This window comes from Bolinopsis microptera, chromosome 11 (genome assembly GCF_026151205.1).
Source record: "Bolinopsis microptera isolate Bmic1 chromosome 11, MBARI_Bmic_1.0, whole genome shotgun sequence".
In the NCBI taxonomy this organism is placed as follows: Eukaryota; Metazoa; Ctenophora; class Tentaculata; order Lobata; family Bolinopsidae; genus Bolinopsis; species Bolinopsis microptera.
Genome location: NC_087082.1, coordinates 7030903 through 7150237, shown reverse-complemented (window position 1 = coordinate 7150237; position 119335 = coordinate 7030903). Strand labels below are relative to the sequence as shown.

General features: G+C 39.9%; 4 protein-coding genes and 1 long non-coding RNA gene across 6 annotated transcripts; 4 read left to right on the top strand and 1 right to left on the bottom strand.

Moving 5' to 3' along the window:
- Positions 1-9157: 9157 nt before the first annotated feature.
- Positions 9158-27719, top strand: LOC134823338 (very low-density lipoprotein receptor-like). Its single transcript, XM_063834766.1, has 12 exons — positions 9158-9257; positions 9448-9625; positions 10459-10739; positions 11382-11507; positions 13062-13226; positions 13604-13768; positions 16599-16763; positions 23625-23757; positions 24042-24089; positions 24297-24373; positions 25165-25287; positions 26018-27719. Exons 1-12 carry the CDS (start codon positions 9185-9187, stop codon positions 26140-26142), a joined length of 1659 nt encoding a protein of 552 aa, XP_063690836.1. The 5' UTR covers positions 9158-9184; the 3' UTR covers positions 26143-27719.
- Positions 27720-28537: 818 nt separating this feature from the next.
- LOC134823010 (solute carrier family 49 member 4 homolog) lies at positions 28538-46409 on the bottom strand. 2 transcript variants are annotated; one of them, XM_063834316.1, is made up of 14 exons: positions 46328-46409; positions 45736-45894; positions 45131-45221; positions 44755-44813; positions 44422-44562; positions 44134-44248; positions 43910-43975; positions 43502-43649; positions 42060-42186; positions 40969-41033; positions 40652-40811; positions 30070-30205; positions 29751-29888; positions 28538-29457 (listed from the first exon to the last, which is right to left on the bottom strand). In XM_063834316.1, the coding sequence occupies exons 1-14, from the start codon at positions 46397-46399 to the stop codon at positions 29273-29275; spliced, it is 1662 nt and encodes a 553-aa protein (XP_063690386.1). In that variant the 5' UTR covers positions 46400-46409; the 3' UTR covers positions 28538-29272. The 2 variants fall into 2 exon arrangements, with proteins under 2 accessions (XP_063690386.1, XP_063690387.1); XM_063834317.1 differs by lacking the exon at positions 45736-45894.
- A 3785-nt stretch (positions 46410-50194) lies between these two features.
- LOC134822555 (adenylyl cyclase-associated protein 1-like) lies at positions 50195-57989 on the top strand. The gene is made up of 14 exons (XM_063833665.1): positions 50195-50558; positions 51306-51430; positions 51596-51627; positions 51798-51863; positions 52040-52117; positions 53824-53877; positions 54159-54334; positions 55047-55149; positions 55397-55598; positions 55768-55946; positions 56596-56692; positions 56811-56917; positions 57017-57163; positions 57531-57989. Exons 2-14 carry the CDS (start codon positions 51316-51318, stop codon positions 57612-57614), a joined length of 1440 nt encoding a protein of 479 aa, XP_063689735.1. The 5' UTR covers positions 50195-50558; positions 51306-51315; the 3' UTR covers positions 57615-57989.
- A 278-nt stretch (positions 57990-58267) lies between these two features.
- On the top strand, positions 58268-105727 carry LOC134822553 (uncharacterized). The gene is made up of 8 exons (XM_063833664.1): positions 58268-58352; positions 98649-98728; positions 99496-99642; positions 99813-99922; positions 100689-100748; positions 102725-102936; positions 103366-103519; positions 104381-105727. The coding sequence occupies exons 2-8, from the start codon at positions 98654-98656 to the stop codon at positions 104526-104528; spliced, it is 906 nt and encodes a 301-aa protein (XP_063689734.1). The 5' UTR covers positions 58268-58352; positions 98649-98653; the 3' UTR covers positions 104529-105727.
- Positions 105728-113314: 7587 nt separating this feature from the next.
- Positions 113315-118945, top strand: LOC134823446 (uncharacterized). Its single transcript, XR_010161303.1, has 4 exons — positions 113315-113452; positions 114625-114712; positions 118556-118690; positions 118898-118945. It is a non-coding gene; the product is annotated as an uncharacterized LOC134823446 (long non-coding RNA).
- The last annotated feature ends 390 nt before the right edge of the window (positions 118946-119335 follow it).

Sequence of the window (119335 nt, the reverse complement as noted above, 5' to 3'; positions counted from 1 at the left end):
GGTGGTACTAACCAGGGGTGTAGGTGGTACTAACCCTTCATCGGTCGGTTAAAAGGTTGAAATCTCGAAATGTTCCCCACTACATTTTCCTAGCTGCTTCTGAATCCTACGGTAGGATTCCTACCCTCATCTCCGCCAGCTGTAATAAAGTATTTACTCAGACTTTAAACCACAACTACTACTACTATGTCGGAACTAACTTGTTTTTGTAATTGTGTCGATAAGAAAAACAAAATGTTGCGAAATGCATATTTCGTTTCCTTTTTCCGGCTTGATACTGAAGCATTTGACAGAACAATTTTTTACGTTTTGCACTTGAATTTCTTGAAGGGCTTTTTTTTTCTTTGGGAATGTTTATTTCGACTCTAATTGTTGCCTTTGTTTGTTTTGTTGAGAGTCAATTAATTTACTATATTTGATTCACTGATATGTGATAGGAGAGACCCGAACAGGGAACTGTAATTAGGGAGCGAGACAGGAAGATAAGACAAGCTGTTTAGTCACGTGGTGTTGCTATGGTGACACGAGACAGGTCACGTGGGACACGAACTCCTAACGACCTTATCAATTCTGACAGCCGATGTTTCAGCCACTATCACATTTCCAATTGCACCTTTCTACAGACACTGTCAAAGTAGCTGACGTTTCCGGGATAAGATCTGCTGACCACCTCCACAACTTGGATTGTTGGCCAATTATTGGGCCTTAACAACATGAGTCACGTGACACATGCTTTGAAAGCAGTTATAATCCAAGGCAAGAGACATACACCCCAAGGGGAGAAAAAAAACTTGCAACAAAACATTAGCGTGTAAACATGATGGCCCCAGGGTTCAGGGACGCCCAAGAGGAGAACTACAGCTGGACCCTTTTTACTGGTGACAACTGACAGTGCACGCACCTTCTCTTCAGATAGAGGGTTCAGCTATTCTCTGACCTGGACAATACAGTGGGCTAGGTCGTGAGTGATATTGCATATCATGATATCAGTGACACGCTAAAACATATCATGATTACAGTGACATGTAACTGGTCATATTTGCAGTTTTTAGGACTGACAGTGTTATTTTTAACAAGATTATTGACTATAACAGGAGAGACTAACACAGGAGTAACACGAGTCATTGAATTTGGGATGATTTAGTAAGATATCCTACTAGTAGATGTCACTACGAAACTTTCCGATATTTCGGCCGTCGCTGTCCAATAATACCCGGTCCCAAACGGACGTAAATCCGTTCTAGTCCCGTTCCATGAAAAGTGATGAAATAAAATCTTCCAGTTGTATGATATTAACTTGAGATGAACTTGTAGTTCGCAAGAAATGAGCGTATTGGATGATTATGATTCTTGTAGTGTCTCGATCTTTGACCAGGAAAAATTCGCATAGAGCGTCCTTTGTATGTCAAATGGTCAGTAAGCGGTTGATAAATAGCTCCCAGAGCCACATTTCTCCTGTACTTATTTTCTATAGAGGGATTGATTTTACAAGCGGTGTTGTCAATTCAACTATGCCCTGCTACTAGAGTACAAGTGTCAACTAATATTAATTAACGATATTTGTCACAACGTCGGGGTGAGTCCACCTTTGACACACGCCACTATTGGCACTGTGTTGTTTTATTGCGGAATTAATTAGGGTTCACGTTAACATTCAGTCAATAAAATGGGAAGTGGGAGAGTCCTTGGCACGAGATGAGCCGGACTATTTGAACACGTGCATTAACAAGTTCTGCACGTGTTGGTTAGGAAGTGGAGGTATTGCTTTTATTTAGCACGGCGTGGGATTTTCAAGCGCGATTTCGATAATGAAGATAAATTATTTCCCCCTAAGTATTGAAATATTTTGACTTCTAGCTCTACACTAGCAGTAGATTAGTTGAACACGTGCAGGTCACACAGGATACGTCACGACACGTGTTTGGATTCAATGTTACATGATAGCACCTGATCACGTGACTAAATTAGGCTGTGAGGGAGGAATAATGGGGGTATAACCCTGCAAAACTATCTACATATTGATATCATCTACTTGACGATACCATGGCAACGGAGGGATAGGATCACAATTAGGGTGTATCATGGTGTTTACAAACTAATTATTAGACATAATATTTGGGACGTGCTTCTTATCACAGGACCAGATCCCACGATTGGGGAGGGCTGGTGTACGGTCCAGCGATTGCTTGACTAACACGGTCTGAATTTGTCAAACTGACAAAATCCCTCGATATGATTCAAACCGCCTTGAAAAATTGAAATATTAGGGTATGGTATTAGTCAGACATGCATAGGATGTGATAAGGATCGCGCTCTAGTCCATCTTCAGTTCATTGATAAATTACATTGTAAATTAAAACCAAAACTTTCAGATCCTCAGCCTGGTCGCATTACCAAGTTCAGCTTGAAGTTGTGCGAACATTTGGCAAGGTGGACACGTGGTGTGACGTCATAACACGTGGTGTGACGTCATAACACGGTTGGTGCATTACCAAGTTCAGCTTGAAGTTGTGCAAACATTCGGCAAGGTGGACACGATGCGAGAGTTATAGTGTGTGTTGAACAGAGTAACAATATCCTAATTGTAAAAGGTTTGTTCACCCTGAGGGGTCCTGACCTGCGCCCCCAACTACTTAACTCAATCCTCCTCATCAACAAATACCGGTCGTGTCTGGTATAAGATTTTACCCAACTTTACAGATGTATGATGTAGTGAGCGGCTCCTAATCCAGTCAACAACTCTGACTTGTAAGTATTATAATATTATAGTACTACTGTTATACAGTACTACTATAATTACAGTACTAGTTGATTTTAGTTGACTTTAGTTGACTTTAGTTGACTTTAGTTGACTTAAGTTGACTTTAGTTGACTTTAGTTGACTTTAGTTGACTTTGGTTGACTTTAGTTGACTTTAGTTGACTTTAGTTGACTTTAGTTGACTTTAGTTGACTTTAGTTGACTTTAGTTGACTTTAGTTGACTTTAGTTGACTTTAGTTGACTTTAGTTGACTTTAGTTGACTTTAGTTGACTTTAGTTGACTTTAGTTGACTTTAGTTGACTTTAGTTGACTTTAGTTGACTTTAGTTGACTTTAGTTGACTTTAGTTGACTTTAGTTGACTTTAGTTGACTTTAGTTGACTTTAGTTGACTTTAGTTGACTTTAGTTGACTTTAGTTGACTTTAGTTCGAGTCAACGATATCTATTTTTGTACGACATCGGAACAATGTTCATTGGTTTATGTTCAAGAGGTTGGAAAATGCATGGCACTTGGCAGTCAAAGATGCTGGTGAGGAATAAAATAAGTATATTTTTATGAATTAGATCAATATTTTTCATTATCCATTTATCATAGTACTGACTGTAGTCCAATTAATTGAATAACCATTTTTGCCGCTAAAATACAGTTGGTTTATTATTTTGGTCAAACTCAAATGGTGGGTAGCAAGCATTGATCAGTAAACTATTGAGGAACAATTTCGTTCTTGAGAGAAACTTTACAAATTTTGAGACGAATTGGCACCGCTGGCTATTAGGGCCGTCTAAATAAGTCTGATTAGGTTGTTTGAACAATGTACATTTGGTGTTAAAGACTACCTTATAATGGCTTACAATTCACACGGTTATATTTCACACGGTTAGAATTGTGGGTGTTTAAAATTATGCACGGATATAATTATATGTGTATGTTATATATAATTATACGAGTTTCTCGTTCCCCAGTCAGATCCAGGCATGTATTATAATTATTGTCCCCATTGTGAGCTGATAGTGATATAAGATTAGTGGGCGGCGCTCAGCCTGTCATTCCGTCCAATCTCTGGGGTCCCCAGGTAAATATAATTTTGATACTTCTGTATTCCACTACCAATTGAATCGTTTTGAAATTGTGATACTCACGTACAGTTCAAATCAAGCAAGTTTTTGTGAGTATTTCACGTGTGATGATTAACGGAATTTAAAGCTATATTTAGCAGAATGCAAATGGTTCATATCACAAACCATTAATCTAAATAACTTAATCCTAACTTACCCCTCTTACCCCTCTTACCCCTCTTACCCCTCTTACCCCTCTTACCCCTCTTACCCCTCTTACCCCTCTTACCCCTCTTATCCCTTCTAACTTACCCCTCATAACTTACCCCCGTTACCCCACCTAACTTACCCCTCCTAACTTACCCCTCCTAACTTACACCTCCTAACTTACCCCTCCTAACTTACCCCTCCTAACTTACCCCTCCTAACTTACCCCTCCCAACTTACCCCTCCTAACTTACCCCTCCCAACTTACCCTTCCTAACTTACCCCTCCTAACTTACCCCTCCTAACTTACCCATCCTAACTTACCCCTCCTTACTAACCCCTCCTAACTTACCCCTCCCAACTTACCCCTCCTAACTTACCCCTCCCAACTTACCCTTCCTAACTTACCCCTCCTAACTTACCCCTCCTAACTTACCCATCCTAACTTACCCCTCCTTACTAACCCCTCCTAACTTACCCCTCCTTACTAACCCCTCCTAACTTACCCCTCCCAACTTACCCTTCCTAACTTACCCCTCCTAACTTACCCCTCCTAACTTACCCCTCCCAACTTACCCTTCCTAACTTACCCCTCCTAACTTACCCCTCCTAACTTACCCCTCCTAACTTACCCCTCTCACTGCTCCCAGGTAAATGTACAATACAAATTTGCTTTCCCATTTATACCAATAACATTATGGTAGTATTTTGTATAAGCATAACTAGTTACGGGCTAACAGTTAAGATGGTCTACAAAACTATTTTTACAAGGATTGATTTATTTAAAGTTTATGATAATGACGGGATCTTACATCACAAAATTAAGTTGTGGCGGATATTTTAACCTTTCTAATTCTAAAATACGCATTTCATTTTAAAGCTTATCAAATTGACCGCGTCATCACTGTTTGCAGCTCTTAAATTACGGCTTCAGTTGCAGCAATCGAACATCAAATTGCTTTCAACTATCTCGACAGCATATCGGATTCACAGTTTAAGGTTTTCTTTAATCAAATTAAAGTAAAGCCCCCGCTTGGGAGCCCCTGAGGGGTTTACTCACGAGTCTTGTTAAGTATTTAAAGTCAACATTCTATAAAAAGAAAAGGACAAAACAATGCCTCAATTTATCAGCAGGATATCAATATCACAGCTCGGCCGCCTAAAAAACTGAATGTCTCATTTTACACCTTTGATCATGTGCTAGCTAAATTTCGGTTGCTCGGAAACGTGGACTATTTGAATTTAATTTGGTGTTTAACCACGTGGTTTGGGGGCCTTAAGTAAATTTAAATGTATCATATCGAAAAAATTCATGACCAACTTTTCGAGACTGAATGAAAACTGAGTTAGCAAGCAAAGAATGTAGTAGAACATGTGAAACGTCACGTACATTGATAAGGAAAAGCAAAATAGAATAAAATATTTCATTTGTTTCAGAAAAAAATATCACAAATTCAGTGCAGGTTATTGACCGAATAAAAGATGTAGTAATTTTGGTAGTTCCAGTTCCGAAAACAATTGGTAAGTCAAACTTGGATATTTCTTAATCTATTTGTATACAGCTGCCGACAGTGGTGCACGCCGCCGCCGATTAACGCCGCGCCACACCGAGTTTTTGCTCACGCCGCCACGCCGAAGAATAAATCAGCGGCGGCGTGAACATTTTATTTTGAGAATTTTGAAATATCTTCCATCGGTATAATTAAATTAATTTATCAATCCTGTATCGATATGTCTGATGTCATCAGCTATGGAACATGCAATGTTACATGTTATTGTGGATTGTAAGATTGTAGCATGCTTGGGCATTTTCTTAACCATTCACGTTAAAATAAATCAACCATAAACTCAAACTGAAACTGCAGAAGCCAAAGCATTATTTTGAGGCCCACCCCGTACCGGTACAGAGACTGCATTTATGTTCGACTGAGTCAAAACTACAAGTGCCAAGGGGCCACGCGCCGCCGCCGCAAGTTTTGGCCTCATCGCCGCCGATTTTGTAAAAACGCGGCGGCGTGCAGACTGGACTGCAGACGTAGCCAGGTAGCCTGTATATTTTAACGTAATATAATCATGTTGAAATGGTGAAATATTCTTTCGTACTCAGGTTATATAATATATTAGGAATTGTTATCGTTGTGGCTGTAGAGTGATACTGATAAGGATTGATGTAGGTCTGGATGAAGAAATGAAGAGATGAAGCTTAGATAATTAAGAGGAGATAAGAAGACATATATAACAAAGTTGGCATGTGAATTCTACCCTAAATTCTGATCATTATGAGCAAAAAAATATTTTTGTCCGTACCAGTACCACTACCTCCACTCAAAGTATGATTTCCAAAAAGTCAAACATTTTCCAAAGTTTTCCTGGAAACCACGTTTTCTATGCTACCCTGATCAAAATGAACCGAATTTTTTTCCGTGTCTGTCTCTCGAGATATGATCTTCGGATCGTGGCCAAAAATGACGAAAAAAATTTGCTGACGTGATTTGTGAAGTGCGTGAACTGAACACTCCCTAATAGAAAAACGTACTATTTGGCCCTCAGATGTTAAATGAAAATGAGAGATTTGTCGAGGAAATGAGAAAATTCACGATTTGTCGCGGAGAATAGGTCAAATCGTAATTCCGGACACGTCGCAATTTATTTTTGTCCTTGCCTGCGGTACATGTTCAATGTTGGCATTTACCAGGATGATGATTAATCACTCTACACTCGACTTTCGTCTTTCACGTGACTTTTTCAACCCGTTCTCTAGCTATAGAGAACTAGTCCTGAACGACTATTCGAAACCCTAACCCTCTAATCTGATCCCAACCCTAACCCTAACCCAATCCTTAACAAAAGCATTTGATTTTGCTGAAACTATAACCCTAACGAGAAATTAGACTAACTTCCTTATACGGTCATATCACGTGATCGAGACAGTTTTTCGCCAATATCTCGTCAGGGGAGCATTTTAATCCTATTATGTCATGAGGGGTGATTCGGAATCAGCGTACGTAAATACACCGACTGAAGTTAGTTTCAACTGTCGGGGCCCTTTAAGAACAATCTCGAAAATCGATTGTAGAGTGATTTAGCACGCTCGCATTTACCAATAATCTTTTTTTAACTTGTACGTGTAGATGGAACATCAGCAATGACGACTAACGTTTAACAAATTATCACGTACACATTACAAGCAACAATTTCAAATTCACCGTTGATGAATTTTTATTAGTCAGACTCAAATACAACCAAGAAGCATCTCAGAAAATTTGTGTCGAATGCCACGTACGGGGATGACATATTGATATATATCTTTGAGCCAGTAATTTTAGACTATCTCTGAGGCTGACCAGAATATTTTTATTTTCTGTTCTTTGAAAATCAATAAACTGCAGCTATCCTGTTTCCAAGAAATGTAAAAATAAAAAGGAAATCATTCTGGTTTAAATAAAATAGTTAATGTTTTGCTGGCCATACATAGTTTGATACATGTGATTCCTCAAATTCCATGCACGATGAAATAGAGTCGCTGAACATGAAAACACGTTTTTTTTCTTCGCTTTTCTTTAAACGCTTCTCTAGACTTGTCCCGCTGACTGGTATAATACAGCGTCTGTGTGTCAACATTGTAATCGATAAAATATGCTATAAATTGTTCTGCTACAGTACAACCGTATACGTATGGTATAATTTATAATTTGCACTAAAAAACTGAAGCGTGTTTAATTTCAATCGTGCATTATTTAAATTTTAAGGCGTCCGAATATGTTGATTAAAAACATATTGATATTGTTGTATTGTATTGATATAGTTGATAAATTTGATTTACTTTTAGATCATATATCAGTGCCTACCTATTGAATCTATTGAGTGCTCCTCATATTTATTACTTATCCTCGAATCAGTCATTTGTTAGGGATCACATACAATATACATACATATATCACGTAAAATACCTGAGGCGGTGGGATAGGGTGAGAACAAATTATAAATGTTGAACAGACAAAAATTGTCACTGCTAAGACCGTTTTATCCATAAAATCTTTTTCAAGCAATATTGTAATTGACCGATTCTTAAAATGAATCCGTCCATGAGCAATGAGGCTGAAGTAATATTACTTTCCCGCAAATACGAAGAAGTAGCAGTTCTAAGAATATTAAATTTTAATTAGCGATGACATATTAGTATTACCACGAACAATATAATTATAAGTACAATTTAAAAACATAATAATTGTGAACCAATGATTTTGTTGGATTTTTATTCACTTCATTCACAGTATTAAAATGAAGCACCTCAAATAAAAGAAGCTTCATTGTTCATGACGCGTACGTGAAATGCACATACGAGCGTATGTGCATGCTGGCCAGCGAGTAAGTTTATTCTGACCAAAGTGCTTGCCGCTTATTCGTCTGTTGAGGATAAACAATAAATTATTGCTGAAGCAGTAGAAAGGCCATGAATATCAACAAATATAAATAATTTTATTTTACTACTAAACTAAATAGGATAATAGCGGCATTTGAGATCTACTTGAATGCAGTTTGCAGGGTTCACGATAAACCTAATTTCAATAAGTCATCGTTAAAATGAAGTCAACTGCGCTAGAACCTAAGTTTAACAGTGTGGAGGTCCACTGCGCAGATGTTGTGATTGGTCACTATAAAGTGCGTAACGAAATGTTTTGATAGTGAAGCATGTGAATGAATTTTTGTTGAACTCCATATGCATGATAGAATATTTTAAATGAATATATGATAGAATCATTTTGTTTTTAATGTATTTTACTACGGAGACAAAATCACACGTATAAATGATATTTCATTCGTTTTAGCATAGTGATCGCTTATTTCTATTATAGTTTGGTAGACTTCTTGGGTCTAGTCGCACTACTTTTCACTGCAATTATAATTACTTTATCGGAAATTAAGATAGTCTAAATTTTTGTTTGGTTAAGGTTAAGAATTGTCAACAAGTCACTGGTAATGGACACTGGACAATAATCATCACCCTGGTTTATAGGGTCCTCAATCATCACCATGGTGTATAGGGGACTTAATCATCACCCTGATGTATAGGGGACTTAATCTTCACCCTGGTGTTCAATTTTTTAAATCCCAAACTTTTACATAGGATTAAATTGTACAGCGAAAATAGTTCAGAGATGAAGTTAATAGTGGCGCTAGCTGCCATATTGGGGCTGGTAGTTGATGTCAGTACTCAGGCAGCTGAAGAAGGTTCGTATTTTCATATAACTATAAGCAGTTTCACATACTATAAAGCTAGAATAAAGATCATTGCAGTCATTTTTCACTTTTCATTTTTCAACTATGAACAACACATTCCTGCAAGGAGACGCTTATGAAAAGTTTATTCAGAGACCGTTTCCATATTTAATAATAGTATTGAAACTCAAATTCTTCTCAGGCTGGACGGAGGTCAACAATCAATATTTTCAATTCAATTCTGGTGAGTCCGATTTGGAAATAAAGACGGAGGGTTTGACAGGCAATACGATATTAGCTGTTGGATGGTACGAAGATTCTGGGTCCACTCCGCTGGGTACACTTTTCCTGCAGTTGACAGGATCATCCTCAGTTGTCTCGTATGTATAACGATATAATTACAAATTATATTAGTTACAGTAAGCAGGTAAAGACTTAATAAAGGTAAAACTAAAGACTAACTAAAAGAGGGTAGGTGTTCATGTTTTTAATGGTACAGTTTCGGTTGAATCTAATTTAACTGGCTTAATCCCGCGGTCCCAATAAATCATTTGAATATTTGGCACTATCATGCGCCATGAGATGTATTTTATAGCCATTATGACAAATATAATGATAAAATGCTCTCTGAGGAGTTATCAGGTCACGTGACAGGTTATCAGGTCATGTGACAGGTTATCAGGTCACGTGATAGGTTATCAGGTCACGTGACAGGTTATCAGGTCACTTGACAGGTTATCAGGTCACGTGACAGGTTATGAGGCTAGTAAACACAAAAATTTATATTTGGCCGCTCCCGCTAAGACGCCTTATATGTGAAAAACTTTTAAATTCTTGGCGAGTGATATAGTGGGACCGAATATGGCACCCTATTAAGTAAAGCTAATAAGGTACAATTCTAAATGTGTGGAATCTAATTTAAACTAAGCTAGGTGGAGCTGTCCATCTCTCGCTCACTCGCTGAGAGTTTACGTTAAATTAGATACCTAGTAAAAGGAAATAATAGGAGTGGACCGCGGATACAGAAGCCATAAGGATGGAGAGTAAAAGAAAGAAGGAGTAAATCCATTACATTATAAATCTTATGAATTAAATTTGCAAGGAAAAAATATGTAAGAAACTATGAATATTACTATGTAATCGTTGATTCATTTTAACTATAATAGTTAATTAGCACTATTAATTTTGCAAATCAACCCAAAATGATTTTCAGGTACAGCATGGTTTCCTGTACAATCATCCCGAGGTCATTTAACCTAGCAAACCAAGAAGTTGTATCTGCTTTTTCCAAGACGTGGAGGTTGATATTGACCAGCGATCATCTCCAGATCATGGTTAACGGACTGGAGCAGCTGAAATTTACGTTTGCAGATGACTGTTCTAATGGATGGCGAAACTGGGATAAACAGACAGATTATGCGCAGTTTAATTCGATCGACTCGGCGTCTAAGGAGTATCGTGTAATTGCAAAGAAAAGTTCGGGGGGTGATGCAGGTTAGAGTTTTTACAGGATTAAAAATCAATGTTGACTGTGGAACCAAGTTTGCACATACCTTATCGGACCTTATTTGGACGGACATTACTTGAACGGACATAAATGTGAACGGACATTAATATGAACGCTAGAAGGCAATCAAAACCATCAAAAATTGAAATTTTTTATTATTTTTTTACGTTTTTAAATTTTGTCCTGCACTGTTGGCCATGTTTCACAATGGCCAATTCCCATTGGTATCCCAAACTCCAGAGTCTCGCCCCACCCATATAAGTTGTTCTAGCTATGTATTCATGTGGTGCGATGATAATAAGTGATCTTTACGTCGGTTGATCAGATGCTATACTTAAATTAAAACCTCTCACGATTAAAGTCATCTGATACACTATATGACTAACTAAAAGTCATAACTAAAAGTCTATCAATATCAACTACTCATATTTCAGAAGTGTACAGAAGTGTATAAATATCAACTACATACTCATAACTAAAAGTTTATTAATCTCAACTACTCAGAAGTCTATAAGTATCAACTACATACTCATAACTAAAAGTTTATTAATATCAACTAAATACTCATAATTAAAAGTCTATTAATATCAACTACTCAGAAGTTTGTTAATACCGATTACTTTCACCAGTGGCCGCCGAATGTGACACAGGATTTGTAAAGTGCGCGGATCAAGAGCAATGTATTCGGGAATCATTTGTTTGTGACGGCGGAGATCCAGATTGTGAAGATGGGTCAGATGAAGAAAATTGCACAGGTTGAGTTTTAATAAACTCTTTTTTGAATTTGACATTAAATACTTTTGAGTTTGCCATTAACTTTTAACTTTAAAACGTTTAATCAAACATGATAGTTTTCCATAGTTTTCCACTACCTTATCGGACCTTATTTCGACGGACATTACTTGAACAATCAAAACCATCAAAAATTGAAATTTTTTTTCATTTTTTTTACGTTTTTTAAATTTTAGCAGATGATTTATAAATATATTTTTCATACAGTAAGCAAGAAGAGCAGTCTTTAATCAGCTGTAAACATGTTAAAATATGTTTACATCAACATGATTATTGTCTAATATTCCATATCATCTTCATCAAATGGGTTTTCGGGCATAAAATATTCCATGCTTAAAGCATCAGTAATACCCGCTTTTTGGAAACCTTTTTTTTTATCAAACTACCTCAGTCCTGCATTTCAGTGTTAACTTTTACCACCCATTCGGCGTGAAGTGGTTTTATCTTTGACAACTACCTACAAACTAGGTAGTGGTACACCCGACACCGCTCATTGATATTAGGGCGGAAATAATTTAGCAGCAAAACATGATTTCATCCCATTAGTAGTACTTACTACCCTGCTCTTTTATAAAGATATCCATTAATAGTACTTACTACTCTCACCTCCGCAAGCAACTCACCAGCTCGACTCATATAAGCTTCCTATAATTCCATAAATATCAACTACTCAGAAGTCTATAAATATCATGAACTACTCAGAAGTCTATTAATACAGGGTGGGCCAAAAGTCAGTGTGCAAACGTTGGGTCTTACACATCCGCCTTGTTTTATATTTGAGAGTTGTTGCTTTGTAGATGGCATACTGTACTTACTTGTTCGAGGATGCCATCGCAGAAATTTGAAAATTCGAATATTTTAGACCACGCCCATTCAATATTAAAACACCTATATTGTTCTCTTTGAAACGCCTTTGAACGCCTAATTTTTTCAGAGACAGTAGATTATTAAATGTTGCATCTGATCTGGAAAAAAATGAGGCAAAATGGATTAGAAACTACCCAGAAGTCTATAAATATCAACTACATACTCATAACTAAAAGTCTATTAACATCAACTACTCAGAAGTTTGTTAATACCGATTACTTTCACCAGTGGCCGCCGAATGTGACGCAGGATTTGTGAAGTGCGCGGTTTTCTAGTATTTTATAATTAAATAAACATCGACTACTCCCCAAAAACAGACCCATACGAATCAACTGCATACTCATTACTAAAAGTATATTAATATCAACTACTAGACTGAAATACTGACCTCGACAAGCAAAGTTTAGTATTTGTACAATAATTGGTATTACTATACGTTTATGAGGTCCCATCACAGATGCTCGAAAGGAATTCCTGTGAATGAAATGCAACTATTGTATGTGAACACCACCCGCACACACTTTGACACTTATCTGCAATATTCAAATAAAAGCGAACCACCCTAAAAGGGTACTTCGAATCTTAAGCTGCTTGCCAGCGGCTGAAACTTGCAACTATAAATACTTGCCTAAACTCGACTATACTTGCAGAAGATTGTGCTGCGGGCCAGTCTCTGGATCAGTTTACTGGCTGTGAACCCTGTCCGACAGATGAATGGAGTTTAGCAGGAAACGCAGCTTCTACCTGCACGGCATGTCCAGCTGGCAAAGAGGTAGCCGCTGGATCAGGAACATCACAAAGTGCCTGCACATGGAGTAAGTTGTTGTTTCCTAAAAATTGGAGGGACTGAAGGGGTTCATCCTGAAATTTATGTTAATCTTAGAAATGCAATAATGTGTGCGAATAAACATTATAGACTGAAATACTGACGTCAACAAGCAAAGTTTAGTATTTGTACAATAATTGGTATTACTATACGTTTATGAGGTCCCATCACAGATGCTTGAAAGGAATTCCTGTGAATGAAATGCAACTATTGTATGTGAACACCACCCGCACACACTTTGACACTTATCTGCAATATTCAAATAAAAGCGAACCATCCTAAAAGGGTACTTCGAATCTTAAGCTGCTTGCCAGCGGCTGAAACTTGCAACTATAAATACTTGCCTAAACTCAACTATACTTGCAGAAGATTGTGCTGCGGGCGAGGCTCTGGATCAGTCATATGGCTGTGAACCCTGTCCGCCAGATGAATGGAGTTTAGCAGCAAACGCAGCTTCTACCTGCACGGCATGTCCAGCTGGCAAAGAGGTAGCCGCTGGATCAGGAACATCACAAAGTGCCTGCACATGGAGTAAGTTGTTGTTTCCTAAAAATTGGAGGGACCGAAGGGGTTCATCCTGAAATTTATGTTAATCTTAGAAATGCAATAATGTGTGCGAAAAACGTAGACTGAAATACTGACGTCAACAAGCAAAGTTTAGTATTTGTACAATAATTGGTATTACTATACGTTTATGAGGTCCCATCACAGATGCTCGAAAGGAATTCCTGTGAATGAAATGCAACTATTGTATGTGAACACCACCCGCACACACTTTGACACTTATCTGCAATATTCAAATAAAAGCGAACCATCCCTAAAAGGGTACTTCGAATCTTAAGGGGAGATACACCAAAAACGTTTTTGCTCCGAACATCGATTTTATTTTATATTATGGTTAAATAGACAAAAATAATAAGATTGCGCACCTTCAAAATTTTCTAAAAATATTCCCTCGTCGAGAAAAAAAAATATTTTTCTTTTTCGAAAATTTTTAAAATTTGGAGAAGGCTGTCACTGTAATACTGATAGTTCGGCCATTTTAAAAGTTTTTTGGCTGATTTTTTTACTGAACATTACTTACAATCCGTACAAGAAGCCATTGAAAGGATTATATAATTGAACGATAAATGACGAAGTTACAGACCAAACAAGGTCGAAAAAATAAAAATTGAAATTTTTCCCACTTCTAAAGTTGTACATTTCACCAATCACCCGGGTCAGCAGATATCGCTTCAAAAATTCTTGTGAGTGTAGCTGATGATCATATCAAACTTTTTGGAGTAGAACTTCTCTCAGATTTGAGTTTTAAGCTATGTAATGTGGCCTCAAACGACTTTTATATTAACACCGTGTTTTCTATCTACACCGTGTTTTCTATCAACACCGTGTTTTTTATTAACACAGTGTTTTCTATTAACACCGTGTTTTCTATCAACACCGTGTTTTATATTAACACCGTGTTTTATATTAACACCGTGTTTTATATTAACACCGTGTTTTATGTTAACACCGTGTTTTATATTAACACCGTGTTTTATATTAACACCGTGTTTTATATTAACACCGTGTTTTATATTAACACCGTGTTTTATATTAACACCGTGTTTTATATCAACACCGTGTTTTCTATCAACACCGTGTTTTATATTAACACCGTGTTTTATATTAACACCGTGTTTTATATTAACACCGTGTTTTATATTAACACCGTGTTTTCTATCTACACCGTGTTTTCTATCAACACCGTGTTTTTTATTAACACCGTGTTTTCTATTAACACGGCCGTGTTTTCTATTAACACCGTGTTTTCTATTAACACCGTGTTTTCTATTAACACCGTGTTTTATATTAACACCGTCTTTTCTCTCTCCAGATGAGGGAGTAGTGATCCCACCTGAAGACATAAGTGCAGCGGAGGGTGAAAGTGTTCAGTTTACCTGCACTTTGGGCAACCCTGTAATCAACCCTGTAACCAACGTACAATGGTACGTGTTTTCTCTCTGTTCAGAAGATTATCAGCTTATTACCAAACTATAAAGTTGTTCCTCTTCTACGTCTTAATAAGATTGTTGTTGTGAATACAGCTTGTGTTTTGCTATTCTACACCCTCTCGTCTGACTCACTTGTAACTCAGGTACAAAGTAAACTCTGCTGGGTCAGACATCCAGCAAATGAGCGTTATAAACCAGGATTTGGGGAACACCCAGTATGAGTCTAAACTTATTTTGGGTAACCTGGTCCTGGGGAGCAAGGGAGAGTACTACTGCAAGGCTACTTATACTGACAACAAAGTTGTTGAAAGTGACCAAGTTACTCTCTTTGTTCAAGGTGGGTGTATTACTGTATTGCGACTCCACTTCAAATTTTACATCCTTCACAATGAATCAAGATAATGAATGCAGCTCACAGAACGTTATTGTAGATGCTAATGCTATCAGTGATTTCAGGTTGGAGAATTGTTTCTAACAAAAAGTATCAGTTTTTGTGAAATAATTTTTACAGAATCGTAATCAGCTTGGTAAGACGAATCTTTTAGTACCAAATAGGTGCTTTTAGAAGACAAATTGTCTTAAATAATTTTCTAGCTCGAACAATTGTCTAAATTTTGTACAAATTGTACCAATTTTTTACAAATTTTGTGTCTTTAAATATTATAAATTTGGTACTAAAAGATTCGTCTTACCAAGCTGATTACGATCCTGTAAAAATTATTTCAAAAAAACGGATACTTTTTGAGTTATAGGCATTTTAAGCCTTAAATCTGCCTTTTTTGCCCTTTTTTACGATGAATTTTACTAAGTCGTTTGAGGCCACATTTCATACCTTAAAACTCAGAATTGAGAGAAATCCTGTTCCAAAAAGCTTTCCATATCATCAACTACACTCACAAGAAATTTTGAAGCGATATCTGATGACCTGGGCGAGTGGTAAAATGTACAACTTTGGTGGTAGGCAAAAATCCCAATTTTTCTTTTTCCACCTTGTTCGGTCTGTAACTTGGTCATTTATTGTTCAATTATATAATCCTTTATAAGGTTGTCTTGTACGGAGTGTAAGTAATGTTCAGTAAAAAAAATCAGCCAAAACACTTTTTAAATGGCCGAACTATCGGTATTACAGTGACAGACTTCTCCAAATTTTAAAAATTTTCGAAAAAGAAAAATATTTTTTTCTCGATGAGGGAATATTTTTAGAAAATTTTGAAGGTGTGCAATTTTATTCTTTTTGTCTATTTAACCATAATATAAAATAAAATCGATGTTCGGAGCAAAACGTTTTTGGTGTATCTCCCCTTAAGCTGCTTGCCAGCGGCTGAAACTTTCAACTAATACTTGACTAAACTCGACTATACTTGCAGAAGATTGTTTTGCGGGCCAGTATCTGGATCAGTCAACTGGCTGTCAAGCCTGTCCGGCAGATCAATGGAGTTTAGCAGCAAACGCAGCTTCTACCTGCACGGCATGTCCAGCTGGCAAAGGGGTAGCCTCTGGATCAGGAACACAACAAAGTGACTGCACATGGAGTAAGTTGTTGTTTCCTAAAAATTGGAGGGACCGAAGGGTTCATCCTGAAATTTATGTTTATCTTAGAAATGCAATAATGTGTGCGAATAAACATACCTTATCGGACCTTATTTGGACGGACATTACATGAACGGACATAATTGTGAACGGACATTAATATGAACGCTCGAAGGCATTCAAAACCATCAAAAATCCGAATTTTTTTCAATTTTTGACGTTTTTTTAATTTCAGCAAATGATTTTTTAATCCATTTTTTATACAGTAGGTAAGAATAGCCGTCATTAAGCAGTAAAAATGTTAAAATATGTGTACATGATCAGTGTCTAATATCACATATCATCTTCATTAAATGGGTTTTCGTGCATGAAATAGTCCATGCTTAAACAAGCATCAGTGATTTCTAGCTTTGTGGAAACCTTTTGTATCAAACTACCCTGGTCCTGCATTTCAGTGTTCACTTTTACAAGCCATTCGGCGTGAAGTGGTTTTAATTTTATCTTAGACAACTTTAGGTTAACCTTAACATCACGTGGAGCTTTTCTAGCACTGTTTCAATTTCATTACCTCCCCTCAGTAATATGAACTATAAAAACGTCGGACAATGTCCTTAGCAACACGATTTACCGTAATATCTAGAGGCTGGAACAAGTTTGTCATGTTGGCGGGGACTAGCTCATGAACTATGTTGTTGAGTGTCATTATTTCGTTGACTTTTCCGACAAGTGACCCTTGAAAACATCATATACTAGTAAAGTTTTCTGTGCCTCTGGCAGACCAAGGAGAACCTTTTCGTCGTTAACTTACGGCACAATAAAGTTCTTATAGTTGTCATATTCTGGGTAAAAAGTTCGAAATGGAAAAATTTTTGAAAAAATTTCAACGAACTTTAACTTGGACGGACATTAATTGAACGGACTTTATTTGAACGGACATCAAGATAAACGCTAGGGCCTCAAGCGTTCAAGTAATGTCCGTCCAAATAAGGTCCATGATAAGGTACTCAGAAGTTTGTTCATTTGTTTGTGACAGTGATCCAGATTGTGAAGATGGGTCAGATGAAGAAAATTGCTCAGGTGAGTATTGATAAACTTACTTGTACATTTTACCCTAAAACCTAAAATTCTGAAATAACATCATACAGCTATTAGTATTATAGTTCATTATAATAGCTTCCGCCATTTCGTAATATATAATACCAAATACAATGTGAATGATCAAGCACAATCATATATTAGGGTTTGCAACCGATATTATCGGCGATAATTTCTAACCGATAAACCAATATTCAATAACAAATAATGACAACATTTTTTTCTTCAAAAATTATTTCCAAAAAGTTCGAAATTCCGTAAAATCATCGATCAAATTTATTTATAGCGTTATTGGACCTCTACAGCTAACCAGCTAATTCTAACCGCCCACTTTAAATCTTGATATACCTTATTGGACCTTATTTGACTGGACATTAAATGAACGGACATAATTATGAACGGACATTAAAATGAACGCTCGAAGGCATTTAAAATTGACGGATGTTACTCGTCTAAATTTCTTCGAAGTGCTACGAAGTAGCGCGCACCGGGCCAGACCATTAACAATGGTCAACATTTAAAACCATCAAAAATCCAATATTTTTCATCTTTTTTTGCGTTTTTAAAACTTTAGCAGATAATTTGTAAATTGATTTTTCGTACAATAAGCAAGAAAGGCAGTCGTTAAGCAGTAAAAATATCAAAATATCTCTAGATCAGTGTCTATGATAATGAAAGTTGTGTAAAAACAACAAATACGAAATATGACCAGATTTGATGATCATATCACAGGTGATCTTCCTCAAATGGGTTATCGTGCATTAAATATTCATGCTTTAAGTTTAAGCATCATATCAGTAATACTAATACATGCTTTTTAAAAACAATTTCGTATTCGACCACCTCGGTCCTGCATTTCAGTGTAAACTTTACAAGATTCTGTTACACAAAATCAGGACTCGTCTGCCAGAGATGGGACTCTCAATTACCTAATAAACACACCACTAATACTGAGTTGTAAGTTTTCTTGAAGGGACGCTAGAAGAGTTGTATTAAGGCGAGCACGACCCAAAGGAATACATCTAGTTTTGTCGATGTTAGCTTAAAACATCCCGAGCACTGAGCAAAAGTTCTGAGTTCTGTCATAACCGCCTCTACACTCTCTATTGAAACTTTCAGAAACAGATCAGTGTCGTCTGCAAAGAGACTCTGTATAATTTCGTTAAAATATTTGTGCATATAATTAAAACTTATTAAGTTAAGGGTAGAATACATGTTACATGTTACATGGCGAGATCTCCATCCAAAAGGATTAGTCTGCGTCGACTGCGTCATTACTTTGTATTATACAACTTCGGCGGGTAACATTTCTCCATCCCTTTCGGTCTGCAGCTAATCTTCTCATACAATCAATCGTGAGTCCATTACGATCCAATCTCTGCTCAGCATCCTCAATGAATACATCATTTATGATTTAAGCTCTTCCTAGGCCTGCCTCTTGACCTCTTCCCATGCTTGGGTTTCCATTCAAGTAAATAGTTGGGTAACCGATCTTCAGGCATTCTACTGACATGTCCAAACCAACGCAGCCGTTTTGTTGTTATTATGTCAGCAAGGGCAGTTATTGATGCCCTTCTTAAAACATCCTCATTACTTACTCGATGGAACCACCTCACTCTCAGGATTCTTCTTAAGCAGTACTGATGGAAAGACTCCAATCTTCTTGTCTGCACTTGAGTCGTGTTCCATATCTCACATCCATTGGTCAGAATGGTAAGAACAGCTGCGATGTAGATTCGCACTTTGTTGTTAATGCTTATGTTCTTATTCTTCCAAATGTTGTTGAGTTGGTTACGCTCCGGTTGCTTTTCCAATCCTGACACTTATTTCTTTATCAATCTTGCCATCTGATGTAATTTTGGCACCTAAATAAGTGAATTGAGTGACCTGCTTTACAGAGTTTCCATCGACAGTTATATCTATGGTCCAATTCTCTGGGAGTGGGTGCTGCGATGTATCTTTCCCAATGACCATGATCTCTGTTTTCTTTGCGTTCATCTTTAAACCCCCAAGCCCACAGTATTTCGCAATATTGTCCGTAGTTTCTTGCAGTCCTTCAACAGTGTCATCCATTCCTGCGATGTCATCAGCATAGTCAAGATCAATGACACATTTTTCCGGTTGTCTGGAACTTTGTCTGTACTGAAGTGTAAAACCACGGGATATATTCTTAAACTTCTCTGCAAGTTCTAATCCCCAGTTAAGTACAAGATTAAAAATGGGGGCCCTTGCACATCACCTTGTCCAGTCCCCGAATCGACATCAAACCATCTTGTCAATTCTCCATTGACACGAACTGCTTGCTGGTGTGTGGACGGAGCGCTAACTTCTTGATGTCGGTGCTGCCTCTGGATCGGGTGCGAAGGTCCAGCAAACCATCCACCTTAAATCAAACCGCTACAGAAACGTCTACAGTGCGGGTAGAATACTTTAGTGATTATTTGTAAACTTGACATCGTATGATTTCCACTTTGTATAAACAATGATCCAGAATGCCAGATATTGGAAAATATGTTTTTTTAATGTTTGCATCGACTCCAGGGGTCTTACAGCCTTTGTAAAACATATACGTCATTTTCCGCGCGCTCCGATTCACAAATGTCCGATTTACACCGCCCTGGCCTAGTGGCCTTGTTTACAGATTCCGATTTACTGCGTTCCTATTTACCGCAAATTCAGATTTCCTGCGCTCCAATTTACCGCAATCGTAGATTTACCGCAAACCTTAATCTAATTTATCTACCTGAACCTCACTATCAAGCCATCGGAGTGTTATAAAGTTGTTGCACTCTATAAGTGTATATTCACCTACAAGCATAACTGCTTGGCGTGATGAGGTACATCTTTGATTGGTCGAAGGTCTTTTAACAACACAGCATCATCACTTTCATAGAAGTCCCCGGCTTATGACGGGTTCATAGCGGTATTAAACATGTTTTTCTTGGCCCAACATTCTACGCTCCTACTATGCTATCACTGCCACTGGTCTCTTGACTAACTCCCAATCATCTGTCCATATGGTAGTGTTTCTGGACAAATAAATGGTATACGATGCCCTCAGGCTGATCTCAGCGATCTTTATGCAGGCCTTCTTCTTCTCTTTGTTCTTTACGTTCAGGTAGTTCATAAAGGTTGGGAGGCTATACTTATAGTTGTAAATGCCTCGAGCTCCCACTTCTACTGTCTGGAGCTTGCAAGCCCATCCGTTGGCTTCTATCTCTTCTGTCAGCTGCTGATATCTCTTCATCTTTCGCTTCTCTTGATCAGCAAAGTTCTGCTCATTTCCACAAGTCAGCTCCATTAGATAAACCTTCTTTGCTTTATCTGAATAGATCACTACATCAGGTCTTAGTGGTGTAGCTGCAATAGTGCAATGTGCTGCGGGAAGTTCCTCTGTTTCTCATCCTCATCAAATATTATCTTCCAGTCGTTGGCATCTGAAAAGAAATATCTTTGGGTCTTATGATGAGTTGGGTCAGCTAGGGTAACCTTCTCGCGCTTATTGCCTGCCTTGTGAAAGACCGACGGTGCTCTCTTCGGTTCCTTGGCAATGTCGGAATTAAACTCGTCAATCTGTGATGAAACAGTCTTCATGATTTCACGTAGGACCTGATCATGGCGCCAGTTGAAACATCCCCGTCTTAGTGCAACCTTGCAGAACGTGAGGATATGATTGAGTGTCCCTTGTTTGCTGCAGAGTTTACAGTTTCCTGAAACGGCTTTATTCCAAAGCTTTAGGTTGCTAGGTGTTGACGCAGTGTCATGGATAGTATTGACATGAAACTTTAACAGTTCCGGATTAAGTTGATAGATCAGGTTATTCCACGTGGTGTCAAATGTTATTGTATTTTCCCATGTGAGAAAGAGGTTTTGCTGCTTTTTGACAAAAAGTGAACAAATAAGACAATAAGTGTCTCTTCATCAAAGGTCCTCACCATGTTGGTTAGCAGTTTCCTCTCTAGTGATGTGTCCTCATATCTTGTCCAATAACCGAGGCCAGTTGTACCAACTGCAGGTTTTCCAACTAACTCTTGGAAGTAAAGTTGGCGCTGACGGTCTTTCAGCTCTTTGGGATAAGACCACATCTTCTGTGTGTCTGCAATAGCCCTATGGTTAGAGTACACTTTTTTTGATGTAGGGGTCACTAGAGTTACAAAGTTGGTGTCCCTTAATAAGTTGGATGACTTTGTACTCAGTGCAGATGTTTTTCAGCTGCAATCCTTTCTGGTCTCTACTCCTGTAGAGGACGGTGGTGGTACAAGGATGCGCAATCCCTAGCCACTTCTTAAGGTACTCTTCTACACAGTGCCTCAAGCTCTCTCACAAATGTGATGCGTAGGTTATAAACAGTAAACCCCCATGACATCTTACTAATGATGAGGTGGTTATACACCCACGCCTTCATTGGACCCGTGATTTCATCATTAGACGTTGTTTCCAAAAGGTCCTCTAGCTTCTTCTTAATCATGTACCGAATTTCCTTCACCTCAAGATCTACATACATGTACAATCATTGTACATGTATGTAGATACATTGTACATTCCTAGGAACTTCATTGGTGCTTGGATAATGGACGGCACCTGTTGTTCGCTTAGTACAAACTCTGCATCATAGGTATTGTACTTTCCACCAGTACACTTCATAGACATAGACAGGCACTTCGATGGTTTAGCCTTCATTTTCTTCGACCAGTCCAGGAACTCTTCTACTACCTTCAACATCTTCTTCATCTCCTTCTCGCTCTTCGACAACAGGGTTAGGTCATCAGCAAATGCTTTCTTTGAGGTCTTACTATCACTGAAGCTTGGCTCATACCCAACTTGACTGCACAGTACAGCTAGAAGTTCCAGTAAGATGTTGAATACTATAAGGAACAGGATCACGGACAGTGGGTCTCCCTGGAACAGGCCTAGCTCATACCAGAATGTTCTGGATGTCCATTTCCTGCACTTAACTAGGACACTGAGGCTTCCATAATACTCAATTATAAGCTTAATGAAGCTTTCAGGTAGGTGGTACCGGCGTGGGGCATAAATAATAAGGCTGTGCGGGACTCTCCCATACGCATTCATAAGGTCAATCCAGATCACGTGGACTTGTCTTCTGTGGCTTTTAGCATCTTTAATCTCTTCAAGGAGGGCTTGAGTGTGTTCTAGGTAACCAAGGGTTTTCTTCATGAAACCTTTCTGTACTGAGGTGTCAACGAACAGATTTCGTGTCATGTGCTCAAGTACACGGTCTCCCCAGATGGCAAAGAACAGCTCTCCACTACAGTTTTGGAGTGTGATGTTACGGAACTTGCCAGGATCTTTTGGATCATCCGTTTTAGGAATTAATGTACTCACTCCCACCTTCCACTGTGGGGGAGGGGGACAACTCCTGTTTTCCAAATCCTGCATATCAGATGGTGTAGATGGTGACCTAAAGTTCGACACTTCTTGTAGATCAGGTAGTTGACACCATTTGACCCAGGTGCTGACCTATTTCTCCTTGACTTAAGCTTTAGGTGGAATTCATCCCATGTGAATGGCGCTGTACTGCAGATCCAATTAGGTTTGTCGAGGTATTTCAGTCCTGTGGGGTTTACATAGTCACGCTCTCGGTCATCATCTTTGTACTCCTTTCAAAGAACTTAGATGCTTCTTCACTGTCAAACTCAGGCTCTTTATCTTTAGTCTCTTCCTTCGTGAGCAGTTTCTTCTATCAAGAAACTACTTTTATTCATTATTAACGTTTCTAAAAAGAATAACAAATGGATTAACTCCAGCTCCAGACGAGTGTGTTAAAGCGGGTGAGGATGGATCAGACTACAGAGGAACTGTATCAGTCACAGCATCAGGATACGTCTGCCAGAGATGGGACTCTCAATCACCTAATACACACAGCAGAACTCCTGAGAAGTAAGTTTTCTTGGTGCTTCTAAGGCACAACAGGTATAAGCTAGTCTCACCCACAGGCGGCCACAATACGGCATAATCCAGAATTAGATTTATTCTTATCCAAATTATTCGGATTTTGGAAGATGAGACATGTACTCTATTTAATTTAATCGAGCGTCCTAAATAATTTTACACCCAAACTTCGAAATTTTTCTAAAAGGGCTCTCGACAGAAGCCAAATTGTTAGTTACGATTCACAACACTACCTACTTGAGGAAAATATCTTATTACAAATACATTTTCAGCTACCCTGATTCAGGACTGCAAGAGAACTATTGCAGAAATCCAGACGGGTAAGTCTTCAATATCTGATATCTGGTAGTGTTCCATAATCATTGTTATCAAGTCGAGCACAAGGTAGGGGCACAAATATTTTTGTAAATTTAAGTAAAATCTACAATAAAACTGCAATGGAGGGGCTTTGGAGTATAAATGATCTGAGAAATTTCTTTTTACTTTTAGAAATTATTCATTATAACATGTGTCGTCGTTTTCCTCAGTGAATCAAAACCCTGGTGTTTGAATAGTGAGGGAACTAATCCTCGAGGGGGGTTATGTGATATACCTACATGCCCTGGTAAGCATTTTGATCTTCAAATTAAATCATAAATACTCATAGTATTATAGCTGAGATCATGTGTGGCGTGTGTCTTACTCATAACTAAAAGTCTATTAATATCAACTACATACCCATAACTAAAAGTCTATTAATATCAACTACATACTCATAATTAAAAGTCTATTAATATCAACTACTCAGAAGTCTATTAATATCAACTACATACTCATAACTAAAAGTCTATTAATATCAACTACATACTCATACCTTAAAGTCTATTAATATCAACTACTCAGAAGTCTATTAATATCAACTACATACTCATAACTAAAAGTCTATTAATATCAACTACATACTCATAACTAAAAGTTTATTAATATCAACTAAAAACTCATAACTAAAAGTCTATTAATATCAACTACATACTCATAACTAAAAGTCTATTAACATCAATTACATACTCATAACTAAAAGTCTATTAATATCAACTACTCCGAAGTCTATTAATATCAACTACATACTCATAACTAAAAGTCTATTGATATCAACTACCCAGAAGTCTATAAATATCAACTAAATACTCATAACTAAAAGTCTATTAACATCAATTACATACTCATAACTAAAAGTCTATTAATATCAACTACTCCGAAGTCTATTAATATCAACTACATATTCATAACTAAAAGTCTATTAATATCAACTACCCAGAAGTCTATAAATATCAACTAAATACTCATAACTATAAGTCTATTAGACTATTAACATCAACTACTCAGAAGTCTGTTAATACCGATTACTTTCACCAGTGGCCGCCGAATGTGACACAGGATATGTAAAGTGCGCGGATCAAGAGCAATGTATTCGGGAATCATATGTTTGTGACGGAGATCCAGATTGTGAAGATGGGTCAGATGAAGAAAATTGCCCAGGTTGAGTTTTAATAAACTCTTTTTTGAATTTGACATTAAATACTTTTGAGTTTGCCATTAACTTTTAACTTTAAAACGTTTAATCAAACGTGATAGTTTTCCATAGTTTTCCATTATATAGTTTTCCACTGTATATTATATAACTCACTTGTAGAGTTCAACATCTTTACTCCGCTTTATAGTTACTAGCAGAAACCCGTTTAACCCTAACTTAGTGTCAAGAGACTTGAATAATTGTTACCTATTTAATTCGCGTTTTTGACACCACTTGAGGGTCCAAATTTTGTGCACTAAAATTCTGATTCCTTGGCCAATTTTTTATTTTTTCATGCTGATTTGAAGGCCATTAAAGCATTTGACCCAGTCAAAAAAGTTTCAGTTTTATATCTTTTAAGGTTTTTGCGGAACACGTCGTGTTAAAGTTGATGCCGTGGTGTCAGTAAAATGGTACGGATCATCAGTGCACTGATGATTGGTATTGTTTTATACATATCATGAAACGGATCGTTTGTGGTTTCCCCGCCAATTTGATTTGTTTCAATTGTTCGAATTATAATGCGCCTGCTTAACTGCAGTCGAGCACTCTCTTTTGGGAAACCAAGCAACAACTATTTATTATTTATATATACATATATTATATATATATCGTCTCGCTTTATATATAGTAAGATTGAGAACTTAAAATTGAATTGACTCTCAGTTTACATATCTAACGTTTTTCTCATCTCAGCGGTTGACTGCAGTGATGCAGCAAACTATGAAAGTTCCGAATGTTATTCTGCCGCCCCTCAAGGTCAAACTCTTTGCAGTTTATTGGTCGGCCTCCTCACAACTCTTATAATCATTGGTTTCTAGAGGATCGCGTGACTCAGGAGCAGCACTGGTATTAGGACATGAATAATTGTTAATATGCAGTTGAACAGAGAAAGTATAAACTATAAATACATAGGTTTTAGAATTTATGTGTGTGCAAAATGCAAATATGCAAATATGCCAAAGGAAGGTTATATTAACGTAACCAACAAAAAATATTTTGTTTATGTTTTTAAATATTATTTAAATTAAAGTAAATGAGAATTGAGATGGTATTAACTATTTGTATTAATACTAGTAATAATAGTAATACTAATAATATTAATATTAAAATGTGATGACTAGTAATAGTAATACATGGGTTTTTACAACTTCACTCGCCAGCGCCACGTAACGTGACTTGGGTGTAATCGTTTTCTAATCGAAAAAACGGTTTTGCCTTTACCTGGGAACCCCAGGCTATAATTGATAATGTTCATAAACATTAAACATATACAATATAGCCGAATAGAGATTCGGCGGAATGACACTGACAGGCTAAGTAAGTCTCGCCTGAATCCTAACCCCGAATTTAACTGTAACCCTAACCCGAGCCATAAACATTTAAATTCGTGTTGCACTAGAACAGTTTTGCAGTTTGCTCATAGCTCTTCCATCTTCGGGGAAGCAATTTAACCTTTTTAATATTGATTATAGTTATACTGGGCGGCGCTCAGACTGTCATTCCGCCGTGCAGCGTCTATTGGCATGTTTATGAACACTATCAGCATCAGCATGGGGTCCCCAAATAAACCAATACCATTTCAGAGCTGCGGCCCATATGCTGTTATAATGGTTAAGATTAGAATTTCTTGGCGATTGATTTAGTGGAACTAATTGTAGGTTACATGTTCATTCATAGCTGCATGTTACTGTTAGTGTTACTCGCATATTAGCTTTTTTATTTTACATTTGTGTGTTCCCACTATAACATCATGTGAGAATAGTCAGGTAAATCGTGCAGATTAGATAGTTACTCTTAAGATGTTAATTTCCTTGAATTTCTTTCCCTATGCCTAGGTCAGGAGGACTATGCTAAGGTTATCTAAGGCCGGTGACATCTACTTAGCGGGGAGGGGCCGGTGGTTTTTGAAATCCAGACAGCTAGGGGGAGGGGGTGGTTTCTGAAAATCCGGACGTCCGGGAATTTTGGCAGAATTAACGAAAAAGTCCCATTTATTTCAACTCTTTGACACTAATTACTTGCAAGTTTAGATCCCTGTATTTTAAGCGAGTACTTAATTAATGTACTTAAATGTAACTGTGCTAAACTTGTTCGACACTAAATGTATTATTGTCAATTTTAAGTAACTACACATTTTATTAACAATGAATTTGAGTTGGTTTTATTTGTACTTTTAAAAGTAGCTGGAAATCTGGACGTCTGTGAGAGGGGGTGGTTTTGAAAATTCGGACACACCCGGACAGGGGGGGTGGTCTGAAAATCTGCGATTTTGGCGGACGTTCTAAGCTTAAGTAGATGCCCTTAAAACATGTTTTGAACATTAGATGATTTCTTAATTTCTAATTTCATGTACTTCTAGATTCTAAACTTAAAGAGCATATTTGTGAATTAATAATGAATAAACTTTTGTGTATTATGTACTATAATGTATGAATATAATGTAGATTCAATAAAATAAAATTAATTACAAATTATTTGTTTTTGAAAACCGATTATCGTTACTAGTCCCAATAATAATATGCGGCGTTCTATTCGAGCTTCTCGCAAATACAATATACGTGAGAGGAGCAAGCAATGCTAATAGACTAGCAATAGTTTAGGTAGACAAGGCCAAGAGCTAGGTAGACAAGGCCAAGAGCTATGTAGACAAGGCCAAGAGCTAGGTAAATTATTGTTGCACCAAAAATATAAGTTATCCGTATCGTGAAGCATCGTTAAGTTCAAATTCGCAAAAAGATCGTTTAGGGAGTGTTCACATATAACGTCGGCAGCTGAGGGGGTTTAGAAATGCAGACGGCGGGGGGTTTCCGCCTTGCGGACGTCAGCAAACATTAAATCAATTTGTTTGACAATAACCCCCTTCACCATTCACAAAACTCTCCCAATTTTCCGTCCAAATCAAGCACAGCTCATATCATGCCACATTATGCAATGCCCAGACATCCCAGACCATACCGCATACTGATCCGGATTTCGAATGGTTTCTAGTGAAAAAGAGCGCGGATGAAAATAACGTACGCGCAAATCAATTTTGAAGATGTAACTAACAGCATTTGCAGTATTTTCTCTAAAAGGTTAAGCCAGCTCGTCGTTCAATTTTGTTTGCTTTTCAACGAAGAAATAAATTGTATTTCTCAGTCGTTATGCACAAAGTAGTTGAAAGATTTATCTGATGGTGTAAATGCTGTCAATGGCAAAAAAATAGACTCCAAATCTGTGTTAAAAATAACTGTATTCTATATCCACATTCAATTGATAAAAATGATGCTTAGTAATATATCACACATTCACCGACCCTTAACGAAAAATATCACCTTATAGTTCAAGATGAAAAACGTTTAAAAAAATGATAAAACTAAACGACATAATTGAAAAGTTCGACCATACATTTTTGGACAAATATTCTGACTCTGAGGGTTTGAGTTTTTATAATATTTCTCTGGTAGTCTCCTAAAACTGTGAAAATAACACTGAATAATAAACGCTGACAAAACAAACTACAAATTATGAAAATTAGCATAATATTTACAAAAATTAAAAATCCTAATACATAATTATTATCACGAATTAAGCGGAGTATTATCCAGGGATTCAATCATATTTTCACATTCATAATTTTTTAAACATTATGTGCATCAAGCACTCGGTTGATGTTTTTTATCAGCACGGAATGTGTATTGAGATCCGATCACGTGACACAATAGTTCAAAACTTCTTAGGAAATCCCCCAAACGGGCAAACGGGTGTTACGCTTGATCTGTTACACGTGATGCCCATATAAGGTGTTAGAGATCTGCTCTTACTGGGCGGCCCCAACCCAGGTAAGATCTGCTCCCGCACTCAAAACATTTTCAACGGCGCACACAATGACATTTGCCCGCGGAAGTGAACGTAACACTCACATATTGGTTGTTGTTGCAGAAGTAATAGTTACATACTGCTGTTTTCTTACATCCTGACTCCAGCGTTCCGTATCTGTTGAATACTTCGCGTATCCAGCTGATCTATTGTTATCGAATATGCGTCTATCAACAACCTCACGTTTGTAGTTCTGTACAGAACTGATAAGAGGATTGCGATGGCGTACGATGCAAGCAAAACGTAGTTTAATCTGTCCTTTTCCTCGTCAGTAACTGAGAAATGGGCTAGGTGATATATCATGTCATATCGACATGACAAATAGCAGTTACGATTCAATCAAAGATAGTCAGCTCAGTGTGCCTTAGTCCGGACTGCTGGCCCTGCAGGCAGTGGCGTAACGTTACGCCACTAACTGGTTCCTTGCGGGGGGGGGGGGGGTCACGTACTAAGTGTCATAGACTGGTTCCACTAAATTAAGCTTTTTAAACATTTTCAAAATCTTACATCGGAAAATCAGGGCAGAACCAGCTAATATGTATAAAATAACAAGATGTAAAACACTCACTGAGATTAGGTATCTGCAGGATTACAGTGAACACGTTACACATCATCTGGTTACCCAATACCATTATCGTTGAGCTCAGTTCCTCGCTGACAGGGTGACTTGACTCTGTGCTCATGTCGAACAGCAAGGGTACCACTCCTGTGCAGATTAATCGGGTTTTTACAAATTTTAGCTTTTTTTAATTATTTTAGAAAAATTCTTGAAAGAAAATCATGGGGAAATGTCGTTCCCTAACTATTATCGGTTTACAGTCAACAGTTGGCGTTCTTACGAACGAAAATAGTGAATACTGGAGAGTATGATTTTTTAAAAGTATCACCTGTGATGCACATGGTACCGAACACGTACAGTATCCAAACCACCGCCATGTTTCTGGGAATCCAGTTTTCAATCTCCGCAACGAACCCAAAGAACGCAAGCGTACCAGCGGAGAGGATTGTTACGTTCATAAATTTCTGAAACAGAGCGATGAAAATGTGCGGAACGACATTGAAAACGGACATTTTAAAAATGATGAACATTATCAAATGCGATATAGGTATATGTGATATTAAGGTAAATCATCAGATCGATAGAGTTGTAATGCTCTACTACAACTCTACAACATCACAACTAAACATGTGACAATTTTCTCGTCTAGTATTATACATTATATCATATAATTAATAACAGCGCGCTGTACTGTTGCGCGTCGATTATACAAAATTGTCCAACGCTCCTTCCAAAAAGATGATATCAGAAGACGTTTCCCTGAAATGTGTATGCGATTTTGTATGCGATTTGCGCGCCGCACGTACGTTAAAATAATTATATTTGTAGAATTTATGACGGTAACCCTTCAAAAGTCAAAATAAACTGCTCGTATATTTATAGACACTATGATATGAATAACTAAATAACACCTTGAACCCAACTTGGAACCACATCCAAGGGCCGCACCGACCCCAGAAAAGCTATAATTCAAGTCAAAAATCTTTACTCGGCCCTGTATGTGATTTGTGTTCCGGGGTAGGTGACAGATGTTTTAGTGGTTGAATAGCTAGTACCTATCCCAAACCATCATAAAAACCAAGTTTTGTTCTCTCAACCCACTCAGGCCACTCCCAGGAGCCACGCCCATCCCAAAATAGCTGAAATCCAGCTAAAATCCAGACTTTAAAATCTTTACCCCCGTATGCGATTTATGTTCCGGGGTAGGTGGCCCATGTTTTAGTATAAAAATGGGTACTACCTATCCCAAACCATCATAAAAACCAAGTTTCGACCTCTCAACCCACTCAGGCCACTCCCAGGGGCCACGCCCATCCCAAAATTACTGAAATCCAGCTAAAATCCAGACTTTAAAATCTTTACCCCCGTATGCGATTTATGTTCCGGGGTAGGTGGCCCATGTTTTAGTATAAAAATGGGTACTACCTATCCCAAACCATAAAAAAAAACCAAGTTTCGACCTCTCAAACCACTCAGGCCACTCCCAGGAGCCACGCCCATCCCAAAATAGATGAAATCCAGCTGAAATCCCATACAAATTCAGACTGAGAATCTTTACCCCCGTATGCGATTTATGTTCCGGGGTAGGTGGCCCATGTTCTAGTATAAAAATGGGTACTGCCTATCCCAAACCATCATAAAAACCAAGTTTCGACCTCTCAACCCACTCAGGCCACTCCCAGGGGCCACGCCCATCCCAAAATTACTGAAATCCAGCTAAAATCCAGACTTTAAAATCTTTACCCCCGTATGCGATTTATGTTCCGGGGTAGGTGGCCCATATTTTAGTATAAAAATGGGTACTGCCTATCCCAAACCATCATAAAAACCAAGTTTCGACCTCTCAACCCACTCAGGCCACTCCCAGGGGCCACGCCCATCCATAAATAGCTGAAATCCAGGTCAAATCCCATACAATTCAGACTGAGAATCTTTACCCCCGTATGCGATTTATGTTCCGGGGTAGGTGGCCCATGTTCTAGTATAAAAATGGGTACTGCCTATCCCAAACCATCATAAAAACCAAGTTTCGACCTCTCAACCCACTCAGGCCACTCCCAGGGGCCACGCCCATCCCAAAATTACTGAAATCCAGCTAAAATCCAGACTTTAAAATCTTTACCCCCGTATGCGATTTATGTTCCGGGGTAGGTGGCCCATATTTTGGTATAAAAATGGGTACTGCCTATCCCAAACCATCATAAAAACCAAGTTTCGACCTCTCAACCCACTCAGGCCACTCCCAGGGGCCACGCCCATCCCAAAAAAATCCAGCTGAAATCCCATAAAATTCAGACTGAGAATCTTTACCCCCGTATGCGATTTATGTTCTGGGGTAGGTGGCCCATGTTCTAGAATAAAAATGGGTACTGCCTATCCCAAACCATCATAAAAACCAAGTTTCGACCTCTCAACCCACTCAGGCCACTCCCAGGGGCCACGCCCATCCCAAAATTACTGAAATCCAGCTAAAATCCAGACTTTAAAATCTTTACCCCCGTATGCGATTTATGTTCCGGGGTAGGTGGCCCATGTTTTAGTATAAAAATGGGTACTACCTATCCCAAACCATCATAAAAACCAAGTTTCGACCTCTCAAACCACTCAGGCCACTCCCAGGAGCCACGCCCATCCCAAAATAGATGAAATCCAGCTGAAATCCCATACAAATTCAGACTGAGAATCTTTACCCCCGTATGCGATTTATGTTCCGGGGTAGGTGGCCCATGTTCTAGTATAAAAATGGGTACTGCCTATCCCAAACCATCATAAAAACCAAGTTTCGACCTCTCAACCCACTCAGGCCACTCCCAGGGGCCACGCCCATCCCAAAATTACTGAAATCCAGCTAAAATCCAGACTTTAAAATCTTTACCCCCGTATGCGATTTATGTTCCAGGGTAGGTGGCCCATGTTTTAGTATAAAAATGGGTACTGCCTATCCCAAACCATCATAAAAACCAAGTTTCGACCTCTCAACCCACTCAGGCCACTCCCAGGGGCCACGCCCATCCCAAAATTACTGAAATCCAGCTAAAATCCAGACTTTAAAATCTTTACCCCCGTATGCGATTTATGTTCCGGGGTAGGTGGCCCATGTTTTAGTATAAAAATGGGTACTACCTATCCCAAACCATCATAAAAACCAAGTTTCGACCTCTCAAACCACTCAGGCCACTCCCAGGAGCCACGCCCATCCCAAAATAGATGAAATCCAGCTGAAATCCCATACAAATTCAGACTGAGAATCTTTACCCCCGTATGCGATTTATGTTCCGGGGTAGGTGGCCCATGTTCTAGTATAAAAATGGGTACTGCCTATCCCAAACCATCATAAAAACCAAGTTTCGACCTCTCAACCCACTCAGGCCACTCCCAGGGGCCACGCCCATCCCAAAATTACTGAAATCCAGCTAAAATCCAGACTTTAAAATCTTTACCCCCGTATGCGATTTATGTTCCGGGGTAGGTGGCCCATATTTTGGTATAAAAATGGGTACTGCCTATCCCAAACCATCATAAAAACCAAGTTTCGACCTCTCAACCCACTCAGGCCACTCCCAGGGGCCACACCCATCACAAAATAGCTGAAATCCTGGTCAAATCCCATACAAATTCAGACTGAGAATCTTTACCCCCGTATGCAATTTATGTTCCGGGGTAGGTGGCCCATATTTTGGTATAAAAATGGGTACTACCTATCCCAAACCATCATAAAAACCAAGTTTCGACCTCTCAAACCACTCAGGCCACTCCCAGGAGCCACGCCCATCCCAAAATAGATGAAATCCAGCTGAAATCCCATACGAATTCAGACTGAGAATCTTTACCCCCGTATGCGATTTATGTTCCGGGGTAGGTGGCCCATGATCTAGTATAAAAATGGGTACTGCCTATCCCAAACCATCATAAAAACCAAGTTTCGACCTCTCAACCCACTCAGGCCACTCCCAAGGGCCGCACCCATCCCAAAATTACTGAAATCCAGCTAAAATCCAGACTTTAAAATCTTTACCCCCGTATGCGATTTATGTTCCGGGGTAGGTGGCCCATGTTTTGGTATAAAAATGGGTACTACCTATCCCAAACCATCATAAAAACCAAGTTTCGACCTCTCAAACCACTCAGGCCACTCCCAGGAGCCACGCCCATCCCAAAATAGATGAAATCCAGCTGAAATCCCATACAAATTCAGACTGAGAATCTTTACCCCCGTATGCGATTTATGTTCCGGGGTAGGTGGCCCATGATCTAGTATAAAAATGGGTACTACCTATCCCAAACCATCATAAAAACCAAGTTTCGACCTCTCAAACCACTCAGGCCACTCCCAGGAGCCACGCCCATCCCAAAATAGATGAAATCCAGCTGAAATCCCATACAAATTCAGACTGAGAATCTTTACCCCCGTATGCGATTTATGTTCCGGGGTAGGTGGCCCATGATCTAGTATAAAAATGGGTACTGCCTATCCCAAACCATCATAAAAACCAAGTTTCGACCTCTCAAACCACTTAGGCCACTCCCAGGAGCCACGCCCATCCCAAAATAGCTCAAATCCAGCTCAAATCCCATACAAATTCAGACTGAGAATCTTTACCCCCGTATGCGATTTATGTTCCGGGGTAGGTGGCCCATGTTTTAGTATAAAAATGGGTACTACCTATCCCAAACCATCATAAAAACAAAGTTTCGACCTCTCAAGCTCTCAACCCACTCAGGCCACTCCCAGGGGCCACGCCCATCCCAAAATTACTGAAATCCAGCTAAAATCCAGACTTTAAAATCTTTACCCCCGTATGCGATTTATGTTCCAGGGTAGGTGGCCCATGTTTTAGTATAAAAATGGGTACTGCCTATCCCAAACCATCATAAAAATCAAGTTTCGACCTCCCAACCCACTCAGGCCACGCCCATCCCAAAATAGCTGAAATCCAGGTAAAATCAAGATTGAAAATCTTTACCCCCGTATGCGATTTATGTTCCGGGGTAGGTGGCCCATGTTTTAGTATAAAAATGGATACTGACTATCCCAAACCATCATAAAAACCAAGTTTCGACCTCTCAAACCACTCAGGCCACTCCCAGGGGCCACGCCCATCCCAAAATAGCTGAAATCCAGGTCAAATCCCATACAAATCCAGACTGAGAATCTTTACCCCCGTATGCGATTTATGTTCCGGGGTAGGTGGCCCATGTTTTAATGTAAAAATGGGTTCTACCTATCCCAAACCAACATAAAAACCAAGTTTCGTCCTCTCAAACCACTCAGGCCACTCCCAGGGGCCACGCCTAACCCATAAAAGCTACAGGGGGTGGGGCAAAACTAACGTTACATATGTTGGGTCTTACACCACCACCGTGTTTCATATTATGGACCTGTAACTTTGCAGATGGCATGCTGTAACTACTCATTCGAGGATTCCGTCGCCAATGTTTGAAAATTTGAATATTTAGACTACGGCCTACGTCCATATAATATTAAATCACCTATATTGTTCTTTCCAGACATACTAGACGCCCATTTATTTCAGATTACTGTAGATATTTAATTGTTGCATCTGATCTGAAAAATTGAGGTCAATCGGAGTTGAAATGACGCATTGAATGTATCTCGTTAACAAAATTGATTGGGTGATTATGTGATAGGACACCTTGATTGGGTTCCCTTGCAATTTAACGGGGCCATCTAATCACCTGAGCAGGTAATCCAATCACCTGATCACACGTAATGAATAAACTCGTTATGCCTCGTATCTCGGACATCTGAGAAGCTACAACTCTCATTTTTTCAGATCGAACGTAATTTGAATGGCTAAATACAATCCTATAAAATTTGGCTCGATCTGATTATCAAAACTATTTAAAAAATGCGATAATGAACCTTCATTCGAAAAAAATGAACATGAATATTCTTTGATTTAACATATTCCTCGAATGAGTGGTGATAGTAAGTCATACCAAAAAGAATACCCCGGAACTTAAATCCCCTACAGGTGTAAAGATTCTCATTCTTGATTTGACCTGAATTTCAGCTATTTTGGGATAGGCGTGGCCTCTGGGAGTGGCCTGAGTGAGTTGAGAGGTCGAAAATTGGTTTTTATGATGGTTTGGGATAGGCAGTACCCATTTTTATACTAAAACATGGGCCACCTACCCCGGAACATAAATCGCATACGGGGGTAAAGATTCTCAGTCTGGATTTTAGCTGGATTTCAGTAATTTTGGGATGGGCGTGGCCCCTGGGAGTGGCAAGAGTAGTTTGAGAGGTCGAAACTTGGTTTTTATGATGGTTTGGGATAGGTAGTACCCATTTTTATACTAAAACATGGGCCACCTACCCCGAACATAAATCGCATACGGGGGTAAAGATTCTCAGTCTGGATTTGTATGGGATTTGACCTGGATTTGAGCTATTTTGGGATGGGTGTGGCCCCTGGGAGTGGCCCGAGTGGTTTGCGAGGTCGAAACTTGGTTTTTATGATGGTTTGAGATAGTCAATACCCATTTTTATACTAAAACATGGGCCACCTACCCCGGAACATAAATCGCATACGGGGGTAAAGATTTTCAATCTTGATTTTACCTGGATTTCAGCTATTTTGGGATGGGTGTGGCCCCTGGGAGTGGCCTGAGTGGTTTGCGAGGTCGAAACTTGGTTTTTATGATGGTTTGGGATAGGCAGTACCCATTTTTATACTAAAACATGGGCCACCTACCCCGGAACATAAATCGCATACGGGGGTAAAGATTCTCAGTCTGGATTTGACCTGGATTTCAGCTATTTTGGGATGGGCGTGGCCCCTGGGAGTGGCCTGAGTGGTTTGAGAGGTCGAAACTTGGTTTTTATGATGGTTTGGGATAGGCAGTACCCATTTTTATACTAAAACATGGGCCACCTACCCCGGAACATAAATCGCATACGGGGGTAAAGATTCTCAGTCTGGATTTGTATGGGATTTGACCTGGATTTCAGCTATTTTGGGATGGGCGTGGCCCCTGGGAGTGGCCTGAGTGGTTTGAGAGGTCGAAACTTGGTTTTTATGATGGTTTGGGATAGGCAGTACCCATTTTTATACTAAAACATGGGCCACCTACCCCGGAACATAAATCGCATACGGGGGTAAAGATTTCAGTCAATCTTGATTTTACCTGGATTTCAGCTATTTTGGGATGGGCGTGGCCCCTGGGAGTGGCCTGAGTGGGTTGGGAGGTCGAAACTTGGTTTTTATGATGGTTTGGGATAGGCAGTACCCATTTTTATACTAAAACATGGGCCACCTACCCCGGAACATAAATCGCATACGGGGGTAAAGATTCTCAGTCTGGATTTGTATGGGATTTGACCTGGATTTGAGCTATTTTGGGATGGGCGTGGCCCCTGGGAGTGGCAAGAGTAGTTTGAGAGGTCGAAACTTGGTTTTTATGATGGTTTGGGATAGGTAGTACCCATTTTTATACTAAAACATGGGCCACCTACCCCGGAACATAAATCGCATACGGGGGTAAAGATTCTCAGTCTGGATTGTATGGATTTGACCTGGATTTCAGCTATTTTGGGATGGGCGTGGCCCCTGGGAGTGGCCTGAGTGGTTTGCGAGGTCGAAACTTGGTTTTTATGATGGTTTGGGATAGGCAGTACCCATTTTTATACTAAAACATGGGCCACCTACCCCGGAACATAAATCGCATACGGGGGTAAAGATTTTCAATCTTGATTTTACCTGGATTTCAGCTATTTTGGGATGGGCGTGGCCCCTGGGAGTGGCCTGAGTGGGTTGGGAGGTCGAAACTTGGTTTTTTTGATGGTTTGGGATAGGCAGTACCCATTTTTATACTAAAACATGGGCCACCTACCCCGGAACATAAATCGCATACGGGGGTAAAGATTCTCAGTCTGGATTTGTATGGGATTTGACCTGGATTTGAGCTATTTTGGGATGGGTGTGGCCCCTGGGAGTGGCCTGAGTGGTTTGCGAGGTCGAAACTTGGTTTTTATGATGGTTTGGGATAGGCAGTACCCATTTTTATACTAAAACATGGGCCACCTACCCCGGAACATAAATCGCATACGGGGGTAAAGATTTTCAATCTTGATTTTACCTGGATTTCAGCTATTTTGGGATGGGCGTGGCCCCTGGGAGTGGCCTGAGTGGTTTGAGAGGTCGAAACTTGGTTTTTATGATGGTTTGGGATAGGCAGTACCCATTTTTATACTAAAACATGGGCCACCTACCCCGGAACATAAATCGCATACGGGGGTAAAGATTTTCAATCTTGATTTTACCTGGATTTCAGCTATTTTGGGATGGGCGTGGCCCCTGGGAGTGGCCTGAGTGGGTTGGGAGGTCGAAACTTGGTTTTTATGATGGTTTGGGATAGGCAGTACCCATTTTTATACTAAAACATGGGCCACCTACCCCGGAACATAAATCGCATACGGGGGTAAAGATTCTCAGTCTGGATTTGTATGGGATTTGACCTGGATTTGAGCTATTTTGGGATGGGCGTGGCCCCTGGGAGTGGCCTGAGTGGTTTGCGAGGTCGAAACTTGGTTTTTATGATGGTTTGGGATAGGCAGTACCCATTTTTATACTAAAACATGGGCCACCTACCCCGGAACATAAATCGCATACGGGGGTAAAGATTTTTAATCTTGATTTGACCTGGATTTCAGCTATTTTGGGATGGGCGTGGCCCCTGGGAGTGGCCTGAGTGGTTTGAGAGGTGGAAACTTGGTTTTTATGATGGTTTGGGATAGGCAGTACCCATTTTTATACTAAAACATGGGCCACCTACCCCGGAACATAAATCGCATACGGGGGTAAAGATTTTCAATCTTGATTTTACCTGGATTTCAGCTATTTTGGGATGGGCGTGGCCCCTGGGAGTGGCCTGAGTGGGTTGAGAGGTCGAAACTTGGTTTTTATGATGGTTTGGGATAGGCAGTACCCATTTTTATACTAAAACATGGGCCACCTACCCCGGAACATAAATCGCATACGGGGGTAAAGATTTTCAATCTTGATTTTACCTGGATTTCAGCTATTTTGGGATGGGCGTGGCCCCTGGGAGTGGCCTGAGTGGGTTGGGAGGTCGAAACTTGGTTTTTATGATGGTTTGGGATAGGCAGTACCCATTTTTATACTAAAACATGGGCCACCTACCCCGGAACATAAATCGCATACGGGGGTAAAGATTCTCAGTCTGGATTTGTATGGGATTTGACCTGGATTTGAGCTATTTTGGGATGGGCGTGGCCCCTGGGAGTGGCCTGAGTGGTTTGCGAGGTCGAAACTTGGTTTTTATGATGGTTTGGGATAGGCAGTACCCATTTTTATACTAAAACATGGGCCACCTACCCCGGAACATAAATCGCATACGGGGGTAAAGATTTTAATCTTGATTTGACCTGGATTTCAGCTATTTTGGGATGGGCGTGGCCCCTGGGAGTGGCCTGAGTGGTTTGAGAGGTCGAAACTTGGTTTTTATGATGGTTTGGGATAGGCAGTACCCATTTTTATACTAAAACATGGGCCACCTACCCCGGAACATAAATCGCATACGGGGGTAAAGATTTTCAATCTTGATTTTACCAGGATTTCAGCTATTTTGGGATGGGCGTGGCCCCTGGGAGTGGCCTGAGTGGGTTGGGAGGTCGAAACTTGATTTTTATGATGGTTTGGGACAGGTACTAACTATTTAAAACCCTAAACCTGTTCCAAATACCCCGGAACACAAATCGCATACAGGGGTGAAATCGCATACAAATCGCATACACAAATCAAGGAAACGTGCTCTCGATGATATTTTTACCACAACACGGAAGACAAGAGGGTGTATTCTCCGTTTTTGTGTCGAATTTGAATCTTTACTTGCCCCCATACTTGCACCATTTGTAGCCCGCTTGCCCCATTTGTAGCAATTCTAAATATTCTTCGGCGTTTGCCACAGCCTGAATTTCAAAAATGTTCAGGGCAAGGCAAAAGGAAATTGCGACATGTACGAATCTCGATTTTCCCATTCTCCGCAACAAATCGCGATTTTTCACGTTTCAGATCCTGGCCTCGGTTTCAGTTCTCCGCGACAAATTCCGCATTTTCCTTTGAATCTGAGGACCAAATTCGCGTATTTTCCTTCAAATCTGCGGGCCAAATATCACATGTTCTATAAGTATATGAAACCAATCACATCCACAGCCTTCCGAATGTAGGTACGGACTTCAGAAAACCGAAAAATATTTTCGGCTCATAATGATCAGGGTAGCACGAAACATGAACAAAAGTAGTTTCCAAGAAAACTTTGAAAAATTTCCGGTAAAAAACCGAAAAAATATTAGAAACCTAAATTATTTTCCCAAAAAATTTTAGAAACCTAAATTAAAAAGTTGGCAATTTTTGGCCCCTTGCCAAGATTTTATGGGGGCAATGCCCCCCTCCCCCGCTTCCTACACCCATACTTCCTACACCCCCTTGCCCTCCCGCTTCCTACACCCCTACTTCCTACAACCCCTCCCCCCCCCGCTTCCTACACCCCTGCCCCCCGCTTCTTACGAAGTTTTTGTTGACTCAATATGTCACATAGTATTGCATTAACATAATGTCACATAGTATTCGAAGAGATCGAAAAATAAGTTGTATCATTGTAATAAATGGTTCCTGCATACCAGATAACAGCTTAAATTCTTACAATCCTGATAATAAAGTATGGGCGAAGTTTGGGCGACAATTTTCCTACAATTTTGCTAGAACACCTCCAATAACATGCAACTCAATTACACTTATTGAGATTAACTTCGTGATCAATCGACAATGCTGATGATAAGATGTGTTTAAAATTCAAAAGAATATTCTTCCTATGATACTGAAATTAGCAATCAGCTACAATGAGCTACGAGAAGGAACGTTTACCTGCCAACGACTGAAGAAGGCCGCCATGGATCCTATCAATATGTTAGTAGGAACTGAAGCTAACAATCCTACAAAACCCAACAAACCAGCTGTTTTCTGATCTATTTTACATTTCTCCATGATCACGTCAAATGTTAAACCATAGCCGTTGAATGTGCCGCTGAAAATACACAATATTGTATACAATATAAATTATACAAATATACAATATTTACCAAGATTTTACACTATCTACACCAAATAGGGCATAAACAATTAGTAGTTCAAAACATAACCATCCAATTAAAGTTAATTGCATTATAGGAGCTGAATGTTACCTTGTCAAAGCGTAAGCAAATGCGACCAACCAGAAATTACCACGTCTTAATAACACACTGAGTCCCTGAAATATAATAGTTTTACAGTCAACTATCATAAAGGAGGAACTGTGACGATTAGTTGAAATTTTCATTTTGCAGTACCATTTACTGTCCTTATCTGTGATCTGTTATCTAGTCACCTCAGCAAATCAGATGATGTGCAGTGTTTTACTAGTAACTCTACTGGTGATACACATAACACACTGGCACTGTACGGGACTGTACGTCAATGCTCTCAAATTACAGTCCTTCTTGCGTAACATCTGATAAACACATTCTCTAGTAGTACCTACATTCTTATCTTATCTTCACCGTCACACGATGCACATTTAATTATTATTTCTAACATAGATGTTGATTTATTGATATTACTAAATAAAGTAGTGCCACAATCCCGTTATATAGTATATGTGTATAGTACATATAGCAACTCTAAATATACACGGAACATATATAATGTGTAGTACACATTACACACGGAACTCAGTTCATTTAATGCAGCCTCAGTTCATGTCACAATATTTTGTGGGAGTGTGATAACAAATTCGGATATTTGCAGTACAGGTTTATTAAATCAATTTATTTGTCATACCATGCTATAATATTTCACGTACCATCACATGACTTTCCAATATTATATCTAGGGCGTAAAACAGACAAACCAAATATACAATTTCCTTTACTTGATAAGAGCATTTCCCCTTCTTCCAATAAGACAACGAATGGAGTATATATTACTCTAACCGTGTTCAAATGTGTCAACAACATAGCTCCAGACTATATCACCCAAATGCATTAACATCAAGAGTCAACCTGTACGTGTACTACGAATAAAACTATTTCCTCCTAAATGTTCCTCCTGTTCCAAATCATAGTAAAACGGAGAGAAGTTTTCGTTACTGATTTGTGATCTTATCTGATCTTTTTGATGATCTGATCATAAAGTGAGCTCATGAGTATTTAAGTTAATAAGTGAGTTAATAAGTGACCTGAGTAAACACTAAACAGGTGAGTACACAAGTGAATCAGCGAGTGATGATGGTAAATACCTCAGTAATAGAAAGTCGGGCTGCAACAGCTGAAGCAGTAGGAGCGAACTGGGGTCGAGAAGGGAAGTAGATAGCTACAAAAACTAGTGAAAATATCATAGATATTCCTTGTATTACAAGATACCACCTGGGGAGGGAAAAAGAGAATAAAATACTGCATATTATATGTACTAGCAGGAACCCGTATAACCCTAAAATGGTGTCAAGACTCAAGAGACTAAAATAATTATTACCTATTTAATTCGCGTTTTTGACACCACTTGGGGGTCCAAATTTTGGGCTCTAAAACTCCTATTCCTTGGCCAATTTTTTATTTTTTCATGCTGATTTGAAAAACATAAAGGCATTCGACCCAGTCAAAAAAGTTTCAGTTGTATATCTTTTACGGTTTTTGCGGAAAGTCGCGTTAAAGTTGATGCTGTGGTGTCAGTAAAATGGCACAGATATATATATATATATATATATCGTCTCGCTTTATATATAGTAAGATACAATATGTATACAATATGTATACAATATGTATATATGTATACAGTATGTATATATGTATACAATATGTATATAATTTGTTAGAGCTTTCGCTGACGTTGAGGTGGAAAAACAAGCCAATATCGAGTTTTGTAGCCACAATCGCCCCGGAATAAAGCAGTAAAGGATCACAAGATAGTTAAGTGTCATCAAACAAATGATACGACGTATTCCAGGGTGATCTGCTGAAGACTCAACTAGTTTCGGCCTTTGAGGGCCATCCACAGGAGTGTCACCTAGCAGAAGTCAAAAATTTAATAAACTGATATCAGAAGAATATGTCATATTAGTAAACATACGGTTAACCGTATGTTTACTAATAATATTTATTAAATTTTTGACTTCTGCTAGGTGACACTCCTGTGGATGGCCCTCAAAGGCCGAAACTAGTTGAGTCTTCAGCAGATCACCCTGGAATACGTCGTATCATTAATTGTTTGATGACACTTAACAACCAATATGTATATATGTATACAATATGTATACAATGTGTAAAATTCGGATTGGAGTATTGCTTATGAGTCGCATGGTTGCAATGTATTCTGTGTAAAATTATATTTATCCCGTTTGATGCGACAAGGAAAAATGCTCTTATTAGGGAAAAAGGAGTTTACTCGACGTTTCAATGTAACAACATCGTATTCATGATCTCAAATTATTTGTTATATAGTAGTGTTGAAAGTATTAAAAGTATGTATACATAACATATTATCAACTTTTAGATGTTAACAAACTTGCAGATGAAAATTGAAAATATTGGTGAGTTCAGCGTACAATAAGCTATTGAGTTATTTAATCTCATTTCTTACTTATTATACTTCACAATCTTACTGATCATGATACATAGTACATACTGTATAGTACTGTATAGTACTGTATAGTATAATCTACTGTATACTTTATAGTATACTCACCTAAGCTGTTGGTCATAAAAATGTCTGTCGTGATCGGAATCATCAGTTATAAAACCATGGATATGTGAGGAAGTGTGTACGGAGAGTGTAGAGTTTACATCAGGTTCCGGTATCAGTAAAGGTCCCAGCAGAAAGGGAATCGCAATACCTGGGTTGAGAATTTTAGTGGGTGCTATAACTCCCCCCCCCCCCCCCCCCCCCCCATTTACACTTTACAGGCGTACAATAAGTATGCAAGTTTTACTTGTATACCAGGCATACCTATATACATATGTACTGTTTTATATGTACTATTTACAATGTATTATTTGTATAAATCATGTGTATTTTGTTACAAAGTCCAATTTGACTCATGTGACCCACCACATCTACTGTAAATTATTGAACACTATTGTTAAGTTGGTTTACCTGTGTTTAATGTTGCCATGACAACTCCAGTTGCAACGATCCTCTCTTTTGTCGGAAACCAGTTCACTAAAAATTCACATTATAATATGTATAATAAAATTATCAAGTACCATAATGGTTTCCAAGTAACTTGACCTAACCATAAGAAGGAAGATAAAGAGTAGTAGTAGTAGTAGTAGAAGTAGTAGTAGTAGTAGTAGTGGTAGTAGTTATAGTAGTCTCACCTGTAACGTACATGACCCCAGAGAACGGAACAGCACCGCAGAAACCATTTATTATCTGGGTTATATGCGCAGAATACACCAAGTAATCGTAGGGTATCGCCGTGACGGATAAGATCTAATGGTTTGAAATGTTTTTAATAATAAAAAAACATCGCCGGAATGATGAGATAATAAAGATGCCCTTACCTCAATTAAAATTGTAAAGAGAGAGATGAAGTGAGATGTAAAATAACAACGGTAAAACATGTTGATTTAATCAACATGTTGATTTAAATACGGTAAACTGACCTTGATAACTCCAGCTAATGCCATGAGGGTGGTGTTAGCAAGAATAACAAATCTCATGCTAGTTGCGGCCATGATCCAGGGGAAGAGGACAGCTCCGGGGATGAACATAGCGGACATCCACATCGCCAGCAGGCTAGTCCGCTAGTGGTTATTAGTTGCATAATTATTAATTAATTAGATAATTATTATCATCTGATTGAAAATCATTTGTTAATTTTGTCATAGATAATATTCCGTACTTTTTAAATTTTTAATAAAGTTTTCTACAAAATTTCAATAAGTTCATGCAACAGAGATAATATTCGAGATCAAAAGATTATATAATAAAAGTACCTTATCATCCCACTCGTATTGCTGTTTCATTGCAGATGCTATAGGACCCCAAGCATTTCCTGATAATAATTATCAGTCAGTAGGTCAACCTACACATACAACTAATTAGTAAAAGAAATAAGAATTGAATCTCGATATGCACTTGATCAGGGAAAGCACGGTGCTAATCATAATGCAGTTCTAAGCTTATCATTAACCTACTCTAAAGCGGATGTCACGGGTCACGTTTTCATTTCAAAATTCAAATAAATCTTACATCAATGTATTACAGTTACAAACTTTACACAAAACCAAAAATCTACTATGAGGCAAAAAAACATGGAATATGAAAGCTAGAGTTCAAATCAAAATGACAATTAAGAATAATGGAACTTACCTACAAAGCCCTGTACCATGCCCATGTAACAGAAGGCAAAAAGAATGTACCATCTGGCGGGAGTTGCTCTAAACGCTTCTTGTGATATGACCTGCAAGAGATGGTGTGAGTTCCGAGTGTTTAGCTCAAGAGAGGCAGAGATCGAGAGAAGTACATGCAACTCTAATTAAGAGGTCGGAAAAGATATCTGATGCTTCGTTAAGAGGGAAATTACTATATTCAATATCCATGTCACAAGGAACATGCTAAAGCTAAGATGATCTGCTGAGTGGTGATTAGTGCTTTTCATAGTGCGATAAAAACTCATATCAGAATAGAACAATCGTTGCAATAGACACGAGACAAATTCATACATTTCAAAACAGAACTTAACCTAAATATGGTAAAATAAAATCATTTGTGAATTTGCAAATTTTATCACATCTGTCCCGTGGAAGACATTTTGTTTTGTTAACCGTAAAGAGTAAGCTATAAGCATGCTAATATCATAAGCCTGTCCATCTAGAATAAAAAACTGGGCACAGTAAAAGAAAATAGGCTGAAGTTGAAAGACAGCAAGCAAGCACAGTACAGCACATTACAGCAGTGAATCCATGTATTTCAACCTGGGAAGGCCCAGATGCCAAAGACTGAGAATTTTCTGAATCTGTATCGTATGCAGTCGCTATACTGATATCAGCAGCATATTGAAAATCACCATCTAGCAGGACCAATGTCGGTGAGGAATTTATGGACAGCTGCTCATAAACTTGATCAATACTCCCCTGAAGTAGGACAGTACAAATTCTATGTACAGAAACCTTACTTGCAGATTTTAGTTACGACCCTCATTGGGGTAGCTAGCAGCACTGTCTTCTCTTTAGTATAAATCTTCGACATAAATATATAACAACACCGAGTCAACCTGTTTTGAGTCAAGATGGGGTTTAAAACCATCTTGACAATTTCCACTCCACTGAATTTCAACTAAAACGTAAACATGGGAAACAAAGTATACATTATAATTTATATACACAGAAAGGAGAAGTAAGTGACATTGTATGCCAAGAATCAGGCTAGTCTTGGAGCTGCACGTCAAAGTAAAATCTAAATCGAGAATATGATTACTCAAATTATCGTCGATTGTTTTGGAGGAGCATGGGCAGAAAGCCAGGCATAATACTCAGTATCTAATTGATAAAGACATTAGAAATTTACCTGAGAAGTCTGTTGTTGGTCTGCAGCTTTCCGGTTATCATTGATTAGCCTTTGTCTTTCATCATCAGACATCTTTATTTTCACTACTAATGATAGAAAGTTGTGATGATTGAAAGTAATGATTTTAAAGAAGGCCATGACTAGGACTTAAACTGTGGGAGAATACAATTTGGGCTAGATTTACCACTCTTGTTTGAAACATTTCAGAGGTGCTGGACTTATTCAATAGTATTATATTATTTTAAATTGATGGTATAATATACAAAAATACACCAAATCAACCACGGATATTATAAAGAAAAAGTTACATATTCCAGGCTGTTGGCAGGGCATTCAAATCAAATCAAATCAATCATTCGATCAACAGAGCAACGACCTAGCAGACCCAACTGTAGCAGCACCTTAAGGGGGCCGGGGCGGGGGTCTTCATCAAAATTCTCTCGAAATCGACTTCATAGTTGTTTCTGATAGAGGGGAGTGATATTTATCAGCTGCTTTTGGTTCCATGGAAATTATCGCTGGTCAAAGGTCAGCACTTATGTGTAATTGTATTGCGCGAGCAATTTTCAATCACGCATTTGAAAATAAAGTCTAAAAATCTATCTTCTCCTACATTTTTTTAGCAATAACCCTCAAACTTTCAGGAAATGTTCTTAGGATCAGTTAGAGGAGAACTCTAGAACCAGAATTTTGAGATAGGCCTTTAAAGATTTTTAATTCGATTTTGAAACACACTTTTTTGGAGATTTTTTATATATATCCTATTTATATTAAATCACCTAATTTGTCCAATTTTTTTGGGGGGCACCGACAGGGGGGCGCCAACTTACCTGAGGACCCCAGGCTCTTATGTTCATTAACAATAAAGATTTGGCGGAATGACAGGCTGAGCGCGGCCCAGTAAGGCGCCAACAGGGGGGCACTTTTTCAGCAGGGGGGATTCCAACATGCAACGTTACGCCACTGGGAGAGCAGGCAGAGAAAATAGGCCTGATCTTTTTATAGGACATATGGTGTTGTTCCAAGATGCTTTTGCCAGACTCTTTTGTAGTTACTGTTTAAGTATCCACTCCTAGAAAGTCTTTTATTGGCCCTTAAAGGTATGGGGAGGAAGACTGTACCAAGAATCCATGCCTTGAAAGATGATTACACTTCTGTTCCAATTAAATTGGTGCATAACGTGTCATGTATTTTCATCATCTAAAGTGTACTCCATACGTATGGACTTATTAATTGCGTAGTGAATTAAAAGACTACCTTGATATCTCGAGTTATTAAAAATAACTTAAGTCTCGCTTATTATTATTCAACAAGGCATCGGGAAACATTTAACGACGGACAATTATTTGATTCTTCAATTTTTTTACAAGCATTGCTTTAAATTGATTAGATAGATTCACGATGTCAATCCTTCGCAGCTCGGTGAGGCACAGTTGTGCATCTTGCCGATCTACCGATGGTTGCGAGAAGAATTATTTGATGCGCGGCGCGACCCAGTAGTGCATCGCGCTATAACAATGCTTTAAATAGATTTAATCAAAGTACAAGAATTTTTTAATATTAACAGGCTTATAACAATTATTATAATTATTATTACAGCAATTAGATTGAATATTTGTTTTAATGTTTTTTTAAAGGCGCAGTTTATATCTCCGCCAAAAGCATCACATTTTAGCATAAATGCGCGTAGTTTTCTTAACTATTTTCACAGTCGCGCCTTCCTGAAGTTACATTAAACAGCCTGTACATTGAAATTAGTACTATACTAGTATTCTGCTTGCTGTAGTATTAATAGTAATAGAACACAATTAAAAATTGTCAAGGAATTGATTGGAAATGAAATAACACAAAATAGATTTAAATAATACAACTTAAAGTGACGAACAAAAAATCTGAATTAAACATCATCAACTAGAGAGTCTTGAAATTCTGCTCTGATGCTTTTTAGCTTCTTTCGCTGCTTTTTTGGAGGTCGACCCTTAATTTTTTGTCATGTTTGTCGGGTCGGAAAACTCCAATGAGATAGGCAAAATAACTCCGTCTGCTGCCTACAAATTTACTTTTGGCGGAGATATAAACTGCGCCTTTTTTAAATGGCCACGGGCCTTACCTGAGGACCCCAGGCTTTAATGTTGGTAAACAAACAATAGAGATTAGGCGGAATGACAGGCTGAGCGCGGCCCAGTAACCACGGGCCTAAATATATAAATATTACACGTCAATACAATCACAATTCATTTTACATAGCCATGTGTATACGCGTACTATATACTGCGTGACGTGCGCTTGTTGTACGGCGGTCGCGCGCTACTGCAAGCGAAAGGACTCTGGTTAGAGCTAGCAAACAATTCATTAACATTACCAAAATTGCCATAATGTGTGTTCATTGATTGACGATGTCAAGATCCGTCGAGATCGTTGCTCTGCGAAGCAAAGCAACGATCGACGACGATGCGAAGCAAAACGATGCGATGCTAGTTCGCGCGGCGCGTCGAAGCGGCAAAGTCCCCCAAGTGTGTTCACTGAATTTTTGATCAAAATTTATGATTTAATATTTTGTAGATCAAGTGAGTGACTGGTTGTATCACGTCGTGACCCCCAATGTCGTTTCACCTGTATAGTTTTAATTACGGTACAGTGGAGCCGCGCACTCGTGCGCGGCGGGTCATACAACGTATGACAAAGTGACTGGTAGGGTGTAATTTGTACTAATGAAGAACCGTATGATACAAAAATTTTGATACAGCGTTAGATACAGCGAAATCAAAATTTTTTGGTTTACCGCGCGTATTTTCAACGGCGCGCGGCTCATAACTTTACAAATTTTCTACCTTAAATCGAGCGCTATACCTGAATTTGTACTATTTGATTAGGTATTATTACTATTTGATTAGGTATTAAAGACAACAGTTATTTCAATAAGGGGGGACAGAGGGCCCAAGTTGCGATATAAACCAAACAATATTGAAGATTTAGATTTAAATATTGAGCCCTTTGGCTAGAGGATACTTTCTCAGATATTTTGGATAGTTTTTAATATTGGTAACATTAATGGATTGTAATTGATTGATATGTAATATTTAGGCCTGTGGCCAGTTTTCACTATTTGATTAGTACTAAGTCAATTAAGATTTTTGGTTTCGTTTCTACGTGTATGTACGCTGGCCATTTTTTATTTGTTATACCTGAGTCATTACGATGTTTTTACATACTTCGAACCATAAATCATTTTTAACCATAAATCATTTTTAATGATGCTGTAGGTTACACCAGAAAGCGCCTTCGCTTTGAAATCCTAAGAACAACAGTGATTTCTCTCCGTGGAGACAGAGGTGCGAGAAAAAACATTGTTTATATAAACAGTCTAGATCTTAACTTGGAGCCACAAGGCCAAGGGTAATTTTTGAGTGTTTAGGGAATTTTTTATATTCTTAAAGGTTTGTTTTTATATAGGGTCATTGCTATATTATGTGTATATTGTTTGAATAATTTTATTTATTTTTAATGTTTTCATTTATGTTTATATAACCTTTATCGATTATAATCATCTGTTTGGTTGTAAAACCCACGATTAGAGAGCGTAGACAAAATAAGTTAGATGTTGTTCAGTTTCAGTGTATAGTATAAATAATATTTATTAGTTATCATTTTTAAACCCTGGATTATTTTTGTATATCTAGCTATATATTTTGTAAATTTCACAATGATGAACCGTGAATGATTAATGTTGATATAATATATGTGAAAGTTGCATGTAAATAAAATTAGAGAAAAATCGGTTTATTTTTTAACTATCATCATTCCGTAAATTTTCCCAACCCCTTGTGTTGAAAGTCTATCTCATGATAAAGTGTCCTTATCGCCGATACCAGAGTGTGGCACCATACATGATGTAGCCTCTATTTCAGCAAGTAACATGGCTTTACAGTGAAATACTCAAAATTGTTGGTCACTTGCATGTTCTTAATTTTCTGGAGATGGAAAGCTCGTTAATTTGTACATGATCCAACCAATTTTACTGTGGTCTATATATTAAGTCCTATCCATGTTTGGAATCCTTGATTACTGCAACTGGGCATGATTGAACCATTGCCTGATCTTTAGAGTAGAGTAAATGGCAGTTGTGTAATCTAGACATAAAATTTTAAAGTTTATCCAACACGTAAATATTAGTTCATCACATTTATCATACAGTTGAGTTTCGTGATACACCCGAGTTTAACGTCGTTAGGTGAGTGTAGAAAGTAAGGTGCAGCTTACTCTGTATCTTGACATGAGATCGATGTGCGTAAAATATGAAGAAGAAAGAATTTAAGATAATCCGAGTTCTGTCTTATTCCTAAGTTGAATGAAAACTCTACATTTCTTGTCTTTTTTCTCTTATCTAATACGGTCTAATTATTTACCTTACAAGACATTTTTGTGGCGGACCAATTTGCGACGACCGAAATTTTGGCGGTCCGAAAATATGGCGAAATTGAACAAGAACCGTCACATTTCGGACGTCACAGAAAATAAGGGTATTTTTCATCATTTTTTGTGACAGTAAGCAGTAAGGAAATTTCTGAAATTCGGTAAAATCATGTTCAAACTTAGTCTGTATTAAGACTGTAAGACTTTCATGTATATACATACATGTATTTTAATGCAAATTTAAACTGTATTGCTTGACATTCAATTCGTCATTGGTGTGGTGATAATTTGTCCCAAGTAAAGATGCCAGAATTTATTTATTTATTTTACTTGATATTACTTTTTAGAAACAAAATAAAGCAGTGAAGGCACAGTCATTGAAATAAGCTAAAAGATAATGCGACGGATTCTATTACGACGACCGAAATTTTGGCGGTCCGAAAATATGGCGAAATTTTCGGAAAACCGCCACATTTCGTACGTTATAAATATGTCTTGTAAGTTAATTAGCTACCTGTCAATATTGTCCCCCTAATATTTTCTGATAAAGACCAACTTTTTCCAGTTAAATCGTCATGGCAGACCTTGCTAACTTAGTTTCAAGGTTGGAAGCAGTTACCCTCCGTCTGGAGAAATGTGGAGCTGGTGGGGGTAGTGCAGCTTCTGCTGCCGACGATGATGACGATTATGGTAACTTCATTTACGTAACATATCGATTACTAATATTCACAGCCACAACTCAAACTGCTCTTTTCAACTTGTTCAATTAATTGAAGGTTTCCAAATATCTGTACATCCATTGATTATTTTGAGATTTATCATCAACTCAGAATTTAATTTTTATGATTATTTCAGATACCGTGGATGCTATTGTCGACTTCCAGGCGGTAAGTCAGTTGTAATAACTCCCTTTAAAATTGCATGTGATTTAAATAGCTCTAGAAAATCTCATTTTCAAATCCTTAAATATGAACTTGTTGAAGTTGAATTTAGCTTTAGATATTTGATTATTAAATATTTAAAGTTTATTTATTTAAAATTTAATCTCCAAATGCAGGTTCTGGATAAAGCTGATGCTGTTGTAGAAGCTGCAAAAGATCTTCCTAAGGACGTTCTGGAAATTGTATGTTACTTTCACTGAAGCAACTAAACGCACAACATTATCTGCGAAAATAACTTGAAAATACTCACAAAGATTTTTCTATACCCATAGGAACAGCACTAATTTAGCAAGTCTTAATAACACTGTTACCAATTAAAACCTATCTGATGCGTCCCTTAAATATTCCTTCTTTTCAGTCGAATCTCCTGAAGCTGGTTGTTCTGAAAAACAAAGAGTTTCTGAGGGTCTCAGTTCGTGCTAAGGCCTGTTTACCGGTGTGTACCAATTTATAGCAATACAGCGATACTTTAAATAAAAACAGATTCATGAAAATATCGTGCGATTTGAATATCTCAATAGTAATGATATTTATAGACAATTATACACATGTCAGTTTATGGAAAGATTTATTCGTTTATTGCTTTCCTTTGAAAGCGTCAGTACTCAGTAATGTAATTCCCGAGACATTAAACAACACTTTATCACGAATTCCAATCGAATCATACCACTATAATCAGCTTACTAACTGACGTATACATAATCTGTTCACTCACGAGTCACAGTTCCCACGTGTTATTTCACAGTTCCCACGTGTTATTTCACAGTTCCCACGTGCTATTTCGCAGTTCCCACGTGTTATTTCACAGTTCCCACGTGTTATTTCACAGTTCCCACGTGTTTTTTTCACAAACCTCACAAACTACCGAGTATTAAATATCAGATATTGTTAATGTGCTCACAGTTCACACACACACACACACACACACACACACACACACACACACACACACACACACACACACACACACACACACACACACACACACACACACACACACACACACACACACACACACACACACACACACACACACACACACACACACACACACACACACACACACACACACACACACACACACACACACACACACACACACACACACACATACAACTAATTACCTGTCAACGGTCGCGGTGTTGTTATCATGTTACAGCTGTGTGTGTTATTATAACTGTGGTTACACACTACACAGCCTCGTGTCCTTGTAACACTATCTGATATTTTACCTGTGCCACAGCCTCCAATATTAATAAACACTGTTGTGCTGTGTTCCTGAAATTACCACATCACGGTGGTTAATGAAATCGTCAAGATTGTGAGATACCTGCAAATCAGACGTATGTTTGATTTAAATTTGTATGTGAGTGATGGTCTAAACATTTAAAAGTGCAAAAATGGAGCAAAAATGACCTGTATCACATCTAGAGTATAGACCGTCAGGAATAAAGATAAAGTGTCCCTATTACTCGCATCTGATCCACAGAAATCAACTGGCATACCGATTAATAATCAGTTAAATCGCTCTCAGCATTAGAAGTTTACATGTTAGGCTTACTTATGGATTTTAGTCCTTAGTCAATTCCTTCTTAGAAATGAGCTCGGACTTTCGCTTCTCAGTGGAGACCTCCCTTTCATTTCAGTCACAATGTTCTCTACTAATAGTCAAATTTCGCCAAATTGTACAACAATCTGAGTTTTAGATCACGATCAAAATATGGCCATACAATTGAGTGCAGATGTATTTATAATACATTTCATAGTTGTAATACATTTCACGTAGCAGCAGAGTTAACGGAGTAATGTAATAGACAATAGTTCCTTAGTCCTAAGTATCACGAGTCCTTAGTTCATATTGCTGTTTGTCTAAAAGCACGTACAGTTTGCTAATGGTAGCAGAAAACTTTACTGCCCCTATTTTCTGTAGTGTGTATAGCTAAAAATAGCTCAAGATATACAACTTTATGTAGACCAACTGCGGCAGTGTATCTTAAATAATATGGGAGTACATGGTAATACACAGTTATAATAACACATACTTCCTACACAATCACATACACTTGTGCAATGTGCATTCTTGGAACATTCTGAGTTGGAATGCAAATATCACGCCATGTGGTAAATGTAACACCATTTCAGGCTGACATTCCAATTGTGATGAAACCCATGAACGAGGCTATCACCCAAATTGGAGTGAGTATTATATTTTATATTGTTATCTGTTTATGGCTATCTTATCGAATTTGTTTTTGGAAATGTTCGAGAAAATATAATATTGTCATGTCGGAAAAGTCAGGCTGCGGTCGTTTCCACTTCCTAGTTACATTAAGGCGACTTCGAGCCGCATATTATCGTTTGACAATTATCAACAAAAATAACACTGGTATCCAGACTGTATTTGTAGAAATCTAGGGGTGGATGGCTCGGAAAGAAATGTTTTCCTCCATAATATTATAATAAACAACCTATTTCAGACATACCGAGACACGAACAGGGCCAGCAGGCAGTTCAACCATCTCTCAGCAGTGAGTGAGGCAATCCCGGCATTCGGGTGGGTCTGTGTTGCACCTCGTCCTATTGATTACATGAGCGAGATGATAGGGGCTTCCGACTTTTACATCAACAGGATTCTCAGGGACTTCAAGGATACGTGAGTGCCTTTTTAAATTATTTTATCTATTTTATTTGTATAATTTTAATTTGTGTTTAACTGATTCGAAATCACTTCCGCTGAAGATATTCGAAACGAAAAAATCAAATCAATCATTCGTTTGCAGAAGCACTCCAGAACTTGCGTGAGTCACAATGTTTATGATTGGGACTTACATTTTTGAACTGGAACTGACTTACTATGTTAATTTTGGGACTTGTTTAGATGTTAATTTTGATTGAAGCACTTCATACATGTACTATATTTCTTTCAGTTTTATAAGCAAGTAGAAAATATTCAACTGCCGGAACTACCAGTTATAAAATTTGCGCTTATTTTCTAATCTAGTACTTCCTCCATAGCAACTGGTATATACGCACGATTTTGTTAACGAAACGTCAATACAATGAATGATACATCTCAGAAATATCACAATACTACCATATATGGGCATAGTTGTCGGACAAAGCATTTTTAATAGAGCCTTTGTAATCTTGCTTACAATAGCAGCTAGCACCCGGGCAGCGCTGCTCTCTTTTTATAGAACACCGCAAATATTTCATGATCTATAAATAGTCATTCGTAGAATTGACTTCGGTGAGAAATATAAGTTTTTAAGGTAATATAGCTAAAGTGTAACTGAGTGTAACATTAGGCCGGGGCACAAGGTATAGCTAAAGTGTAACATTAGTGTAACTGAATGTAACATTAGGCCGGGACACAAGGAGTGGAGCCAGAAATTAAAGCAGCTGTTTACCGCATTGAAAGAGTACGTTACCAACAACCACAAGAAGGGCGTACAATGGAATCCTAACGTGAGTGTAAAATGACTAGTTATTTAATTATATTTCTGAGGAAATTAAGGAACTAATTGGAGTTTCTTACTTGTAATTATGGGTTACATATTGTATTCATCTGGTGTATGGACTATGCTATGAGCCATTGTTTATTCGCAAATGCTATTATTATACATTCATTTACACAGAAATCATGAATTGTCATTCAAAATAAGCTTACCCGTGTACAGTGTATATGCCGGTATAATGATCGAATAAACTCCAGGGAGGTGACGCCAAGGAGGTGGCAGCTAAGATATACGGAGGCGGAAGTGCCGCTCCTAAAGCGCCTGCAGCTCCCCGAGCGCCCCCAAGCGCCCCCGCACCGCCTCCCCCACCGCCAGCAGGTGCTAAACCCAAGGCTGGTGCACCCTCCGCTGGTGGCGGTCTCTTTGCTGAGATCAACAAAGGGGCTGACGTTACTAAAGGTATGTTACAATATTTCATATCCCGTTCTTGCTGGTTCCTTTTTGGGAGACGATTGATTAATAGTTAACGGCAAAAATCTTGCATCCTTGGGGAATTGGGAGTGTCATCACCATTTCTATTTAAAATATCAGGTTTTAGAAGATTGTTTAAAATTGACCGTATTATCAGGATTAAAGAAGGTATCAAAAGACCAGATGACGCATAAGAACCCAGGCCTAAGAGGGTCCAGTGTTGTAAAGGATGCTGATCTTAACAAGAACAAGAAGGCAGCTACTCCTGCTAAGAAGGCTGCTGGACCTGTTTCTAGACCTCCCAAACTAAAGTTGGAGGGCAAGAAATGGAGCTGCGTAAGTAAAGTTCAACAGTTCTGTAATTAATACTTACTTACTTGATCCACAGCTTATTACACAGCTCTCTCATGACATCATACCTTACAAGACATTTTTGTGGCGGACCAATTTGCGACGACCGAAATTTTGGCGGTCCGAAAATATGGCGAAATTTTCGGAAAACCGCCACATTTCGTACGTTATAAATATGTCTTGTAAGGTAGTCCATTCCTGTTCTTAATTTACTTGTCATGTAACAACCATACAAGTCCTGAAGTCTTAAAATTCAATCCCCACAAGTTCCAAAGTTACAAATGTTTGGAGAATTTGGAGATAAATACAGTTATATTTATCAGTTTTTTATTTAGGAATAAAATTTATTTGTACATATTATCGCCAACCATATTTGGAAAATATTCATGTCTGATTGTCAAAGCTGTTGAAATGTTTGGAATGCTTATTATGCAAATATCGTATTTGTAACGTAATGATGACTCATACATAGTGTAAATACAACGTCACATGTGAAATTGTTTTAAATTTGAGGCGGAGTTGAAAGTCTGCACTTTGCTAACTATATCATCAATTTAAATTACTTACCACGACATTGCGTAATGAAATATTGACAAACACATATTATTCCTTAAACAATGACACATTCCATCAGGAATACCAAAACGGCGTGCAGGACATTGTTATTGATGCCCAAGTTACCCAGTCTCTCTACATTTTCAGATGTGAGAACTCTGTCATCACCGTCAAAGGTTTGAGCTAAATCACTGATCTTCCGTTATTATCTAAAAATATGTTGATTGACAGGATTGTTATCAGACCATGTACCACTCATAACATTATCTCAACTCAAGATCGTACCCACTTCAGGGAAGATAAACTCCATTACTCTTGATAATTGCAAGAAGACTGGCATTGTTGTGGATTCGCTGGTCGCTAGTTTGGATGTCGTCAACTCCAACAGCATCAAAGTCCAGGTCAGTTTGAAGCGGCTAATTCTGACACTTGTTTATTGGTAGATCTCTAAGCTCACCTGTTGTTCCTTGACCCCATGTCAATGATGTACATCTTTGCAGGTTAATGACAAGGCGCCCATAGTGAATATTGATAAGACAGACGGCTGCCAAGTGTTTGTCCAGAAGGCCACTGGACTCGCCACAGAGTTTGTGACTGCCAAATCATCTGAAGTTAACATATGCCTCGTTGAAGAAAACGGCGAATATGTAAGTATTGTTATTTGTATCTGCAACGGCCGTGAACCATGTCTGTCCTGCTAGTAGCATCTTAATCGTGCAACCCTGTGCGCGCGGCTCAAGCTATTGCTAGTTTTGACGTTTCGCTAGTAGGATGAGGACCTTAGGTGTCATAGTTCTACTTTTCTGCGCGTCATGATATGCATCACGTATGCATGCATACATATATATATATTGTGCGCGCGGTTTTTTCTTCCTATCTTATTTTACTTCCTATCCCTCCAATCAAGCAAATTGACAACTAGACAGTAGACTAGATCCGTTTTGCGGCTGGACATTCAGTCAACCACACTATTGTATCAATTATTGTATCGTTCAATCGTCATCATCTTTTCAGAATGAGTCGTTCGTCGCGGAGCAGTTCCTGACCAAATATTGTGACGGAAAGTTCGTCACTGAACTCTACGAAGTGTGCGGATAAAGTGCCTCATCTCCGTTACTCATTAAAACAAGATGATGTAACCCAGAACTGCATGCATAATATGCAGTGATTTAGTTATATATTTTTGGGAATCAGCTCTGATTCTAAACCATATTAAGATTCGGAGTTTTTAAAACATTTTGATATGAATTTTGTCTGACCAAAGCTTACTGCTGTCATGACGCGGAACGTAGAATTTTCTTTTGGAAAAATAATGGTTTGATCATATGGTATAATAGCAAACGTATAATTTTACTGATTTCTTTCAATTCACGCTTTTTATGTTTTTGTAAAGTACAATAATTTCCTTATTGAGATATATGTAATCTTCGATTGTAATATGTAGCAATATTTTGCTTTTGTGAATATTTAGAATTAGTTGTCTATCTGATTAATCGAACAATAGTATAGGGTTTCGTAATTATATTTCAATAATAAATCGGAAGGCTGGTCTCCAACTGAACAGCGACAATTTGCACGTTTTGCGCTCGTCACGTAGTGCCACACTAAGTAAAGTAAAATCATACACGTAACTTTTACCGCCGAAACGCAACTTGCGACCAGTCTTCTAAACTTTGTGAATAAATGTTATCCTTCAAAACTGTAGTGTACTTAGTCTATGAGCATGGCACAAACAAGACGGAAATTTTGGGCAGGAAACGGACCTAGGAAGAAGTGTTTGGACACACTACGAGACTTGCACGGACATCACTACTAGCAACTAGGAGATACGACATTGTAAGTTGTTTTCAGTTAAAATTGAACTCTTCGTTTATATAAACCAGTTGCAAGTCTGCTCTGTAGTCTGTATGTAATATTTCTTGTTTATGATCATCTCTCGTCCGTTGACCAAGTGCCGGGTCTGATAAGCTGCACTGTTGTAATAGTCACCACTAACCATGATACCAAACTGTTCTGCCCCCTCGCCGCACTGACTGCTACAGCATTTGTCTTGAGGCACTGTGGCAGAGCCCCGGGAGTCCAGGTTTGAGTTGAGCTACATGTCACATACTGTGAACCGGAGAGAGCATAGCCACTGTCACAGGCAAACGTCATCACATCCCCTGAAAGAAGGGGTTTTAATCAGTGTTTACAGCTATTTTATTGACAAAATTAATCTAGAATTGATGAGGTAGTCATGATCACAGGCTTTGAATTTGTCTTGTGTTGTCTGTTATTGAGTTGTTGGTGGTATTACCTATGTTAAAAGGTGTTCCCCCAAGCGATGTTGATCTTAGGTTAGGAGATGAGCCGTATTCCACATTATTTCTGATATCTTTGCAACCGCCTGAGAACAAAAGGTACTCAAAATAGCTCTGTTTTAACGCGAACACTGAGTGTTCCTGCTGGTTTTGCACAATCAAAAATTCTGATGCGATAAATAAATATTATACGGCTGGTCATGGTATCACGGCTTGATAGACGCAAGTATTCTGCCTTGATATGAACACCTGATGCAAATACTTTATACTGCTTTATTTTTAATCATCGCAACTATTACCGACTACAATTTAACTGGCCCAGCTTCATTGACCTCGCTACTTATGATCGATTTTTGATAGATCCTGTCAAATTTAAACATCCAATTTGGGGGGTTGTCTCTGCGACCAGACAAATGTCTGTGGATAACGTCTAATTTATATGTCTCTCGCTGACTCTGTCCACTTAACTCTCAGTCTCAAGCAATACTGCTGCGCTAAACTGACTGCGTTGCAGCATGTGGTGGGAGGTAACCAGACAAGTAAACACCTGTCAGATTCGCATAAATTCGATCCGTATCCTCGATGCGCCATGCGGTGGTTAAGAAGGGGCTTTCCCACCGCTAACTAGGGCAGCTATCAGTCACGACTCTTTAAAACCTGCTGTAATTGTTTTTAAAGTTTAGTTTTGCGATCGTGTACTCACTTGTGCAAGTAGCTATGTTTGAGAGAGCTGGAACCCACCCTTGGTCCGAACAGAAAGCTTTATTGGTTTGACCGTTGCCGTTCACTGGCGCATACCTGAGAATATGTCTGGTACCTTTTCACTTTCAACTCCAAAAGTAAAGCTATAAAAAGTTAATTCTCGCTTATGTGTTATGGCCTACGAGTACGGGTATTGATTTGATTGTCACACGTTGCGACCTCAACTATTTTTCAATAGCAAATAGGGCTTTGCGTGCCAGAAACGTGTCAGGCAAGGTCTGCTATACCTGGGACAAGGTCTGGCAATGATTTGATAGGCACTTACATTAGATTTAGACATTAGGTGGAGCAAACAAGTAAATCTGTTCGTTTTTATATAATGTTTGTATAACATTTTTGAAGTATTTAGCCACAACATGATCTGATCGTTGATTCAAGTTTTGATTTATGTTTATGAAATAGGAATCATTAGAAGTTTCCAAAATACTAACCCATCTCTGCATCTAACGGTGACAGTGTAATTTTTAACGGGTCGTATTGGAGCCTCGTCCAATCCAGCGGTGGGAGATTGGGGGTTGTAAACAGGATCCCAGTATGTGTCGAAATCCTGGGGTAGTGGAGCACATCCCTCTGTGGAGGATCAATTGTTATTGATGTTACTTTAACGGGTCATACCGGCCATTAAAACTTGTGAATTCTAGGAAAATAACTACAAAATACCTACAAAATAACTACAATAATCCACCTCTTATTCATTATTCATTATTCATGTCCACCTGTACTACTCTACGCCCAAAATATTTCTCTACATTTTCAAAAGGGTTGCGCCAGAAAGACAAAAGTAGAAATATTTTTCAAAAAATTTGTGCTTCATACCGGATTTTTATAGCCGAAAAACTAACAGTAGCATATGGAATCATTATTAAAACGCAAGGAAAATATTTTAAATGCCGAAACAATAGCCCTTTAACATAGTGTATAACTATAAGATACTAGAAATTATTATTAAATGTATATGGATAGGATTACGCAGTAATAAGGATCATGACAGGATGGGGGGGGGGGGGGGGGGCTCATGTTTACAGGATACATGACTTCTTCTTCACTAGCCTTACTAAGAAATATACATCTGTTAGTGTTAAGTAGAAATTACTCTATTCTTCTAGCATACTATAGTTTAAGTTATGATCTGTAATCAGTATAGTACATCAGTAGGATGAAGACTGGTATGGATTAGATTTCAATTATTGAAATCTGTTGTTTGATATTATTTGCCGTGTTGATCGAGGAGCAGAAAAATCGATTGTATTTTGAATTGAATGAATATTAAATGGATCCTATAATAACAAAAACTCACTTGAGCACCAAGCCGTTATGTCCTGTCTGAATATGTCGGGGCTGCTACTGTCGGAACAGTCCGTTTTTATCTCCTCTTTCTGTTTGCCGGATTTGATGTCCAATTTGTCTAATTCTTCTATCTGGCGGTCCTGGTGAGCGTACCGTAACACGTCATGTTTCAATTTGTCAAGTAAAACCCATTACCAGTATCAGGAAATGCGGACTACTTTACAACAAAGTCAAACTCTCGTAGTCATTTAGCTTAAAATTTGTCCTTTCTGTATAATTCTTGACGTAATTTCCACCCTCAACGCTCTCTTCAGTGTTGACCAAGATTGATTAACACTCTCCCTTTTACCTTTTAAAAGTGGTATAATGTTTTAATTTTTTTTTACCGTAAGGAGTCGTCTTATGCTGTTAGTCCAAGTTTTACCATCTTTGCAAGTATATAAGTCTCCAGACTTTGCTACCTCAGCAGAGGCTCGGCTGTAGGAACAGGTACCTGAAATACGTTCATGACAGGTTTAGGAGTGTACTTATTCGCCATTTAGTTACAAGCGGAAAGTTAAATAGTTTTTTCCAAATGATATGGATGATGCACGTATAATTCAAATTTTCATTGTCCAAAATTTCGGCATTATAATCAACGAACCCGGAAATTTGCAACTCTTGTAAGAAATAATCCCGTATTTTTTCATAATTTATTCCGATAGAACGATTATCACGTTTTTCCAATTATTATCTGGCATTCTTTTCACGATCTAGGGCGGGCTTACTTTTGCCCCTTGTGAATTTCGAAGGAAATTTTTGGTGCCAAAGAGGAAATTAATAAAGTCTATAAACTGAATTTTAAAGGCACATTACATGATAATTTGTGAAAACTACGATAAATGGTGCCAGCTGGCAGTATTTTACTTGGGGGTTTTTGGAGGAAACCACTTCTAAATAGTCATTTCTCACATTTGCGGGGCCATTGCGAAAGTCGGGAATTCGCGAGCGAGCGTGCCACAGAAAACAGAAAATTTTGGAGGAAATTAAAAACTTTCTGGATGTGGGCCCCTTTAAGTCCAGGCCTTCAAATCCCTGATAACCCGGGTGCGGTGTCATTTTGTTCAGATAGTTTCTGACTTCTGAGATTATAAATTAATTATGTTTCAATTTGATTTTTTTAATTTTTTTTAGACAACGTATTACTTGGCAAACAAAATTTATCCTGCTCAGTTTTAATTGCATGAACTTTTCATGTTTGTCTTTTCTCTCAGACATAGCAAGTCTGTCTAGACGGGAGTGAGCCGACCAATTTGTTTTCAACCTTGAGCCACATACTCAACCACACCGTCAATCTCACCAGGACAACTAAAAAGTCAACAAAAAACCAAACAGTTCAAAGTTTTTTCAGCGCCGTATAGGATTCTTTCTAACCTTCTTGCTCAAAAGTTTTTGCAGAATGACTTGTAAACTATGGTTTTATGCAAATTACCATTACTAAATTGATTTTGCATTCTTGAGATCGATACAGATTTAGACAACAATCCTATGAACTCGACTTGCTAAGTATCGTATTCTGATATGAATCTGATGAATTCAGCCGAACATAGGGAAGGAGTTCTCGATTTTTCTCTGTTACGGTATAGTTTACTGTAAATGGAAGGACATCTAGTGCTAGGTACGGTGTTACAAGTTCTCTCTCCGTGCCCTGTCAGACCTACCCACTTATGCCGTTTATATGGACATTCAGCAGAGGTGTGATATCTGTTCATCCTAACAAACCCAAGAACCCATGACGTTTTGGGTTAAAACTCTGTAAGGGGGTAAGTCTTGCTCTAATTGATTCTGCTACAGATAATTTCCAAATTATCAGTTTACATTTTTTGTACACTGTTCATGTTGGTTTGGACTAGAAATCGAATTTCTTTGATTAACTTATTTTAATTTTGGTACCCAGCCTTGGAGTTGGAGAACTGCGATGTTGCTGATCTGCCAGAAACATATCTCTGCTGGTTTAACTTTAAGTTTGTTAAAGTTAGATTCAATGAGTACACTGTAAGTGTACAGTCATACCTCTATATTGGGATCGTGTCATCCCCGCTATACCGGATTTTTGTCTATATACTTTCCTTTTCCCCGATTGGCCCAGTATATACAGATACTATATAGAGGTTTCACTGTACTAGTATTAAATGTTTTCTTGGCGTGTACATTTCCTAACCCTCGAATCTAAAGATCCTAGAAAGCCGGTGAAAAACAGTCACGCCAAATAAAGGTACAGATACACAGGTGAAATAGAGGTTATCCCCCAGGAGACGCCACGTGACCCCACCTTGGAAATCTCGAAAGTTGGCTCCATTTCATCATGCTAATGGTCGGCTCCAGTGCTCCGTTTCACCATGGTAATGGTTTACTAAAACTCAGATTTATCCAACTAGTTGGATCTTCAAATCATGGTCACGCTTGAACTCAGTTTATAAGTTCACTATTTAGCTCAAGAAGGACTAAAAAATCACTAGATATATTTTCACTTAATGATATAATCCTATCATTACCCTTGCCACGTACTAATTCTAACTAGTATGTAATTCACTGTGGAGTAGTTTTAGTATGATTGAGTGTATAACCGCTACAAATAGAATCATAACTTTCGATAAGAATTAAGATTAATATAGAGCAGAATCCTCTCAACTTCAAGCTTGCGCTAACTTTATAAACCTACTTGCAAACGGCCTACTCCTCACGGAATATGATGTAATAATAATCGCTGTCTCGATTCCGAGACTGTGTCCCAAATCCCATCAATCTAAGGTTTTAACGCGGTATAATCACTCCTTAATATCCCAATAAGCAGTTGCAATATCTGAGGAAGCCTAGGAGACAGCGGTGCAGTGTCTGGAGCTCCATTTATATGGTGGTTTTTATCTTCGGTCACGCCGAACATTGGCAAGTTAGGACAGTCAGGCTAGTTGTTTTCGGTTAAGAAATGCTTGACGTTATAGAGCTAGCTGAGCTGAAGTGAGTGTTTTGGTAACGTATACACGATTGTTCAATTTAACACAACAAACTACAAGGTCTTACACTACGTTTCCTGACAATTCAAGATGTATAAGTCTAGAATTATCCTCATAGAAGTTTTTGCGATTAGATGGGCAGAATACCTGCTGCTAGTTGAGCTAATCGTGAACATAATTTAGGCAGACTATTCAATATTGTAACTTTACAACACATTGTGTGTGTAAGCTAACATTCCTGTAAACGATAATATCATCTAACTATAACTATAACTATAACTATAATATTTTTCGTCGTGACTTATCACTTATGGCCCTCAATCTGTTGAGGGCCATGGATTACGTTCCAGCTTGATGAGTTATTCATTTGCCGCGATTTATCCTCTTTTTTTTAACTGTTTGTTTTTGCCTGCAAACTTTAATACATACCTTAACGTTGCTAAAGTGACTCGATTTCAATCTGTTGAGGGATTGCGATCCAGCTTGACGAATTTTTCATTTGTCATTTGCCAAGATTTACCCTCTTCTGTTATTTATTTCATTGTACACAGTTATACCAACTACACAAATAGAACGAATAACGGCCTATGGTGCGAAAAAGTGCAGAATTATGTCAATAGTTCGATTCTGCACCCACCGCACTTATATGTTGCCTTACAATAGAACTCAAGGTACTTGACGCTGAATTTATCATACAGAGAATCGCTGTAAATGTATTTACAATCAATATTTAAGATATGGACAAACAGTATTGTTTTTCCGTACTAGGTCACGCTTGACTGGCTTCAGTAATTATGTTTCGGGTATTGTCGGAGTGTGTTAAAGATACTAAAATATATTGTTGAAATTAGGAGTAAAAAGAGAAAAGGGGTGATAATAGTGACTTATCTGCATCCACGATTAAAAAAAAGACTCATGGTTTAAAACAGTAACTCAGGTTCTGAAAAAATGTCAGAACACTATCTAAAGATTGTCAGAACACTATCTTTAGAATTTTTTAGAATTTCTAAATTTGCGTTTCATGATGATACACCACCGTACGCAGTTTTGTTTTATTTAAAGTATATTCGCGATTTATATATTTTTTTGTATGTGTCGCGTACTACTACTACTACTACTACTAGAATTTATCTATTCGGAAAGCGAAGTTCGAAGTTCATCTTTTTAAGCCCAAGTTACCAGATGTTTTATTGATAGATTTTGCGGGAAAATTTGTAGGATTTTATCTAGAATTTATCAACGACTCTTTCTTAGAAACACTCTCTAATAGGAACCGATCATAAAATTACGATATCACGTTTCTTCCCTGTTTCATTCCCCATTAATTGTATCTGGTATTACAGGCCGCAGAATTGTTTTCGAGAGCCCGGCTGGCGTCGTTTTCATCTGATTAGTAATTAGGCATTGATTTTGGTGTAATATTGTTGTTGACGCTTATCTGCGTCGTATCCCCCTGAGCTAAATGTAATATCAACGTGGTACTCCTAATAGTAATTTAAAGTAAAACTGGCTGTGCCTCTTGGTAAGGGAGCCAGCTGGCTGGAGTCTAATCCTGGTCATTGCTACTTACTGGAGTCTAATCCTGCTTATATAGTCTGGTCTCTTTAAAGAGTGTTTCAATGTTATCCTCGCTGTTTCAACCCTGAGAATCGAGCCAGACTCAAGTCTAATCTACCTTGTCTGGCTGTCAACTAACAAAGTTAACTAATCCCCTTTATTTCTAAAGTACATATTGTCATCAATCTTTTTAGAACTTTATCGTGAAAAAAAAACGTTTTCAACTTTATCCCTGCTCTTATATTCTTTCTTGTCCACAACAAACAAAAGAAAGGCATACACTTGTACCCTGTATTAGTAGTGTACCCTGTATTAGTACCTAGTAGTGTACCCTGTATTTAGTATTAGTAGTGTACCCTGTATTTAGTATTAGTAGTGTACCCTGTATTTAGTAGTGTACCCTGTATTTAGTATTAGTAGTGTACCCTGTATTTAGTATTAGTAGTGTACCCTGTATTAGTAGTGTACCCTGTATTTAGTATTAGTAGTGTACCCTGTATTTAGTATTAGTAGTGTACCCTGTATTTAGTATTAGTAGTGTACCCTGTATTTAGTATTAGTAGTGTACCCTGTATTTAGTATTAGTAGTGTACCCTGTATTTAGTATTAGTAGTGTACCCTGTACCAGCTCTGTTTCATGACAGCTTTGCCCGTTTTCTTTTGTTTAAAACGTTGCATATTCCGATTCGGATTCTGTGTGTCGTATTATATCTTGAAGTTATCTATTAACGGGTGATACTCGTAAAATATCTGTTCCATACAGGCGCGCGTCCTGGTAGGTTGTAAACCTACAAAGTTATCTAGCGCGGCCTGTGGGTTTATGACGGCGGTTTTTACGGGCGACTGACTTTATTACATTTCTTGAGTTGGGTATAGAATGCTGGAGAGGTTTCGCTGCGGTTATTTCTACCGTTAGCGTATACAGACCGCTAGCAGATGTGTTGTCTAGTGTTGTGTGCGCATTTGTTTAGTTTTAAAATCAGGAAATGTCTCCTCTCTAGACGATATTGTGGGCTCGTATTATTTTCGTTTTGTCTCCTGGATTCGCTTAGACGGAACGCCGCTTGGTTTAGCAGGTTGCCAGCTTTTTCAGCATGAAAGTCAAAATAAACCAGCCGACAAACGCCTTATAGCCAAGAAAGCGACAATGAAGCTGCGGCCTGTCATTATATAAGGGTTTTTCGTTCAATTAAAGAGAGAGCTCGGGTAAACAAAATGATGATATTGCTCACCAAATGTATCTCAAAGTCAATGTGATCATTATGTTACCTTGATAATCCTTCTTTTAGTGTCAAAGTCGGTATACTAACGACAATGTCAACTTTGGTAACAATAAGGCTTCGCTCTATTGAGCATTGTTCGCTTTCTTTGGCAATTTAGGTCAAAACAGTCACCAATAGCTTCCGCGGAAGTTTTGTTTTTAAACTCAGTGCTTGTTTGTGATGGCTTCATAGTGACTCAGATTGATCTATTTTTATTTTTAGTGGTCTTTTTAAAAAGATCTATTCTAAGTATGGCAGCAACGACCCGTCCATTGTTCACAATAATGACACCTTGCTTATCTCAGTTTGTTATGAGGTCATGTACCACTATAGCTTTTGTGAATGACTTTTTAACATGACCTTTGTCTTGAAAAAGTGACAGACACTTCAGCAGTAATAATAAAATAACACCACTTATAAAATGTAGGCCGTTCGGATAAAGTATCAGACTGACTTTTAAATTGGGGTGGTCGTAATATGCAGGGTCACCTAAAAGTTAGGTCTTGCCCATGATTAATTGCTAGGTAAGACATATTTAGTCCCGTATAAATGAGGTATGATAAGCAACAAAGCATTGTATGAAAGGTGCAAAGTTGAAAAGTTATCCAAGCGTATTGAACACCAGCGGTGGAAGATGTTTGGACACATTCTCAGGAGTATGGAGAACACCCCCGCCCAAACGGCTCTCTCTTTTGCTATTGAATCAGATAATTTATTCATTGGTAGATTGGGGAGACCTAGAATGAACTTGTTATCGGTTTTAAGAAGTGATTTAAGTAGTAGAAATTTGCAAATGGACAACTTGCATGAATTGAACGAAATTAGAGATATAGCTGCATGCAACAGATGTTGGGAAAATCTTTTTCAAGGGTACAGTTTACCGCATTAAGGTATTTTTAAGAATCATTTTTGTCGGTAAGATCCTGTTTTATAATAATAATAATAAATGAGGGGTCACCTAAAAGTTAGCTCTCATCCCTGATTAATTGCTAGGTAAGAGTAATTTAGTCCCGTATAAATGAGGGGTCACCTAAAAGTTAGCTCTTATCCCTGATTAATTGCTAGGTAAGAATTATTTAGTCCCGTATAAATGATATCTGTAAATAACTAACGGGTATTCTGGGTCCAGTTAATAAGACAGGCTGTTGCCATGGTTCCACTCACTGCCTCTACCGACCTACCTGTCACTGGAGATAGCAGCCGTGTCAGGAAAACTATCGAAATAAACCGGAACATGTGTTGTCTAGTGTTGTCTAGCGAAGGGGCGCAAATTATTCAAATATTCAGGCCCTTGTAAACTAGCCACTTAGACAATATCAATAAACTGACGTTTCAACAAGACAGACGCCTCTAGAATCAGGCTCGGGTAAAGTGAGATTACATCGGGTGAATTGGTGTGCGCTGATTGGCTGACAGTATGTCACGTGGCATTTTCCCAGCCTACTGATTGGGTGGTTGTGATCACGAGGAACAGGGCAGGGGGAAGGATTGGCATGTTTTTAAATTTCCTGGTTTGGTATGCCCCTTATTACAATAGAGAGACATAATATGCCGCCCAGCAATAGACCTCCTCATGTATTCTTCTGACGTCTACTGACCATGTTCTCGTGCCCTCAGTCTCTTTCCATTGCCGAAATTTATTGCCCTACTTATGTCGACACATAAAGAATTGTAAATAATTTCCAATTCGTCTTGAAAGGACCCGACTATTTAGCAAATCTAATTATGATTGATTTTAGAATATGTAAGGCTAGTTCCGTGAGTTAATGTTAGACACACTAAAATATAGTCTCAGCTGAAATTTCTGGCTTTGACATTTCCTCTAGAAGAGTCTAGTTGTTGTGCCTGATCACGTGAAACTCCTTCTTTGCCACGTGATCATCACAACATATGGTGCATTTTTCTAGAAATTTCTAAGTGAGCTGCACATGTAGTGGGCTCATGTCTCGAGCCTGCTCGTAGTTTTACTGGGTTAGATTCCAGAGGGTTACGTAGTTGTAATCATCTTGTTAACTTCGTGTCTGATTTATCAACTTATCAACTTCAAAGGCCAACTATTTCATTTTATATTGCCAAAAAATTGTCTCTTTTTCTGACAGTCTAGTTTATTCAACATGTAATTGGACGATAGGATTTACCGGTTGACTGCATGTCAATTCCCTAATAACATTCGGGGTGACTTTGGCTTTTCCGCTAATTGTTAATGATTGGAACAAGGAATTCCTCAAGTCTCAGCTTTGAAAAACAGAGACCTACGATTCGTATCAAATGTTCAAACGAAAAATCACACTTTTGTTATTGTATGGCTCTGTAAATTTTAATCAAGATCTATCAGTGTAGAATTTAGACAAAAAGTTTGTTTGTGATAATTTTGTCATGGGCCTTTGATAAATATTTCTAACCGTATCGCAGATTTTAAAATGTTCAACATTATAACGATATAATATTGCCTTGTACAACTTTTCGAACTGATAAAAACATCCCCAAATAAAAATATCTTGATAACCTCGGAGTCCCTGTTATAAAAACCCAAACTTCAGTACAAAATTTAAGTTAACGCTCCGAAAGAATTGTAACCCCTGGCCCTCCTACTCTTACTACTCATCCAAACATTTCTTACCTCACAAATCTTTACATTTAACTCTCACTAACGTAGTAATCACTTTTCCTAATTTCACAACTCCTCTTTACCTCACTCCCCCTCTTAACCCCGTCACCCTCCCAACCTCACTCCCCCTCTTAACCTCACTCCCCCTCCCAACGTCACTCCCCCTCCCAACCTCACTCCCCCTCTTGACCTCACTCCCCTCCCAACGTCACTCCCCCTCCCAACCTCACTCCCCCTCCCAACCTCACTCCCCCTCCCAACCTCACTCCCCTCTTAACCTCGTCATCCTCTCAACCTCACTCCTCTCTTAACCTTGTCACCCTCACAACCTCACTCCCCCTCTTAACCTCGTTCCCCATACAACCTCAATCCCCTCTTAACCTCGTCACCCTTCCAACCTCACTCCCCCTCTTAACCTCGTCACCCTCCCAACCTCACTCCCCTCTTAACCTCGTCACCCTCCCAACCTCACTCCCCTCTTAACCTCGTCGCCCTCCCAACCTCACTCCCCCTCTTAACCTCGTCATCCTCTCAACCTCACTCCTCTCTTAACCTCATCATCCTCCCAACCTCACTCCCCTCTTAACCTCGTTACCCTCACAACCTCACTCCCCTCTTAACTTCGTCACCCTCCCAACCTCCTTCCCTCTCTTAACCTCGTCACCCTCCCAACCTCACTCCCCCTCTTAACCTCGTCACCCTCCCAACCTCATTCCCCCTCTTAGCCTCGTCACCCTCCCAACCTCACTCCCCCTCTTAACCTCGTCATCCTCTCAACCTAACTCCTCTCTTAACCTCATCACCCTCCCAACCTCACTCCCCCTCTTAACCTCGTCACCCTTCCAACCTCACTCCCTCTCTTAACCTCGTCACCCTCCCAACCTCACTCCCCCTCTTAACCTCGTCACCCTCACTCCCCCTCTTAACCTCGTCACCCTCCCAACCTCACTCCCCTCTTAACCTCCTCGCCCTCCCAACCTCACTCCCCCTCTTAACCTCGTCATCCTCTCAACCTCACTCCTCTCTTAACCTCGTCATCCTCCCAACCTCACTCCCCTCTTAACCTCGTCACCCTCCCAACCTCACCCCCCTCTTAACCTCGTCACCCTCCCAACCTCATTCCCCCTCTTATCCTCACTCCATCTCCCAACCTCACTCCCCCTCTTAACCTCACTCCCCCTCCCAACCTCACTCCCCCTCTTAACCTCGTCATCCTCTCAACCTCACTCCCCTCTTAATCTCGTCACCCTCCCAACCTCACTCCGACCTCACAACTCCTCCTGTAACTCCTTCTGTAACTCCTCCATCTCTCGAGCATCTGTTCTGGGAGCAGACAATCTGCACCACGTGACCACGGTCACGTGACCGTTATAATATCTAGCTAATGGGAGGCAAATTACGGGGATTGAGCCAGAGACACGTGACTCACCACCTGACAGCACTGTCTTGATCCGCTCTATCGTGCAACTGGGGCCGTCTCTCTCCAGTGGAGTAGAGGGGCAGCACCTCAATCTGGCTGTCCTGGCTGCTCCGTACATCCATAAATAGGCAAGTTTTGTAGCTGTAGCTTGTTGTGAGTTAAATGTTACTATCTGTGCGCTTTTGCTGGACTGTATAGTGTATTGTGTAATTGGCTAGACTAGGTAATTAAGTAGATTCAGTGAACTTGATGATATTTCATTGTACTTTCGTTCCCTTTTTCGACTAGACTGCAGGTTTATTAAGTTTGCTTCATATCATAAACTATAAAGACTAACGTTAAACCCAGTGAACCGCTAAGTTGAACAAATCATGAAATAGTCTGCGGTTACGCTCAGAGAATGTTTTGGGCTGGGCTGCAGTGGGCAAACCCACCTGGCTTCATAAGGCTGCAGATAACGCAGATATGTTAAATATCTACATTCTCAAATTATTTTGTTATTTGTGATATAGCAGTGTTGAAAGTATGCGAACTGCCACACCCTCATATGTCTGCTTCTTGTGTTTCCTCCGCCGTCAGACACAATTGCTTGCAATCACGTACTCTGTTTGCGTTTGGTAGTAAATCCTGGCTTACCACATTTCGGAGATCAATGTGACATCGTTAAAAGCATCTACGAGACGGGTCACGGACCTAAATCTGGGTAAGAGAAGGACAATTGTCGTCTAGTAGTAGTAGATATATAGTAACTAGTCACTTTTACTTAAGGTTTAATTGACGATCATGTGGGGCCAAAATTACGGATATTTATTTTTATGACAAGTTTGAAAAGTTCGGACAAGAACTAAGTGAATTAAGTAGACAGTTTTAATGGTCACATATTTATAACCATTGTCATATAGTTTTAAAACTAACCACAACCAACCACATCATAATTAGTTTATTCACCTATTATTTGGTGGTTGGTTTCTTACTCACTCATCCAATTCTGCTGCTTCAGGAATGTTACGCCGGACTTTGCGGTCCAGCACTTTAGTCAGCGCTAGTTGGGATAGCGCTATCTTTAAAAATAACAGAGTTGGGATAGCGCTATCTTTAAAAATAACAGAGTTGGGATAGCGCTATCTTTAAAAATAACAGAGTTGGGATAGCGCTATCTTTAAAAATAACAGAGTTGGGATAATAACAGAGTTGAATAGGGCTGCTTATCTAATCTCTAGCTACAATACTTATGGGACGATATTCTGTTTATATAGGCTTACCGTATAGCCGGAAGAAATAAGAATAGCATCCAATAATTTTCCTTCCAAGCGGGCTTTCAAAGGCTGTATTTATAGGCTGTAGAGAAGCATTAAGGCTACACGGAATGTAAACGTTAAACAACTTCACACTAAGGTGTTCTGAAAGACTCCCGATCTGCATTAAATTCTGCAGCTTAATTGTTATAATTAATTATCGTAATTATTGATAATCATTATTCGGCCTGACCAATAGTGAAATTGCCTTGATGCTGTCTGGCTCTGTGCAATTCATGAACATACTCTATAATTATTAATGCAGTGTTCATCAGTCAGTGGAAAAGGTTCGGCACGGTATCGTAAGCCAAAAAATGTGGAACCGCAAAGATTTCAAATACCAAAAGAAACGCTGCAACGGTTTTAGAGATCTCGTGGTCTATCTACAAACAATCGCGGTCGAACCAAAATTTTGACCTGAAGTCTTGAAAATTACTTTGAAATTATAGCAGAATGAGTAAATTCCACGATAATACCCATGAAATCTTACTGATGACATGTTTAAGTTTTGCAACAGACGGCTATGAATTACCTTCCCTGTATGATTGTATTTACTGTAGGGAACCGATCGATTTGGATTAAATGAAACAGTTATATAATTTTGTAGGGATCATCTTCATTGTTATTTATCCGTGCTTTTTTTCGATGTCGTGAAATTTTCCCGATATTTTCGCCAACATTTCCGTACAGAACTGAAGCTATTTTTTAATAATCTCGATAACGTTTACGTTGATTAACTTTATAGACCCACTTTTTTGTCGAGTACTAACCGTAGTTTAGCTGCGTCGTCGTGTAGCAAGTATTATTAAATGTTGCAATTGCTTGATAAATACAATGCAGCAACGTGTGTTTACTAATTTTTATTACGTTGTGGAATTAGCTTACATTAACAGGCATGCTAAATACTAATTGCTACTTAACTGTACCTGCTGAAACGGGGTTAATCCTGTATCTGCAGTCAAAACCTAAACATAATACAGCTCCTATTTTGTTCACACTTTGTACCGGTAAACATCAAGGTAAACATCGAGGTTCTACTTTTGTTACATAGTCTAGGGCTTCTCACCCGGGCGTGTTTTAACTGGCATGAAGTGTTACAAAAATTAAAACGCAGTTCAATGGAACCGGTGTTATACCTATACTGCGAAAGTATTCAGCCCATAATTTTCATTGAAATCTCTTTATACGTTTAATTAAGGATTTCTTCAAAAATTTTGTTTTCATCAAGGAATTAAAATATAACGGTCCGCAGCGGTATTTTCTGCTGAAAACAGAAAATTGGTTAGTACATAATGTATTAATAGGACATTACTAATTTTTAAATTCCTCGAACAAACTTCCTTTCTGACAAGCGGGTTTTCTAGTAAATCATAAAATTTGGTAAACTTTAAAATTTTACAAAGTTCGGTCAACTTTGATAACGAAGGTCGGTACTCCGTGACTTTGTATGGGAATGACGGTGAAGCCTTCATAAAGCAAAATATCTGTGATTAACTTAGAATTTTAACTTTTTTTTCTGAAAAAAATGTCGATTAATCATTCTTGGTTACTAGATAGCCACATTCTGTTGTCTAGACGGAAGTGCTGGAATTTCAAGTTCGACAGATACAGCTTAGCTGCCTAGGTTTAATATTTTGAAAATGTTTATAGTAAAAAATTGGAATGCAGGAAGGAGTTTTCTGGTGATTGTCCGCTCTTTGAGATCATGCCACAACGGACATTTCATCAAAACTCACATAATTTGTAGAGAGATACGATGTACCAAAGTGGCAATACTGAGCAGACTATATCAAAGCCATATCTCCTTTACCCATTAGACACCCTCTCTCCCCGCTCAACAATAATCGTTCAATAATTATTGAGGGGTAGCTACCAGCTGGTACAACTTCTGAAGAGGAAAGCTGGCTGCACACTCCCTCCTCCCCACACTGTTCTGTTACCATGCCACACATACCACTGTACAGTGTACACACATACCACTGTACACACATACCACTGTACACGCATTTCACATGTTACCCTCTGCACACTCAGCCCCTCTGTTTTATCACTATCGTATTATAACGTGTAGCTGCTGCTGTGTATCTAGATGTTCCACACTGGAATGTATATTGTGATAGAGTAATGAGATGGTAGTTACAGGAAGCGTTGAGTTGCCAGCTAACATCCGGCACGATACGTTTCCTCCTTGCTTCTTGTACGCGTACCCGCCAACTTACCAAGTTTGTGTTGAACTGAGTTTTACTTTTTATTTTTCTTCCCTGCTGCTGCTGCACTTGTATACTATGTCCGTACCAGGAGTTTTGTTGTGGACGCTTGTTTTCTTATTCGCTCTCTCGCTTGGGCAACCTTGCTTGCATGTAGTTAGTCCTTAGATTGCGTCATACGGAGAAGATCTGCCCGAACAAGATTAAATTCTTTGTTTTAAAATCTGGCAACTCTACTACTGCCAACTCTTTGTAGTTGGTCTGGCTTTTGTACCGTGTTGCCCCAAATAATGCATGAACAAGAACATTCTAATTGTTCCCTGCACTCTTCGTATTTACATCTTTTGTACTGGTCCCAATATAAGAATAGTATGATGGAGGAGTTAGTGTTGAAGTAGATCATTAAATGTGGTACAATACAATAGCAGTAATGTCTGGTGTAATAGTACAAATTCAGCAGACCACAACTCTTATCAGGCATCAAATAAAAGATATTTATTGTGAGGCTTTATCCCCTGGCTATCGTACTATTATTATTTTCATATCGTTTGCTGTCCTGGCAATGTAAGTGTGATTGTTCGTAATGTGGTCAGTATATTGTATACATGATATTGCTACAGTACTAGCAATACTTTCTCCCTTTAATCACGTGACCGTGAGATTCCGCCTCTTTTTATGGTTTCTTCCCGTGCCTGGTTGCGCATTTTCTTCGTGTCCGCCTGATTTTGGCAGCCAGCCAAACCTTCAAACTCATAATCACAATTTGTCTCGACGATCAACAAAACGTGTTGTGAGTAAGCAGAGTTGATATGTGTATGATTGAGAGAGCTTATCAGGCACTTATAAGTGAAGTCACAGTAACTCGATTACTCAATACAGACATTCCACCGCCGCCCTTGTAGAGCTCCTTGTAAAGCTGGAGCATGTTCAAGGTAACTTATAACAGGTTGTGATTCCTCCTACGTATTTTCCGTTTCCCTGTACGTAGGCCCTCAACTTGCTTTGAAGTTAGCTTTGTAACATTTCCAGCTTCTTTGCTGTTTCTGTGGAACTTGTATCCCTTATATCTTAACGTTCTAGCTGCCTGACTTTATCTTGTTCCTGCTTGGTACAGCGTGAATTGAGAAACTATCCAAACGTATCGTGCTCAAACCTTATTGTAACGTTTTATACCTTCCAACCCGCACAGTAACATGCCTGTGCTGAGTTTCTCAAACGCTAGTTTGCCCATATCTGTACTACTTTGAGAAGCCCCAATTCTAATACGACCCTCTCCAGGTCATGAGATTGTCTTTGTTCTTTACTGTTCTGTGTATTCTAAATACAATTTGTCAAATCCGTGACCTTTGCTCCCGCTCCGAGGAAAGAGCCCATAGCCTTCCTTTGTCCTGGCTCGGGCTGATCACGTGGTGGTTGTGTGACCACGTGACACGGCAGACAGTACATTTGTCAGATCGAGTCACCTTGACAACCAGACGTGTTGGAGCCGCGCAACCCCCACTACACGTGACAACTCCACCTCAAGTCAGGTCCCCTTCTTAACAGTTTCAGTTGTTTTGATCTTTGGGACAGACCCTCTATCTCACATTCTTTAAAAATCGTTTATCCAACTCTTATTTTGTGTGATACGTCAAACATGTGCGATGTGACTTGACTGGAGAACTGAGAATCTTCATTATAGTTGACAAACTCCAATTTGTCTCGTGACGAAAATCGATCTAAATCTGTGCTTTTCTAAGGTTTTAGAACTAAAAGCCGCGAATCGTACTTTGTTGAGAGAGCACATTATATATATCGTATATATAAATTTATATAGCGCAGGTGTGAGGCTCATTCTTCTCGAATATTCAAGCATATTATTTTCATGTTACACTGGTTTCAGGTGATGTTCTGTCTGCCCCAGCAAGACTACCGCACACCACTGACCAGTACACTGGCACGTGACATCCTCTCAAAACCACGTGTAGCTGTGACTACTTCACGTGTTTTTATGTCTGGTGAAGGCGATGTCTGTTGACGCCACAACGTCTAGCAGCTGTATACCAGCCAACCGAGTTCTCATGGTGGAGACTCGGACCAATCGGAAGGCTTTATTGTGAGCACGTGGCAATCTTTTGACATTAGCATCTCTTCTCCTACATGTCTCAACACACTGGTGTATTTGGTTTTACACCGCACCTGCTTAGCACATGGTTTACTTCACATCCCTGACTGGTTATCAACTTACACGTGGAGGCAAGCCGCGCGGTCTCATTGGCCAGCTGTCCGGTCACACGATCTGTCCGGTCGCGTGACCTACTATAATTTAGGAAGCTGCTGGCTTCCTAGTATGTCTGCTATAGCTGGCTAGTCTACTGGCTTGGCTCGAACGAGCGCCCTCTTTATCTCAACCTACAGCTGCAGTGTTGTCAGAACCCCCCGCACACTTTGTAGCGATTCTCGTTTGTTTACCAGCCCGGTCTACAACAACACTGCTGGCTCAGTCTCCATAGTTTGCTGTGCTCGGTCGTGTTGTGATGATTAGTGACTTTACATTTTGTTTGGTGGGTTGATGGTGCCCGTAATAAGTAGGCAGTGAATTAGACCTTGCCCGGTGACAGCTCAATCTGACAAGTTGAAATGTGCCCTCGTCCTCCCTGCTGTGTAATAACTACTGAAATCTAGCCCTCAAGATGGGACACCGAATAAATACGTTTTGTTAGCAGTAATTTTAGCAATTTGTCAAAGATTTGTCCGACAGCCCTCGCTATTGTTAACCCGAATGAAAATTCCATTCATCTTAAACCCAGGCACAGATCGTAGGGAGTCGTAGAGCATCCGTGAACTTAGCCAGAACCAGGCGGTTCCCTAACAACTAAAACCGGTTACATTTTCTTGCCCTTCGCTGCTATCCTATGAGTGTGTACGAGGTATGGAGACGAGGTTTACACCGAATGGCAATGTTGTCACCTAAATGATAAGGAGAGTAACAAAAGTGCGCTGTTGCGCTAGACTTTATTCCCAGGTTTAGTATCTAGCTTCAATTTGTCTGAATATAAGGGATTATTGTTGGGTTACTGGCGGTTTCGGTACACTCTCACCCTATCCCTGGCACTCTTCCGTAGCACCCCCTCCTATTCAGTGCGGTCCGCATTCCAACTCGTACTTACTTTAGTTTGTGTCTCAGTCTCCTGCCTCGTATCTCACATATTTTGTTCTTTTGTTGTATCTGTCGATCAAAGGATTGCTGTAGTTTGTTGCGACCACTGCTCGGTTTGCTAATGGTTGTACGTGTTCTACTCTTGTTCCTGGTAAACTTCAGACATATTGTAGCCATGACTTGACGATCAGAGCATATCATGAGCATATATGACGGTGATATCAGTACTATTGCTTCAGTCTCGTTACTTACTGATCACTCAATCATCAGATACATATCTCCAACCAACTCAGACGAGACGAGCACGCTGATATTATCATCTCTCTCTCTCTCTCTCTCTCTCTCTCTCTCTCTCTCTCTCTCTCTCTCTCTCTCTCTCTCTCTCTCTCTCTCTCTCTCTCTCTCTCTCTCTCTCTCTCTCTCTCTCCTCTCTCTCTGTCACGCACCCGGTAAAGCACACGTGTGTGACAATAATATCACCAGATCCGGCAGTTACCACACACGGCGCTCTCAGCTGTGAAGCACTACCCAACATCCAGTACAACATAAAACCAGATTACTCATTACCCCAGACATGCTCCACAGGTCAGCATTTCAGTCTCAGTAAATAAATCCTCTCCTCTCTCTGGTGTTGGGCAAGCCGCTCCGTTTATAACTAGCTGCAAATAAAGCCAGACACTCCACAGCTTGCTCTACCGTTACTGAATCTCTTAGTGGGGTGCTGCTGTCTTACTCCTTACTCCTGACTTACTCCTTACTCCTGACTTACTCCTTACTCCTGAAGCTGACTTACTCCTTACTCCTTACTCCTTACTCCTTACTCCTTACTCCTAACTTACTCCTTACTCCTGACTCCTTACTCCTGACTTACTCCTTACTCCTGACTTACTCCTTACTCCTGACTTACTCCTTACTCCTGACTTACTCCTTACTCCTTACTCCTGACTTACTCCTTACTCCTGACTTACTCCTTACTCCTGACTTACTCCTTACTCCTTACCCCTGACTTACTCCTTACTCCTTACTCCTGACTTACTCCTTACTCCTTACTCCTGACTTACTCCTGACTTACTCCTTATTCCTTACTCCTTACTCCTTACTCCTGACTTACTCCTCACTCCTTACTCCTGACTTACTCCTTACTCCTGACTTACTCCTGACTTACTCCTTACTCCTTACTCCTGACTTACTCCTTACTCCTGATTTACTCCTGACTTACTCCTGACTCCTTACTCTACTGCCCAGCTCATCCCCCACACCTACCTACACATCATTTAACTGGACAAAACCTTTCAAGTTGAATCTTTGTATGTGAGATGGAATGCCTTTGACTGCTCCCTCCTGTCCTTCTTTGACACTCGAGTATATCCGTTTCGGCTTTTATCTGTAGCCTTTTTCTGTTCTCTCTCGCCAAGGATTATCAAGTGCACAATGATGAAATCGTGCATATTTTCTGGCTAGGTTTAATGATCTTTTAATGGAATGAATCGTGGGTATTTTCGTGGATATTTTCAATTATATTATACTGGCTCTGGCCGTCTAATTAATCTTTTAGATTCCTGATTCCTGAACTGAAGTATAATTACCCCTTGTCAAAACAAAGCCTATATTAATCCCATTAACGTATAGTTAATCCCATTAACGTCCAATCTCCACGAGATGAATAGTTCAGTTCTTGAAGCTAACCTATTAGTCATCCCCGTAATTAAGGACGGTTCTTTATCTAGATATGTTTTTAATCCAGACAGCCTATTTTGTTCTTCTTGGTATTTCAGACGCTCTATTCTGTTATATTTGGTCTACAGCTTCCACAGGGTCATGGGAAATTATCCGAAAATGTGTTTGATAACACTAATAACCACTTTAGAGCTACTTTATCCCAATATCCGCTGTGAATGGTATTAGTACAGGTATTACTGTACCAATTAAGTAGCTAGATTCCACTTTAATTGACTGTAGCTAGATTCTGATTGATCCAGTATAGCTATTTCTGAGTTCATCATATTCATTAGAAGTTTGGTTTTATATATTCCTAGATTGTTCCGATATACATACCTAGCTATTTCTGAGTTCATCATTGCTGCGTTTAACAGCCGGTTGTATTTCTATATTCTGAAGCATATCTAACTAAGCTGTGCCTAGAAATGGGGCAATAGTATGTCAGTATATATATATATAGTATGTGAGTTTTTTATTTGTCAGCGGTTCACTGAAATTTATTGACGGGTCATCACACGACGGCTAAAATTACCTCTCCTCTCGTCACGATAATTTGCTCAATTACATGCTAACATTTCGAATTGCTGGGATGTTTTTATATTTGTCTGTCTGTTTCGCATATTGTTATTGTGTGCAGTCAAGTGCATAACCCACCTTGATAGAATGATAGTGTAAGAAACCTCACAACGACATGAGAGGTTCATCATTTTACATCATAGCTTGCGGCTCTCTTTGATACACATACCCTAGCGAGCTAACAAGCCTCAATTAAGTGTGCTATGTTGATTTATTGTGAGCTGTGGGGGATATTTGTATTAATTTGCTGATGTTCATAATGTTGCACAGTGATATAGCGAACTTTCCTGTCTGCTGCTATTCTGTAAACCTCAGTGAAACGCGCACGTGCTTTGATTTGTACTAACTGACTAATTGGCCCTTGCACGCCCTAATTGATCATTTATTTGAACAATAACCAGGCTTGATGCGAGCAATTACCGTCCCTTTGTACCCTGAAAATTTAATAGTTCCTCTGTTATGTACGTGGGAAATTGGTCGTAGACTATAGTTTTAGTTTCATGAGCTAACCGTCAGCTAACCGTCTGCTTCATCAATGTCTAGCTCGTTTTGTTACACCTGTGCGGTCTGCGTAGAATGTTCGACTAAACGTGATTGCATTCAAGTGATAGGTTTCCCTTCAAATTGGGGTATACTAAGAACATAGAATTTGCAAATTGCAATTCCCTTTCACAGTGCGAGACGTTTTGACTCGTTCCTCTGAGTGCATGTGATCGCGAATTGGCCAGGACCCCGCGGCACGCTGGCACTTTTCAAACTTACAGTAACCAGGTGACAGGGTAGCTGCTCTTGAGTGGTAACTAAATGAGGGGTACCCGGTCAGAAAGTAGTCTAGTTAAAGGTTTAGAGCGTAGGAACTAGCTGCAGGTACCACAGCTTGCTGGAGCCGGCCTCCCCTTTAAATCTGGGTACGTTGTAACTCTATCCCTTCAAACTAAAGACCTGACCAGGCCCCGACAATTCATTAACTACGAGCTAAATGTGATTAGCCCCTCTCTCTCTCGCCCCGTTGTCATGCGTTCAGCCGTTCCCTGTTCCGGGGTTATTGTCCTCTATCCCGCTTAGCTATCTTCTCCGCTAGCACTCATTATTATCGCGCTTATCTTCGGAACTGAGCTTAACTAGATTATTATCTGGCTTAGCTACCTTCTCTTACCTAGCATATATTTGTATCTGGCTTAGCTACCATCTCTCACCTAGCATATATTTGTATCTGGCTTAGCTACCTTCTCTTACCTAGCATATATTTGTATCTGGCTTAGCTACCTTCTCTTACCTAGCATATATTTGTATCTGGCTTAGCTACCATCTCTCACCTAGCATATATTTGTATCTAGCTTAGCTACCATCTCTTACCTAGCATATATTTGTATCTGGCTTAGCTACCATCTCTTACCCCTAGCATATATTTGTATCTGGCTTAGCTACCATCTCTTACCTAGCATATATTTGTGTCTGTCTTAGCTACCATCTCTTACCTAACATATATTTGTATCTGGCTTAGCTACCATCTCTTACCTAGCATATATTTGTATCTGGCTTAGCTTCCTTCTCCTAATAGTTTACTCAGATATTCTCCTCTGAGTTAGTCTTGGATTTTTATCTAGATTTCTGCTTGGCAACCCTCACTAATTAGCGTAGTAAGCGTTTTCCACGCTGAAAATGAAGTCATCATAATTGCCACTTATGCTGTGAATCATGTGTACTGCCAGCTGCAATCTCTTTTCATCTCTTCCAGCTATCTTCCTTATCTTAGTCGGGTCTCTATCCGGTATCTGGGTCCTCAACCCTAGCTAGTTCACTCAGCTAGCCCTTAAACTGGATAATTTTAGCATTCAAATTACAGGAAACATGTTGGGTTTCCCTCTCTCTTTTCTGTGAACCAGTTGGCTGTGAAGGTGTCACATGTTTTAGTTTGTAAGCTTCTGATTGGTGTGTAAGAGCCACGTGGTAATAATGCCACCTGCTAATTGGTTGAAGCATCAGCAGAGGCTGAAAACTCCTACAAGGTTTATTATTATAGACCGGATTTTATTTATACATAATATAACCGCCCGGCGGGTGCATCAGCCAGTTTGCTCCAATTTTCACCCGTCGACTCGATTGTGACCCACCAAGATGCCAGGGTTCTCATCACTGTCCAATGAGCGACCAGTACGGAGTAGAACTCTCCAACACTCATGAATTATATGAAGCCTGATCTGTGACAGTGATAAGGCTGGGGTGACTGACCTGGTTTACAAATTTGTATATAACCTCTACTATATATTATATACCTGTCTTAATATGCCATGGAGTAACGGGATCAGTCATCTGATCACCCAGCTTTTACCTGATTGGACCATAAAAGGCACGTGATCTTTTGGGCAACTCCTATTGGCTGTCTGTCAGTAGATCCTATTTTCACTGCTCTGCTAGTCGAGACGCTGAGAAGAGTCGCGTATCCGAACTTTAATTCTCACATTAGATATCCGGGCTTTGGTATGGTTTTAGGTTTAACCCGTAGGAATTAGGCTTTACATAGCATTGTGTCACAACAGTCTATCCTGCACCTCGACACTGTTCTTTTATTGCTGTCTCCTTCTTCATACCACCTTCACATACCTCTATTTGGGTTAGACTTCGGGTCTCAATGTTCGTCTTTGAAATAGTTGGATCACAGAGATAAAATTCCAGCCGGACCGTGAAGCGAGATATTGTACGCCTCTTCTCGGGTTTGTTTTGCGCTGAAATTTGAGGACTGGCGGCTTTTCAAAGTCACGTCTTCCTCGAAAATTGAAAACCTACAGTAGTGCCGAGTAGAATCTAGTACTGGGTAGGTGGATTACGGAAAATTGTAACTCTTAATTGTGTTGCACTTGTGCTCTTGCTCTCTCAGGCATGTTAACCATATCGCCGAGCAACCCTGTCTTTTTTAGGCCTCGTTTTTTATTCTTTTATAATTTCTCCGTAGAATATTCTTCTATATTTTCTCCATATTTAATTCTGTGTATTCTAGACTTCTCCATCAAGCAGATAAGATTTACAAATCCTGTGCGAGTTTAAAACTTTAAAACATTGCGTATTTGATGTCTACTTAATGTACAAGTAGATGTATTTAACGTACATGTATTTAAAATGTTCGGCATAGTAGCCTACTATAATTACACCCATAACATAATCGGTGTTGTTGTGTTGTGGTTAGTCGGTTAACAAGCTGTGACTGAGCGGCAACTGAGCGGCTCCTGAGCGGCTCCTGAGCGACTGCTGAGCGGCTACTGAACGGCTACTGAGCGGCTACTGAACGGCTGCTGAGCGGCTACTGAGCGGCTACTGAGCGGTTCCTGAGCGGCTCCTGAGCGGCTGCTGAGCGGCTACTGAGCGGCTGCGGAGCTGCTACTGAGCGGCTACTAAGCGGCTGCTGAGCGGCTGCTGAGCCCACTGTCTCATTAGAGAGACGATGGCCCGGCTGTAATGAGAGTGTAGTTATAGACCGGATGTAGGGATAGACAGACAGGATGTTGCTGCCAGGCGGACACACTACACAGTGGTTTCAGCGAGCTGTGGCTACCTGCGATCTCAATGTGTCAAGTTTGATGGTAGCCGGATGTAATGGTCCGGGTTGTGTCGGGTTGTGTAGCGCCTCAGGGCCATTGTAACGTTTCCCTTTGTGATTGTGTCTGTATTTTCTGTTGCGCGCGTCTTTTACGGTTTCCTGACCTGTGCCTTTGCGTGAGACTTTGTACGTGTGAATGATACAGATAAGAAACTAATCTCCTCTCCGTTTTTTAATTCGTTTGTTCGTTTGCTACTTGAGATTACATCATTAACCAACGACTCAGTATAACATTATTTTGTGTGGGAATCACTCATACTCGCAGCGTGTTGTTATCATCATAACATTAACAGATTAACATAATATCTCGAGTAGCTGCTATAATTCCTCCTGTTTTGATAATGTTATCAGTACAACAAAGCATCAACCTCAGCCCACACATTTATCATCTATACACATACACACACGATCACAATATTATCATAACACTGAATCTTATAGCCCTTAACTATGCGTCTTATCGTTTGAGCCCTTGAGAATAACCGCAATATTGTGTGCCTGTAGACACCTAATCCTATTGTTCTCTTAATGACTCAGTCTGGGATATCTTGGTCCGTCTTTCTTTCAAACCATTCCCTCGAAACCTAAACCCTCAAAACAATTAACCCTAAAAAACGTCAAAAACTGTCTCCCCATTCCCCAATTACCCTCCCAAACACCCTAAAAAACCACCTCAGAAATACCTGTCTGCCCGCCCCTCCATTATACTCCATATATATATTCAGCTCCACCACGTGACGGCTTATAAAGGTCGGACACTGAACAGAGAGAAACCTGACAACTTCCCTCCAGACTGAGGGAGAACGAACACCTCCTCCCTCCCCCGGACCCCGCTACTACCCCGACCCATGTCCGACCAACTGTGACGTAGTCGTCCCAGTCTAGCCAGATATATCCAATAATTATCTCATGTGTGAGGAGGTGGTATATAAAAACACTGGACACTCCTTATATGGGCATCACGTGTTACCTGTGGTATATATATAAACACTGGACACACAACCTCTCAGCTCGGTTGTTGTTGTCTCGAGAAGCGAGGGTAGAGATCAGGGGATTAACAGTTGGACCGTGACAGGGACCGTGACCGCCTCCTGAAGATACATGTTGTGGTGAGACGACGGGGCCGGGTCGTTTAAACTTGGTGATTTAGTCTACGGTGGCTGGTTGTGTTGTGTTTAACCGCACCGTTAGGTTGTTGCTGCTGCCGGGTCTCTTGGTGGTGCTGTGCCCCTCACTTTTTCCAGCCACCATAAAGACGACTAATTTAGTTAACCCCTTCTTGCTGCGTTTCTGATGGAGTTTGAAATGAATTATATTCACCTTGTTATGCGTAAGGTGGACCTTTATTTCTGCAGACGTTCGTCTCCGTGTATCCGGTTACTCTATGAAAATATGTGAACACAAATCTGACATGAAAAGTTGTAACGTTATTGGTTGCTAAGGTGGTCACATGTTGTGTTTCTTAATCGCGATTGGTTACCCAGACTACCACGTGATAGCTTTCTGCCTCCTGATTGGTTGCTCATCAAATCACGTGGGTGGTATCTGAACTGTGACCGGTTACCAAGGTTACCTCGTGATCGGTAGCCTTATTTTCACGCAGAGGCCGTCTGTGTCGCTTTTAACAGACGAACAGAATGGACTATCTAATCTGTAAATTCTATTTCGTTATTCGGTCGCGGTCACCTTTATTTTTTCTACCATCCAGCTGAAAGATTCTCGCACCTGTTGCCGCGCCGACTCACCTGAAACTGCACTCACAAAAAATATAAGTCACTTTACATCGAGCTATATATCGAGCTATATATCTTCTGCAAACTAAAATCACTTAGATATTTACTTCAGTTCCACTGCAGCATCTGCCACGTTTGGATGAACATATCATTAGCCTTATTTACCATAAACAAGGAGGCCACACCTGAGTCTAAACGCGGCACTATTAACTGAAAATAGTTAATTTATATCGACATCAGGAGGCGATCTCCCAGTGTCTCCTGGTCATGTTGAGACAGTATCATTGTGGGCAGTAAATTCCATCCCAACTGGTATAGACAAGTACAACAACTGGGTTACTTTATATTTCATTAAAAAGGTGTTTTGTCTTATAACTGTTCGTTACCTATAGTTATACTAATACTCTTTCAATGTTTGAATTAAATTTTGGAAGTTTTTTCAGTCGGAACGGAATGTGGTTAAGAACGCCGGATACTGCATGACTAAATTTACTATTTTCTACAGATCTTTCCCTTTTTAGATATGATACAATAGTAGCTATTTGTAAGATAATTTTATTATAATTCTAATACGCGTGAATTTGAGAATTTTTACCTGTCCTTGCGCGCGAGCACAATAACATTGTTTTGTTATTCAAATTATCTCGCACGTGCCCGGCATTGTTTGGAGTGTTGCACGTGTAATGAAGAACGCCGGATACTGCACGTGCAATGAAGGAGGGCCTCTTTATCTCGTTCCAATCCCCTGGTCCTGCTGGACTTTTAGCCTGGTCACTGGTGGTCTAGACTGTTCCGTAGTCTTTAGTCAGGCCATTCTCCGCTCATCAGAGCGCTCCTTTGAGCTCGCGGACCTTATACACCGACGTTAGAAGATACCGAAATGTTGGGAGTGTAATGGGGCTATTGTATCGTTAGAAAAGTTATAGTTTTTGTGGCGTTTTAGTTGAGGGATCGTGCTGCTATCGTCGCCAGACCTTAACCTTACAACTAATCGATATTGCTGGTATATCACGATTCTTGCTTTTCTGATTCCCGTAATGTATAGACATGCATTATTGTGTCTCTTTTTGAGGCTTCTACCCTTGAATCCCCTTAAAATGAATGTTAAATGCTCTACGCTGTACGATAGCTCATCCTGTCGAAAAGCTGTGTCGCTCGATAAAGCTATTAAAGCTTGAAACTTATCTTATTTCTTTTGCGGGGCACGTGTTCTCGTCACGTGGTAAGATCCCTGGTCCATGAGTGGTTGGTAGCAGATACATTAGCGAGGATGGTGGTGGGATTAGATGAGCTGTATTCTAATATGCGAGATGAGGGATGGAGCTGTTAGTTCGCGTGTTATATGATATATGGAGCCATCATCCATCTCCATTTCTTCACCTAATGGAGCATGTTTCTGTATGTCACTCCCTCACATTATTCAGTCGATAAATCTCTTTCTAATAACGATCCCGTAAGTCAAGGGAAAGGGTCACGTGACTCGTCTATGCGAGTCACGTTACCTGTCTAAACCTATCACGTGACCGTTGAATTGCTTTATAAGATCTTGCTTGGACCAGACGGACAGACGCTCGACTGCAAGTCTCTCGACAGACAATCTCTTAATAGGCGTCTGTTACGAGAGTGACCAGCTTGCTTGTCTTGCAACTTTTCCGTTTTGTAACCATCACAGAGCCACCGTCAGGACATATATTTGTTGTACGTTTTCTCTCTTTACCATTCGTTAGCTCACTGTGTCCCGTTCAATCCAGACGATATGGAAATATCCATGTTATGTTGTAGGTTAATTGTAGTAGCTTGCTTATCTTTAAATGTTAAGCCAGCTGTCGGTGGCGTGTACATTTGCGTGCTACTCGGGCTATTCATTGAACTGAAAATTACAGCCGGCCAAATTATACAATTTGATGTTGTGATCAGATATAATAATCTCGCAGACTGACTTTATTCCAGAGACGTCGATGACTTGAAACTGCTAATGATTTTCCCGTATTATATCGAGATCTATAGTAGCTAGATTAGTCTTGAGTTCTGCTGGTCACAAGGTCACGACTAGTCACGACCTATGAACTGTTAACGCACCCTCCATCCCTAATCGGTTAACGAGCGTCTCAGTTCTACACAGTTTGAGTCACTGAGTTTCTCCTGAATGAGATATCAGCTGGCAGTACGACAAATTCGGCTTCATTATCATATACCGGGAAATTACTGAACCGATTATATATCTCCAGCAACTGCTGTATCGGTAGAACATGGTTATATTGATTGGTACCAAGCACCAGCCGAGACAGGAAATCGGAATTCGGGCTCCATATACCAGTTTTATTCCTCTTAGTCAGATTCGGTGGGTTCTCCTCCTGCTAATGTTTTTACTGTGTCAGTGTGTGTGTGGGATGTCGGGGAGGTTCAGAGAAAGCTTGCTAACAGCGGCTTATACCTGTACTTAATCAATTAAATGCAACCCCTCGACCCAATTTGTGTTGCTGAGCCGTATCTTTAGTGGTATCTCTTTGAATTTCGTGGTGATGAAGGACTTCCAATTAGAAACCTTTTTTGGAAACGGTCTGTACCAAGGCGGAGTAGACCTCACTTTCTTTGTGAGGTAGGCCGACATGCTAGCTTTTAATTTTACAGCATTTATATTTTGATTTGGTAATCTGATGGTCATTTATTAATTTCTGGGGAACATCGCAATGAAAATCTCTGTAATTATCTTGAAACTTGTTGCAATTTTCTAATTTTGTGATCATTTCGCCGCATGACAAAGTTATTTTGTTTTACAAACCTGCCCGTTTGTTGAGAAGGTGGCTTCTCTTTCCTCTCTCAAAACATGTGAGGCTTTCTCAGTTTCTCCCCTTCAAGACATAACATTGCTCCCTCACTTGTGTTTAACTATATCGGGGCCAACCATCCTCATTTTATATGACTGGACCAGTTTCCCATGGTCATTACTCCCTACTCGGCTGTAGTAACAACTGGTTCTAGTAACGGCCGTGGTCAGAGTGACAGCTGGTAACGCCGCCGCTCACAATCAAAATATACGTGATCGCATATCCACACGAGCCTTAAACTGGAAGAAGATCACGTGATGGCGTCTACCAATCATATGTCAGAACTGAGCTAGCCAGCCAATCAGGTGGTCCGATTGTTTGGTTGCTGGGGAGACCTGGTTTGATCCGTAGATCGGTAATTCCGGCGTATTTGGGTGATTAACCGGCGGCACTAACAGCAACCCTATCTAAATTAACATTCAAATTTAAGGTAGTCGGCTAGAATAATGGCATTTTCTCGTGACTGGACTGGGAGGGATGGTTGGAGTGACACGGTCACGTGATCTAGCATTTGGGGTCTCGTGTCCCTGTTGGCAGCGGTTATTGGCCACTACTCTAATGGTGACTGTGACCGTAACCTGGGGCTGGATTCTCCGGATCTCTCCGCTTGATATTAGATACGCACATTTACAGGGGAATAAATATTTACCGAGCTCGGCAGCTAGCTAGTAGCTACCTTGGGTAGGCAGCTAGCTCGGGAAAGCGTCTCCCTCCCAAAACCGTCACTCACAAACCGTTATAGTTACCCGTTACTCGTGCAGTATCTCACTTGACGTGGTTACTAGTTTATGTTATAGCGGTGTGGTTACTAGTGGTGTGGTTACTATTGGTGTGGTTACTAGTGACTGTACCAGCAGCTGTATAAACATCTTTCAACTACGTGGGCCGGTCTTTCGCCGCCTTTAACTCTGATTGGTATCGAAAGAGTCCTGCTCCCTTGCAATAAGTGCAACTACTAAGCTCACAGTCTTTAGCCGTCCTAGCCTAGCTTCCTCTTAATTTTACACCCCCAACTCTATGAGCTATTATTCGCGTATTAAATTAACTAGCTTATCCGTTGGGATATTTTCTTGGTATTTTAGGCATGTCCACTTTCTCTGGCCTCCAGTCTAAGTGGAGGTACTTAGCCCCACTCCATTCAATGCTATCCCATCTCATGTCCTTTTCAAAACGAATTATAACTTTGGAAAATACAGCCCGGCATGATTTAAGACTAACTTAAAACCTGTGAACTAAAAACCATGTATGTGCAGAGATAGTATTAGTCCAGAGATCAGATTACAGTTTGTTTTGTCTTTTTGTCGAGAGGAAAGAGCCAGAGCTTGAAAGCCTGATAATATAACAGATCTAAATAGGTGTCGCTTGGCTCGCTCCAATCGCACCAAGTCTACCCAAGTTCATTGTCCGCTCTCTTGGGTACGCTAGATCGTGTTTAATGATATTTGGTACCCTCACAAATCACTGCCGTGTTGTTGCATCATGCAGTAACTTCATTTCTAGTACATTGGACTGCACGGTGCGGCCCACTTCCAATGTGCTGCCTGCAATAACTTCATCTCTAGTACATTGGACCGCACAGTGCGGCCCACTTCCAGTGTACAGCTCAACTACAGGTATATTGGACCGCACGGTGCGGTCCACTCCCAGTGTACAGCTCAACTACAGGTATATTACGATTGTTTCGTCTCGCCTAAATACCCTCTCCTATTAGTTTTTATCTTATCTCTCTTGGTAATAACGTGTGGCTTCTTCTCGTACGGCGCGCAAGGAAGTGGTCTGAGCCGGGGTGAGGTAAGGTCCACCTAATCAGTCCTACTGTTGGTGATCTAGTCCTATTGTTAATTCTCTCTATTCCCCTCGCTACACCCAAACTACCAGGTCCCCCTCTGAAGCTGGATCGATTGTTTGCGTTCTGAGACGTGGGATCTGGGGCTACCAATTTGGTTAGTCTACAGGAGTGCTGGCACAGTACCGCCCAGCTTACAGGTTATCAGGTATACCGGCAGTCAGACTATCCATATATTCCTATTGTTCTGGCTCAGACTAGCTCCTCTTGGTCCTGCTTTTTATCTTGCTGTTGTTTGATAGAGTCACATTGATTGCGGTAGTATCTCAACTAAACTCAGTTAAAACGGACAGTTGGAAATAATAATTGCTATAGTCTGTTTCCTGGGTTGTTGTTAACACATTTCCGGCTTGTCTAGCTGAGCTCGACACTCAAGAAGTATATGCAAATCTAGCAAATCCATTGGTCACGTGATAATGGATACCTGCATTATTATTACAGGTCGTTTCATTAATCTGCTTTATTTGCCTCCCTCTCCAGGGAATGCTGTTCATTTGACCATCTCCATCGGGTTGCCAAGCAACCATAACCCCACGTGTAAAGTCACCTTGGCAATACCCAATCACGTGACACGCGTCACGTGTTGATTTCATATTAACTTCCAGACGTTCGCTTACCTTGTAAAACATTCCCCAACATTCCCACCAGCTGCTCTAATTTCGATAATGAAAATTTCACTGGATTTACGGTCGATTTGTTTAGTCGCAAGCTGAGCTGTGTCTGCGGTAAGTTGTGACGGGATCTGTGTGCTGTGCACGTGACTTTGTTCGGCCGCCTCTCCAGCTCACAGCTCAACAACCTGGCCTATCTCTCTCTCTCCCTCTCTCTCAGATATCCCTACTACACTTTCCCAGCTGTCACATCTCTCCTTTTTGTTACTTCACACGAGGATTGTTACACATCCCTTCCAAACACCGATCAGTACACTAAACACTAGATGATGATGGTGTTTAACAACACACTCTCTCTCTTTCTCGGCTAGACATGGCAGTAACCAGGCTGTCTGTTAGAGCCAGTATAGACATAGTAGTAACCACAGTCACAGCGTACAATACAGTTATACCACTGGTGGACAGATCAGTAACCGTCACAACAGCTTTACTGCAACAACTCTTCTCCCGTCGCCATGAGACAATATACTCCAGTTACTTTACACTGTCCTTGTTATATCTCTCTCTCAAGTTCCTGATCCTCTCAAGTTCCTGATCCTCTCAAATTCCTGATCTCTTCTCAAATAATCTATAGATCTCACTCTCGCTCTCTCGCTCTGTCTAGATCGCTGGCTCGAATACATGAGGGATGATCATGTCCTTTGTCTGGAAACGTGTTTCAAAACGATTGCTCGTTCTCTTTAGTCCGGATATAATATGTTACGAGTTTTAAAGCTTTCTCTCTCTCTCTCTCTCTCTCTCTCTCTCTCTCTCTCTCTCTCTCTCTCTCTCTCTCTCTCTCTCTCTCTCTCTCTCTCTCTCTCTCTCTCTCTCTCTCTCTCTCTCTCTCTCTCTCTCTCTCTCTCTCTCTCTCTCTGTCTTGAGCAGCAGTAGCTCTCTGCATCTAGTACAACGGCTCATACCGACTTGGTTGTAACCCTATACCCTAAAATATTTGTCTTCTACAACTGGGGAATTAAGAGTCCTGCTTCTGACGTTTTGGTGTGTGTCTGTATCTGTCCGCACCAACTTATAGCTCCTGGTCTGGATATGTTGTTGTTGGAATCGGCCAACCTTCCATTTCCTGGTTATAACAACTAACTCTTGTATTCTCCCGTTTTTGAGTGCTTTGCAGTTTTCTGGAGTCTGCGTATTCGTGGTCTGTTTCCCTCGCACGTTTTTCAAGGTCGGTTACATCAATGCCAAATTGTCATTTTCCTGCTTTCATATTCCTCGTCTGAATTACTCACAAAGATCAATATTTAGTCTGAAATGTGGAGCTAGACTTCTTTGTACTTCACCAGACGGTACTCAGAAACTAGACACTTTACCTGGGGACATTTCCGGGGGATTGATAAGCAATTCAGTATTAATAAACACATATATTATATATTAATAAACTACTTTAAAATACTACTATCCTTGAACGCTTTTATTACTACTTACTAAGAAATTTAGAAAGAGAGCAGTAAACACTTAGAGTAAATAACGGAACACACTTGTGAAATGATGAACTCTTTATATACTAGAATTAGACTGTGCTAAAGCCGGAACTTGTACTTTTAGTAAAACTTGTACTTGAGACTTACAAACTTTAAGTAAAATGCCATAAGTTCGTTGTAATCATTCATTCTACCTTAAACACCTTACCTTACTTGTTAAAGTAAAATATCGGAAACAGCCCGTCTGTTAAACCTGTTAGATGTGTTAATGATGAAATAGCACGATACATTATTGTTGAGAATAAACTGCCCTCATATCAGTTTTCGATTTTTGTCTTTCGGATTGGATATCACGTGCCGGTAAGATCGCTTCTGGTTGGTTCCTTTTAGTGGCAGGTGTTTTATTTATGCTCCAATCAAGATACAGGATGTTCTGCTATTCAATTTGTCTCTGGACTAATAATATTGCATCATCTAAACCACCTATACGGTAACGCGTCCTGATGAAGGAGGTATCTGCGGAGAGTGCTGATAAAGGAGTTATCTGTTAGTTGCGGCCTGCTTTCATGCTAACAGCCGCTACAACTTTAACAGAGAGAGAGTATTTAAATGGGACCAAGATAATGAGTTCGTAATTTCAGAAGATGGGCTTCATCAGACCTTCATTTGAAGGGTCAGAGACTACTGTTAAAACCTTGTGCGGGAATTTGTGATAGTCATTAAGTGATCCCTCGTAATTACGTCAGACACACTGTAATATCGCTTTAATAAGTGAAATATCGCTAAATTTGCCATCAAGTTAGTTATTAGGGTGACTGAATTAGGACCGTGACTACCCTGCAACTCAGACACTTCAGTCAGAACTGAGTTGTACTTCTTATTTGACACCGTCCAGTCAAATTGCACTTCGAACGGGCTCCCTTCAGCCTGGTGTCATGTGACTGAAAGTGTCCAACCAGGCCTGAAGATCCCCGTCCAGACTGGTCCTAATTAAGTAGTGCATGACAGCGATGGTAGGAAGATTGGACTGAAGCTGACCCCGTGATACGAGTCCAGCCCTGAGACTGGGTGAGCCGTGCCCACGTGACTATAGGACGCACAATGATTGGTTGTCGGGCTGTGCTCGTGTCACGACCTACTTGCTAACTAGGCCGTTAGACGTATCCAAGGTGTAAATGTAATAAGGATTGAGGTGGTAAGAACCATATAATAAGCAATCTATTGTCCAGGCCCCATTAGTCACTGATTATATATACCACCGTTCTCATCAACACTCGCACATTTTCCCCACGAGGATCTTGACAGTTTCGTTCTCAATTTTCTGAGGTTCCACAGTTTTGTGGTCACGTTTTTATTTAATCCTTCAAAGGGATAGAAAGGTTTCACTGCGTGATCATTTGCATCCAATAGTCTGTGTTCTTTTTTGTCGCAATCTTTGACGCTAGTAATTCTCGCCAATAAACGGTTATGCTTCTCTAAATTTCAGTAAACTTCTAACTCTGTGAGATATAACGGCATAAAGATAATGGAGTTAGTCTAGTGCAGCAGCAGGTTATATAATGGACTATTCCTCCATTAACCCCCTACTAAACACAGTTAACAACTTAACATCTGGCTCCGATTGTTAACTCTAACGTCCCGGTCAGATAACAACCTGTGCGTTTACAAACCAGCCTCCCCACCTCCACCAACAACAACAAGTCGTCTCATCGCTCTCTTTGTCGCAGAAAACACGGCACAATTCAACAGATGGACTAGTTTTCCGGTCGGTGATTTCCCGTGGAGCGCTTATAGTCCCCGGCCGAGAGACAGCGCTCCATTTCCAGGTAGTTGTAGACTGAAAGTGTAGAGCAGGTGTTGTTGGGGGACTCTTCCCCAGTCTGCTCTAAGTGATCCAGACACCAGCTGTGGGCCCGTAACACCACTATTACCGGACCTGCTCACACAATGCCTGGTGGTAGTACTGCTCCATTTAGACCTCTCAACTGGGGCAGACGCAGCACTGCCAGCCCAGCACCCACCACATGTGCGACTGGGCACCTTCTGTCACACCAGGATACCACCCTCATGTGAATTAGTTCAGACTTGAGCACCTCTCTGGGTTTAAACTCCAGATCATACTGCTTCTCCACCAGTGCACCCCAGCAGCATTGTCGTGCTGTTGCAGCGGCGCCGGATATATCACATAAATTGGTTACGTCTTAGGACACAATTTATTCTCTTAATGCAAATTCGTGAGACACCACCTATTGTCCTAATGCCGACTATCGCTCTGATTGTTTTCTTGTTTACCGCTAATATTTCTCATTGTTTGTCGTGTCTGGCTCCTCTCCCCGCGTGAGCTTGCTCCGCAGAAATATAAAAGGACTATGTTCTCGAGCCGAGGCTAGCCTGTCTTTTGTTCCGAGATGGTTTATAGACCTCCCTGTTGTTCTAACTCCATCGAAGAACATTCAGTAATTTGTCTGACCGCGTCCTTTAAAACACTCTGGAATTGCGTATTATTACACGTAATACCTCTCTCTCTGTCTCTCACTCTCTCTCTCTCTCTCTCTCTCTCTCTCTCTCTCTCTCTCTCTCTCTCTCTCTCTCTCTCTCTCTCTCTCTCTCTCTCTCTCTCTCTCTCTCTCTCTCTCTCTCTCTCTCTCTCTCTCTCTCTCTCTCTCTCTCTCTCTCTCTCTCTCTCTCTATCTCTCTCTTTCAACACTTAAATCAGATAAAGTTTGTAGGGTCGGCTTACTCGATGTATATATATCTTGTCGTGTGTGGATGAGTGTGTGTGGATGTAGTACACTGTACATTTTACACTATACACTGTACAATGTACACTGTAATGTGTAATATTATGGACATGTTTAATAACCGAGAGAAAGAATTATCCTGTGAAGTGGCCCGGCAGTCAGTAGTTTTGCTTTGACTCTATTAATTACCTGTGTGCTGGGAAGCTGATTCCATTGTTGGTGAGTGTCAGATTTAGCCGCCACCTTTCAGCAGATGGTTTGTAAGCCCTGCCTGAACACCTCACTTTTCAGTCAGTCTCATTCAAATGCTCTAATTTTATCCAACCCACCTTAGGCACCATCACCTGACCTCTCTGTCCAGAGAAAATAGTGTGTTCTGGCGAGGGGGGGGGGGGGTAAAATGGGCATGTGTTTAAAATCAATTAAAACACATGCCCATTTGGAGAGGAAAGTGTGTGCTAGTCTGGAGAGGACAGTGTGTGCTAGTCTGGAGAGGATAGTGTGTGCTAGTCTGGAGAGGACAGTGTGTGCTAGTCTGGAGAGGATAGTGTGTGCTAGTCTGGAGAGGATATTGTGTGCTAGTCTGGAGAGGACAGTGTGTGCTAGTCTGGAGAGGACAGTGTGTGCTAGTCTGGAGAGGATAGTGTGTGCTAGTCTGGAGAGGATAGTGTGTGCTAGTCTGGAGAGGATATTGTGTGCTAGTCTGGAGAGGACAGTGTGTGCTAGTCTGGAGAGGACAGTGTGTGCTAGTCTGGAGAGGACAGTGTGTGCTAGTCTGGAGAGGAAAGTGTGTGCTAGTCTGGAGAGGATAGTGTGTGCTAGTCTGGAGAGGACAGTGTGTGCTAGTCTGGAGAGGACAGTGTGTGCTAGTCTGGAGAGGACAGTTTGTGCTAGTCTGGAGAGGACAGTGTGTGCTAGTCTGGAGAGGATATTGTGTGCTAGTCTGGAGAGGACAGTGTGTGCTAGTCTGGAGAGGACAGTGTGTGCTAGTCTGGAGAGGACAGTGTGTGCTAGTCTGGAGAGGATATTGTGTGCTAGTCTGGAGAGGACAGTGTGTGCTAGTCTGGAGAGGACAGTGTGTGCTAGTCTGGAGAGGACAGTGTGTGCTAGTCTGGAGAGGACAGTGTGTGCTAGTCTGGAGAGGATATTGTGTGCTAGTCTGGAGAGGACAGTGTGTGCTAGTCTGGAGAGGACAGTGTGTGCTAGTCTGGAGAGGATAGTGTGTGCTAGTCTGGAGAGGACAGTGTGTGCTAGTCTGGAGAGGACAGTGTGTGCTAGTCTGGAGAGGACAGTGTGTGCTAGTCTGGAGAGGACAGTGTGTGCTAGTCTGGAGAGGACAGTGTGTGCTAGTCTGGAGAGGATAGTGTGTGCTAGTCTGGAGAGGACAGTGTGTGCTAGTCTGGAGAGGACAGTGTGTGCTAGTCTGGAGAGGATATTGTGTGCTAGTCTGGAGAGGACAGTTTGTGCTAGTCTGGAGAGGACAGTGTGTGCTAGTCTGGAGAGGACAGTGTGTGCTAGTCTGGAGAGGACAGTGTGTGCTAGTCTGGAGAGGACAGTGTGTGCTAGTCTGGAGAGGACAGTGTGTGCTAGTCTGGAGAGGACAGTGTGTGCTAGCCTGGAGAGGATATTGTGTGCTAGTTCCGAATTACTTTTCTCATATTTTCGGGATCCCTTAGTATGTTTTGTATATATTGTGTTTGGTTGCGTGTATTGGGTATGAGAGAAGTGAATAAGACATGATAAGGGCTGGCTGACTGTAATCTAATCACCAGGTCTAGGATACAGACCCTACTCCGTCCTGTAATTCTCGGTACTTTTCCGGCCCAATGCGATCAATGGAAATAATGGGCCGACCAGTGAGCGTACAGCATTCGTGCACGTGATCAACTTTGATACTTTTCAATTAAGTTGAGTCGTAAGACTAGAATTTCTTTGTCGTTCTCTGCTTTCGGAGAATCTTCTTGTTAGCCGCTTGTCGGGCTATTCCACCTAATTTCTCTTTCTCCACTTTCCACCAGGAATTCTCCATGTGTCTACTGTCTGTATACCGGGTTTGTTGTTGTATCAGTCCTGATGGTGTCACTTCTCAGTTCCAACATACTTAATAACATTAGTGCAGCTCTAGTGTTACCCGAGTTTCTGGTTACGTTCACTGTAAACATGGTTTCTAGTATCGGCTGAGTAAGAGAGATAGGCCTCTCTGTGCTGTGCTACTCTGTTACGTTCACTGTAAACATGGTTTCTAGTATCGGCTGAGTAAGAGAGATAGGCCTCTCTGTGCTGTGCTACTCTGTTACGTTCACTGTAAACATGGTTTCTAGTATCGGCTGAGTAAGAGAGATAGGCCTCTCTGTGCTGTGCTACTCTGTTACGTTCACTGTAAACATGGTTTCTAGTATCGGCTGAGTAAGAGAGATAGGCCTCTCTGTGCTGTGCTACTCTGTTACGTTCACTGTAAACATGGTTTCTAGTATCGGCTGAGTAAGAGAGATAGGCCTCTCTGTGCTGTGCTACTCTGTTACGTTCACTGTAAACATGGTTTCTAGTATCGGCTGAGTAAGAGAGATAGGCCTCTCTGTGCTGTGCTACTCTGTTACGTTCACTGTAAACATGGTTTCTAGTATCGGCTGAGTAAGAGAGATAGGCCTCTCTGTGCTGTACTGCTCCCAGGCCTCCTGCGCCCTCACTCAGTGAGAGTGTTACAACTTAACAGGCTTTCCTTGCTCTCTCGCTCTTTGCAGGTGCTCTATCTGTCCAGTTTTACACATGTTTCCAGTCAAGCTCCCAAAATGTAACAGTTTTACACTTCCTCGCTCTAGCCTTTTCCTTTGTGTTTTCTTTTCCTCCTCTCGTCGTTTGTGCATCACTGCGTTTCATGTGTTACCTGTCTTTCTATTTTAATTTTGTCAGTCTGCTGCCTCCATTGTAAAGACCGGCTGTAAACAGTAGTGTCTACTCTCCTGATGGAGTTTTGTTAAAATGTGTGCCGTACACCCGATGAAGAGGCAGTGTCTCTTTCTGTCAGGTCCAGTCTACGTTTCGTCCTTCAGTCATGACTTTACAATAGAATGTCGTCTAATTCCGCCCAAACACTGCCCAATTTCAAAGAATTTGTCAAGGTCCGCTAGTTCTCAAAGGTAGGCAAGGTAGACCACTCTCCTACACCACGTGACATTACCGGATGGTCAAGTATGTTTTACTCTTCCTGACCTGTCAGCTTCTTATATCACTTCATATTTCTCACTTCCTGTTACCAATTCAGTGCTCGCCAGAAACCAGTGGGACTCTGTCTGGTGCACTTCAGGGAGTTGTAGTTCAGGTGAGCGCAGACTGGTGGTATTTCATGAGCCGGTTAAGCGATGAGCCGGTTAAGTGATGAGTTTCTTGTGGGCTGTTCAAATCTGAGTATAATTGTTTGTATCCGTTCAAAGTGGATCCTTCTCTTTGTAACCCTCTCAGTCCTCGTCAGCAATAGTAAATTGTAAACCCAACTTACTCCATTTTTGTTGTGGCAATAATATGGAAGATGCTCCCTCACTGTCGATCTTGCCTCAAGTCTGGCTGCCGGCCCTAGTCTGGCTGCCAACCCTCCTCCACAGATACCATGCTGTATTAATAATGGGCAGCTGCCGACTGTAACCGTCCGTGACCTTGTGTTTCAGGAATGGTGCAGTGTCTCATTAGTCACAACATATGCTCCCCGCGCTCCTTCGTCTTTATAGGCTACCGGTGTCACGTGACGTCATCATCCTGGGTCTACTTTATAGTTGCCGGACAGGGGACGGGACTGTTGCCTTACTTCGCCACAATCATCTCCCAGTACTTATTTTGTTAGCCATAGTGCCGGTTGTAGCCTGGCTCTAGTTTCTTGTGTGATTTAAGTTAGTTTATATTAAGGTCTTTTTATGATGTTAATCAAGGAGTCGTTGTATTGTAAGTTAGGGAGTTGATTAATTTGTTGGAGGTTTCTCTCCTAAATAATAAAAATAACTATAAAAAGGATAAAAAGAGCTATGTTTTCGAATGATCCGCTAGTTCTCTCCTTTCACATATATTCGAATTTAGATAAACTTTGTTTATTAATATATTACCGTATCCATATCATAGCTTTTAATTTGAATTACAATTTTACGAAATGATTTCTATCTTTTCTAACCAATCTTTCCTTCTAGATGACATGTTGTGTGCATCAAGTGGACACGACTTGTTGAAGGAATACAACAAACACGACCTCCTTAACGACTACACCAAGGTAAGAGCGGCGGGATGTGGAGATATGTGGGGCAGCGTCACGCTCATCACGGGATGAGATGTTGAGATGCGATATGTGGGGCACGCCTTTGTGGGCAGACCCCACGGCCCACCCTCTTGGTTTGACATGCGATAGTGATTTCCTCATTCGATTGGCTCTGTCTACAAAATGATAAATGAAAAAGGGTCGCGTGAAAAAGTAAAAGATATTGTGTTTGTCGCTCCCCACGCGTTGCGACGGGTATTGTGTTTGTCGCTCCCCACACGTTGCGTATTTCCCGAACCTGATCTGTCCCGGAATAGTTCTGTGATTGATCTGCAAATAACTGCTTGACCATATTCCGGATATATGTTAAAATCTCGGTCATGAATATTTGTGTAGATGCTATTTTAAAAGAGATCATCGTATTCGCCGTAAACTTTTAAAAGTTAAGGATTGTTAGGTTTTAAAAGTTTGATTTTGATAATGATTCTCCCGTATAGCGAATATGTCGACACGTCCTGACCCTGTCCGTTTAATTGAGGAACTATGTTTCGACTTGTCAAACTTCATCCACATACTTTACCTCGTACGCGAATCTAAAACAGTAATCTATAGACTGGTTACCAGTCTATAGATTAGACGCTCCCTCCTGATATCCTTGTTTACAATCTATTAATATTAACATTTAACAAAAGTTTACAATCTATTATGATTGAATTTGTTACTGCGACTTTACCGCTATATGTATTCAGTATTTCTATGCCAGTAACACTTTCATCTTTCAGCAGTGGAAATCTGACCAGCATTGGAAGAGTAGCTCAGACACGGGTTCCGGTGCGCCTGACCGGGACACAAGGTGGAAAACTGACGGAGCTTCAACCAGGCACATTGACACCTCCTCCTGGGTCAGTGACATCCGCGGTACCGAGCAGGTGAGGATCACGTGATGCCCATATAAGGAGCACTCAGCTCATTTTGTCGATAGTTCAATAAGAAGAATTAAGTTGATGTCTGATACAGACATTCTGTAATATAATATATATTTCTCACTCATCATTCTATTACATAATAACTCATTACATAACCTGACCACAATTTTCAGGAAAAACTGGTCGAGCAAGCACTAAACCTCGACCTCAACAACTTGTCAGAAAAGCAGCTCGTCGACATCTTTTCTGCCGTTACAGACGAACCAGAATGCAAAGCTCAGAAGTAAGTATAACGAGGTTGTCACGGTAACGCGCCCCCGGTTGCCAGGGTTACTCACCAACTATTTGTTGTTGTCATAATATTTTATTGGATACACTTGTGTCAGGCACGACCTGGTACGAACATATTTGTAGAATTTGCGACACATAACTTTGTAACTCCGCGCAAACCGTTACAATATATAATAGTTTTAATGACTAGCTCCTGCAAGTTGGCCTACCCAATAGTAGCAAGTTTCTGCAGCTTGCTTTGTTAATTTTGGAGGCGTGGAATAAGCATACAAGAGAGATGGTACAAGGGAGATCCTGTGTGGAGAAAACAAATTAAATTGTAAACAGTAATACACCTGAAGATTGTTTGTTTGCTTTGCACTGTTGACTGTGGACCTGAACCGAGCCTCTATTCGATTATAAGTAGGGCTTCCCTTTAGTGACACAGTTAGAAGAGTAGGGCTCACGTTTAGCACTTCGGAGCATGTTACTCTAAGTATAACGACCCATACTTAGAGTGTATTTATAGGAATGACTTCTCTGTAAATATGTGTGTAATGAGCCGCTTCTTTAGCGGCATCTCCAAACTTTAAGTGGGGAACTTCGAGTTGGGTTCCGGATAAATTCCTGTTCCCCGGTAGCGGAATTATTCGTTTGTATCGCATCTTGTTGATTTGTGTACCACGCAGCTAATATTTGGCAGAAGTGACAAATTCTTAGCGTGTTTTGTTTGAAGTTTTGTTGTTAGTATCAAATTTTAATAAGCCTTATTTTTACAGGTACATCTATGATTCGAACAACAACCTGATTTTGGCTTTCCAGACTTACTTCGACAATCAGTAAGTACCAATTGAATCGAAACCTAAAATATGTATTCTATCATTAAAGTTGAGACTGCTGTATGTTTCATAGATCAGCAACCACATTCCTTGATAGATTTAATACGTACCATTAGACGAACATGAGACCCGCTTTTGCTGAAAAATCTCCGCTTATTATAGGGTCCAAGCATTTCTAGCAGATCACGTTTTGCAACCAACACACACCGACCATTCCACAGTCATATGATAAGTGGGGGCCAATAGGAACACAGCTCCCCAGCTTCAGGTCCTGCATAATATTGTATTAGTCTGCGCAGATTTTCACTCCGTACAATAATTCTATGGGGCCTGTAATATGCTTGTAACCAGACTAATATCGAAATTACACGAATCCACCAATCAAGGGCTTTTGAGTAGTCACGTGTTCACATCTGAACCAATCAAGGGCTTTTGAGTAGTCACGTGTTCACGTCTGAACCAATCAGCGACAGGGATTGCCATCCTGTGGTGCTGGGCTGTACAATCCTAGATTTGTCAGGAATATTGTTTTACGTGTCCGCCAAAATTTGTCCTTGTCAGAAAATTGATTGAATGAATTTGGTCATGGAATAAAAATAGGGTAGCAAAGGAAGCATGCCTATGAGTCACAATCTGCTCGGTCCTAAAAATAGCGGATAAAAAAGCAATACCTGACATGTATTAAATGTGTCTCTCCATTATGAAATACTCACGTGTCCTGAGTGCATATCTTCTTAGGAGCTACTTACTAATATCCGTACTGTAAGTATACTAATTCTCAGTTGATGAGGGCTGGATACATTAGTTATTGCTGGCAACCGCCCAACTTGGAATTGTTCACATATTAACTCTAACTCGTTACATACAAATCTCGTTAAAAAGCCGTTATCCACTTAACCCGCCCTCTGATCCCTGGATAATATGTGCCCCCGGCCACGGACACTGATTTTACAAATAGTAAATCTCATTTGACGGACGAGCCAGTCGAAAAGAACGGTTGGCACCACCTGTTGAGTCACGTGGTCCCCTTATATGCCCACGTGATGTGTTTACCGCACCATGTGGTTCATCAGATAAAGTGCTGGTGGCGATGTTCCATATCGTTAGTTTTAGGAAAACGTTAGCCAGTGTTACGATGTGGCTCCTTTGACCGGTCCTGAAATTAGGCTCCTTACCAAAGATCTGCTCCTCTCCATTACCCCGCTCCTCCTTCATTACCCCGCATATTAACATATGCACCGGTCTGCTGGGACGACTCTAATTCAGACACATAATCCCATTATATCATCTCCATCGGTTTCGCTCCGTTAAGCCATGGCATATTTTCCAATTTCCGTGCACACCTGTAGCGACATTGGGCTCTACCTGTAGAACACAACAACATTGGAGCACTGTGGAACACACTAGAACACACTGTGGAACACACTGTGGAACACACTGTGGAACACACTGTGGAACACACTGTGGAACACACTGTGGAACACACTGTGGAACACACTGTGGAACACACTGTGGAACACACTGTGGAACACACTGTGGAACACACTGTGGAACACACTGTGGAACACACTGTGGAACACACTGTGGAACACACTGTGGAACACACTGTGGAACACACTGTGGAACACACTGTGGAACACACTGTGGAACACACTGTGGAACACACTGTGGAACACACTGTGGAACACACTGTGGAACACACTGTGGAACACACTGATAACATGTCTCCAGTACTGTGAAATTGTGAAAGTTTACTGTCTTATGCGCGTCTGACAGAATGTCTGATGTTAGGGAGGCGACACTAGACGCAGGCCCAGACACACCACACAGCGCAGTGACCTCAATTACGGAGATTCAATGATCTGGATCTACAGCCTGTGATATAATCATGCTGTCACATTACCATTGATCTCATCATGACATATTTTTAACATTTTTTTCATCATCATTGTAACTAACCGCCTCCTTCTCCTCAGCAGTAAGCGCGGAACAGACCCACCCTCCTCCTCCACCCTGCCCCACACACCCTCCCGCTCAGACCACTTCCCTCCCGGCCGATATCCCAGCAAAGAGTGCAGCGGGTTCACTCCCGAGTGTACCAACTACACGGATACCGAGTGTAGTGGTAGCAGTTACTCTACGCCAGTTAAACGTGCTAATAGACCTCAGAGAGACTCCTTCAGTAAAGGTGAGTTTTCTCACCGTCTCAAATATTTCAAGTATCACAAGAATTTCTGTTTAAACAGGTTTTTTAGATGCTACTTTGATTTGGAATTCATAACGTTTCCGTACGGGGTGACATCATTTCAACCTTGTAATATGGGGAGATATTGGCATTACAACATGAGAATCAATCCATTAGCACCTCACTGTCTTAATGAATGGGAACTTTATTAATTGCAGTGCAAGTTATGCGGAGTGAATTGATTAGTTGATGAATTGATTCTCCTTATCTCACATAATCCTGCCTCAATGTAATCTGATGGTTGATAAATCTGATGGCTAGGTTAATAACGGTCACTGTTTAGCCCCGCCCAGAACTATGTCATGATAAAACTAAAAGATAATACTCTAGTTTCTACTCCCCGGATATCTTCTAACTTTGTTTTACTTTCAGATTGTGATCACAGATGTTGTATGGTACATGCTGACGCTTGTTGTTTCTGTAGCGACTCCCGACCAGAAATAGAACTGTACGATATCTTCATAAAAGACGAGGGCTACTGTATTACCCCTTACAGATGGTTATTTTACTGCCCTGTTTGCAAACGGTTAGTTTTTATTCTTCCTATTTTTACTTTTGGGTTTGTAAATTAACAATTTAAATTTGATGTTATTTATTTGTATCCTGACCTGACTGATTACCAAATAGTACGTGACATACAATATCGAACAATAGGGGTGACCGTGTAACATCTAGTGTAACATCTAGTGTAACATCTAGTGTAACATCTAGTGTAACATCTAGTGTAACATCTAGTGTAACATCTAGTGTAACATCTAGTGTAACATCTAGTGTAACATCTAGTGTAACATCTAGTGTAACATCTAGTGTAACATCTAGTGTAACGTGTAGTGAGCTTTATGGCTAAGTGAGACCGGACCAACGCCCTCCAATTCATTAGTGGGGTGTACTGTGAGTGTAGTGTAAATGTTACTGGTCCTGTACTGTGAGGTTACGTTGGGCGGGAGTTAGCATCACTTCCTTGTAAGGTCACGTGATTACTACTGTCCAATCACATGACAGTTAGGAGTGTGAAGTAACCAATGAGTAGGTGTTGTATTCGCTGTGTAGGTATGTCTAGTTAGGCTTCCTGTCTATTTCAATGCCTCCACTCAAGGAATTGCCGGGGAAGCCCCGTAAACCCATCCCTCTAGATTCGTTATACAGCTCTTCTAGTGCTCTTAGTCCTAAAGTGAGAATCTAGACCTTGTCATGGTCCTCACCCATCTCCCGCTACACATTTCCATTTCAAAACTTCTCACACGTGACCGTGATTTGAGAGATATTTCCTGCAAGCTTGGCACTTAGCCAAACTTCCACCCCGCAACATCAGACAACCAATCAACTGACAGAGCTACAATCACGTGACTATTACCAGCCCCCAGTTAATATGTAACTTTGTTTTCAGGAGAACACAAGCGGACAGTCCTCCCCAACGCTCCTCAGGTTCATACGCTCCTCTGTACAGACCCAAAGCAAGACAGAGAACCTGCTCAAAGCACAGGATCTGTCCCGCCTCGTGCAACAAAGCTAAAGATACCTGCGTCATCTGTTAGCCAGATGACGAACACAGCGAACACTCATTAATTTATTCATTTTTATGTTCAATGTTATATTCGTGTTTAATCCATAATATTATAATCAAGTCTAATTGAGATTATGAGCGTGTTAACGGGGAAACAAATTAACGGTAATAATTGGACTCGCGTACTCGCGTACTTAGGAGGGGCCAGTGTTTATATGTTTGTGGTAAATTTAGCGTCCGGAGCATGGTCTTCATGTGGTATCTGGATAACTGATATATTTTAAGGTCTAGCAATGTTTGTAGAACAGTTAACATATGGACGCCATGCCTCACCGCTCAATTTTCCATTTTTTTCGTTAATTGTTTATTAAATTTTGTTGATTATATACTATGCCGGGTACAATCTTAGTCTCGGGAACAAAATCACTGTTTGTCTGCTGTCTACGCTAACTAAAAACAGATCAGTCTGCGACCGCTGTAATAGTGGCCGTAGTGCCCGCTGCTTGGGGATTTTGTGAATTATTTTGCGTAAGATCAAAAAGTTAGGATATATAATGTAGCTCGATTGTTTTAGTGATAGGTTTTATTGAGACGACTTTTGTTCTAAAAAGACGTTCGGATGATTGATTTTTAAAATGTAGAGCGATGAAGAGATGAGAATGAAATTGTTTTGTTTCCTCTTCTGTTGATGTGATGGTGGATTTGAGTCACGCTGAAAACTTCGTTTCAAAATCTTCAATTGTTTTATACCGCCTGAGGGTCTGTTACACAAAAATTTCTAGAGCTGGTCTGTTTTTGTGACGACTTGTCCAAAATCCAGTTTATTAACTGATTTTATGTAAATGATAAATTTTATTGATATAACCACATTCCACAACGCACTTGGTTTTTGAATTTTCTATGTGGACTCCCTGGCGGTATAATTATAAAGTATCGTTAAGTATTTATTTCGATGGCCATTTTCTATTCTAAGCACTCGAAGATAATTTGATTTACTAACAAATAATCTCTCGTCAATTTAACAAACAGAATTTTTAAACACCAGTTTTAAGAGTAAAACGGTGGGTTTTAAGATTGTTAGTAAATCATTTTCGGTGCACTTGCTCTCAACAAAGTCTAAACACAAATTTTCTACATTTTCATTTACACAGAATATATCATTGTTTTCTTTTGTGTCCGACTATTTTATATTTAAACAATTGAGAAATTATAATCATAAACCTAATTGAAATGGCTTGTAATTTGTTTTGAACAAAGAATACAAATTATAATATGCATGCCGCAAATACTTGTTTGTTGTTCATTGACGTCCAATTTTGATGCTACTGATAAATAAACTATACAACAAGATAGATATACAAGGTAGCTTGGAGGGGATTATTTTATATATGATATAAGTAAAAAAGTTTGTTTAGAACTTTCAAAATACATGTGTAAACCGTCTTCAGCTGGGGATGATGTTGTGAAGAGGTGATTATATATGATGGAGTGGTGTCAACAGGATTAAACAGGATTAAACATAAATTTGTCAATGAGAGCCCTAACACTCACGTCTTGACTATGCATCAATATAATAGAAATAAATAATGTGCAAGAGTGTTCTTAAAATAAAAATTTAACTTCGTCACATCTTTTGTTGAAAGAGAAACAAGTGCAAATAAAATAATTTAATTCCCATGAACATGTTCCAAAATGATATTTTATTTTTTGAGTTGTTATTTTTTCTATCACATTCGATAAAACACCATGTTAAGATCTAGTGTTTTGTACCGTACGTGATAAACATTTAAAATATAATTTGAAACATTACAGTAACGTTATTCAAATCTCAAACAGAAACAGTATATAACAAAGTTTTGTGTTTTGATCATATGATCGTGGATGTATAGTGATTGATTGCATAATTTTGAATTTGATTGATGGTGATTGTGAGTGAGAAGATGTTTGGAGTGCCAGCCAGTAACTCTGTCAAATGAACAGCCCATTGAAGAGCGAATGAGCGCAATTTCGCAGGAACAGCAGAGAGGGTGGCACAAAACGGCACACACGGAAACGACGAAACAAAAAAGAAAAAACGCCGTGCGCGGTAAGCTTGCCTATGTTTGAGAGCTGGTGTTACCTGGCAAGAGGCCTCGAAGGAGGTGCCGTGGTGGAGTGTGAAGGGAAAGTTCGAGAGCACGGCAGCTCTAACTGATGATGATGATTGAAGATTGAAGAAGGAGGTCGAGCGGGAAGCTCAGAAAAAGCTAAACAGGAAGGATCCAGCTGAGGTCTGACTCATGTCAGGAAGTGACGAAAAACTCACAGACAAAATCATCAGTGGCTGTCTACCCCGTACGTAGGCAGTGTCCAAGATTTCAGGCATCAGGATACACTGGAGCAGTGCAGAGCTGATTACGACCAGGGTCCTCACGGATACCCTGTCTTGGAGGTCGAGCCAATGCCCTGCGTTCGGTAATTGTGTCTACTGATATAGCCTTCATACTTTCCCTACTAACAGTCACTGTAACCCTATCACTCGGAAGGCACCACGGCTCCTACATGGACGCACGGCCGGGAGCCCATGTAGGGATAAAAGTGACCGCAAGAAATCCATCACATCCGTCACAGATCCAAAGCTGGAAAAGAAAAAAAAGGCGGAAAGAAAAAGGGGAAAAAAAGAAAGGAAGAAAGGAATGACTGAAAGAGGAAGCTAGTTATCTACATTTAGACTTTCTTTGAAGTTGAGGGTTAGTCTGTAGATTTTATTAATGGTGCTGGTCGAGAGTTTGATCAAACTTACGTCCTCATCGCTGAGTTTGTCCATGCAATCGGGTTGCGAGATAAACGTGGAGGCAAGATTGAAGCTACCATTTCCGTCAATGCTGACTAGATTTCCACTGAGGCTTTGAAATCTGTCCCTTGGAACTTTCCCTAGGGGGCAGGAATGGAGCATATGATTCTCGTCTTCGATGATTAGCTGGTTGATGTTCAGCTCGCAATAGTTACAGGTCCTTTCATCAAGTGGAGTTTTGTCGTACCTCCCCCTTTCAATTCTAAGGTGATGAGAACTGGACCGAATCTGTGTGGTTGCCCTTCTGTCCAGGAAAGACCTAGCGTGGTTTAGATATGGCTCCCATCCAAATTCTTTTTTGACTTCACTGTAGAATGATAGCTTTCTAGAATCTTTCACCAGAGAACCCCAGGAATCACGGAATAGTTTTCACAGGTTCTCTGTCATCAATTCAGGGCTGCAGGAGTCCGCGAGGAAGGTTGCGTTGAGCAACGATGATGAATTCCTGTCAGGAAGGTCGATGTTGTTAAATGACTTGATAACTGATTCGATGCCTACAAACCATGACAATTTGAGGTTAATCTGCTCAGTCATTGCAGCTTTGACCAGTTGTGTTGAGGGAAGGCTCATAACTCTTTTGAAGTATTTAGTACTCAGTTTCAACATCTCAATTATAATTGGGTATGAGCCAGTTTCTCCCCAGGCTGTAGCATTGACTGCCCTTCTGTTAATACCAAGAAGGTATTTGAGGTGACGTAGGTGCACTTGCTCCAGTTTCTGTTTTGCGATGTGGGAGACTGCATGATCAAGGTTGTGAAACTTGCTGAAGCAAGAGAGGACCTTACTGACGGTGGGTAGAACTGGGGCCCAAACTTGACAACCGTATAGTAGAATAGGCTTGACAAGGGTGTCAAATAGTTTGTTAAGGCATGATGCGTCAATGTATCTCCGGTCTATGGTGCTTCTCAAGCTAAAGTAAGCTCCGAGTCCCTTACGGTAGAGAGAGTCAGTTGCCCTTTTAGACCTTTTTCTGATTTTTCGAGGAGCAGACTGGTGTCTTGGGTAGCTTTTGTCAGGCTTTTAAGGAGATCAGTGCCACTTGAACAATTTCTTGCTATTTGACAGTCTCCAGTCGATTTGGCTCCAGAGGTCTTTTCTGTTATCGTGAGCTTTAGCTCTTTCATCTCATTTTTAATTTCAGTAAGAATAGAGCTGATTGACACATTGGATCTTTCCATCACTTCCAGTCTATTCTGCGCATCGTTGAGTTGCTCAGATGTAGCACTGCTGCTAGCAGCGGAGAGTTGATTAGGGTTCTTCAGATGTTGAGTGATCCTCTTTTTTCTGATTTTTGATATGATATGGTGATCGTGATATGAAATGAAATGAAGCTCGACTTGACTGTCACGTATCCGCAGAGGAGTTCTGTTGAGGTGTAGCGGGGACTTTACAGCTGGACTTCAGCAGATCCTTCTTAGTGACTTCCTTCTTCGGGAAACGCCTGTTGTTTGCTCTCACCAAGAACCTCGCTGTCTCTCTTATGAGGCTGGCATCTGTGAATAGCCCCTCTAAGTTAGCGAAAAGACAGGTTTTGGCTCTGACTAAAGCGGTGTCGGTAGTCTTCATACAGGGAGCAGGTCCGGAGGACGTGTACCTCATCTTCGATGATGGGGTCGAAGAATGGCATTTCTGCGAAATTTTCGAGCATGTCCATGTCCTCTGTTGAGCAAGCTTTACATATCCGAGGTACGATCTGGTTTCTTTTGTGGGTTCCATGACGTCCTGTCTCAATATTGAAATTGTGTGAGCTTGATCTGAATTGAGCCAGCTTTTTGGATTCAGCGTGCGACAGGTTCATATTGAGGTACTGCGCATAGCCAAAACTCATCTTTATGGTGTTGTAGAACGTTAGTTTCTTGTTGTTCCATCTCTCAGTGTTCCATATCTGCCTGAAGTTGGAACGCATCGCTTCTTTGATTTGTGAAGGTGAGAGTTTTAGATGATGTCCATTGGGTTGGTTTAGAACCGACCGTGCAGTCTCGATGTTGATGTTCCAAGAAAGACTGAGGCTGCGTTGCTCTTTGAAGGCATGTCGCACAAGACTGTTAGATCCAGCTTTCTCCATTTTATCTTATCTTTCCCAGTAGTTATACACTTGGGATGATAGCTCTATCGCCAAAGGATAGCGTCCTGTGTCACCCCAAATTGCCGCATTTGATGTTCATTTATTGACGTTGAGAGTCCACTTGAGAAACGAGATGTGAAGTTTTTCTAGTGGATCTTGCCTGATCTGTTTTAGGTTGGGAAAGTTACCCGATGAGAAGGCACCCATGAAGTATGTCTGAGGGAGCCAAATCTGGCATCCATAAGACACTACTGGGACAATAAGTGCATCGAAGAGTTTAAAGATTGTCTCTTTCCTTATATGTCGTAAGTCTATCATGCTTTTAAGCGAAAAATAACTCCGAAGTCCTTTCTGCCTAAGTTTGGACTGTGCGACCTTCAGGGATCTTGTCAGAGTGAAAGTCATTCCTAGGTACGTGTACTCACGAACTGAGTCGATCGGTGTTAAACCAAAAGCGAAGGTCTTGCTGTCTTTGAGTATCAAGTATACGACCAGCGCGGTTGAACACCATGATAGCGGTTTTAGACATGTTGACCACTAGGCCGGCCCCACTCCTGACAGTAGGCGTACAGAACAGAAAGCATTTTATGTAGGCTTTCAGGATTCAGAGTCAGAAGTACTAAGTCATCAGCCCAGAGCAGATGTGTCACCTTGATGGAGTTAATGATGGGCACTTCGATGTTATCTAGCTCGTTCAGTTCTTCGGAGAGGGCATGTACGTACGAAGCATTTGAACAGTTCCGGGGACAAGGGATGCCCTTGTTCAGTTCCACAGAGGACGTCAATCTTCTCAGAGAGCTTGTTGAGGAGTTTTATTTTTGCAGATGAATGGGTGTACATGTGTTCCATACAATTGAAAAATCGCCCTTGAACTCCTAGTTTCCAAAGTTTGTAGAGTAGCGCTTCCCTACAAACAGTGTCAAAAGCCTTTGCATAGTCTACAAAGCAAGAGAAGACTCGTTTCTTTTCGACTTTAACATATTTTTCAATGCATGTTGAGAGCGTTAGTATGTGGTCTGCTGTTTGAGCACCCTTGCAGAAACCCAATTGGTTTGGAGTATCAGGGTTCACTACGGTGTCAATGATAAGGGGTGTGTGATGTGCAATGGTGGAAAAGTTTAATGTTTACATTGAAATAACATTCAAATTAAAAACTAGGCTTCTGAGGTAGATGGGAGCGCCACCCAGTATGCAGTAACAAGTAAGTTGTATACCTGTTTTCACGCGCGAAGCCTTTCTTTTCTAAGATAAGGGGTACATATACAATGTGAAGCAAATGCATATGGATAACAACTAAATGCTTTTGCGGGTCGTGCGCGTTGGAAATTTTGCAAAAGCGCTTGCGGTGTGGAAATAATTAACAATTAAACTTAAATGAAATATATCAAGTGGGTGGCTTTTATTGTATGTTTATAACCTACCAGGACGCGCGCCGTACCGAGTTTGACTCGTCGACGCGGTTTTAATATTTGATATTTGAAACAAATATTTTACGAGTATCACCCGTTACGTAAAAGCTTTTACTAATTGATCATTATTCGCTCGCCCAAAAATTTCACGTGACTGTGGTTTTTATGGTTTTGCAGCTAGGTTGTACAAAACCCGAATCCCAACCCTAACCATAATCCCGAAGCTATCCATAACCCTTACCACAACCCTAACCCTTGGAGGACTTCGACGCGCCGCGCAAACTACCATTCTTGCTTCGCATCGATACGACGAGATCGTTGCTTTACTCTGCTTCGCAGAGCACAGCAACGATCTGGAAGTGTTGAGATCAGACCATTATGCATTATTTTAATTTACCTGGGGACCCCAGGCTATTATGTTCATAAACATAATAGAGATTCGGCGGAATGACAGGCTGAGCGCGGCCCAGTAATTCTTCGGCGGTCGCGCGCTACTGCAAACGAAAGGGCTCTGGTTAGAGCAATCTCGTGACCAAAACGGTTTTTTGCCCATAACTCTCCAGGAAAGCATTTTTACCCTACGTGAACGTTACGGGGGGATAATTCGGAATCAGCGTCCAAAAATACACCGATTTAGATTAAGTTCACAACCAAAAGGCCTTTCACAATTGAATTTTCTTAAAATTTGGACAAGCGATTTAGTAGGAGCGCAAGTAAGTTTTTCTCGGAAAAGGAAAATTGAGAAAAATACGATGCGAAACAAATTAAATTTTTAAATGGATTTGATGCAACTGCAAAAATATTACAGAATTAAAGAAAAAAATACTTTATATAGACTACTCAGGCCTCTCATTCCGTAATATATTCAATCTGTGTTTATTTGCGTCCTAGTAAGTGTTTGTCAACACAAAAGCCGGAGGTCCCTAGCGTAACTCTTGCAATGTATCATAGTATGCAATTAAATTAAATATAGAGACAAAATGAACAGATCTCTACGTTCAATCGTCAGTGAAAAATTTAGAACAAGACGTTCTATCATGAAGAATTACAGAGGAAACCAAGAAGAGAATTTATAATACTTGACAGCTTGACTCTAGGTACAAATCTTCAACAATATTGACTGGGATTATAGTTGTACAAATAATGTTCAAGATATGTGGGTTGAACTACATGGTAAATTGGAGTCTGTTGCTGCAGCTGTCCCAGCTGCTTCGGTTTATCTCGACAACAGACCTGTCAAGTTGCCATGGAGTACAACTTCACTTAAAAGAATGAGGAAGAACAAGGACAGAGCATGGGCTGAATTTGATATTAATCCTTCGGATATTAACTTTAGCTGTGCAAATAGCAAGCAGCGTATTTTTGAGGTGGCAGAAATTAAAGCTAAAGTAAATTATGAAAAGAAGATTACATCTAATTTAAAACAGAATTGTAAATCTTTTTACTCGTATTTGCGTAATAAACGTCAAGTTAAGTCAAGTGTTGTTTCTTTAGATAGAGGAGATGTTGTAGCGCGATGCACTACTGGGTCGCGCGCGCATCAAATAATGCTTCTCGCAACCACAGTAGTGTGCAAACCAACATTCGAACCACCAGCAGCTGGTGGTCAATTTCCTACGAACGCGACTTAATTTTGGTTCAGACTGGAGTCGAGCGCTACGTTATAGCTGTATATATAGCTTGTTTCACGACGAAATCTTCATTTATTGAGTTTGTCTGTCGATTATGTTGGAGTTTGTATTTTTAATTTTGTACTCGAATACTGTTAATTTATTTTTATTAAATAGTTGTTTTACGTAACAGCACACTAGTACGTGATTCCTTTTGTTATTCTTACATAATTAGGAAGATTTTAAACTTCAATACTATAAATAACCAAATATTTACGAACACCGATCATCGGTATGTACCCATTATGCATTATTGGTATCGAAGTCTTATGTTGAGCTGGATATCGAAAAATTTCAAAATGTAAGGATGTAATTTTGTACTTGTTTAGGTGTAGAACTAGGATTAACAACTTGATTGCTAGGAGCTAGGAAGAGATTTTAGTAATGATGACCCTTTAAACTTAAACTATATCTCTAGTGCACTTCGATCGGTTTTCTTTTCAATTTTGATAAAACCTAGTCGTGATCTTTGTTTCAGAACTTCACTAATTTATTAAGTTTTGTAGTTTATATAGACGGAACATGAGCAGATACCATTTGATTAATTATAATATATCCGATTTGAAATATTATTCTGTCGGAGTTTGAGTTCAACATGGACACATTTATTAACATCCCGCATGAATTTGTGTCGTCTTTACAATTTTTTGCGCTGAATTTGTATGCTTATTAATACTGCCGCATGATATCAGTAGCTGCTATAAAACTAGAGTGTATAGCATGTGTATTATACGATGTTTCCCACGTAAAAATCGCAGGTTGTTTTGGTGCGGCTGGGTACTCTACTGGTGATTGACACCAGAGACTGAGAAAAACTTTGACATAATTTTCAAGTTTGATATGACCTAATAACTACCACATTTACAGGAAGTATGGTAATACATTCTTGTCAGCTGTCTGGGCAAATCTTCTCTCGCAGAATTGGATTAAAATTTAATGTATTTTATTTCTCACTTCCAACGATGTCGCAATTATTAGGTAAAATTTGAAGTTATTTTGAGATTCAATTAATAAATTTTAGATTGCAGCTTGATATCACTTAGTATGTACATTGTACTCGGTTGCAAGGGTAGAACTTATGAGAATACTATCATAGTATTATTGCACTATACTATTATGGGTTCATCAAAGTTCATATCATGATTTGTCACAATTAAACCATCGAGTCACTTGAGGAAACCCGTTAAAGCTCGCAATTGGCGACGAGATAAAGTTTGTGGTACCTCTAGATGTTAAGTTAATTCTTAGGCTCCAATCTTCCTTACTATACCTACCACTCCTTCTTCCTTGATAAGAAGTAGATCCATCTGGAACAGTGAGCTGCTTCTTCCCTTCTATCCCGTACTAGCCTACTCAGCTCTCTCCAAACCGTGAACAACTACTCCCGGTGCTAGAACTTTAACCGCATAATTATAACAGCACAATTCTTTCGCTTGAATCTCAGTCTGCTGTAAGACTGCTGTACCGGTAGAGTTTTTACTTGTATGATTCAGCAATCTGCTCTTTAGATGGTACCGTTACCTCCCGCCATAAGACTGTGCCGTCTTGGTGACCTTGAGAATATCATAAGGTCCGATATATAAAAGCACTATCCAATATCGAGACCCACTCAGGATCCCAAACCACGACTCCTTTCGGTCGTCTGTACTTGCTTTTTTCCTCCCAGCATGGACTAAGTCAATGATACTGTCTTACATCGCTGGCCTTGTTCTTATAAGTGTTCACTCGGCGCTCACAAGATAACATGTTCAGAGATCTGTTGCAGAACCTTGTCGTGCCGTCATTTATATACTCCTTGACTAAGAGCTACTTTACACCTACAGCAAAAATGTGCTAAATGATACCCATCCTCTCCTCACATTACTGTACTTGCACTTACCATCCTCATCTTCGCCATAGAGGTGGTTAAGAGGGTGACGTACACAGCATCTAGCACGAATCCAATAAGTGAGTCTACAGTGCGTGTCGAAATACATTGCATGTACCCTTATATATTAATTGAGACAGAATTTTAATAAATCAACAAATTCTTAAAATTTAAAAAGGTAGAATTTAATTCTATGGCATTTATTGAAACCTGCTTTTTTAAAGTTGAGAATTGGTTTCAATTTCTAGAATATCACGATAATGTTGACTCAAAACTGTTTCAGGCAGCTATCAAGTCTCAAGATATGACATAATTTGATAGAATGTTAGTACCAACGCTATCAGTGCATTGAAGTCGAGTTCTCGATACAGGTATTATAATTAGGTTCTATCGACCGTTTTTGTAGTCTTAACTCATTTTTATTTGTTATTATACGACCAATTAAAACCTAGCAAACCAGACTTCTTTATGTGCTAAATGTTACTTTAACCTTAATAATAGCAGCATTGTGGCAGATATCCAGTTACATTTTTTCCAGCCGTATATTATAAATATACAGGGTGGGCCAAAAGTCAGTGTGCAAACGTTGGCATTAATAGCTCAGTCACTGAGTGCCCAATTGAAATAATTGGTTCTGGTATGACTTACTACCACCACTGGTTCGAGAAATTTGTCAAATCGAAACATATTTGTGTTCATTGTTTTCAAAAGCAAAAAGAAGGTTCATTTTCGCATTTATTTGATAGTTTGGATAATCGGATCGAGCCAAATTTTATTGAATTGTGTTTAGCCATTTAAATTACGTTTGCTCTAAAAAAATGAGAGTATATATATATTACTCATGCAACTAAGATAAATTGAGTATAAATACTCAATTTATCTTAGTTTAAGTTCCAAGTTATATAACTCATTTTCTAAAGGTCTCGTAAACTTTAATCAATTACAGAGGGTGTGGCCTCTTTTTCACTGAAAAGACGCCATCAGATTTCATTGCATTCTGGGACCAATTTTGGTGTGATTTAAAGTATCCTACAAATTGGTGTTTACTGTTTCGACTTTTGTAAAATCACTGTAACAATATAATCTGTATTCTTATAGTTTCAACCATAATAGTGAAATAGAGGGGCTGGCCAATAGCCACACCCTCTGTAATTGATTTAAGTCTACGAAACTTTCAGAAATTTGTGTGTAATTCGGAGATAAATTAAACAAGTTGTTATCGGCCACCATGTGTAAACGGAATGTTCTAGCAGACTGTATAATACTATAACATACATTTTCTTACACACATAATCTAATCTCTGGAATGTTGGTATGATATCAATGGCAATGTTTTGATACTGTGTATTATCATGATTATGCCTTACAGGCCGATCTTCCGATGGAGTTTCGGTTGCCATGGCAACACATCAATATGATAAAGAATTTGTAAACGCAGTCACAACTCTGTCGTGTACACTGTACGGTGCGAGCGGTTATTTTATGATAGGTAACATCTACATTTTCAGCATTTGCGGGATGACCAGTTCACACGTATATTTTCGCAGACACAACTTCGCATAAAATTATATCCAATTATTCTATAACCAATTATCTACACGGACTTCTGTCTAAATATGAATGAAATCGAGAAAACCAAATATTATATGTTTCATCCTGAAGTGCTGAGTTCTCAGGCAGTATAATCATGATCCTGATAGATATCGAAGTCTCCTTAAATGATTGTCTCTGCTGCTTAATATATCTGGATTGTCGTTGGGAGGCGATGCAGATTTGTTTACTTTTAAGGGGGAGGTTCTGCTCAGCAGGAGAAAGAGGTGATGCACATTTTGTATTTGTCTGACATGTAGGACTTGAGCCACGTTTCCGTAAGTGCAATAAACGGTAACGAGTGGTTTTTGGATTTCTCCTGAATAAGAGCTGAGATTTTTGGCACTTCCCATATACTCGCACTTGATGCACAGGATTCATGGACTGGACATTTAAGACGAGGCATGAGGAATAACGGGCACGTGCAGTGTATCCTCTGAGGCGGTAGGAACTGCTGGTAGTGGTATAGTGGGTAGTATATATATATTACTCATGCAACTAAGATAAATTGAGTATAAATACTCAATTTATCTTAGTTTAAGTTGCAAGTTATATAACTCATTTTCTAAAGGTCTCGTAAACTTTAATCAATTACAGAGAGTGTGGCCTCTTTTTCACTGAAAAGACGCCATCAGATTTCATTGCATTCTGGGACCAATTTTGGTGTGATTTAAAGTATCCTACAAATTGGTGTTTACTGTTTCGACTTTTGTAAAATCACTGTAACAATATAATCTGTATTCTTATAGTTTCAACCATAATAGTGAAATAGAGGGGCTGGCCAATAGCCACACCCTCTGTAATTGATTTAAGTCTACGAAACTTTCAGAAATTTGAGTGTAATTCGGAGATAAATTAAACAAGTTGTTATCGGCCACCATGTGTAAACGGAATGTTCTAGCAGACTGTATAATACTATAACATACATTTTCTTACACACACATAATCTAATCTCTGGAATGTTGCTATGATATCAATGGCAATGTTTTGATACTGTGTATTATCATGATTATGCCTTACAGGCCGATCTTCCGATGGAGTTTCGGTTGCCATGGCAACACATCAATATGATAAAGAATTTGTAAACGCAGTCACAACTCTGTCGTGTACACTGTACGGTGCGAGCGGTTATTTTATGATAGGTAACAACTACTTTTTCAGCATTTGCGGGATGACCAGTTCACACGTATATTTTCGCAGACACAACTTCGCATAAAATTATATCCAATTATTCTATAACCAATTATCTACACGGACTTCTGTCTAAATATGAATGAAATCGAGAAAACCAAATATTATATGTTTCATCCTGAAGTGCTGAGTTCTCAGGCAGTATAATCATGATCCTGATAGATATCGAAGTCTCCTTAAATGATTGTCTCTGCTGCTTAATATATCTGGATTGTCGTTGGGAGGCGATGCAGATTTGTTTACTTTTAAGGGGGAGGTTCTGCTCAGCAGGAGAAAGAGGTGATGCACATTTTGTATTTGTCTGACATGTAGGACTTGAGCCACGTTTCCGTAAGTGCAATAAACGGTAACGAGTGGTTTTTGGATTTCTCCTGAATAAGAGCTGAGATTTTTGGCACTTCCCATATACTCGCACTTGATGCACTAGGATTCATGGACTGGACATTTAAGACGAGGCATGAGGAATAACGGGCACGTGCAGTGTATCCTCTGAGGCGGTAGGAACTGCTGGTAGTGGTATAGTGGGAGCGCTGTTCCTGGCTGAAGAGGTGGATGTGGTCTGGGGTAGTGGTAGGGCATTTGAGTTTGAGGGAGGCTGGACCGGTGGTCGACTATTTCTGATAGGAGTCCGATCCTGGTTTGCATCGTTTCCAACAGTCTCCGTAACTATAACAATCCTGTGATCTGGTATTGGTTACTTAAACTTATTTAATTGAACATGGTGTTTGACGTTGGAGCTTATCACTTTACAGTTTACATCACCTTACCTGAATAATTGAATAGGATGAATACTGAATAGCATTTATTAATGCTTTCTTTACCCGGAGAACTCTGTTTTACTTGTCCCTCGGTAACACAAGACCGTGAGCCGTGACACTTAGTCACAATAATTAAGTCATAAGTCAGAAAGAAGTCCATAATTCGTACACCCATGATTATGTTAAATATAGATTGACTCCAGTCTCCATTGTTCAATGACTTCGTCAAAATGTTTTAGGAAAATGTTCACAGATTTGTTAATTTTGGACTCAAATTAACGTTGAGAAAAACTGAATTTATTTTGGAAAAATCCCGGCTAAAACCAAAATCCCGGCCGGTACCGGTACAAAATCGCCAAATACCAGCCGGTATTCCGGCTGCGCCGGTTATATCCCGGTCGAGTTCTGTCTGGGACCTAATTTTCTCTATTTCTCGTGCAATTTTAGATCAGACACAGTCATCTAAATTATTTAATAAGAAGGTTTAAATTATAAGCAATTAAAAACAGTTGGGACTATCATTGTTTGTGAGTACATATTATACGAATATAAGGTGGTTAATATAATTATAACACATTTAATATAAAACATTTAAGACACATTTTTTTATTCCTGCATTGTACTCATTAATTTAACTAGTAATATTATATAAAAACCACATTTCTATTTGTACAGGGAGCTGCTGGTAAACTACCGTCGCTATACATCGACTATGACTACAATCTTACTTTTAAAAACAAACTACATACATATCTCACATTTGCGAGGACTACTTCATCACAAGCAAAAAATCGACATTGGTAAATAAAGGTAGGTTCTTTTCACTGACTTCGTTAAATGAGTTACATATTTTCACACAAATTACGTGCGTGATCATTAAAGGGTTGCTTGTGTGCAGTTACTTCTGGGCCAGCGCCACCCTGTTGGGAGTTTTCACATAAGTAAATTTGCCGATAATACAATTTTACTCATTCTGGACATGTTACCTATATTATCATTATACTAGTATTTCTTCAGGTCTGTCTTCTATAACCACGATGAAAAGAAAAGCTGGGCGAAAACATTCGAGACTGCAGATTGCAGAACTGGAACACTCTATTTGAAGACAGTGGCTGCTGAGTGCTGAGCTGCATCAAATCTATCAGCATCATGTAACTTCGATCAGGAACAGACTCCATTTCATTTCCGACAACTAGCACCTGTTTTCCCTAGACTTACCAAGTATTAAGTAACTGCATTAGTATTAGGTTAAATTAAAGGCCCTACATCGAACAAGTCTAACAATTAAAACTTAAATGCAAGAGTGCACAATTTATCACTAAATATCTTCCTCTTTTAATTCTAATCAACACACGGTTTCGTCTTTGTTTCACCCAATCGTGCTGATAATCAGTAATCATGCACTCTGCACTCTAACTTCGAGATGTTTCAAAAGGGCTCCCGACGAGTTGAATT

Excerpts from the sequence above, each read along its gene's own strand:
- LOC134823338 (XM_063834766.1), top strand. The coding sequence starts at position 9,185 with ATGAAGTTAATAGTGGCGCTAGCTGCCATATTGGGGCTGGTAGTTGAT. Across the intron at positions 13,227-13,603 it reads ACAAAGTGCCTGCACATGGA|AAGATTGTGCTGCGGGCGAG; the intron begins GTAAGTTGTTGT and ends CTATACTTGCAG. Across the intron at positions 24,090-24,296 it reads TATTGCAGAAATCCAGACGG|TGAATCAAAACCCTGGTGTT; the intron begins GTAAGTCTTCAA and ends CGTTTTCCTCAG.
- LOC134823010 (XM_063834316.1), bottom strand. The coding sequence starts at position 46,399 with ATGTCTGATGATGAAAGACAAAGGCTAATCAATGATAACCGGAAAGCT. Across the intron at positions 44,249-44,421 it reads CATTAGCTGGAGTTATCAAG|ATCTTATCCGTCACGGCGAT; the intron begins GTCAGTTTACCG and ends TCAAACCATTAG. Across the intron at positions 29,458-29,750 it reads CCTGCAGATACCTAATCTCA|TTACTGACGAGGAAAAGGAC; the intron begins GTGAGTGTTTTA and ends CCCATTTCTCAG.
- LOC134822555 (XM_063833665.1), top strand. The coding sequence starts at position 51,316 with ATGGCAGACCTTGCTAACTTAGTTTCAAGGTTGGAAGCAGTTACCCTC. Across the intron at positions 55,947-56,595 it reads AGGGCAAGAAATGGAGCTGC|GAATACCAAAACGGCGTGCA; the intron begins GTAAGTAAAGTT and ends ACATTCCATCAG. Across the intron at positions 56,918-57,016 it reads CCAACAGCATCAAAGTCCAG|GTTAATGACAAGGCGCCCAT; the intron begins GTCAGTTTGAAG and ends ACATCTTTGCAG.
- LOC134822553 (XM_063833664.1), top strand. The coding sequence starts at position 98,654 with ATGTTGTGTGCATCAAGTGGACACGACTTGTTGAAGGAATACAACAAA. Across the intron at positions 98,729-99,495 it reads TCCTTAACGACTACACCAAG|CAGTGGAAATCTGACCAGCA; the intron begins GTAAGAGCGGCG and ends TTCATCTTTCAG. Across the intron at positions 103,520-104,380 it reads TACTGCCCTGTTTGCAAACG|GAGAACACAAGCGGACAGTC; the intron begins GTTAGTTTTTAT and ends CTTTGTTTTCAG.